Raw genomic sequence first — 128,304 nt, 5'->3', positions numbered from 1 at the left:
TGCCGCATATGTCTTTAAAAAGGGCGTAAAACTGGATGAAATGGTAACAATTTTGAATCAATAAACATTGATGGTATTCCTTCAAGGTTAATTTTTGTTGATTATTTATCTGAATCTTCAGTATTTTCTTCTCTCACTCTCTCTTGACAGCATGTAGTACTGAAGATGAACAATAGGATTTCACATTGCACAATCTAAGTCATTCAGCCAACAATTTGATCTAAGCCATTAATTTCAAGAATTCACTCTTGGGTGTGTGCACCTTGGCCTTTGCAAAGAAAGATGTGCCCCTTACCGTGATAACCCCTCCATTATTTGATGACATACCTCTCTTCTTTGTATATTGAGGTTTGCATGCTGCACTCTGCATGTGGGTGTTCTTCAAGGCAGGTGACTGCTACATGCTCCCCTCTTCATAAACAGTTATTTTACTTCATACCTGTGGTAGGATGCACTTTCCCACTGGCATGTTGGACTCTCGATGGCATCAGTGGCTTGGCCCAGAAAACCTTTGCTGGGTGATTATTATAACACTGCCTTCACAGTAACAGCCACATGATGACCACAGTACAAAAAATAGATTTCTTTGATTTTTCCCCCATAGGTTACCCAGTCCCTTCCAGTTAAACAAACAACAGGTGTATCAGGCCTAGCCTGCATTGAGAAGATTGCTAATGTTCTCCAGCTGTGAGTTTATAATCTTTTTTTTTTTTTTTTTTTTTTTCTGTAGGATGAAAGTAATGACAATGTAGATTCTAAATATATCTGAGTTATTCTCAGGTTCTGTGATTGTGCTGTAGGCTGTGTGAAATCTGTATTCTGTGACATGCCTGCCTGCAATCTTGCTTTAAGTGAGAATCTGTCTAATGCCTTAAGACAAAATCAGACACACACAAAGACACAAAGGGAAATATACTGTAGTAACAGGCTGGCAGTGTTTGCCTGAAACCCCTATTCTGTTAGCAGGAGATGAGCCTGCTGGGAAATGTTTAGTATATTGCTTGTTCACCATTACAGAGGGCAGAGTTGGGGCGGGGACTTTGGGGAAAGGGTTGGAATGGGGGCGGAGGGGGTGGGACGGGGTGGAGTTGGGGCGGGGCCGGGGGCAGACGGGGGTTGAGCACCAACCGGCGCCAGAAGAAGTTGGTGTCTATGGGCATTGTGATGCTGAATCCATTTTGTGGATCTAGGCCTTAGCCTCTGTGTACTTTATCTGCACTCTGTAAAATGGGGATAATGCTACTTTTTTAGCACACGGGGTGCTGGGAGGATAAATACATTAAAGATCATGAGACACTCAGATACTACGGTAATGGGGTCCATGTAAATACCAAAGATAGACATTTGTTATTTATTTTTATATTAAATTTAATTTATTTTATGTTGCCCCCATTTTTCCCATTTTCAATATGGGCAAATATTTGTATGGACAAATCATAACTACATCTCAGATGTTGTCAAGGGGAAGGTGGGGATGAATGGAGTGATTCACACCTCCTTTAGAGTTACTGTTTAGGCTCTCTGCAGATTCAGGAAGACAACACTGTTTTCAAGGTTTCCTTCACAAACATGAGGGATTAGATTGGGGAGCAGTATTTAGCAGCAAGAGATTAATTTTGTGGCAAATTCTATGGGTGCAGAATCACGGACTACACTGCACCCTCAGTATATGATACAAAATTGCTTGCTCCATTCTTTTATTTCTGTAATGCAGCAATGTCAGATGCATTTGAAATTATAGCTGTTAAAAGATTTCTGCGTTACACAGCTAAGAGATGGAAAGATGAGCATGGGAGGCATATTCATAGCTTTCTGCCAGACTGGCCCAGGTTACATGAGGATTTGCCTCTCTATATGACCATAAATGTTGATGACAGCTACCCTCAGCTAGAACAAGGAGAGTGTCACTTACAAGAATGAGACTCATGAATGCAAGGGCCAGAACTTCCTTGGTGGATGGTTCTCAACTGTGGAACTAACTCCTAGATCACATTAGACTGACTTCAGTTGTCATGGTGTTCAGGGCAACATATGAAGGGGCAGATCTTCAGCTGGTGTGAGCTGAAGTCAATGGGCCTATGATAATTTATACCAGCTGAGGCTCGGCCCCATAATTCACTTGTTTGATTTAGCTTTCCCTTAATAAATCAAAAGCAAAGAAATAAAGCCTGTTTAGTAGGAGGGAATGCGAGCAACTTAAGATATAAACCACATCAGTCCCCCTCCTATTTTAAAAAAATTGTAATGCTTTCAGCTACCATGGTGATGTGCGTGATATAAATAGAGCATAGATTAGCTAGAACTACTCAAACACATTGCTGGATTCTACATAAATGGTAACCATTCAGGAAAGAGAACTAAGAAGTCATTCTGGACAGCTCAAGGAAAACATCTGCTAAATGTGCAAGCAGTGGTCAAAAAAAGCAAACAAAAATGATAGACTGTACAGAGAGTGGGATAGGAAATAGTTATAAGCATATTATAATGCTATTGTATATATTGATGTTATGCTACCAACTAAAATACAGGATTCAGTTTTAGTTATGCCTAGCAGGAGTACTGGAACAATTTTTATTGGGGTGGTGGTGGTGCGAGCCCTTGAACAAAACTGTCAGCCCTGTATATAATGGAAACCACTTCAAGCTGGGGGGGGGAGCAGCGGGGTGCAGCAGCGCTCCCAGCACCTCTAGTTCCAGCACCTATCCCCCATCTCAAAAAAGTTATAGAAAAAAATAGAAGGGATCCAGAAGTGGGCAATGAAAATTAGTAGAGGCATTGAAAGACATCCATGAAGATAGACTGAAAGTTCTTTGGAGTAGGGACTGTCATTTTAATAAGTGTTTGCCCGTGTCTAGCACAATGGGGCCCTGAATTCCTTATGAGACAAATACGAGTAATGACAGTGGTATATACAAACATGAAAGACATACAAAAAAACAATTAGGTGCTTCTATTTGCCCTGTTTCATAACACAAGACTATCCAATGCAATTGAAAGGCAACACATTTAAAAGTGATAAAGGAAGTACTTTTTAACACAATTACACAATAGATCTTTAACCTGTAGAATTTGCTACTATAAGACACTGAGTCCAAGAGCTCAGTAAGATTGAAACAGTTTAAGTTCCTTACTGAAGCAAGGTATTAGACATTTATAAGAATAATGAAAACAAGACAGTTAAATAGCATAAAAATAGTATAAGGGATGTAACCACTCTTGATCCAAGGCATAAATGAACTACAAAGTTATAGAGTTAAGAAGAAACTTCCCCTATTGGCTGGTTATTCCATAATTGCCTGTTAAGGAGATTTATGGATCTTCCCCTGAGCATCTAATTCCTGGCTGAGACACTACACCCCATATTCATCATAGTGATATTATTATGAAATGAGTATAACATAATTATCATGCATCTGGTACAAGATATGTCTTGTGAGGTGTCATTGAAAAAGTTATCATTTGCTGATGATTATCCTATTTGTGAGCATGTATAATTTTTGTATCTGAGGTTATGAATATTAACTATGTATCTGTACTTCAAATGTGGTTACACCCACTAGGCAAAATGCCTCCAGTCTAGACAGCTGGCAGTGAAGGGCTCATTCAAGGTAATGGGCCATTAGGGAAACAATAGGCCTTAGGAGAAGCTTATCCCCCACCTGGTGAGCCAGTCAGTCCAGATAGTCTATGGATAATGGCTGCTATGACTCAGCAAGGCATGCAAGGGGATGTGACCAGACTACATGACACTGAACTCCATTTTGGTACCTGTACTTTTCCACAAACTGCACTGGGAACTGAGCTTGGAACAAAGGATTCCCACCATACGGAAAAGCTATATAAATTGGGGTGTGATATAATCTCTGGGCCTTACTGTCCACACAGGAGACCTGCTGGAAACACCTGAGGTTCAAAGACTGAACTGGGGTAAGTGCTGGTCCCAGGCTAAAGGGATTTCTAACCTGCGTATGGAAACTTGGTGAACTGCTTGTGTCATAAATATAAAGGGAAGGCTAACCACCTTTAAATCCCTCCTAGTCAGAGGAAAAAACCCTTTCAGCTGTAAAGGGTTAAGAAGCTAAAGATAACCTCGCTGGCACCTGACCAAAATGACCAATGAGGAGACAAGATACTTTCAAAGCTGGGGGGAACAAAGGGTTCTGTGTGTGTGTGTGTTGCTTTTGCCAGGACCAGAGCAGGAATGCAGGTCAGAACTCCTGTAAAGAGTTAATAAGCAATCTAGTTAGCTATGCGTTAGATTCTGTTTTGTTTAAATGGCTGATAAAATAAGTTGTGCTGAATAGAATGTATATTTCTGTTTTTGTGTCTTTTTGTAACTTAAGGTTTTGCCTAGAGGGATTCTCTGTGTTTTGAATCTGATTACCCTGTAAGGTATTTACCACCCTGATTTTACAGAGGTGATTCTTTTACTTTTTCTTCAATTAAAATTCTTCTTTTAAGAACCTGATTGCTTTTTTCTTGTTCTTAAGATCCAAGGGTTTGGGTCTGTGTTCACCTGTGCAAATTGGTGAGGATTTTTAATCAAGCCTTCCCCAGGAAAGGGGGTGTAGGGCTTGGGGGGATTTTGGGGGGAAAGATGTTTCCAAGTGGGCCCTTTCCCGGTTATATTTTGTTAGATGCTTGGTGGTGGCAGCAATAAAGTCCAGGGACAAAAGGTAAAATAGTTTGTACCTTGGGGAAGTTTTAACCTAAGCTGGTAAAAATAAGCTTAGGGGGTTTTTCATGCAGGTCCCCACATCTGTACCCTAGAGTTCAGAGTGGGGGAAGGAACCTTGACAGCTTGTATCATCAGTCAGGGTGAGAAATTGCTAATTCAAATCCTACCTATCTAGTATGTTAGACTCAGTTTGCATTTTTGTTTATTTGCTAGGTTATCTGGTTTGATCTGTTTGCTATCCCTTATAATCACTAAAATCTATCTTTTTGTAGTTAATAAACTTGTTTTATGTGTCATCTAAACCAGAGTGTCTTTAAGTGAAGTGTCTGGGGAAAATGTCAGCTTCGGTAACACCAGCTTGGTGTGCATATCTTTCCCACATTGAGGGGAAAGCAAACTATATTAATGAGCTTACATCGTACAAATCCCTGAGCAGTGTAAAATGGTATAATTCTGGGTTTATACTACAGCAGGGGTGCAAGGCTGGGAAATTGGCTTTATGTCCTTCAGTGGCTTAGATAAAGCACTCAGGTAAATCCGTTGTGGGTGCGGTGCTAGCTGCTGCCTTGTTGGGTGATAACAGGGCCTGGTGAGGTTGGCTGAATCTCCAACAAAGCAGTGTGAGAGAGGCCTCCCATCTGGGGAGTGAGAGCCCACAGCTGTTCCCACAGCTCCCAGACTGCACCCCGGGGGTGACAACCCATCACACTGGCCACCTCTGAGAGAGGTTATGGACTACATGGAGCATTGGTCTGCTCCACTATGGCAATTTATATGTAGATGGGTAGACAGAAAGAAAGAAAATCTCCAGCAACTTGATCTGTACTCTACAGGTGTCTACTTGCATTGCTACTTGTGCTATCTTGCTGCTTTTTCAATCAGCAGCTCTGAGGAAAGATCAGTTTTCCAAGCAATTGCATTTCCACTGACTGGAAAATACCAGAATCTGCTCCATAACTGCAAGAGTGTTACAGTAACATTGACAGCCTTTCCTAAGAATTGTATGGTGACAGCTGCACAATATCTGCAATTATGTCTCCAAACGGACCTCATATTTCAGCTGATCAGGAATATAACTTTGTCTTTTGTGTACCTACTTCTTTAATTTTTTTGTCTCTCTTTATTTTTTGCTACCAAGAAAACAAGAAGTCTGTACCAGCTGAAGCTGCAATCAAATCTTTGTGACTAAGGCAAAAAATATGGTGCTTTGCTGGTCAGATCAATGAAAATGTAGGGTATGGTGTAAATGACTTGAAAGTAATTCACAGAACATGTATCTGATAATGTCCACCAGAATTGGATTGTCACCCTGTACTCGCCAGAACAAAGTGTAAATAAATAGTGCCAAGATGCCTTTTGTCCAGATTTTTTTATTATACTTTTCTCTCTGTTTTTTGTAGTACTCTGCCACTCGCCAACAAAACAAATTAAAGCAGTCAGCCAGCACACAGCCTCAGGTATATGTGGTAGTACTCTTCCAGCCTACCGCATCCAGATTCTGCTGTTCCACCTGAGTGGGGGCAGGTATCCATGGGAATACACTAAAAGGGTTTGACTCCTTTCTAGAGGGATGCACCCAAACAGCAGTGATGGGAAATTGCACATTTGCCACTAGATCCCTTGCTTGTGGAGTCCCACAAGGATCAATTCTCTTCCTGGTCCTATTCAACATCTTCATGCAGCCAAACTGGTCAGGTGCCATGAACTTACAGCCAGCAATAAGCAGATGTCACACAGTTCACCCTATCCTTAACCACATCTGACCACACCACTGTGACCAAGATGGCATAGTGCTTGGATAAGATCAGCTCACGGATGAAGAACAGCTGCATGAACCCAAGCAAGAGGAAAACATTTTGAAGAGTTTGCAGCCACTGTACAGTCTCCTTTATTTGAAAGTACACACCCACAACTAGTCAATTCTGTCCTTGGTTTAGGAGTATTCTTGGATTGCTGGGTGCTGCTAAGCTGTCACATAACAGCATTCCTGAGTAACTCTTTCTACCACCTCTGGTGGCTAGGAGACTCCATCTCTTCCTGGCATATGGTGACCTGGCCTCAGTTATAAAAGCCTTCATCACCTTGTCATGGGATTACAGCTATGCAATATACCTGGACAGGAAACCATCAGCCCTTTGGAGACTCCAGCTGGTACATAATGCTGTAGTACATTGCCTTAGCAACGCATCAGACCTGTTCTCTGCTCTCTTCGCTGGTTTCCTACAGAATATTGAGTCAAATTCAAGGTCTTGGTCCTTCTCTTCAAAGTATTAAATGGCCTGGTCCCAGCATATCTAAAAGATCGCTTAAAGCTCCAGGATGAAGACTGTTGCTGACAACTTCCCTCCTCAGGTACAATGGAACTTTCTATTATAAGGATAAACCTTGTTTGTGTAGGAGACAAAGCTTTGTTGCGGGCTGGTCTAAGACTGTGAAACAAATGCTCACGGGAACTAAAGATCATGATTAACCTCATGACTTTCTGCTCCAAGTACAAGGTGCACTTCTTCATCCTGCCTTCTCTAATATAAACACAGAGCAGTGTGTACAAAACACTACACACTCTTTTATCCTCTTCTCAGAGGGATAATTGTAAGAACAAACAATACATGAGAAATGTTAGTCATGTGATTTAATACTCTGTTGGAAGACACTCATACTACAGCGATGAGGATTGTATGGGAACCTCTTTAGAATAGAATAGCTCCATCCTATGAATCGCAAACATGAGACAACACACACAGTAGATTTGCAAAATATTCAAAATATGATAGTCTGTGCTGCTTGGTTCCTTTTTAAAATCTGGCTCCCTCTTGATGCAGTTTGAATACTAGGTAAAATTTTATGTCCTGTGTTTTATGCAAGAGGTCAGACTAGATGATCAAAATGGTCCCTTCTGGCCTTAAAATCTGTGTATCTATGCCCAGGGGCTCTACAGGCCCTTGGTCTTGACCCTTTGAAAGGGAGGGGAAGCAGTGGTATCTCCCAAATCCCATCCACTTGGGGCACCAAAAGAAGACTTAACTTACAGTAAATTGTCCAGACCAGAGAGATTCCCTCTCCATTCTATTTCACTCCATGAGGAATGAAAGAGTTAACAATGTTGGCATTTAAATTGTTGTCACTGGGTAATACCTCATTGAGAAGAATGAGGCAGATCATACCTCTCAGAGCTCATGGGGCAGATCCTCAGCTGGTTTAAATTGTCACAGATCAATGACACAGTTGTTCCAGGCTTTCTGCTGTCTCATCTCTATATCAGTTATATTTGGTTCACATTTTTGAGGTTTTTCTCCACAACCTTAACATTTAGAGTCTTACTTTAAAAAAAATAAGAGTGCTGAGATTCTAGAGAAAAGGATAGTATTTATACCAGGGGTGGGCAAACTACGGCTCACGGGCTGGATCTGGCCCCTCAGGGCTTTGGATCCGGCTCATGGGATTGCCACCCCCGGGCGCTCTGGGAAGAGGCCGGCACCACGTCCCAGCAGCTCTGGGGTGCAGGGGGGCAGAAAGCGCCTCGTGGTGCACTTGCCTGTTGATATCTCCTCTGAAGCTCCCATTGGCCGCGGTTCACTGTTCCCGGCCAATGGGAGCTTCAAGGAAGGTATCTAGGTATCTAGGCCAATGGGAGCTTCAAGGAAGGTATTCAAGGGCCGGCTCTAGGCACCAGCAAAGCAAGCATGTCATAAATATAAAGGGAAGGGTAAACCCCTTTGAAATCCCTCCTGGCCAGGGGAAAGCTCCTCTCACCTGTAAAGGGTTAAGAAGCTAAAGGTAACCTCGCTGGCACCTGACCAAAATGACCAATGAGGAGACAAGATACTTTCAAAAGCTGGGAGGAGGGAGAGAAACAAAGGGTCTGTGTCTGTCTGTAGTCGTCTTGGCCGGGGATAGACCAGGAATGGAGTCTTAGAACTTTTAGTAAGTAATCTAGCTAGTTATGTGTTAGATTATGATTTCTTTAAATGGCTGAGAAAAGAATTGTGCTGAATAGAATAACTATTTCTGTCTGTGTATCTTTTTTGTAACTTAAGGTTTTGCCTAGAGGGGTTCTCTATGTTTTTGAATCTAATTACCCTGTAAGATATCTACCATCCTGATTTTACAGGGGGGATTTCTTCATTTCTATTTACTTCTATTTTTATTAAAAGTCTTGTGTAAGGAACTGAATGCTTTTTCATTGTTCTCAGATCCAAGGGTTTGGGTCTGTGGTCACCTATGCAAATTGGTGAGGCTTTTTATCCAACATTTCCCAGGAAAGGGGGGGTGCAAGTGTTGGGAGGATTGTTCATTGTTCTTAAGATCCAAGGGTCTGGGTCTGTAGTCACCTAGGCAAATTGGTGAGGCTTTTTACCAAACCTTGTCCAGGAAGTGGGGTGCAAGGTTTTGGGAAGTATTTTGGGGGGAAGGATGCGTCCAACCAGCTCTTCCCCAGTAACCAGTATTAGTTTGGTGGTGGTAGCGGCCAGTCCAAGGACAACGGGTGGAATATTTTGTACCTTGGGGAAGTTTTGACCTAAGCTGCTAAAGATAAGCTTAGGAGGTTTTTCATGCAGGTCCCCACATCTGTACCCTAGAGTTCAGAGTGGGGGAGGAACCTTGACAAAGCATGTGCTTGGGCAGTTGCGCTCTTGGAGCTTGGGGCAGCAAACTTTTTGCTTGGGGCGACAAAAACCCTAGAGCCGGCCCTGCAAGTATAAGATGTTTCCCTGTTTGTGAAGTGGTGGCTAATAACCCCCTAGGTGATAAGGGTGTTGAAACTTAATTCATCATTTTTTTTTTCAAGCATGTTGAGATATTTGTATGGAAGATGAGACTGCTCTGGAAAGTGTTTATACTTTTCTTTTAGTGTGCCAAATACCACCTGTGATTAAGATACTGTGGGCTCAATTGGAGGGTGTTGTACTGTAGGGTAGCCACCTACACCTAAAGAAACACAGGACAAGATTTGTATGATTTAATAAAGGGTTAGTGCCCATGACAGAAACTGATTATGAAACCTCAGCTTCACTGAAAAAATGCAAAATGAGGCAGAGTTTACTTTGAAATGGGTCGGCACCCACCACGGTACAGTGCCAGGAAACGCTACATCCCCACTGCATCCTTTGCAGAGCTTACTGCTTGAAAAAGATGCTTTTGAGCTGACCCGATGCACCTTGGGCCTTAGGCGACATGGCCTGTACCTGGTGGCAGGCCCACGGGCACCAAGCTAAGGGGCGTCCCGTCACGTGCAGAGGGGAGGGTGGCTCTGTTTTTCCCTCCCTGGCGCGGGGCGCTGGGAGGGGCTGCCGCGCGAGACCGGCCCTCAGCGCTGCCCTGGGCCTATGGGGACAGGGCCCGCTCAGCGGGCAGGGGAAGCCGGGTCACGTGGCGTGAGCGTGCGCGGCGCATGCGTCCTGAAGGCGGCGCTGTCAGCCGGCTGCGTGGTGCCCGGTTTCCCTCCTGCGCCGGTGCGGTGGGGGCCGAGCGAGCCGGCAGGCAGCGGCTGGCGCGGGCTCAGCCTCGGGGGCGTGTAGGGTCTGGGGTGCCGCCGCCGCCTCCCGAGCATGGCGAGCGTCCTGCCCCCGTGTGTGATCGACGGAGGCACCCGGTAAGTGCGGGCAGGACTGGCCCTCCCCGCCTCCCGGGAGCATCGGGCTCCCCAGCGCAGCCCCCACTCCCCCCGCGAGCGGGCTCCCCACGACGTCCCACCCCGGCCTCGCCCCCCCCCCCGTACCCTTGGGGAGCCACCCCCCCATTCCCCGTCCCCAGGGGCACCATCTCCCCTCTGCCCTTGGGGAGTCTCCTTTACTGTCCTGCCCATTCTCCCAGGGAGCCATCTCCCTCTGCTTCCCTTCCCTGCTGGGGAGCCGACCCCTAACCCCCGGGAGGCATCCTCCCTCCGTCCTCTGGGGAATCACCCCCAGTTCGGTGTCCCATAACCTGGAGGCTCTCACACCCCTCCCCCCCTCCCCCTGCAGATGTCCTCCGTGGCCCCACTCCCTACAACCCTTGCTTTAATTTTTGTCAAAGGTCTTTAATGTTTTTAAGGGATCATGGTTAAAATGTGAATTAATTACTCAACATGACTAAGTTAGCAAAGCGATCACAGTTGGGAAGTTGGCTCTTTTATGCTGATAGTATTTTCTGGGTATATTGAGCATCTCTTCACGGTCTTTCCAAATCATTCTGAGACTATCTTACCTGCTGCCCATAATGATGAGTGGAACATGGATGAAACCTTGGGAAAGTTCTTGACAAGCACTTCGTTGGAGGGTAAAATGAACACAGCCGCTTCAGCGCTTACACCCGTAGATGTGAAAGGAGGCAGGTTGCCTCTTGGAGGAACAGATCCTACCACTTGTCTTTGGCCACAGAAGCTCATCTTGTGGAGCCTCTATCTTTCTGCTGAAGTTTATTGGCCATTCCTGTTATGTGTCATGGGTGGAAGGCACAGAAGCTACTTTAACCTGAGACTGGAGTAGCAAACATGTAGTAGCTTCAGTGCCACAGAGTGCTCTGAGGAGGGGAGGACATCTTGTCCCCCAAAGAACTATCCAGCAAACACCTTGGCTACTCAAGCTGTGCTCTTGAGATCTCCCAGCAGAGTCAGGAAGACAACACTATTATGTTCCCAATCATAAAAGCTAAGAAGTGTTTGTTTTTTTTTGTTTTTTTTTTTTGTCTAGAGCCACTGATAGGTGAGCTCACCAGAATTCCTCCCACCATTGATGTGGAGTTGCTGTGAGTTCTTCTGTAGGAGGATGCCATACATTCATGTACATCTTTAATTACCCCAAATTGGATTAGTTCTCCAGCAAAACCTAAAATAAATCTCACCTATATGTACACAGGTCAGTCACAAATTTATTATGGCCTTCTCAAGGCAAGTATGGTATAGTCCATAGTTCCAGTTGCGGGTTCCAATAGTCCACGTATTTCAGTGGGATGGAATACTTTGTCTCTTCCGTTCTGCACATAGTTTTGCCTCTGATTTTGGTTCCTTCGGGCAGTTGGTGATTCTCGCTCTGATTTACTTGAAATGAGTTGTGCCCTAGAGAAGTGTTAGTGTTACAGAAATATTTCCTACCAGATTGACCTAAGGAGTGTTTTCTCTTCGATGGTGATCTGTGGACACAAACTTTTTGCTTTCAGTTTGAGGAGTGATTCCAAGACCTCACCTTTAGAGGTGAGGTACAGCTGATCAGTTGTTGTACAAAACAACTGAACGAGGAGACAGGCCCCCTGCCAGTTTTCAGAAAAATGACCAAGCACATGGTTTGAGAGAGTAATAATTCAAAGTAAATGAAGAGATTGCAATTACTTGATCTGGTGTATAGGGATTAAACAATAGGGGATTCCCCAGAAAATCTTCAATTAGACCATATCTGAAAAAAGCAATGCCTGTGATTTCCCAGTCCTTGCTTCCACCTCATCCTAATTCAAATAAGATAGGGCAGTGTCCTAAATTTACTAACACTTGGTGAGGCTTGCGGTCTGCTCTCAGATAGAAAAGATTTTTCAGCAAAGGGATTTTAAATTCAAGCTGAACAAGATTAAATCAGGACGGAATGGGAACAAATACTGGAACAAGCCAGGCAAGGGCCAGTCGTAGTGTTAATATCAAGAAATAGCTTGTGACTCACTGGTACAATCTCTGGAATGTTCCTGTTGTGTTTGCTGAGACGGTCTTATTTTGTGGAATGATTCGAGGTGATTATAGACAAGTGATAGAAGTCATTACAAAGGGATATGCCAGAGGTCGCCAAACTTACTGACCCTCCAAGCCGTATACGACAATCTTTAGAAGTTGAGAGCCAGGACACACCTGCTTCAGCCCTGTGGGAGGTGCCTGACTGAGCTCAGGGCTTTAGCCCCACTCCTGCTGAAGCCCCGAGACCCTCCTCCCTGCTGTGCAGAAGCCCCTACCCCACCACTCTGCTGCAAGGCAGAGGTCCCAAGCTCCCCACACCCAGTCTGATAGGTGGAGAATGGACAGAGGTGTGGGGGGCTCCATGAGCCGCACTTCAATGGTAAAAGAGCCCCATGTGGCTCTCGATCCACACTTTGGCCACCCCTGGGATGTGCTATCTAATTTGATTCATTTCCCATACAAGCTTCAGATAATTCATTCAAAAAAACTTTAAAATGCAGATGTTTGGGAGTGCATAACAATAATTGAAGGATAAAAGTCCTTACTAGAACAAAATAGTTGGTTAAAATTAAAAACAATCCGCTCCCCCAGCCACCTCCCAAATGCCTCCCCTGGGGAACTCAGGGTGAAGGTTAAAGTTAGAAGAAACTGAAATATTTGGAGGTATGGACATTCATAATTAAATTCTGCAAAATACCTTTATTCTACCCTGGAGAGGTGCCGTTCCTTTTTTGCCTCTTGAGTCCTGAAAATGTGCACCACAAGGATTGATTTTGTATTTTTTCCTACATACATATCTCTGACACTGAAGTCTGATGCTTTTTCCATGCATTAACCTTTGTCCTTCTCATGTAAGTAGGCCTACTATGAGGTTTGTACATGGGAGACGCACAGTTAGTGTCTATGAGAGTTGCTTAACTGATGGACACATGGAATTACAGGGTGTGCAGGAAGTGGATACAGTGGGGTAGTTGGGAACTTGTCATGGCAGCAGAACAGGGATGCATATCTCCCCTGTCAGAAAGATGAATCTAAAAAACAATTTTAATTATTTCTCCATCTTCATTTGCAAACAAAGATGTGGTAGGAAGTATTTTCTATCTGGGGTGACCACTGCTTTTTAAAATGTCTTAGGTTGCAAACAGCTTGTCTGACTAACTTCATTTTTGGTGGATTAAAGCATCCTTTCTCCATGGATGATTTTACTTAGTGATCAGTTTACTGTTCACATCAATCTCCACATGGAAAAGGTCAATCTATTTTAAGACCATTAGAGCTGATGTGCCTTTCTGACATTACTATTTAAATAGTTGTCAACTTTCAAAACTAGTTTTATTGCCTAATCTTTAGTCATATGTATTAGATTGCTACTAGATGGAGCCAGTAAACTGTTTAAAAAAAAAAATCTGTATCTCCTACAGCTTTGCTACAAGGTGTGTGGGGGGAGAAGTAAGCAAACTATTTTGAACATTGGGGAACAGTTTTGCATGTGTGATAATTCTTGACCCCCCTTTTTAATTCACTTCACATTTGTTAAAATATCCTTCTTTAGCTCAATCTCATCTGTCAGCTTCGAGGCAGATATTCCATTGTTTGTGGATTTTTTTTGGGAATAAGTGGTAGTCCAAAATTTTTTTTTTTTTTTTTTAGTGCTTCTCAAAAAGTTGGGGAATATTTGAGCAGTGTTGACCATAATCTCTCAGAAAATACAAGGAACTCAAACTTTTGTATGGAAATCCTGCACTGATATTAGCTTACTCTTCTGCAGTGAGGGATATGACATACCAGAGTACAATTAAGACTGGTGGGGTGCTGTGTCACCATTACCTTGCAGCCTAAGGTGCCTTACAATGCCTTGCTGAAGCAGCCTGTGTGGGGAGCTACTTTAGCAAGGCATTCACAAAGGTTTTTGGCATTAAGTAACAGTGTAATAACTATCACAGACTCTAAAAGTTGTTTAAAATGGCAAGAACTGTTGTATCCATAAAGACCTGAACCAAAAAGCAGCAAGAACTGAGTTAATTTCAGAGCTTCAACAGCAAGGTTTATCTTTGAGTTTTAACTTTACTACTGTAAAAGTGGAAGCAACATCAGTGAGCCATGTATTGAGATGGATAAAGTCAGCCACCTGAGTTTAGGTATTTATATTTCTAGATCATATAACTTTAGGTGTTGTGCTCCAAAAGCCAATTCCTGGGTTGGAATTTGAATTGGAAATATAGTCATTTTAAAAAAACGAGTTAAAAGTAGTTCAGGGTGCTGTATCCATTTGAGTCCTCCTGTCATCTTTACAATCACTTTTTCCTATTTTTAAAATGTTTTTCTCTACTCACACAAGAAAACTGATTAACCCTATATGGGAATCAGTAAAATTGATTATACGCAAACTAAACAACTGAAAAAATATTTCTATTCCTGTGCATGTAATATACTTTTTCTAATTTCTTTGTTCTATTAATCTTAAGGGTTACTCGTCACAACGGGTTATACTTTTCAGGCAAAAGTGTGACTTTAATAATAGTGGTCCTTTAAATGCCTTTTTAAAAAGCATCTTGATCCTCTTAAATGGTTTCTCAGCTATTGTGTATGCTCTGGAGCTTTTTCCAGTAGGAGCCTATCTCATTGGCAATAAATGCTGTAATTTTTGTGGAATTAAGATGGAATTATAAGCATCCGCAGGATTTATTCCTCAATTTACAGATCACAGGACATTGTATTAGCATTATTCTACTATCCTGTAATAGAGGAGAAAGAAAGCATGGCATAAAGTGAAAATTCAGAAAAGATAAGAGTAAAAAGAACTGAGGTTTTGAGGAAATAACCATGACTTTGTTGTCCTCTCAGTCCTATGTGAAGAAGAAATAAAATATCCAAAGTTATTGTCTTGAGATAATTGTCTTAATCAGAAATCTACTTTCCATTGGGTAAAACCTAGGCCTCAAGATCCATAGGTTTCAGAGTAGCAGCCGTGTTAGTCTGTATTTGCGAAAAGAAAAGGAGTACTTGTGGCACCTTAGAGACTAACCAATTTATAGGATAATTTTTAGCAGAGAAATTCGGTCAAGGACATTAGTACACCTGCAAGATAGTGATCTGTTCATGTTTGTTGAGCATTCTAAGTTACCCTACAGGCCCCCTCTGATGCATCGTTTGGGGGAAAAAGCTGTGTCAAACTCCAGTCCAAAGTGGTTCTTGAAACATGATTTTTTTTCATATTAAGTTGTAATTTGGCAAGTGAGATGAGTCTAGTAACTATGGAGGAGTCCAAGTTATGTGCTCTGGGAGTGGGAAGGAGGTGTAAATTGCACCAATTTAGAGACTCTCTGAATTTGGGTCAGTGTTCATTTTAGAGAAATTGATCCTGAATAATTTAAAGCTTCTGGAAACTTATACATATTTTGTCCTAACTTTCAGTCTGTTCGACTACTGGGTCTCACTATGGTGAAGTTGGACCATGAGGTTATTTGTGGGGTTCCCACTTGATGCATGTCCCATTTGTGATTAAATCAGAGAAACAGAGACCTTTTAGATTACAGCCTTGCTTGTTCTTGCGGCAGGCATTTGAGCAAAGCCCACTTAAAAAACAAAGGTAAATATCAGAGTTCTTGAGATCCTATTCATACTCCTTAGAAGCATGGTTCTGTCACTACAGGCTTCATCATAAAACATTAAAAGAATTCTTATGGCGCTAATCATAAAGAGCCAGTTTTGTTCATAAACCAGTCCATTTAGGGACTGTAACTGAAACCTCTCTGAAGCCTTAGTAAATATCCAAGGCACTTCAGAATTAGAGCTATAGCATATGTCCAGGTAAAGTTATATGGCCCCTATCTTGTTAGCCTTGAAAAGGTTTTAAAGAGACCAGATAATATAAAAGTACGATCCTTTTGTATAATCGAAAATTGTGGCTGGATGTTGGAAAAGATTTTGAAATGGACAATATCTAACAGGCAAGGTCACAGCTAATTTGATTTAATTTCTTAAGCTAAACAGACTGACTGTTAATGAGTTTTTACAGTACGTACTCCATAAAGGAACATTTATTGTTTAAGTTGCCATGTGGTAAAGAGGAAAAAACTTTCTACTATAGGGATAGCCTAATAGTGTTGGAGCCATTTGTAGTGGGCTCTATGGAGAGTGTAAGATTTTAAATGTGCCTGTGCATTGACAGTACTTGATAATGCAGCTCCCTAGCTTTGTGTGGAAAGAGTGCAGTTTACCTGCATCGCACCGCCGGTGTGCTTTTATCCTGACTTGGGGGAGAGCACCTCTAGGGGTATGCAGGCAATTCAATCTTCAGGATACCAGTTGTTGTTACTTTTGTAATGTGGACACTTGTGCATGAGGTATTGGAACCAGTTGTTGTAGTCTCAGATGTTACCTGCGTTTGCTCGCTACTGACCAGAGCTAGATTGCAACTAGTGATCTAATGTAGGTTTCAGAGTAACAGCCGTGTTAGTCTGTAGTCGCAAAAAGAAAAGGAGTACTTGTGGCACCTTAGAGACTAACCAATTTATTTGAGCATAAGCTTTCGTGAGCTACAGCTCACTTCATCGGATGCATACTGTGGAAACTGCAGAAGACATTATATACACGAGACCATGAAACAATACCTCCTCCCACCCCACTCTCCTGCTGGTAATAGCTTATCTAAAGTGACCACTCTCCTTACAATGTGTATGATAATCAAGTTGGTCTATTTCCAGCACAAATCCAGGTTTTCTCACCCTCCCCCCTCCCCCCCACACACACACAAACTCACTCTCCTGCTGGTAATAGCCCATCCAAAGTGACCACTCTCTTTACAATGTGTATGAAAATCAAGGTGGGCCATTTCCAGCACAAATCCAGGTTTTCATTACCAGCAGGAGAGTGAGTTTGTGTGTGTGTGTTTTGGGGGTGGGGGGGGTGAGAAAACGTGGATTTGTGCTGGAAATGGCCCACCTTGATTTTCATACGCATTGTAAGGAGAGTGGTCACTTTGGATAAGCTATTACCAGCAGGAGAGTGAGTTTGTGTGTGGGGGGGGGAGGGTGAGAAAACCTGGATTTGTGCTGGAAATGGCCCAACTTGATTATCATACGCATTGTAAGGAGAGTGATCACTTTAGATAAGCTATTACCAGCAGGAGAGTGGGGTGGGAGGAGGTATTGTTTCATGGTCTCTGTGTATATAATGTCTTCTGCAGTTTCCACAGTATGCATCCGATGAAGTGAGCTGTAGCTCACGAAAGCTTATGCTCAAATAAATTGGTTAGTCTCTAAGGTGCCACAAGTACTCCTTTTCTTTTTGATCTAATGTAGTAGATTTAGGCTCCACATTGGAGCACCCATTCCCTGAGCCTTCTGTTTCTCTTCTCTGTTGATCTGATATAAAAGGAAATTTTCTGACACTCTCTCAACCTACTTGTAATGATTTCTTCATACTCTCCATTCTGTCTTCAAGACAATTTTATCAATTAATTGTCATTGCTGTGAAGTAGGTAAATATCACCATTTCACAGATGCAGGAAGTTGAGGTAAAGAAGTAGGGTGGAGTGATTTAAATCGCCAAGTGGAAAGCCTTGATTTAAATAATTGATTATAATCAACTTTTCCATTTGTATTTCAGTTATTTGCTAAAGAAAGGCACATTCTGATTGGTTGATATAACCATTAAAAATGTTGATTTACCTTTGCACTAGATTTGGTACATCTTTTTGCTATCTGGGAGGTACGTTTTAACTATATACACTTATTTAAGCAATTATACAGCTTAATATTTCAGAGCCTTATAAACTGTACATTTTTAGTATGTTACAAAATGGTGAATGATACATTGCTTATTTACTAGATAATTAACTTTTTGCTTATGATTTGTGTCAAGCTACATGAGGATGGTATTTAATTAAACCCACAAACCAGCATATAACACTTTTTTTTATTAAACAAAACCTTAAATGTTTTGGATATTACACTTCTGTTATCAAAACATGTTTCACAGTTGCAACTAAATTATTTACTAAAGGAACAGAGGGATTAACTTCAGTCAGTGAATTAAACTGATTATTTCAGGTCAGCCTGGGAAATTTTCACATGTGCCTAAGTGAAAGTGACTGGAGCTTAAATTCTCACTTGTCTAAATCTCTTGAAAAGGAGACTGACTCCTAAGTTAGTTAGGCTGTCTTTCAAACTTTTAAAACTGGTAGTTCTCATCCTCTCCTTCCTCATTTTTATTCATAGACTGGAAGAATGAGACAAGTTTTCCTGCTTTTTCAACTCCCGGTTGATTTCTCAACTTTGAATGAATGAAGAAAATATTCTTTCTGTGCCCGCAGAAGAGGCTACTGCCTGTTTAGCTCTTCAAAAAGTCTGGTTCCAGGTGCTTTGCTAGTGATATCTATCAGTTGAGTCATATGACTTTCTTTAAAACTTCAGCAAATATGTACTATTTGAATGGTTCACCTCCGGCTCTGAAATTTATTATGGCTGTCACTATTGATGGGTGATTATTAGATGCCCATGTCATAGCAGCAGCATCTTCTTCAGTGGTTAGGCATCTACCTTGGGTTGATGATATTGGCAAGAAAATGAGGCGGAGTAAGTGCTCGATCCATCTGTTTTTTTACTGCCTGCAATTTAACTGTGTTACCAGGTATTTCTTTCTCAAATGTTCCAAAGTTCTTTCCAAATTGCAACAGCATTGCAATACAGCAGCAATCTTTCTGCAGTTTGTCCAAGGCCATGGAAATAGGTTTCAATTTATTCAGTATATCTTCTACATTTCTGTTTAGTCCAATGTTCACTCCTTTGGCTGTGCTAGTTTCATTTATTTTGTTCTCAATTTTCTTCACAAATTGTCATCAGAATAGGCCAGTTCTTTATAAATAGCTCAAAACAGTCAACCACTGAATTCCATCATAGTTTTTGGGGGAGAATTAGTTTGGATTCACCTGCTGTCTTCCGTGAAGCTGAAGCAAGTATTTGTCATGGAAGTATTTTGCAATTTCAGCAACATTTTCCTTCATTTCCGGAGTTGTACTTCAGTTTTTGGCAGAAAGATGCATCAAATAAGCCTTGTACCCGTATTTTAGAAGTGTCAGGTTCTCTTCATTATCTTCTTCTAGATTTCTTCTCATTTTTGCTGCATTTGCAGCATTGTGTGTGACAAAGCTATGCACTTGACACTTGAATTTTTGTTCAGTTTGTTATAGCTTTGACTGCTACTTCTTTTAAGTGCTCTGCTGTATGGGCATTTCCTGAAGTATCAGTTGTTTCTGTAAGATAGACAATGCCATATTCTGTTGTCACACAAGCACATATTACTGTACATTGCACCACCCATCAAAACTCAGGTTAACCAATTTCATATCAATGTTTTTTGCACTGTTCAATTTCCTTGTCATACGTTGTATCTAGCAACCTTACAGCAACATCTGCTTTGCCAGGTTTAGTATAGCCTGGTCATAATGATTGAACCATGTTAATGAAATGTCCCTTCTGAACAAGATGAAAGGGAAAACTTGTTGCGTAAATGAACCAAGCAGTCTTTTCATCTTGGAGTCAAAATGGAGTTATGTTGCAATTTGCTGGTCCTGATTACAAGCTCATCCTTGGTTTTACTAGACAAAGACAGCCTTTTCTCTTTTCTCTCTTTTCTCTTTTCTGATACAGGTAATTTACTGACACCCGTTTAGTTGCAGCACTGCTGGTGGTACCAGCAGATGATTGAAGTTTGTAGACATTCCGGACGGTGGTACTGTTGAGATAGCTGGTGCACAGCTTCATAAGCCAGGAGAGCAATGGGTAGGCTGGGTGGCCAGGATCATTATTGGCAATTCCAGCATTCCCAGTGGTAATCCGCTAGTTGGGAAAGAAAGTGCCTGACTACAGCTTTCTGAAAAGTCCTGTGTTGTTAAAGATGCGAGTGTCCTGCACCTTCCCTGACCAACTCACACTGATGTAAGTGAAGCACTCCTGGTGATCCACCAGTGCTTGCTTAACCATAGAAAAGTAGCCTTTTCTGTTGATATGCTTTGTGACAAGATGGTCTTATATCAAAATAGCACACACATCCCTATCTGTCGCTCCAGCACAGTTCAGGAACCCCATTTTTGAAGATCCATCCACTATGTTGTGCATATTGCCAAGAGTCACAATCCGACATAGCAGGAGGTGATTAATGGTTCAGCACACTTGCATGACAGTGGCCTCCAAGGTGGATTTCCTGACTCCAAATTGATTTACAATGGACCAGTAGCAATTGGTGTTGCAGGTTTCCACAGTGCAGCTCTCATTTTGTTGTTGCTGTGCAGGAGGTCTGGGGTGAGCTCAGTGCATAGATCCAGGAATGTTGGCTTTCGCATCTGAAAGTTCTGCAGCCACTGCTTGTCATCCCAAGCCTATGTTACGATGCGATCCCACCAGTCAGTGGTAGTTTCTCAGGCCCACAAATGGCGCTCCAGCATCTGCAGCTGCTCCATGCATGCCACCAACAGCCTTGAATTGGTTCTCGTTATGTCCCACAGCAATCTGTGCTCCAAGAAATCATCATGTTCCCCACTGTTTCGGTTTTTCTAGTTTTTCTTCTTTACAAATACTGCAAGATTATGTGCCCTCTGTTTGCAATGCTTATGATGATAGTGCAGATCTGTGCAGGCTCCATGATTCAGTTGAAGATGGTAGACTGTAAGAGAGGGCCATGTGGGTTTGTGGGATTTTGAGAAAAGGCACAAAAATTATGGGATGCAGGTGACATTATGGGATGGAGACTATTCCACACTTGGAAGTTGATCCCATGCTCCCAGTCATCCCTACAAAGCTTGTTTTGGACCCATTATACATTTCCAAAACTTCCCAAAAGACAATGCACTGGATGATCTCACTTACGACCTGCAGCCCTGTCAGTTTTTTCCTCCAATTCCCAGGTATTAAAATCAACACTAGAGGCTGCTCTCTGAAGAATGTTGTCCCTTCTTCCCACAATGTCCTGCTTTGACAACAGTGTTGCTCCTTTCTGGCTGCACACTCTCTGCTCCTTCCCCCTTGCTACATAACTCCCCCACCTCATCCCCAGAAAAACAAAACTAACAACAATCCAAGACTTCTGCCTGTGTAACGCACATGTTTTTTGCACTGCCGTGTTTTATTTGTTTAGAGAGAGAGAGGGAGGCAGTTGAGAAATTAATGGATTTCTGGTTTGCGGGTGTATAGACAGCCACACAAAAGAGGCAGAGCAAGGCCGTTTACTTGAAGTGCCCAGAACCATCCAGAAGCAAAGGCTGGTAGTTACTTGGTAGATCAGTATTTTTCCATGAGCTGGAGAGTAAGTATCCATCTGGGTGGAGTTATAAATATTCATAATTTGAAAATGGAGCCAATCAGAGCTCAGGTAGGGAGAAGCTATAAAACAGGAGCATGAGACTTCTGAGGTGGATTCAGTGGATGATCCTGGTGAGATACGTGATGGTGCCTCGTAGAGTCAGAGGCCAGGTCCCAGTGCCTGTGGTGACTTTGCCAATCTCTTGTACCCAGTGGCTCAGCCCCTGGGTCCCCCACAGGAACAAGTCCTTAATATAGTCCAGGGACTTAGGTGCCATATTTATAAAGCTTTACCTAGATGTTTTCCCCTGATTCTTTTTTTATAGAAAGGTAGCCTAACTCAAAATTTTTGATAGAGATTATGGATTCAGCATATTTATTTCTTAAAAATATTTTGAGATTATAAGTAGTTTAGGCCTTTATGTGTTGTGTAGTAAATTCAGATTTCATTTTAAACAGATTTATTTTTTAAAAAGAAAAAACTTATTGTAATTAAATACAGTAAAATAAAAAGTCTGATTTTAAATTTAAAAAGTCATTTTTTATCCACACTGGCAAGCAGGCAACTTTAAATTTAAATTATCTATTTTAATCTTGTTTTACTTTTGTATTTTTCTTTAAGAAAATAAATAAAATTGGTTTTCATTGGTTGGTAACCGTTAAAACATGTTGATTTGCAAGTAAATAAAGTCTTTACACTAAATTTGGTGCTACTTTTTGCTGACTAGGAGGATACTGTATGTTAAGATATATAATTGCTTAAATAACTTATTCAGATTAATAACTTCTACTTTACTATGTTAGAAAATGGTGAATGGAGCATTTCTTTATAACACTACTTTTCTATTTGTGATTTGTATCAAACTCTGTTTGGATGAAAATTAGAATTAAATTAAAATGCACAAAAACAGTGTTTTAGTTAATTAATAAAAAAAATATTTTAAGCATGCTGGATAGGTAAGAAAAGTTTATCCAAACATGTTTTGCATTTAAACTATCTGTAGATTGTTTCTGGTCACTATGTACATCATGATTCTAGAAGTAGTGGATATCCGCTCACACCTAGTTTTTATTCGTAGATAAGAGGAGATAAACAAGCTTTCCTGCTGTTTCAACTCTCAGTTGGTTTCATAACTTTGAATGAACTAGTTATTGAACTGAACTAGTTGAATAAACTGAAATGAAGAATATACTCTCTGCACCTGCAGAAGAGGTTACTGCTGTCAAAAGCTGATTTTACACTTCAACAAACTCTAGTGCCAGGTGGATATACAGTGATTTTTTTTACCAGTTTTTTACCAGCTTTCTTTAAAACTTCAGCAGCAAACATGTACTGCTTAATTTTATTTTTTTGTTTCTAATTTAAATGATTTAACAACCTATATAAAGGCCTAATATTACTATAATCTGTCAAAATTTCAAATACGTTGATTTTTAAAACAAAATGATTTGATTTAAATAAAAATCCAATGTAAATTGATTTTTATCCAACCTGTGAAGAAGCTTAGGGTATGTCTACACTATGGAATAAGGTCGAATTTATAGAAGTCGGTTTTTTAGAAATCGGTTTTATATATTCGAGTGTGTGTGTCCCCACAGAAAATGCTCTAAGTGCATTAACTCGGCGGAGTGCTTCCACAGTACCAAGGCTAGAGTTGACTTCCGGAGCATTGCACTGTGGATAGCTATCCCACAGTTCCCGCAGTCTCCTCTGCCCATTGGAATTCTGGGTTGAGATCCCAATGCCTGATGGGGCTAAAACATTGTCGCTGGTGGTTCTGGGTACATATCGTCAGGCCCCCGTTCCCTCCCTCCCTCCGTGAAAGCAAGGGCAGACAATCGTTTCGCGCCTTTTTTCCTGAGTTACCTGTGCAGACGCCATACCACGGCAAGCATGGAGCCCGCTCAGGTAACCGTCAGCGTATGTCTCCTGGGTGCTGGCAGACGCGGTACGGCATTGCTACACAGTAGCAGCAATCCATTACCTTCTGGCAGCAGACGGTGCAGTACGACTGGTAGCCGTCCTCGTCGTGTCCGAGGTGCTCCTGGCCACGTCGGCTGGGAGCGCCTGGGCAGACATGGGCGCAGGGACTAAATTTGGAGTGACTTGACCAGGTCATTCTCTTTAGTCCTGCAGTCAGTCCTATTGAACCGTCTTATGGTGAGCAGGCAGGCGATACGGATTGCTAGCAGTCGTACTGTACTATCTTCTGCCAGGCAGGCAAGAGATGAGGATGGCTAGCAGTCGTACTGTACCGTCTTCTGCCGAGCAGCCATGAGATATGGATGGCATGCAGTCCTTCTGCATCGTCTGCTGCCAGCCAAAGATGTAAAAGATAGATGGAGTGGATCAAAACAAGAAATAGACCAGATTTGTTTTGTACTCATTTGCCTCCTCCCCCGTCTAGGGGACTCATTCCTCTAGGTCACACTGCAGTCACTCACAGAGAAGGTGCAACGAGGTAAATCTAGCCATGTATCAATCAGAGGCCAGACTAACCTCCTTGTTCCAATAAGAACAATAACTTAGGTGCACCATTTCTTATTGGAACCCTCCGTGAAGTCCTGCCTGAAATACTCCTTGATGTAAAGCCACCCCCTTGGTTGATTTTAGCTCCCTGAAGCCAACCCTGTAAGCCGTGTCGTCAGTTGCCCCTCTCTCCGTCAGAGCAACAGCAGACAATCGTTCCGCGCCTTTTTTCTGTGCGGACGCCATACCAAGGCAAGCATGGAGGCCGCTCAGCTCACTTTGGCAATTAGGAGCACATTAAACACCACACGCATTATCCAGCAGTATATGCAGCACCGGAACCTGGCAAAGCGATACCGGGCGAGGAGGCGACGTCAGCGCGGTCACGTGAGTGATCAGGACATGGACACAGATTTCTCTGAAAGCATGGGCCCTGCCAATGCATGCATCATGGTGCTAATGGGGCAGGTTCATGCTGTGGAACGCCAATTCTGGGCTCGGGAAACAAGCACAGACTGGTGGGACTGCATAGTGTTGCAGGTCTGGGACGATTCCTAGTGGCTGCGAAACTTTCGCATGCGTAAGGGCACTTTCATGGAACTTTGTGACTTGCTTTCCCCTGCCCTGAGGCGCATGAATACCAAGATGAGAGCAGCCCTCACAGTTGAGAAGCGAGTGGCGATAGCCCTGTGGAAGCTTGCAACGCCAGACAGCTACCGGTCAGTTGGGAATCAATTTGGAGTGGGCAATTCTGTTGGGGCTGCTGTGATGCAAGTAGCCCACGCAATCAAAGATCTGCTGATATCAAGGGTAGTGACCCTGGGAAATGTGCAGGTCATAGTGGATGGCTTTGCTGCAATGGGATTCCCTAACTGTAGTGGGGCCATAGACGTAACCCATATCCCTATCTTGGCACCGGAGCACCAAGCCGCCGAGTACATAAACGGCAAGGGGTACTTTTCAATAGTGCTGCAAGCTCTGGTGGATCACAAGGGACGTTTCACCAACATCAACGTGGGATGGCCAGGAAAGGTACATGACGCTCGCATCTTCAGGAACTCTGGTCTGTTTCAAAAGCTGCAGGAAGGGACTTTATTCCCAGACCAGAAAATAACTGTTGGGGATGTTGAAATGCCTATATGTATCCTTGGGGACCCAGCCTACCCCTTAATGCCATGGCTCATGAAACCGTACACAGGCAGCCTGGACAGTAGTCAGGAGCTGTTCAACTACAGGCTGAGCAAGTGCAGAATGGTGGTAGAATGTGCATTTGGACGTTTAAAGGCGCGCTGGCGCAGTTTACTGACTCGCTTAGACCTCAGCGAAACCCTTATTCCCACTGTTATTACTGCTTGCTGTGTGCTCCACAATATCTGTGATAGTAAGGGGGAGACGTTTATGGCGGGGTGGGAGGTTGAGGCAAATCGCCTGGCTGCTGGTTACGCGCAGCCGGACACCAGGGCGGTTAGAAGAGCACAGGAGGGTGCTGTACGCATCAGAGAAACTTTGAAAACCAGTTTCATGACTGGCCAGGCTACGGTGTGAAAGTTCTGTTTGTTTCTCCTTCATGAAACCCCCCGCCCCTTGGTTCACTCTACTTCCCTGTAAGCTAACCACCCTCCCCTCCTCCCTTCGATCACCGCTTGCAGAGGCAATAAAGTCATTGTTGCTTCACATTCATGCATTCTTTATTCATTCATCAGACAAATAGGGGGATGACTACCAAGGTAGCCCAGGAGGGAAGGAAAATGCCACACAGCACTTTAAGCACAGCACTTTAAAAGTTTACAACTTTAAAATTTATTGAATGACAGCCTTCTTTTTTTGGGGCAATCCTCTGTGGTGGAGTGGCTGGTTGGCCGGAGGCCCCCCCACCGCGTTCTTGGGCATCTGGGTGTGGAGGCTATGGAACTTGGGGAGGAGGGTGGTTGGTTACACAGGGGCTGTAGTGGCAGTCTGTGCTCCAGCTGCCTTTGCTGCAGCTCAACCATACACTGGAGCATACTGGTTTAGTCCTCCAGCAGCCTCAGCATTGAATCCTGCCTCCTCTCATCACGCTGCCGCCACATTTGAGCTTCAGCCCTGTCTTCAGCCCGCCACCTCTCCTCCCGATCATTTTGTGCTTTCCTGCACTCTGACATTATTTGCCTCCACGCATTCGTCTGTGCTCTGTCAGTGTGGGAGGACAGCATGAGCTCGGAGAACATTTCATCTCGAGTGCGTTTTTTTTTCTTTCTAAGCTTCACTAGCCTCTGGGAAGGAGAAGATCCTGTGATCATTGAAACACATGCAGCTGGTGGAGGAAAAAAAAAAGGGACAGCGGTATTTAAAAAGACACATTTTATAAAACAGTGGCTACACTCTCTTTCAGGGTAAACCTTGCTGTTAACATTACATACATAGCACTTGTGCTTTCGTTACAAGGTCGCATTTTGCCTCCCCCCACCGCGTGGCTACCCCCTCAACCCTCCCCCCTCCCTGTGGCTAACAGCGGGGAACATTTCTGTTTAGCCACAGGCAAACAGCCCCGCAGGAATGGGCTCCTCTGAGTGTCCCCTGAAGAAAAGCGCTCTATTTCAACCAGGTGACCATGAATTATATCTCACTCTCCTGAGGATAACACAGAGAGATAAAGAACGGATGTTGTTTGAATGCCAGCAAACATACACTGCAATGCTTTGTTGTACAATGATTTCCGAGTACGTGTTACTGGCCTGGAGTGGTAAAGTGTCCTACCATGAAGGACGCAATAAGGCTGCCCTCCCCAGAAACCTTTTGCAAAGGCTTTGGGAGTACATCCAGGAGAGCCACGAATGCCAGGGCAAAGTAATCCTTTCACATGCTTGCTTTTAAACCATGTATAGTATTTTAAAAGGTACAGTCACCGGAGGTGCCTTCTCCGCCTGCTGGGTCCAGGAGGCAGCCTTGGGTGGGTTCGGGGGGTACTGGCTCCAGGTCCAGGGTGAGAAACAGTTCCTGGCTGTCGGGAAAACCGGTTTCTCCGCTTGCTTGCTGTGAGCTATCTACAACCTCATCATCATCATCATCATCATCTTCGTCCCCAAAACCTTCCGTATTGCCTCCATCTCCATTGAAGGAGTCAAACAACACGGCTGGGGTAGTGGTGGCTGAACCCCCTAAAATGGCATGCAGCTCATCATAGAAGCAGCATGTTTGGGGCTCTGACCCGGAGTGGCCGTTCGCCTCTGGTTTTCTGGTAGGCTTGCCTCAGCTCCTTCAGTTTCATGTGGCACTGCTTCGGGTCCCTGTTATGGCCTCTGTCCTTCATGCCCTGGGAGATTTTGACAAAGGTTTTGGCATTTCGAAAACTGGAACGGAGTTCTGATAGCACGGATTCCTCTCCCCAAACAGCGATCAGATCCCACACCTCCTGTTCGGTCCATGCTGGAGCTCTTTTGCGATTCTGGGACTCCATCATGGTCCCCTCTGCTGATGAGCTCTGCATGGTCACCTGCAGCTTGACACGCTGGCCAAACAGGAAATGAGATTCAAAAGTTCGCGGTTCTTTTCCTGTCTACCTGGCCAGTGCATCTGAGTTGAGAGTGCTGTCCAGAGCGGTCACAATGGAGCACTCTGGGATAGCTCCCGGAGGCCAATACTGTTGAATTGTGTCCACGGTACCCCAAATTCGAGCCGGCAAGGCTGACTTAAGCGCTAATCCACTTGTCAGGAGTGGAGTAAGGAAATCGATTTTAAGAGCCCTTTAAGTCAAAATAAAGGGCTTCATCGAGTGGACAGGTGCAGGTTTACATCGATTTAATGCTGCTAAATTCGACCTAGAGTCCTAGTGTAGACCAGGGCTTAGTAACTTGCTTAATGTCACTGAGAAAATCTGTATCAGAGCCAGGTTTAGAAGTCTAGTTCTTGTCTCTCTGGCTTATGCTTTGAACACACCTCTTGTTCTCATCTGCCTCCTTTAGACAATATAAACTTAACACACAATAAGCTTAAAAGTAACTGTGAGTAGTCCTATCATTGCTAACCCTGTCAATGATAATAGGGTTGCACAGATGTTGGAGAACAGAAGCTGGGAGTGGGCAACAGGGGATGGATCACTTGATGATTACCTGTTTTGCTCATTCCTTCTACGGCACCTGGCATTGGCCACTCTCGGAAGACAGGATACTGGGCTAGATGGACCTTTGGTCTGACCCAGTATGGCTGTTCTTATGTTCTTAACAGAATAATATGTCCTGCAGAATCTTTTTTTTTTTTTTTTTGAACTGGTGATAAGTCAGATGGAAAAAACCTAAGTTGAGTTGATAGTTAGAAGGGGGGAAAAATACCTTTTCACTTGTAAACTAAGAATGTTTGATACTGAAATAATTGGACATAAATATGGAACTCCAATATGTGACTTTTAGTCATTTCTTAGAGCAGAGCTGTGCTTAACAGTGTAGATGGTCTGTACACTTATTTGGCTTTCACACTGCAAGAAGCATGATTAGTGTCTTTACTTTGTATAGTCAGTACTGAGCTTGAAAATGAACTGATTTTTTTCTTGATGCATCTAAAGACCTACTGATAACACTGTTAGGTACACAAAACTTAGGCACCTGCAGGGATTGTGTATCACTGGCTCTGCGGCAGTGCAGGGAGCCCTCTGCAGTCCCACTGTCATGGCAGTGGGACCATGACAGTGGACCTGCAGAGGGCTTCCTGCGCTGCTGCAAGGCTGATGACACCTAATCCCTGCAGGTGCAAGGTGTGGGGAGTGGCTGCAGTCCTGGCGGGGCAGAGCAGCGACCCCTGGCCAGCACTGCGAGGAAAAAGAAGAGCTCCTGGCTGCGGGGGAGGCCACCCTGCTGCTGAATGGTTCCTGCCCTTCATTTATGTGAATAAAATCCATAACCCCCATGGTATTCAGTTAAAAGAAGGTTACTTACCTGTAACTGGAGGTTCTTCGAGATGTGTGGTCCCTCTCTGTATTCCACTCAGAATTATACACATGCTTCTGGAGCCAGAGCTTTTCAAAGTAATATTGCACAGTGGTCAGAGCATGCGCCCTTGTATTGCCTCATGTTTTCACCCACGGTGGTAAACGGTGGGGCAGACTGGCCACATCTCCAGTTCATTTTCCACCTACAGAGCTGTGGCAGAGGGGAAAGCAGTACCTAGATAGGAGGAGGGTGTGAGGAAGATGGCGGAACCGTAGAACAGAGGACCGCTGCACCGAATGAGGATAATGAGAGGAAAAGGTGTGTACTGAACTCCACATGGCCGCCTTACATGTATCCGCAAGGGGTTTGTCGTGGAGTGCGGCTGTGGTCGATGCTTGTACTCTCATGGAATGGGCTCATATCCCATCTGGTGGGGAGAGCCTTGACAAGTGTTAGCAGCCGTAATGCGCTCTGAGACCCACTTAGAGATTCTCTGTGTGGAAATGGCCTAAACTTTAATTCTCTCCGCTATGATGACAAATAGTCTGGGAGACTTCCAGAATGGCTTTGTCCCGGAGCCCTATGCACATTGAGGGAATGAAGCCACCGTTCCGCATTCAAAGCATGTGGTTTTGGAAAGAAGGTTGGGAGATGTATGGGTTGGTTGAGGTGGAATTGGGAAACCATCTTTGGCAGAAACTTGGGAAGCAGTTGTATTGAGACCTTGTCCTTATGGAACGCGGTAAAAGGGGGGTTTGCCATCATGGCTCCCAGCTCACCAACCTTCCTCACTGAGGTAATGGTAGCAAGGACAGCGACCTTCATGGAGGGGGGGCGGAGCAGGAGGCCAGCGTTTCAAAGGGAGAGCTCATTAAAGAAGTAAGGACTAAGTCCCATTGGGGAGCAATGGGCTGAATGAGCGGATATTTACATAAAAGGCCCTTCCAGAATTGGGTGGTCAAGGGGTAGATAAAAATGGAATGCCCTTCCACTAGAGGATGGAAAGTGCTAATGGTGGCTGTATGTACTCTGATAGAGCTGAGAGCCAGTCCCTAGGTTTTTAGGTGGGGGAAATAGTCGAAGAGCATGGGGATACCCACAGCTTCGGTGGCAAGACCTTTTGGGCCCAGGACTCATACCCTTTAAGGTCAGAAGAGACCATCAAGTCTGACCTCCTGCACATTGCAGGCCACAGAACCTCACCCACCCACTCCTGAAATAGACCCCTAAGCTCTTGTTGAGTTACTGAAGTCCTCAAATCATGGTTTAAACACTTTAAATGATAGAGAATTCACCATTTACCCTAGTTTAAATCTGCAAGTGACCCAGACCCAATGCCGCAGAGGAAGGCGAAACCTTTTCCCCCCGCCCGCTCAAAGGTCTCTGCCAATGTGCCCTGGAGGTGAAGCATGTCCATTTGCCTGATAGGATCGCCTTGTGGAGTCCTTTTGGCTACTGGAGAGTATGTCTTGCACTGCCAATGAGCATTCTCATACTAATGGAGGTGTCCATCCAAAACCCATGCTGTCAGTTGTAGTGTCCATGGGTCTGGATGCCTGCGTCTGCCATTGTTTTGTGTCCGAAGTTCCAGAAATGTCTGTAGCGAGAGTGGAGGTTGTTTCAACATACAGCGAAGAAGAGGGAGCCATAATTGGCGAGGCCAGAATGGAGCAATCGGATGGCTGTCGCTTTCTCCTGCCAGAGTTTGTGGAGGAAGCGGGGTAGGAGTGTGTGTGTGTAGGGGGGGAGGCGTAGTTCATATGATCTGACCAATCAATAACCAGAGCATTGCCAGTGAGTGGGCACAGAATCCTCCCCTGGAGCAATATTGGGTACATTTGGTGTTGGTGTGAGATGCAAAGAGGTCTCTGATTGGTGTACCCCAGTGACCAAAGATGTCCACGATTATTGTGTCATGCAATTCCCATTTGTGGTCAGTTGCAAAGTTCCCGCTGAGAAAATCTGCAATCACATTCTAGGCGCCAGGCAGGTAGGCTGCTGACAAAAGTATATGAGGTTTGATGCATCATTCCTGGGGCGAATTGCTTCCATACACAGTGCTGGGGACCTCGTGCCCCCTTGTTTATGTAGTATACTGTGGTGGTGTTGTCTGACATGATTAGGACGTGGCGATAGCCGATAGTTGGTAAGAACAAGTGGCATTCTTTGTGTACTGACCAAAGTTTGAGAATGTTATGTGCATCCTGGCCTCTCACATGGTCCAGGTGTCTTGTGTAATGTGATCTCCAGTGTGAGTACCTGGATGTGACGCACCGTTATGACTGTCACGGTTGGTGAGGAAGGGCATCCTGGAGCAGATTGTATCGGGTCTGTCCACCATTGAAGAGAAGAGATGACTTCTGGTGGAAAGTTGAGCATGATGCATAAGGGAATAGACTCTTTGCAGCCATAGCTGTAGACAGCAAAGGTGCAGGTGCGTGAATGATGATATATATTTACACGCTTCCATGTGCCCTAGGATGGAGAGGTAAGTCCTGGCTGAGACAGAAGTGTTGGAGTTTATCCCTGCTATTTGGTCCAGTAGACTCTGGAATCTCTCTTGTGGCAGATATGCTCAGGCAGAGGTTGAATTGATGCGAGCTCCTATGAATTCCAGGGGCCAAGTATGGTGCAAAGTTGATTTTTTGATGATGTTGCTCACTTCTAGGGAGGAGAAGAGTAGAAGAAGCTAGGATGTCGATGCTCGAGCTTCCTCTCTGCATCACGCTGCCAGCAGCCAGTCATCTAGGTATGGGAAGACAAGGATTCCCTGACGTTGTTGGTGAACCGCTATCACAGAGAAAACCTTTGTAAAAACTCGTGGGGAGGTGGTAAGTCCAAATCAGAGAACCCTGTATTGGAAGTATCGATGCCCAACCTCAGGAGCCTTCTATGTGTTGGATGTATGGAAGTAGGCATCTTGCATGTCGAGAGCTGTAAACTACGTGCCTTTTTCTAGTGAAGGAATGATGGTCGCAAGCGTGACCCCATGGAATTTTGTCTTGCGAATTGAGCGGTTGAGGTGTCAGAGATCCAAGATTGGTCTCCATCCCCATTTCTTCTTGGGTACAAAGAAATAGTTGGAATAGAACTCTGTGCCATGAAAGGCTGCAGGGACTGACTCCACTGCTCCTCGCTGTAGGAAGCAGTCCACCTCGAGGGTAAGAATACTGTCATTAGAGGGATCTCTGAGCGGGGGGTCAGGGCAGGAGATGTGGAGGAGGCATCATCATAAAGTCTATGGTTTGGCTGTGTCAAATGACATCCAAGAACCACTTGACTGTTATAGCTCTCCAAGCTGATAGGAGTTTGAGATGATGCCTAAAAGACGTAGGGGATGGGATGGCTCTCTAGGTGCACTCAGAAATACTGTTTTCACGATGACTGTGTTGTGCAGAGGTCTGCATTGCTGGAACAGGTGGACGAGTTCTGTGTAGCTTAGGGCGCTTCTGAGGAGGTTCGTAGGCCCATCGGTGGTAGAAGTGAGTCATATAGGGATGGGCTGGTGATGGGCGATAACATTTTCTCTTTATTGATGGTGTATGTATGCCCAAGGATCTAGAGTCTTTTAGAGCGTGTAAGGAATCATCAGTTTTCTGGATGAAGAGGTGTGATTCATCAAAGGGAAGGTTCTCAATTGTGTCCGCACCTCTCTAGCGAAACCTGAGATGTGTAACCAGGATTCCCTCCTCATGACAATTCCAGTCGCAACACACGTGAGGACGTGTCCGCTGAATCAACTGCAGCCTGAAGTATGGACCTGGCAACCAACTTTACAAGTGATTTTACATCAAGTACAATCCTACTGAGGTAGCTTATCTGCAGATTCCTTCATCCGGCTGTAGTTTATAAAGTCATACTTGGCCATCAGTACCAAGTCGTTAGAGATCCTGAACTGTAGTCCAGCCAAGGAGAAAACCTTTCAACCTGTGAGGTCCAGTTTCTTACCCTCCCTGTCTGCCGGGTTGGAGCGTGGACGGCATTGTTTGGTCCGCTCTAACACAGCCTGTATTACCAAGAAGTCGGAGGGTGTGAAAATAAAAATTCTGACCCTTTGGGGAGGATGTAGTATCTTTTTTTCTTGGCTCTCTTCAGGGTCGGTGTACAGATGGCCAGGGTATGCCACAGCGGTGTGTGCTGGTTGAAGAATGGCATCATTGATTGGTAAGGCCACCCTTGCCAATGCCGATGTATGCAGAATGTCTAATAAATGGTCCTGCACCTCTTCCAGTGGGATTTCAAGAGCATTGGCTATTCTCCATAGGAGTTCTTGAAACTGATGATATTCATCTGGTGCGGAGGAAGGTGTTGATGACATAGCTGTGCCTGGAGATGGTGAAGGGAATCTCTCCGGATCCGCCAGTACAGTCTAAACCGGGCTGATCAGTGCATTGTCTAACACCATTTCCAAACGTCTACTAGTTGAAGGGTAGGGTGGTGAATTAGGGGAGTTCTCCCCAGCTGAACGAGACTGTTTTGAAGATGAATACTGGAGCCATGAGCTCCAATATGGCCAACCCATTGATCCCGCTGTTATTGTACTTGTGTCCAAGGAGATAGATATCAGCTTCTTGGGTAAGGCAAAGGAAGAAACTGCCACGGAGCCATCGGAACCCTCTGGTAGTCGTGTTTCCGGAACGGAAGCAGCGGACTGTGCCGAATGTCTGGGTCCTCAGATTCAGAGGAGTTGGAGTATTGTGTGAATGGTGGTGCTGATGTATCCATCGAAATGGGATGCATTAGAGAGGTATGGCCAGCAGGCGTGGTAGATGTAATGCAGGATATGGAGCCCTCTGCAGTGAGAGCACTGGAACATGTGGAGACCTCACTCTTTCTAGGGTGAGCAACAGTTCGTGAGGGCAGGGAGGGTTTCCAGTTCTCCACAGAGTCAATGGTATCTGGTCTGTTGACGGGACTGGAACTGGTAAAGGTACCTGTGTCAGGACCAGCGAGTCACGGGATGCCAGTAGATCCAAGGCAGGAAGGGTATGTGGATCCAGCACTGGGACTGGTGGATCTGGTCAGTGGTGTGGCCTTGGAGCACATAGCTCCTCCGTGGCTGGAACTCGTGAACAGTACAGCATCTTTCTTGGATTTAGAGGAAGACTTACTGCCATGCTTGTGTGCATGCTTCCATGGCTCATGGCTAGGCCCCAGTGCCGGGTCTGTAGCACTGATACTGGTTGATCTGGATGGAGGCTTCAGGGGGGTAGGAGGAGCACTCTTGTATTGCTCAGACCAATGTATGGGGGGTGTTTCTTGAGGTGGAGAGCTCAGCCTTCCCGTGTACGTGCTGTGAAGGATACGGTCATGTGGCCTTCCCCCAGATAGTATAAACGACGCTGGTGTTTGTTGCTGATGGAAAACGAGTGAGGGCAGGAAGCACAGACTTTGAATCCCGGTATCTTCAGCATAAACCAGTACCCAGACCTTGGAGCTGAGTGGGGGTAAAGGGGGGGGAGATTGTTTGGGGAGAAAAACTGCCGAAGTGATGTCCCAAGTCCTTACTTATAAAAGATGCTAGGAATTACCAAAGTACAACGAAAACCAATAAAATTTTAACTAATGAATGAAAATAAGATCCATTTTTTTGTTTAAAAAATGTCACTAAGAATGAGAGGGTGGCAGAATCTCCAACTTGGACCATGCGTCGGTGAGAAGGAACTGGAGATGTGGAAGGAACTGGAGACGTGGACTGCCCCACCCTTTATCGGCTCAGGTGAAACCATGAGGCAATACAAGAGCGCATGTGCGGACCACCAAGCAATACCACATTGAACAGCTCTGGGTGCGTAGTGCATGCGCATAACTCTCAATAGACTACAATAGGGACAATCACTCAAAGAAGAATCAGGAATATACTGTATCACTTTTTGTGGTGTGTACGTGCTGTGCCCATAGCATATTCAAATGGTCTCTATTTGGATCTGTTACTTAATTTTTTATTGATCCATATTAACACCAAAAATGTTGAAATCTAAATTTGATACCTTTCTAAACTCCATTGATTTTAGTTGTCCTTTATATCAGTAAGGTGTCGTAGTCTTGTATCTTATGCTTAAAAACTTTGTTTGGACTACATATTGCCTTAAATTTGAGGTGCTAATTATGCTTCTGCTGTATTTGAAAAGGTTTATGGGACTTTGTTCAGTTAATCTAAAACAACATCTAGTTTTCTAATGTCTACAATATTTTTTTGCCTGCCTTGAATGCTGACTTTTTTTTGGATAGATGCTACAAGGTAAGGAAATATTAAATAAGCCCAGAGGTCCAAGGAAGTTATTGGGGAAGCACTCTCTATCAGAACTATAGTGCAGTAACTACGTAGTTCAGTTAACATAAGTGTTAAAACAATTTTCTAAATCAAAAGAATTTATAAAGATATATGTATGTGTTGTGCTAAATAGGTTTATGTATACACCATATGGTAAGAAATATTTCCTCTGACTATTAATGTAAATCTGACTTTTGTCAATTGGAATGTTTTGTGGGGTCTTGTGTATGTTTCTGAAAAGTTTTCAAACTCTGAAGAAGTTTTGTCCTAATACTGTTAGAAGCACTCTTAAGTGATTATTCTACGTACTGCCTGTTCTCCATTAGAAGTAGTTGAGTGTGTGATTCTGGCTTACTGAAACAAGATTGTAAAAAACAGGCTACATTTTATTCTGTTTTTATTTATAGTTTGCCCTCGATGTCTTGCTGCTTAATCTTTCTGCCTACACCAGCCTTCTGCTAGTGATTTTAGTGATAGTTGCCTCCTGCTAATAGCAAGCATGAATGTCTCAATAAGCTTCTCTGTAGGGCTGCAAATTGATTTTTTTCTACCAGCCAGAATAATGGCTCGGTAATTTAATGTTTTCAAATATTTTCTTCATGCTCCCACTGCCTCCCCCTTCTCCTTCCTCTTAATTCTCCAACTTGCCTGGTATATTGAGACCCAGAAAAACCTGTAATTTCCTCACTTCAGGAGTGCCTGCTGTATTAGAAATCCAAAAGTATGCAGCTCTCGAGTGCTGTAGTTGGTAACGGGGTAAATTTTTAAAGTGGCGTGTGTGTGTGTGTGTGTGTGTGTGGGAGAGAGAGGGAGGGGATTTGGTTGCAACTCCCACTGATGTTAATTGTAGATAAGTGACCAAATTCCCTGCACTGCACTGAAAATGTACCCTAACGTATTAGTGTGTCAGCTTATCACTTCCTACATTCCAGTCTTTATTTTTGAGAAAAGAATCCTTGCTTGCTTTATTTAAAGCAGGAAAGGGGAACCGCTTAACACCTCACATTGTTCTATGTTTAGAAAAAGAGTTTTTTATTTTTAATGTGTTCTTTTGTGATGGACTATTTATTTATTTATTTATTTTATTTAGCTATTGCAATCAGAGAGTCAGCAAAAGTAGGTGACCAAGCCCAGAGGAGAGTAATGAAGGGAGTTGATGATCTAGACTTTTTCATAGGAGATGAAGCCATAGATAAACCTACCTATACTACAAAAGTAAGAATATATAATGAAGCTTTAAGCATCTTTCAGAAATCTTTTTGAATTGACTCTATATTTTCATTTTTGTAGATTATTTAAATGCCTGTCAAGAAGATTTGAAACAAACACTTATCTGAAGTTTGCTGTCATTAAGTATACTAGTCGTTGTAGTTGCAGAATGAAAGGATTGAATATAGTTGGCTTCAGTTTAGCATGTGCAAATTTGGTTGGTTGGCTTCGTTCTTTCGTTCATTCTTTCTTTCGTTCTTTCTTTTAAATAGTTCTTCTACCAGTGCTTTAGCAACAGTTGATGACAGATCCATCTTGTGAGGGTCTATTAATGCATTTTCTTTTCCCCAGTAATGTCAATAGCTGATATAGACATAGATACCAAATCTTTTTATTTCCTCTTGCTGAAAATTGCATGGGACCTATATTAAATGATAAAATTACTATTTTGGTGCTGATCAGTTTGCTTTGAGAAATGTCAGAACATGTCCCCTGGCCCCTTTGCACAGGGTCATCCTGTAAGTCCATTTCTGTGTGAGTCCGTTTTTCTTTGTTCTGTAAAGGACCCTTTTCTGTGGGAGATTAATAAAGTAAGGTATATGTTAAATATTCATAAAATATATATCCGATATTACTTTCTTATATATTAGCTTAAGCACCAACTGTGTGCTGGGCACTAAAGAAAATGTGAAGATAGCCCCTGCTTATAGGAACCTATGGTCTAAAATAATATAATACTGAAGTCTTGGTTTGTCATCTTAGCTCCTATCATTCATAGATTGCAAAATGCTTACAATGGATAAGAAGTATCATTATCCCTAGTTTACAGATGGGGTAACTGGTGCACAGGAAGGTGAAGTGCCTTACCCCAGGTCACACAGTAAAGCAGAGGCAGAACTAAGAATAGAACCTAGGTCTTCTGACTCCCAGTCCAGCCCCCTATCCACAGACAGAATCATAATGAGAGACCCAGGAGAGAATGATGACTTAAAAATTATTGGCTTTCTTTTAAAAGTAGAACGGTGACACAATGTTTATATAGGCTAGTATTTATGGCTCTCATAGAGGATACTAGGATTTTGCTTCTCGTGTTCATTGTATTGTTACCTACTGGCTCATACACTGACACGTTTAAAATGTTCTTTTGCTTCAGTGGCCCATATGACATGGTATTGTTGAAGACTGGGATCTCATGGAGAGATTCATGGAGCAAGTAATTTTTAAATATCTTCGCACTGAACCTGAGGATCATTACTTTTTAATGGTGAGTAATGGAACTGGCTAAGAAAATGCTTCCACAAATGGGAGATGGTATAATTGTGGTGGATAACATTCCCAGCACAAGTAGGTTTTGTTACAAAGCCTAGAAGCCTTTTGTAATTTTTCATTTTTTTTATTGCTCTAGAAATAATATATAAAATCACATTAGACCCTGTTTCTAGTACACTTCTGAAACAGGCTTCTTCGTTTGGGCTTTATTTTTTTAAAAGCTTTGGATGGTTTGATTGAATTACAGATGCTGCTTAAAATAATTGGCTGACTTCAGTCAAACAAAATAAAGCAGTACAGTGAAATAGGGGGAAATGTCACGTAGCAATATGCTGTATGTTAGCAATCATGTGCACAATTATGTATTCCCTTCTGTGAAAGGTTTCTGTTGAAGATGAAATTAGTTACTTAATGCAAAATGATTTTTTAAAATCAGTGGTTTTGCGTAGGAGGAGATAAATATAAAGAATACACAATTCATAGCTGGATTTTTTTTTTTTTTTTTAAATAAAGACCACTGTTAAGTAGTTAAGGTCCCAAATTGGATCAGCCTTGAAACTTGTTCACCACTGAACATCAGGCTGTTTATATGAATTGTTTGGAAAGATGGTTGTAATTTATGACACTAAGTAGTTGTATGCAACTTGTTTACGTGGAATCCTGCAAAACAATCTGATTTTAGTTTAGTTTATTTTAAAATTAATGCACATTCTTTCATTTATTTTTCTTGGTAATTCATCCGCTCCCAGGTAGGAGTAGTGGTGATGTGAAGAATCCTTAGACGTTAAGTTTGCTCCCTGTACATAATGCAGATTATCCCTTATACACCAGTCTTGCAAACACATGTACACCGTGTTTAACTTTATTATGGTGAGTAGTCCTATTGAGATCAATGGGACTACTTTCGGTAGGAAAGTTAGGCAGTTGCGTAAGTGTTTGCAGAATCAGTGTCTTACTCTGGATGCGTTTCCTCCTTACATGTACTTATATGTCAAAGTCATACTACTTATTATGGCCACAGTATGTCATTTCTGTTCACATGTCAAACCAAACTTTTTTTTCCTAATAATCAGTAATTTTTCAAAGAAATGTTAACAACCATGTTGTGGAAGGTTGGGCCTGTGTCTACCCGCCAAAGAGTAAAAGGATCAGATCTATTTACCTGGGACTTATTTGGGATTCTTGAGTGCCCTCATAAACTGAAAAATTGGGTTACTGCTGGATCAGGAGCCAAGTTTGATAAAAGTCTGAACTGCATTAGATATTTAATAAGTTTCAGAGTAACAGCCGTGTTAGTCTGTCTTTGCAAAAAGAAAAGGAGTACTTGTGGCACCTTAGAGACTAACCAATTGATTTGAGCATGAGCTTTCATGAGCTACAGCTCACGTCATCGGATGCATACCGTGGAAACTGCAGTAGACATTATATACACACAGAGACCATGAAACAATACCCCCTCCCACCCCACTGTCCTGCTGGTAATAGCTTATCTAAAGTGATCATCAAGTTGGGCCATTTCCAGCACAAATTCAGGTTTTCTCACCCTCCGCCCCCCCGCCCCCCCCACAAACTCACTCTCCTGCTGGTAATAGCCCATCCAAAGTGACCACTCTCTTTAAAATGTGTATGATAATCAAGGTGGGCCATTTCCTGCACAAATCCAGGTTCTCTCACCCCCCCTCCAAAAACCACACACACAAACTTTATAGTGGTGATATTTACATAAAAAAGTCAGCATTTTTCAAATGAGTCTTCACAATGTGGTTACAGTAGTTGTGGTGTGGAAAAAATTGAAATCCAAGTTCATTAAATACCATTACAGCTCTTTCTCTCTGAGGTCAGTAAGAACTGCCATACTGAGTCAGACCAAAGGTACGTCTAGCCCAATATCCTGTCTTCTGAAATGAAGGCCATGAAAAAGGAGTCAATATGTCTTTTGGAGATTCCTATTCTTGTATAAATCCTGTCCATGCATCCTGCTGTATACAAATTTTTACCATGACCAATATTTGTTAATGCTGCTCAAATTTGGAAAGTTGGTCAGTGTGGTAGATGTTCTCACTTGACGCAGAGATTTCATCTTTGCCTGAATGTGTAGCACTTTTCTGTGTGTTGAGTTCCATTTCCAAAAAGTTTTTGGTTGGACATTTGTATAGTATTCTACCTTTCACATATGGGGTATTTCCTCATGCTACTGTCAAAAATTTAGAGTACAGGTTACCTGTGTGAAACAAAGGCAAGCTTATATAAACGCAGCGCAAGCATCTAGTCAATTTCTAATTGTCGAACCCTCTCAGGATACAAACTTGTAATCATTATTTATGCACTCTAATTTCTGTTCCAATTATGGCATCCAGTGTGTTGGCCTGAATGACATCTAAGTACTGAAATATATTATAATGCTGTGGGCTCCATTAACTTTTTTAAGCTTATTGCCTGTTGGTAGTTATCTGTACCCTGCAATATTTGCTATATGGAACTTAAAATGGGAACTCTTAGAAACAGCATAAGCTTGCCATACGAAGTAGTCATTGCTGTGTTTACTGTTACTGGCTATGGCCAATATTACCCTTTTCCTTTTTCTCTTGTCTTTATTTGTTGCCTTTGTCAGGATGCATTTTAAAACATCTCTTTTCCTTATTGTGTTTATTGGTCATTTTCCCTTCCCTTTAATAGCTTTTTTTGTTGTTTGTTCAGTATTTTTGTAACCTTTGTTCTTCTCTATCCATTTTTCAGTCTCTCGTGCAGGATACCTGTTTTCTCTTGTCATGAGTACTTTTTGCCCTTTTTAGATCATTCTTGAAAAAGACCTCATGGTTGGAACGTCTCTATCTTCAGCATGCGTTTAAGATTATCCTTATTTTTTTTACATTCACTGCTGATGTTTGTATTAGATAATATTAAGCAGCATCAGTTCTCCAAATATTAATCAAGGGCCTTAGAAAGTAGCATCTAGTTTCATTAGGGTTTACAAATTTGAGGTCACTTTGAAAGGTGCCAAAGTCTCACTTTTAGTTTTTTAAAAAAATGCAAGAAGCTGCTGGGTAAAAATGAACATTATATTCTGCTGTTAACTTTTGGTACTTCGTACGCCAGCTTTTTCTAAGCATTTTTTTTTCCATAAGCAGAAGGTTATGTACTTGGAAGTTGCATCAAACATATCCCTATTGCAGGTAGAGATATCACATATTTCATTCAGCAGATCCTAAGGGAGAGGGAGGTGGAAATTCCCCCGAACAGTCTCTGGAGACAACAAAAGCCATAAAGGTAAACATTTGATGTGAAATTTACCTTACTTTTAAGAGAGGTAGATTTTTGTTTTTTGTTTTAGCACATTGCCAGTGGCCCTTTTTACACATACAAATATAGGAATTGTTAAACTATACTTTTCCTTCTATTTAAGCTCTTCATAGAATGAGGGGGAAAAGATGTAAAGGGGAAACAAGGAGAAATATGAATAATTATCAAGCAAGACTTTCGTTTAGAATTAATATGTATGTGTTTTAAAGGTGAAATTGGCTTTAGAGTTTGCTTCAAATTTGAACTGTGCTAGTTAAGAAAATTCTCCATAAAAACTCAACCTCTGAGTCTTGCATATATTGCATAATATTACTGGGATGATCACCTATTTCTGATCATGTAATGAAATGCGTACAGGTGGACCCTCTGCTTTGAAACCAGTGATTTCAGTGACATTGCATGCACATGGCAAGGAGTTTGCCAGTGTGAAGCCCCATTGAAATCAATGGGGTCTTGCGCATCTCTCAATGCAGGATTGGGGGCTTTACCAATTCATTATGTAGGACTTTTCCTGAACAGTCTGTTCCTTAAGAATAAGGTTAGAATTGTAAGAACAGTAGTTATGAAATGTGAACCCTAGGTTAATAGATTTAGACCTCGCTTTTGATTCTCCAATTAAGTAATTTTCACTGTTTTTCTGAACTGTTCCTTGGTGTATTTAATAATTACGTATGATCAGTTTAGGCAACTTTTAATGCATGGTATTTCTTTACAGGAAAAATATTGTTACATTTGCCCTGACATAGTAAAAGAATTTGCCAAATATGATGTAGATCCATGAAAATGGATCAAACAGTACACAGGCATCAATGCAATCAACAAAAATAAATTAATTATAGATATTGGTTATGAAAGGTTTCTTGGACCTGAAATTTTCTTTCATCCTGAGGTAAGAATGACAGTGCCTAGCATTACATTTATTTATTTATTTATTTATTTATTTATTTATTTTTGGTAAAAAAAAAAAAAAAGGTGCAATATAATTCTTGATGCAAGAGCACCACCTTGTGGAAATTATAAATACCAGTAAGTCTTGTCTGAGAGGGCTGGAAGACTTGCAGTTAATATATGCACAGACACACAATAATAGGTGGACAACTGCCTAATCTTTTGTTTTTCTTGTGGAGGTATATAATGTCTAAATCTTTCAGTTTTTCAGAAGCACAAACTAAAACAAGAAAAATTTACCTGAAATCTCAGATCTTGACTGAGGCTTTTTTCTTTTTTTAAAATACTGGTTTAAATTAGCAAATGTCATGAATTATATACAGTATATTTAGTTGTGTAGTCAAACACTTTGAATATCATTCCTGCTTATAGCAATTTACCAGAAGTAGTATTTTAATTCTTGGACACTTATATTTGAGGTGCCTTTTAGGTAAGGAAACTCCAATGAACAGATCCTATTACAGTGACTGTCCTTGTAAAACTGAAGGCCAAATTCATCTCTGAATCAAGTCTCTTAAAACTGGCTGTCATTAAACAAGTCTGAGTATATTTAAAATTACCATTGATTGTATAAGCATAACTGACATGTCATGATGTTTCCCACCCAACAAACAACCCGCGCAGCAAGTAGTTCAGTTGTGAGAGCTGCGTCAAGTAGGCACCCCACGGCAGGGGAAAGAACCCAGTTTATATGGCTCAGGCAGATGGCTTGCAGTGCAAAGGCTAGGAAGGAGAGATGCTCACCTTTCTTCCAGGCAGACAGCCTGTGGAGTGTATCCTGTAGGTGGTAGGTAGGCTCCTGCAGAAGACCCTGGGTTGGGGAAAAGGACATAATCGATATGTTGAACTTGTGTTAAACTGCTTAATCTGAAATAAAACTGAATCCAGAAAGGAATGGAAATCCTGTGGCTAGAAAGTGTTTTCTGGTGCGTGGACCAGTGAGTTAGCCCACCTGCTTGAAGTAATGGACTATACTGCAGTGATTCTGGACAATGGTAAAGCATCTATCCACCCTGAAAGCAATTACTGTTCCTGCTGGGTGTATCTCATTCAGAGCTCTTATAGGGTACGCAGAAGGGTTTTTTTGACATCCAAACTTTAAAGACAAAAACCCCAGAACCCTTTTAGCATCTGTGCAAATTCTTCATATTTGGTGTAAAGTCAATCGTGATCAAAATTGGAGAGATACTGAACATACAGCTAGATCCAAGCTGCAGCAAGATCAGGAAAGAGTAGAATAACGCTGGTTACTGGCAGTTGCGGAGATCTGGTACTGACAAATACAAAAATCATATATCTAAAGAGGGGGGAAATCAACAGGTGCAAAATATGGGGGAATGTAATGTAACAGCTGCATCCATCCCCATTAAAGAAACGTTTATTTTCATCTTGTCTCATTAATGCTGCACGAATGTTACTAATGTACGTCACTAAAAACTGTTGTAATTGGAAGGAAAGGTTGGACCATAAGGGAATCTCTGAGGAGTGATCTACAATATTAAAAAGCTTCACCCACATGTGTCTTCATATGTGTTGGCACTGGCTCTAAGCCCATATTCATCGCTGTGATCCTTGAAAGTCCTAAGATCTCTGCTCACTTAATTTTTTCAAATGTTTTTAATCATTCTTCAGGCCCTTGCCCTATTATTACAAAGACAAGGCAGACTGGGTGTAGTTCCCTCTGGAGCCTTCTAGCACTGATCTTGACATGGCAGGAGGCCAAGTGCGCTGCCTGCTCTACTCCAGAATGTGGGAGCAAAGAATCACTGCTGAGTGTCTGATCCCTACACCCGATTGAATTGGGTTGGCACGTCAGCCGAATGTGTTGATTCTGTTAAAACACAAAACAAAAAACGCTTCAGTCCACTGATGCCACACCGTGATGCAGGGTCTGCAAGAAACATCTCCTGTGATGTTTTTAATAAACGCACCACAGATGGTCCCAGCTGTGATGAAATGCTTTATTTTCATCTATTGGAGTGACTTGATCACTGACTTGTAACTCTCTGCTCACATGTGGCAGAGTAAATAAAGTCTTTCATTGATTTAGGCTGCAAGCTACTGGTGTGTAGTGGTTGTGTACACATACTCGTGCTGTCGGTCATCGAGCTGGAGCAAGCATAAATAGCGATTGTAGCGGTGGGCACATGGGGAGCGGTAGTAGAGGGACGGCAGAGTCATGTCGAGTACATATCCTTGGTTTCAAGAAGGTTTGTACTCAGCATGGCTCAGCTGTGCCTCTGCTGCCACTACTAGTGTTACTGTGTCTACACTACGGTTTATACTCCCGCTGGGTCAGTGATGGCCAGCTCAAGTATGCGCATGAGAGCAGTGAGCAGGAATCACACTCCTAGCTCGTAGTGTCAAGATGGACTTAGAAAAACTGACACTTGAATGTTTGGATACAAGGGCTTTTGGCGTACTGGATCTTCAATTTCAGAGGACGTTAGCCAGGTTTGCATTTAACCTAGCATGTGCTTGGGCATGTACGATAAGAACAAGACTTTGACCTTCTTTTTAAGGGAAATTAAACTAATGTTAATGCAGTATTGGAGTGATCCATGCTAACGTCGTGGCTCTCTGTACGATCTAGTAGCCAGATCATTTGTATAGGTTTGAGTCTGCTACTGCCTCTGAGCTAGTGGACCTTATTCATTAGCTCAGTAAACTTTTAGATCCAGAGATCCCACATTCAATTCCTGCAGACAGCAGAAGAGGAGCATTGTTACATTAGGGTTAAGATGTCTAGCATTGAAGTAAGAAAATTCCAAATCTCTCTCCGGCCTCAATGTTAATCTATCCATGCTGCATATTTGTTATATCTTCTTCTGTCCCTCTTCCTTAAATGTAAATGCTATTAATATGCGCAATATGGCTGAGTTTAATATTGCGGAAGAGCTCATAACTACTTTCCTAAAGCATGAGTGCCTGATTTCTCAATCTTAATTTTTTTTATACTGCCTAAAAATATATATACACACACTTGAACTTTAGTTATTGTGTATGTTTACATATCTGTAGATTATACCCTCGATATATCAACTCATGACAGTGAAATACATGATTTGGAGTTAAAACAGGGCAAATATTAAGATGAGTCTAAAGATTTGGAGAGTGAAATAAAACCTATATTTTGCTACAACAGTAAAAAGTTTTAACACCTCTGTGGCATTATTTCCCTTTTATTTATATAGAGAAGAGTTTATTTTGGTCACTACAAGTACATTCCATATTCAGTAAGTAGAAGCAACATCAGCCCCAGTGAATTTTTTACAGAAAAATGTTGTTGCAACATATCGTTCATGGAAATTAACTCTAGAGTCCTCTCGTGTCATTTGTATGTCTGTATTCCACTTCTTTCAGCTTGCCAATCCAGATTTTATGGAATCCATTTCGGATGTAGTTGATGAAGTTCTATAGAACTGTCCCATTGATGTTAGTTGTCCATTATAAAAGGTATCAGTCTTTTTGGGGTAAGACTGACTAACTTCACCTGAAAATTAAAGGTCCATATTCTCACAATGAACTATTTTAATTATGTAAGTACCATTCCCATCTGGTATGGGAAGTGCAAGCTCTAGGTATAAGTACTACTAGAAAAAAACCTTTTGGGGGGAATCCAAATAACTTGGATTTCTCATTGAAAGGTACTTAGTATTTACTGCTTTTCATTTTCGAAGCACTTGAATTCTTGCAACAGACATGTGAAATCGGTAAGTGTTCTCTCCATGTTACCAATGGAGGAACTGAGGCAGAGAAGTTAAGTAACCTGCCTGAGCCACATGTGGAGTCTGTAACAGAGCTGGGATTATAACTTGAGTTCCTGGAAATTTATTAATATACCATGGTTTGAAAACTTTTATGTTTTTGGTAATCTTGATTCTTGCATTTCCCCCTTCACTCCTCCCCATCCCAAAAATAGCTAAATACTGAAGCTAGATATTAAAATATGTAAATAAAAAATAGTGATATAACCCAGGCTATTAACCCTGTATAAGTTTATCAGGCATCAGCCAAGAGGGATCTTTGTTACTAGCTTGTTAGAATATGAAAATGGAGGTTCCTGAACTACAGCCCATAAATCCTCAGTCTGACTTTAAAACATAGGCCTGCAGTGAGCTTTCTCTATGAGTTGGAAGTACAACTCTCAGTGGGATCATAGGGTAATGGCTATTAGAGTTACCAAAAGCAACTACAGCATTTGCTCAAGAAACTTCCTGAAAAAGCACAAGATCAAATTCGCACAGACACACCCCTGGAACCCCGACCTGGGATATTCTATCTACTACCCAAGATCCATAAACCTGGAAATCCTGGGCGCCCCATCATCTCAGGCATTGGCACCCTGACAGCAGGATTGTCTGGCTATGTAGACTCCCTCCTCAGGCCCTACGCTACCAGCACTCCCAGCTACCTTCGAGACACCACTGACTTCCTGAGGAAACTTCAATCCATCGGTGATCTTCCTGATAACACCATCCTGGCCACTATGGATGTAGAAGCCCTCTACACCAACATTCAACACAAAGATGGACAACAAGCCGTCAAGAACACTATCCCCGATAATGTCACGGCTAACCTGGTGGCTGAACTTTGTGACTTTGTCCTTACCCATAACTATTTTACATTTGGGGACAATGTATACCTTCAGATCAGCGGCACTGCTATGGGTACCCGCATGGCCCCACAGTATGCCAACATTTTTATGGCTGATTTAGAACAACGCTTCCTCAGCTCTCGTCCCCTAAAGCCCCTACACTACTTGCGCTATATTGATGACATCTTCATCATCTGGACCCATGGAAAAGAAGCCCTTGAGGAATTCCACCATGATTTCAACAATTTCCATCCCACCATCAACCTCAGCCTGGTCCAGTCCACACAAGAGATCCACTTCCTGGACACTACAGTGCTAATAAACAATGGCCACATAAACACCACCCTATACCGGAAACCTACTGACCGCTATTCCTACCTACATGCCTCCAGCTTTCACCCTGACCACACCACACGATCCATCGTCTACAGCCAAGCTCTGCGATACAACCGCATTTGCTCCAACCCCTCAGACAGAGACAAACACCTACAAGATCTCTGTCAAGCTTTCTTACAACTACAATACCCACCTGCGGAAGTAAAGAAACAGATTGATAGAGCCAGAAGAGTTCCCAGAAGTATGCTACTACAGGACAGGCCTAACAAAGAAAATAACAGAACGCCACTAGCCGTCACCTTCAGCCCCCAACTAAAACCCCTCCAACGCATTATTAAGGATCTACAACCTATCCTAAAGGATGACCCAACACTCTCACAAATCTTGGGAGACAGGCCAATCCTTGCCTACAGACAGCCCCGCAACCTGAAGCAAATACTCACCAACAACCACATACCACGCAACAGAACCACTAACCCAGGAACTTATCCTTGCAACAAAGCCCGTTGCCAATTGTGCCCACATATCTATTCAGGAGACACCATCACAGGGCCTAATAACATCAGCCACACTATCAGAGGCTCGTTCACCTGCACATCCACCAATGTGATATATGCCATCATGTGCCAGCAATGCCCCTCTGCCATTTACATTGGTCAAACTGGACAGTCTCTACGTAAAAGAATAAATGGACACAAATCAGATGTCAAGAATTATAACATTCATAAACCAGTCGGAGAACACTTCAATCTCTCTGGTCACGCAATCACAGACATGAAGGTCACTATCTTACAACAAAAAAACTTCAAATCCAGACTCCAGCGAGAAACTGCTGAATTGGAATTCATTTGCAAATTGGATACTATTAATTTAGGCTTAAATAGAGACTGGGAGTGGCTAAGTCATTATGCAAGGTAGCCTATTTCCCCTTGTTTTTTCCTACCCCCCCCCCCGATGTTCTGGTTTAACTTGGATTTAAACTTGGAGAGTGGTCAGTTTGGATGAGCTGTTACCAGCAGGAGAGTGAGTTTGTGTGTGTATGGGGTGGGGTGGGGTGAGAGAACCTGAATTTGTGCTGGAAATGGCCCACCTTGATTATCATGCACATTGTAGGGAGAGTGGTCACTTTGGATGAGCTATTACCAGCAGGATAGTGAGTTTGTGTGTGTGGTTTTTGGGAGGGGAGTGAGGGGGTGAGAGAACCTGGATTTGTGCAGGAAATGGCCCAACTTGATTATCATGCACATTGTGTAGAGAGTTGTCACTTTGGATGGGCTATCACCAGCAGGAGAGTGAATTTGTGTGGAGGGGTGGAGGGTGAGAAAACCTGGATTTGTGCTGGAAATGGCCCAACTTGATGATCACTTTAGATAAGCTATTACCAGCAGGACAGTGGGGTGGGAGGAGGTATTGTTTCATATTCTCTGTGTGTATATAAAGTCTGCTGCAGTTTCCACGGTATGCATCTGATGAAGTGAGCTGTAGCTCACGAAAGCTCATGCTCAAATAAATTGGTTAGTCTCTAAGGTGCCACAAGTACTCCTTTTCTTTTTGCGAATACAGACTAACACGGCTGTTACTCTGAAACCTGTTCTTTTGTTCTAAGAGACCACAATTCCAACAGGGCATTCTTTGCACCCAATGCTGGGGAATTGATTAGTACTGTACTGTCTTTACAAAAGAAGGCCATTTCTTGAATTGCATGCACCGCTGTCCTCCGCATGTAGGTGTTTCTTTTTTGGGGAGAGGGTGGTCTCCCTGTCAAATATCGATTAGTTCCATGCTGAATTAATATGAGGTCTGTCAGGATCACAATGAGATGGAATGGCTGCACACAGTAATCAGGGTTGCCACTTTGCTAGTTTATAAAAGCTAAAGCTGGCTCCCGTTTTAGCATCAAAGTCAGCCTGGTAAATAACCTTTCCTTGGCTAAGTCACTAAGTGGGAGATTTTTTTTTTTGCCTTCTCTTCTTGTTCACTTTATTACTTTTTATGTATAGTACTGCCAGTGTTTGTTTGTTTTTTAAAACTCCATCTTGACTTTACTTCTGGGAAGCATTGATTCCTTTGTCTCTCTTTACATGGAGTTAATAGTTCCAAAATAATTGATGGGAAATGCTGCTCTTTCCTTAGATGGAAGAAGATGGGTAGGTCACTAGGTCCTGGAAGCAGAGGGAAGACATAATACAGAGGCCTATTTTTATTATTTTATTTCTGTACGTGGAATAGGGGAAAGGAGAACAGAAGGAAACTGAAAGGAGATGTTTGAGATGAACTACCAGTGCAGAAATCATAGTGGCTAGTGGGGGTTTTTACTTGGTGACTAAGTAATGGGCTTTCTTCCACTCTGATCCCTGTCTCTGTATCTTAAGTATTTCTAGAATGCAGCAGTAACTTAAAAGCTAAACACAGTAGTTTAGATTCCCTTAGGATGTCCCCTATGGACACTATTAGTAGATTGCTCTTCTGTTGTTCTCCCTCTCCCCCCCCCCCCCCGCCCCATTCTGTTCCTCTTCCCTCTCACCGTTTTTCACTCATGTACAGATTTTCCATTCTGGTTGAGAGATCTTTGGGCTTCCCTGCTGTGCTGCCCTTTCTCATTGTGCTGAACTTTCAGAAGGTAGAAATCCCGTGAATAACTGCCAAGAGGTGCATCTTCCACCTGGGCTCAGTCAGGGCAATGGGGGACAAGTCCACCCACCAGTGGGAGCCTCCAAGTAAAAGTTAAGTTCAGATCTCCCCAAAGGATACAGCTTCCCTAGTTCTACTAAGAGGTGGGTTCCAGACTTGTTACTCCACTCTTGTAATTTTTGCCTGGTTGAGCACCCATGATCTTTACCCTTTCCATTCTCCTGTTTTCACCCAATTTATCCTTTTCTCTGTCCGTTATGTTAATTATTTTGTAGTCAAAGTTGCTGTCGGTAAAAGTGGCTAAAGAGGGAGAGAGCAATAGCATGGAAAAGAACTTTACTTGGGCTTGGTAGAAGAACATAAGTTTGTCTGAGTCACTAGATAAGTAGTAAGTGTACTTATCTTCAGTATTACAGGGAATAATACACACACAGTCTACAGCAGAGCAGAAAACCCACCTCCACTTTCGATAGCTGTCTAGCTCCCTGTTGTCTATACAAGTAATAACATGGCTGTAGCAGATGTTAGTACTGGATGATCTTCAGTGTTGTCCTGAGATTACCATTTTATTTATCTGAAAGTGTTATCTGAAGTCTTGAAACTGAAGCTCACCATGTCTCTTGCACACCAATGATTCCATAATATGATTAAATCTGAGTGTAGCGACGGGAGCGGTAGTCAAACATCCCAGGCCCATGGTGCAATTCTGGATATAGTTACAGTAATTTTACAGATGCGCACAATGGTCTTATATAATTCTTGTAAAACTTCTCAATCTTTTAAAAAGAATATTTCTGTTGGTGACAGGTAGCTACAGAAAATTCACAGCATGCTGTTGTTCTTACCTATCTGATCTGCCTCATTTTTGCTCAATAAAAATTCCTCTGCAGTACCTCCTACATTTTTTTGGTGGCTGCTGTAATCTCATTTGACCAGGAGGCTGGGATTGATTGCCCGCTCCTAAGATCTGTGCCTGTGTTGGTCAGCAGGAGGGGCTCTAGGTGTAGTGCAGCTGGCATTCCCACTACTCATTTCTTTATTCCCTCCCATTCTCTCTTATCTCCTGAGAGCGTGTGTGTGTGTGTGTGGGGACGGGAAGGGGGGGAGGCATTAAAAAAAAAAATGTTCAAGTTCTGTGAGGGAGTTAGTACCACCTGTATCCAGGGATGACTGCAAAAGGTCTTGAATAAATGTGTTTTAATATGATGAATTCAGATCTGGGTTTATGTAGTAGATCTAATAGCCATCATAAGTCTTTTTAAAATAATGCATTAAATTTTGGCTGGACAATTGTTGTGAAGTTGACTGGAGAGCATTACTCACCAGTTTGACATATTTCACCTATAGTCATTGACAGTCTCACGTTTTTTATGGGAGGAATGGTGCTTATTGGCCAGAATTCTGAGAATATCAGTGTTCTGTTTTGTTTTTTTAAACTCTCTCATTCTGTCTTTAACTTCCACCTGGACATGCAACTGAGATGGTGTCACATTCCAGAGTGCAATCCAGGTGTTGTTTCACTACCGGCCCTGTAACCTTGGGTGCCTCACAATGCTGTTGTAGCTCCCAACCTCCGCTGCTCACAAGCCGCGTACCAATACCAATGTCTGTATATAGCTACTGCCCTGGTACAGCACGTCTGATTCCAGCAGCCTGTCAGCAATATTCCAGCCACACTCAAGCAAGGCTGCTGGAAGCTAACTACTTGCAGGGTGACCCTCAACACATCCCCAGTCCTAAATTTTCCCCCAAAACATGGTCTGCACTGTCCAGCCCTCTCCTGAACAATTCAGGTATTAGAGGTCCATTACTCCTGTAAAAAGATCAATATTCAACAGTTTGCTGCTTTAACGGGACTTACCAAACAGTTCAGTTTAAACACAACACTGGATTCATTTAGATTAAAAATAAAACAAGATTATTTAACTACAAAAAAAGAGATTTTAAGTGAATTCAGATATAATTAAAGTCAGACATGGTTACAAGAAAAATAAAGATAAAATACTTTCCAGTAGCTAAAACTTAACAAGCTAGTTTTGGTTCAAGGTTAAAAAAAAAATCCTTACCATAAGTTCCCAGTAACAGGGATAACCAAATTCTCAGGCCAGGATCTCCCCTAGGATCAAAAGGTCAGTTCCTTTGTCTTAGGTGAGAGAGGGAGAGATGCCTTGGGGTGTTTTTACCCCTCATTTTTATGGTCCAGTCATCCTTTGAAGTGCACACTTCTGAGGTTTATGCCTCAAAGCAAAGTTCATTCAAACAGTAATGACGGTGACATGGAGTCTGGTGATGAAGGTAGCTCCATGCTCTTTCTGAAATACAGATGTGCATTGTCTCTTGCCATTTCTCCCTCTTGCTGTCTCCAGGACTCTGTTTACTACTTACATGTAAATAGAGGTAAACATACATTCCTTTGTTTAGGATAAACCCATTTAACAAATGCCTAGTCAGGGCTATGTGGGTATGAACATGTGCTAACATCGCACAGGGGGAATTAATAATTTTACATATGATGTTGCTATGTACATTTCACCATGATATTATTGACCAGCAAGTTATTAGTTTTCAGATGATACTTCACAGGGCATATTTTGTACAAAGATTATTACAGGAGCATATAGGTTCCTTTCAGTCACAAATGGGCAACAGTGATCTCTGCTCACTGTTCAAGAATTTCAGGCTGCAGTATCTCCCTGTTGCTGCACTATGGGATCAGCATTAGGTGTGAATCCGTGTTCTGTTATGAGACTTAAGCTCTAGCTCCCAGCTGAACTATCCTGACAGCTAACAGAGTTTCTCGTAGCACATCCTGCTTCTGAGCTAGAGTCATGTCTCTCCCCCAAGCTGTAAGATACTCTCCACAGTATGTGGCACATAGGCTTTCTACTTGTGCATATCTGTTGGAATGTGGAGGGTTAAGAACAATTATGGGTGGTGGTGAAAATTTTCCTCTGAAGTCTTCTAACATATCATGCCATTTTAAGCCTTTTCTGAAGGTTGCTTAAAAATATGCACTGCATGATAGGTAGGTGGCACTGTCTGACCATCATACTGTGGATGTTTTCAGGTCCAATAACCAGATATGGTGATTTGTGAATTACAAATGAGGATTTATTCTGCAGTGGTCCCTAGCTCAACTGTCATCAGTTTTCTTTTCTGCATTTTTGGTTCTTCCAAAATGATATGAAGCTTTGGAAATGTTATCGAGAACCTTGCTAATCTGTGCTTCAGCAAATAGAAAATCCACAGTTGGCAGTTTAAGTGCAGAGCAGGGAGGCTGGCAGGAGGGGCCAGTGCTCGTGGTGATGCCATTAGGTCCATGTCACATCATCTCTTGGCACTGAGTTTTGACTACAGAAGTTAAGCAACTTATCTCTATCTTTCTTCCTGCTACACAGCATGGGGCATGCCATCCTATCTGTACTGTTACCATAGTTCAGCCACTGCAGGATCATTAAGGAGGAACCCTTCTCTTTCGTGGCAGCTCTTAAGAGAGGCTGTATCACTTCTTTACTCTATGGCGTTCAGCCCACCTATTGGGAGGGATTAAAGATGGCTGCTGCTATCTCTCTGTGCTGAGGAGAAAAGATCTCCCCATAGCTCCAACCTCTGCTTTTTCTCATCCAGTGAGAAGTGATGTGCATTCCCCTAGCGGGCTGTGACGTGTATGACTACATACTGCACATAGATGACTAAAAATGGTGGTGATGGAAGTATGCTCCAAGTACAGTGTGTTCAGATGCTGCATAAAGTATCTTAGACTTGACTTACCCACACAGTCTGGGTCCTTTCAAGGCTTCTGCTTATGCCAAACTATGTGGTGGTTTTACAGTTCAGACAAATGTGGACTAGGAGTGAGCGATGCCTATTTTAGTTTGATACAACTGGAATTTGACCCCTATCCATTGTTATGAAGAACTAGTACACGAACCGTTGCGTCACCTAACCCTTTGCTGTTACAAATTATAAATGACTGGAGACTGTACCCAAAACAAATGATTGTCAGCTTTTACAAAATGTAGTGTAAAAAGTAGGTTAAACTTTACATTATTGTTGTTTGCGATGAGCTGAATTAATCTGTATGATCTTGGGATTTGGTAACAAATTGTTAAATTGATTCTGTGATAATGTCTTAATTTATTTGGACATTTGTTCAAATATTCTGCAGTCTGACTGGAGACTTGCTAACGACATAGTCTGGTTACAGGCTTGACATACTGTGCCTTTCTTAATCATTAAGAACAGCTGAGGTGACCCTCTTAAGGTATGTCTACAGTGCAGATGGAGGTGTCACTTCCAGCGTGGGTAGACCTATCTGTGCTAGCAGGCTAAAGACGGAAGTGAAGCTGTGGCTGCACAGACACGAGGGCAGGCTGGTGGCCCCGAGTGCAATCCCCTCTGAAACCCCAGGTGCATACTCGGGGCAGCCCGCAGGTGCTGCTACACTGCTCTTTTTAGTGTATTCGTGCGGGTATGTCTGCCTGAGCTGGAAATTACACCCAATTGTCAAGTATGTACTGAAAATGTACTTTTAAGGGACTTTTAAGTCCTGTTTGTTCAGGACTGAAAGTCAAGTTTAGTTCAGAAATACGTTGTTGATTACAAGGCATCTTCCTGACATGCAGTGTAGTTGTAACAGGATTTTAATCAAATAATTAAAATATGGCTCCAGTCGTGACTCAATTTATTTACCTTTACCTCTAAATAGGTTGTTTTCCTGCATTGAAGTTTTGGGAGAGGAACCAGAATAGTTGCTTTTATAGATTAATTAAAAGAATAAGCAAACAAATATGAAGCTAAAAAAATCACTATCTAATTTACTTCTGATTTCCCCAAACTAATGAAATATAACACAATGCAATGATCAAATTAAGGTTACAACTGAAATTCAATCAATAGATCAGTTTCAATTTATCCAGCTCACTGATACAAAGATTATTAAATCAGTTTATGAAGTTTACATAAAAATGACTTCCGTGCTTCCCAGGGAATTAAGGACGAATTCCTTTCTTTTCATCTAATAAATTGGGCTAAGAGTCTACTAAAAGTAGAAGCACTACAGCAGCACAGCGACACCTGTAGCCTAGATGCTTCCCAGGGCGACGGAAGGGGTGTTTCAGTCTGTCGTTAATCCACTCCCTGAGCGATGGTAGCTGGGTTGACAGAAGACCTGTTCTATCAACCTAGCCGCATGGACACTGGGGTTAGGTCAACCTACCTCCGGTGCCCAAGACATGACATTTTTCACACCCCTGAGCAAAGTAACTAGGTCAATCTAATTTTTAAGTGTACACCAGGTCATAGAATCTGGAATTCATGTGATTTGGTCTTAGCAGAGAACTAGTCCTGGTGTTGTAAATAACTTGAGCTTGTTTCATATGCAAGGGGAGGTGGTCGGTTTCTTCCCTCTGTTAGTTGTAGACTTAAGGCTTGGCTTAGCTGACGGTCAGTCTTTCACGTCTTCTCCGGATGGCTGGTTCAGGTGTTGATATGAGAGAATCCCCCCTTTCCTTCTGGATGGTTAGTCTTATATAGGGTTCAGTGTCCCCTTGCTCTCCCTAAGGGACCATCCTTTTTCACTTAGAGATTCCAGTGTGTTGGCTGTAGCTCATCATGGACCAATAATTTGGTTTCTTGATCTGAGGTCATAGTAGAAGTTTCCAATCTGAGGTGGACATTTTCTTGCAAAATCTGCTGCTGACCATGAGCAGATGTCTTCATTGTAAGCAGGACATGTGAGAGGCTGGTATGAGGAGCTGGAAGAGACTTCTGTCTAATGGAAAAAGGCCCATTCTCACTTTGGTAAATATAATTAAAGGTTCATTGTCAGTTACCCTTTCACACACTTCCACTCATTCCTTATGACAGTAAGCATGACAGGGAAAAAGGGACTCTGAGAGGGGGCCAAGTCCAGGATGAGTGCATGGCCTGCTCCAGTGCCCTTTCACCTAAACTTGGAGCTGCTTTAGCATTCCTTAATATAAACTTCATTCAGCATTTGACCAAATAAAGTGACCCAAACTCAAGTCTGGCCCATGTTCCCTACAGTAAGGTACTATCTAATCTTTTATCTGAGTGTAATACTTGTGTGTATAATTATCCCAATCATAATATTTGCTGTTTGTATAGCACTTTATCTTAAAACTGCTTTACAAATATTAAACCCCATAATGTCTCTGAGAGGCAGGTAAGTATTGTCCCTTTTAACGGGGAACGGAGACAAATAAATTAATTGACTTGCTGAAGTCACACATGGCTTCAGCTGATTTTTCCGTGGTTGCCCAGCAATAAGTCGTCTTAGTGCATCATTCACAGCTTGCATCAAATTTCTGTGGTATGTTAAACCAGTTTTATTTCAGGTAATCAATAGGAAGGAGAGACCCAGTTGATAAGCTTTTGAAAATGAGGAGTTGAAACTCTGGTAAATATGAAAGGCAATGAAATCTGTTCAGCCTCGTACAGGAAGGGCTGGGAGATGTCTCATCTGTACCATCTCTCAGACTTCAGTATCCCAGGGGACGTTTGCTTAATAGTAAAAGCAAGGGAAGCAAGTGTAAGGGAAGTCTTTCCTTACTGCCAGTCACTTGAGAGCAGTGGTTTTCAAGCTGTGGTCCTTGGACCCCTCAGTGTGCACAGATTATGTCTAAGATTTCCAAAGGGATCCGTACCTCGATTCTAAATTTTGAAGGGGTCCACAAATGAAAAATATCGAAAACCACTGCTTTAGAGGGTAATGTGTTCTGTACGTGGAGGGGTGAAGTTAATTTTCCTAGTTTTCCCCGAAATGTGAACTCACATGGGGCTCACTGTATTGTTCAGTCCATCCTGTGTAGCTAGTCTTGCATATATATGTTATCTGTCCATTAAGGAAAAGTACTTTTTAAAACCCGCTTCTTGTTTAGGGCTATCTTTTTTAAAATAAGATCTTTTAATTGGATCTGTTTGGCTCCTGAGGGATATCATAATTGTGTCTGCAGTGGGTCCTGTGATCTGCTTAGGTTTCTTCTGATTTTACAGATTCTGCATGTTCAAGCACAATGTTTTAAACATTTTGATTAAAAGAATCAGCTGGCTGAGAACAGCTGTTTAGACTTCACCTTCCCTGACGGGCTCCCTCTAGGAGGCTGAAGAATCCCAGGGCGTGTCACTGTGGAGAAATGCTGAAGTTTTCAGTATGACCTGACCAGTCTTTTTTAACATGCTTCACAGAAATCTTTTCCTCCAGTAGCGCTTGGAATGTAATGCTGAGTTCTACCTGGTAAAATGTCCGAGACAATAGGGTTTGCAGGCTTTTATGTTTTTAGGAGGAGGGTGTTGGCAGTTTGCGTTGTCCTCGATTTCTAAATGGTTCTGATGCTTTGGCTGAGTGACAAAAATGTATGCAGATTCCTATTGCCCTATGCACAAAAATGTTTTGGCTTTTGTTCTCCTGGGAGAAAACAGATCTTCTGAGTTCAGGCAATGTGTTGAAGACTAGATGTGAACACAGCTGTCTTCTGCCAAGGCTGTCTTAGGTTTGGCCCAGCACTGGCAGCAACACATTTAGCAGAAGACTCTGAGAAACTAACTAATAGTCTATTAGCAAGTGTGATCTAATGTTTATAAAGCAAAAACAAAAAAACCTTGGTATAGCAAATGCGCCATTAAAGGAATACTCAAGATCTGCAACAAATTTGATCTGGCTTGTCTAGATATCAGTTGAGATGATTCGCTATTTGCCCAGAATGTTTTAATGCCGCTGATGTTCTTCATATACAACAGTGTTTACAGTCATTTAGAAATATTTTCTGTGTTCTGTTATAGCATATCCAAGTTGGAAGTACCTTCTGAACAATGTGTAATTTGCCACCTTAAAAAGTTTGCTGTAATAGCAACAGTAGCAGAGAGCGGATATTAGGTTTGTAGTTAGTTGCACACTGCCTTTCTAGAAAGACCATTTTAAATCATACACTCTATAAGACTCATATGTATCTCCTCTTTTTTTATTTTTAGTTCTAGCAATATAGCTCTCACTTCATCCAATAAATCTACTGTTTAACTTGCTTAAATCCTGAACAGAATTATCACTGTCCCTCTCTATGCTAACCTTCCAAGCAATACATTTCGATGGCATCTTCTTAATTGCCATTTTATCAAATAAGTTCCAGTGGACCTTTTTTTTTTTAAACTCGTAACAGTTTTCCTTTTGGATATTGAACATGCAGCTAGTAACCCATCTGGACATAGAGAAGACCTTGCTTTATTTTTCTGCGCTTTATGTTGGTATTTGCAGCTGCTCTGTTTTTGACGGCAGATTCAAGCTTGCTTTCTTTTTTTTTTAAAAACTCTTTATTAATGTATTTTTTTTTTTGCAAGGGCCTCTTCTCCAGAGCATTCTTTTTTTGCTTATGTTATTAAATGTAATCTGAATGAACCCCCAAGTGACACTTTTTCTGTCAACAGGACTTTGACAGATGCCCAGATTATCATCATAAACAAAGAAGCAAGCTGTTCTCTTATTTTACAAGGCAAAACAAGGTTTTCTTGCTATCCATTATTAAAATAACCCCAAGCAGTTAATTCTGCATCCTGCAAGATGAATGTTTGTTACAGATGTCATGGACTCCAGGACTTTCTTTATTTAAAAAAAAAAAAATCTACATGGGGACTGAATAGTTCAAAGGATTGGTACAGGGGGTCTTTCACTTCTGGTTCAGTGGCTGAATTCCAGTCCAGGTCTGTAGGGTCAAAAACCTGTTACCATCTGATAGAAGCTTGGTCTGCAGGAAATGAGCGCCTGGTCACGTTTAGTTAAATTCCTAGTAGGTGTGGTCTGCACCACAAAAATGATTGCAGTAAGTACTAATTGGCACCTTGGTTTGCAATCGCAGCAGATTGAACGGACACGGACTGAGTTTCTTTCTGACCCTTACGGAGCACGTCTTCAGTCAGGGATTAGACCCCTTGTAATGGTGCTTGCTGTGCCGCTTCCTGTGCTGTGTTAGATACGCAGGATTTAAGTTTCCAGGGTCCTGTTTGTCATCTTCCAAAGCGCTGAAACAATTTCATTCATTCTCAGAGTTGCAGGACAGTAAGTGAATGTACGTGTGATTTTAAATGTCCTGTATTTAGTGTCTGAACATAATCCATTGGAGTGCACAGGACCAGACTAGTGGGCTTTCAATAGGGCCCTGAACTCCTAGGGCAGTACAAGACAATCAGGTAGAGGTGGGCACCCTCTGAAGTAAGACTCTTAAAGAAAAAAGAAGACTGGGATACTGTACCTTTCTCTGTTATAGAATTTTTTGTTGGCCCTGTACCTCTGAAATCATGAAGTGGCACAGAACTCAACGGTAACTGTATTTGGAGGGCTGGGTCTGAAAAGGTCAATTGGTTAATGAACTATGTAACTTGTCGTTCTGATTTTCCAAAACATATCATGACAAACCTAAAGCTTTATTTGACACCAAGAATAAAACTCCTTATCTGGAGCATCTCCAGTAACTTTGCTGATGATGCAGTATAGAATACATGTGCTTTTATTTATGCAGCTAAATTGCTTCTGCATGAGAGTAATAAAACTTTTAAAAACACACTAAGCAGAAGTGGCTACCACTAAGCAGATACGTGGAGCACCAACATGCCATTTTAATGGCTGTTTTTCTCTTTTTAATCACATACTCACCTGAAATGTAGCTCAAAGCATAACATTTTTGTCAAGCATAAAATGAAATGTAAAGAAACCAGTTCAATAAAATTAACTCGCCTACAAGTTGCGGGCCTACTGTGAAAACGAGGTGGTGGGGTATTTTGTATATTTTGACAGCGTCAGAACAGTTCTTGTTGGGTAATTGACTTTTGCATGTAAAGGAAGAGTTTCTTGTCTTTGTCTTGTAGAATGCGGCTCTTTCAGGAGGATCCACAATGTTCAGGGATTTTGGACGTCGACTACAGAGAGACTTGAAAAGAGTAGTGGATGCAAGATTGAAATTTAGCGAAGAACTCAGTGGTGGTTGGATAAAGGTAAACAAGAATTTCAAATATATCTGTTACATGGGTGAGTGAAATGAATGTGAATGCTTTAAAGCAACTGTTGCATTAATTAATAGGAGATTTCACTTCTGCATAAGAACCTGGGGAGCGTGGGATATATGAGGGTATCCAGATATACAGTTCAGCTGTGACTGCACCACATTAATAAAATTACGTTGTATGTACCATTAAAACAGGTGGACGTAGGTTAGCAAGCAACATGAAGGGACCCTTCTCTCAATGACAATGGAAACTAGGTGCAGAGTGATAACAGAACTTAATCTCTAGTGGGGAAGATTGTCCATTGTAATGCCCTTCAGCGTATAGTATAACTCAGGGTATGGAACTTCATTAACAAGTCCTGAGGCAGTGCTGAGACCTGCTTTCCTGAGGGAAGGTGTGGATTGTGTGCTCTGCATTGTGTGTGGGTGGAGGAACACAGGGGAGCTTCCAGCCCTGGGTAAAGATGTGTACCTCTCTCATTCAGAGAAGAGACCCTTGCCAGCAAAATGAAATTTATATGACTCACTAATTTTGAACCATTTTACTTTCTAGCCCAAACTGGTTGAAGTTCAAGTGATAACACACCATATGCAGCGTGGTTTGGAGGTTCTATGCTTGCTTCAACAGTATGTCTTTATGAAAATCTTTCTGAATTGTCCTGCCTATGCATTCTTTCTGCCATTGGACATGTTTGATATGCATACCCAGTTTAAAATGCTTGCACTTTTGCCATCCAAAATGATACATGCTATACTCAAACTTACTGGAATCCTTACAGTTTTTAATTGGGGAAAAAAAACCCTTGAACCAATGAGTTTTATCTGATTAAGGACTTCAGAATTTGACCCACTTTTGAACTATCCTGTATTTGACATCTGTAACACGGGATCGTCCGGATTCCATAAATCAGCGCTTAAGAATTGCAAAGACTCTTGGGATTCAAGGCCCAATCCTATCTTATTAATCATAAGAGAAAAAATACAAGAAAATTGGGCACAATTAATACTGATTTCACTAGACCCTTCTCCAGACAGATTTCCACCCATTAACTTTCATTTGATTCCCCAAAGAGTTCCTAGCTTACCCTGCTCCTAAAGGGACAGCATCCTGTCTCAGCACTGTAATCCAGAAAAAATACTGTTATTAGATGATCCTTTACTGGTGCACAGATTTATTGACCGGTTTCTGCAGTTTTATGTTCTTGATTCATTTTTCTTTTTTCTTAGAGTTTTTCCAAGTATGTCACACCAAGAAGGACTATGAAGAATATGGCTCTAGTATTTGTCGTCATAATCCTGTCTTTGGAGTCATGTCATAACACTTGTCTAATGAAAGTCATGGGTCAGATATCTTGCTGGTGAAGAAACTCTTTTGAAATGGAAGAAGGCAGCAGTTACTGTATATACTGAAGCGAGATGTGGACGTTCATCTCTTGGAGTGTTTGGCTCTCATAGTGCACTACAGCACTGCGTACGGCCCAGAACTATTTCAGCAAAAGCCATTTATGTGCCAACTACCTTTAAAGCCTATCCCTCTCTTCCTTCCTAAATGTGAGATTCTAGGTAATAGGTAAGTCTCCGTTGAAGAGAATGTGCAAAACACTACTGGAGTCAGTCTAGAAGATTACAACATTGTCTTACTGCCTCTGGAAAGGAAAAAGGATTTAAGCCTTTCCCACTGAAGCCCTGATTCTGCAATCCGACCTCAATGGATGGATTGTTGTGCCTGTGTGGAGTCCCATTGACTTCAGTGGGACTCTGCATGAGTACAAGTGTCCACCTACACAGATTACATTGCAGGATTGGGGCCTTCCTTTGTGCATAATATGTTCTAAACTTGGAATACAAATGTATGTTTCACATCATTTTCAGTTTTATTATTTTCAGAGGGTGAAATGACAAGTTCTAAGCACAAACAGCTATTAGTGGCATGGAGTGATGTTACAAGTTTCCAATTGTGAGGCATGTACTGGAATTGTACTGGTGCGTCTTGTTGGCAAAACAAAAAAGGAATTTTTTTTGCCACGTATGCTAGAAAATGGTATTTTGTTTGAGTGACATGAACTTTAAGCAATTTGCTGTATTGTTTGAGATTTATTACAGCGTCTATATTATTTTTTGGTATGTCTGAATTTTCTGAAGCTATTTTATAGACAATGAAACTTTGTTTTGGTGTTGGTGAGTGGTGTATGAAGTGCTGCCTTACACCAATGAAATAAAAGCTGTTAACGTCTTTACAAATACTGTTGTAGTTTGATTTATAAATTCCTTTACCTGTGTTTTATGCTTTGCCAGAGATGTTCCCAGGACAGCTTTCCATATGTTTATCAATATATATGATGCACCTATTGCAAAGCAAAAATATAATAGAATTCTCTAGGTGCAGGTACATAATTATTTAAATCACTTACATTAAAACAGATCTAGAATGACAACGAAGTATCGACTTAGGGTCTCAGAGAACTTGGCAAAAAACTCCCATTCCACCCAGTTCAGGTCACCTCCTTAAGCAAAAGCCCGAGTAAATGGAAAGCCTGGGAACCAGGGCTTGAATGTCCATGAATTTGAACTGTCATAAAATCAGAGGAAATTAATTCTGAAGTCAGAGGCCCTCCATTGAGAGTGCCCTGCTTCCATGTGAATTCTAAAGCTTGTTAGTAAAGTCTCTTCAGCTGGTCTCTACTGAGGTGGAAGGTGAGGATAGAGGTGGACACTTAGTCTTAGTTAGGTGCTCTGATCCGGAGGTGGATTGGACAGATTAGTGAGCCTAAACATAAAATGTAGGATTTCGTAGAACAAAACCAGTGTTGACAGTTAAAGTATAGAGACCATTAATTAATGCTCGACATTAGCTGTGTGATTCTTTTTTTTTTTTTTAACAAGTCATTTTAAAATTAATACAGAAGCATTGTAAGAGTTCACTGGATTAAACAGGATATTTTTGCCTTTCAACAGGATGTAAAATCCCACAAAATGCTAGTTATTTTGGAACCTCATAGCCGGGGCAATGACCAACTCCAGTTGGTATTGAGACAAAGCTACATGGTACTCAAACTCAAGGGCAAAATAATTAGGAAATATATCTGGCGACTTGAGCAAGTTTATTCTTTATTTTGTGTGTGTGAACTTAGTGCTTATGAAAAGAAACAATTAGTTCATCATCCTGGAGATGGAAGGTTCCTAACCACAGAAAGAAGACAAAGAACAGTCATGGTGCAAACGCACAAACACTGCTCCTGCCAAATGTGTTTCAGCTCTGAACTAAAGAAGAATCTCCTTTAGGCATGACAAATTGGTTCTGTTTCCAGACTCATTTCAGTTCTTTGTGTACCAGAGACTAACGGACACAAGTTGCAGTGTGTGCTAGTGGGTTTGGGACTTGAGCCTTGCATTCTATCTCTCACTGTACCGCTGGCTTGCTGGGTGACCTCAGGCAAGTCATTTAACCTCTCTGGGCCTCAGTTGGTGGTAATGATATTGACCTCCTTTGTAAAGCACTTTGAGCCCTAGGGATGTGAAGTAATATACAAGAGCTAGGTATTAGTGTTTAAACCAACCTGAATTGCTGTCAGAAGTTAGAGCTGTGTAGAGCAGACTTAACTTCTGTTGCTGAGAGAGAGAGAGCTTATCTCTCTCACCAACAGAAGTTGGTCCAATAAATATTACCTTACCCACCTCTCTAATATTCTGGGATTAACATGGCTACAGCAACACTGCATACTTCACAGGTTTAACAGGTGCAGATTTTGATGGTGGTTTATAATGTGGTCATTTGACTATTTCACAAGAGTCACTAAAGAGTTATCAGCTAATGGTTTTTAGTTTCGTCAAGCTCAGGCTGGATTTGAGCCAGCACCCTGAAGGCGGAAGGCAACATCTCCCATTACCAGTCCCCTGAGCCTTCTCCTTTTCCAGTAGTAAGTGTTTAATGGCACTGAAGGTTTTTATGACCCTAATGAATAGTGTGCATATGTTCACCGTGGTACTGTCAATTAAATACAATTAGTGAAGCCTTGATGTGACCTGAAGTACTAATCTTTCTGTAAATAATTCATTCTTTATGATTGCTGTGTTCTCTCTCATTTGGAAAAAAATATGGTTATGCCAAACTTGAAGCTGAGATGGATCACGTGACAAGTTTCTTTAAACCCACTAGCGATAGCAAGCAGGAATAGATCACCTCCTGCTTAATTGAAGAGCATTACATAATGTTAAAAATTATGTGCCGCAGTGGTGAAATAATTGCGGTAAATGGAGGCTCTGAGGTAAAATTGTGTAGTACAGTTATAGCTAGTTATGTCCGTCTTGAATAGCCAGATTTTTGTAATAGTATTTTTAAACAGGGAAAGGGAAATGGTCAGGAGAAAAACTGCCACCTGGGGTATTTGCATGATTTTAAAAGGTTTTAAGTTTCCACATAGAATGCTTGTGACATTTGAGAGGTTCAAACTCTAACAGAATCCTTGTAGATTGACAATGTGTTGCTTCTGTGGTCGGTTTTAGTCAATGTTTCAACTCTGACAGTTCTGCCAAGGATTCAGGGCCTAATCGAAAGACAACGGAAGGACTCTCATTGTAAAGATCTGGTGGCTAGCATGTGAGTCTGCAGGGCTCTGGGTGACTGGTGCTTTCACACCACCAGCTGGTAGCTCTGGCAGAGCTGCAGTCCTCTGTAAACCCTGGAAAACTAGGCACCACAGGATGTGCTGCCCACAGAAGACCCAAATAGCAACACTCCCCGTGACCTCCAGTTGGTCCACATGCACTATTTAGGCACGGAGGGAATTCCAGGAAACTCTGTGCAACAAGCCAGATCCCTGACCTGCTGCTGAGACAAACCCTGCCTTGTTCCTGCACCCTCTTCTGATTCTTGGTCCCTGCATCCTTGCCTGGTAACTGGGTTCTGTTTCTTTGCTTTCCTAGCTTTGGTCCTGCATTGGACACACATCTGCTCCTGCCTTCCCTGACTCCAGTTCTGACTTTCAGCCCTGATTCTTGGCTCTGTCTAGTTTGACTCTTGGCTTGGTCATTTGGCCTCTGACTCTGTTCTGACCCCCTGTTCCTTTTCTGGTGCCTGACTCTAGCTCTGACTTCTAGGCCTTACTGCCCATGCCTTGGTTCCTGTCACTCGTTGGCTTTGAATCAGGCCTGTGATGGTCTTGAGCATATCCCTGTTGTTGTCTTGTGTGTTTCACTCTGCCTTCAACATGCTATGTGACTTTGGAGAAATCTCTTCATCTCTGTAAGCCTCCATTTCCCCTCCCACTCTTTTGTCTGGTACAACGGGGTTTGGGGTTTAATTAGTAGAAATGGGTATGCATGAGGTGCTTCACCTATAAAGAACAACAGGGAGCTGCAGAGGTGGGAGAGAGACAACTAGAGTGAAGCTGGAGTGACAGACTCCAGCAGGGAACCTTGAGGTATCAGGTGGGATTGAGAGAGATGGAGAGTGCTGGGAGTGAGTAGGCACCAGCAGGGAACTCTGACTCTAGGCAGGGAAGGCCTGGGAGACCCTCAATGGGAGAGACTGGGAGGGTGGACGTGAGTACTTTATTTTGGGAATGATTTTAGTTGTTTTAATCTAGCCCCAAGAAGGCGCATTACTGAACAGAATAAGAGTTGTCCTGCTGGTTTGTTGAAAAGAGGGGAAACTGCTGCTGGGGGCCATTTGCAGAGCCACCCTACAGCCAGGAGGGGGCATTGCCCCTGTTACATCTGGTCTATTTAGATGGTAAGATCTTTAGGCACAGGGACTGTCTTACTATGTACTTATACCATACCCAGCACAGTGGGTCTCTGATTTTGGTTGGGGCCTCTGCCGTAGCGCAATAATAGTAGAGTAATATGTCATGGAGCAGGCACTAGTGTAGTGGGGCTTGTGGGAGGAGACAGGGTAATACAGAAACATTCAAATCGCTGCACCACATGTGGAAATTGTGACTCTGCAAAGACAAGTGGGTTATGTTGCTTCTACTTCACAATGACTCCAGAAAAAGCTTTCAGTTCATGCCTCAAAACCTACAGTAGCCTTAATGGACAGCAGGTTTAAAACAAATAAAAGGAAGTTCTTCTTCACTCAGCGCACAGCCAACCTGTGGAACTCCTTGCCTGAGGAGGTTGTGAAGGCTAGGACTATAACAGCGTTTAAAAGAGAACTGGATAAATTCATGAAGGTTAAGTCCATTAATGGCTATTAGCCAGGATGGGTAAGGAATGGTGTCCCTAGCCTCTGTTTGTCGGAGGGTGGAGATGGATGGCAGGAGAGAGATTGCTAGATCATTACCTGTTAGGTTCGCTCCCTCTGGGGCACCTGGCATTGGCCGCTGTCGGCAGACAGGATACTGGGCTGGATGGACCTTTGGTCTGACCCAGTATGGACATTCTTATGTTCTTATGGCTACACTTATAGCAGTGCTTGGGTTACGTGTAGCTACACATGAAAGTGAAAGGCTCTGGCAGCTCCCTAATGTGGGAGCCTTTCCCCGCTGCTGGAGCCTTTTACTGTGGCAGGAAAAACGTGTCGTCAGCAGGACATTCCACTGCTAAAGTTAGTATAGACTGGGCAGGCACTGCGTGGGCAGGTAGAGAGCTGTGTAGCGTAAATACCTTAAAGTTCAGGTGTGTAGTGTACGCTACTCGCCTAAGTTACGCCTCACCGCCTACACTGCTGTTCATACCTGCACTGCCTGGGTGTGCAGTGTCTACTGCACACGCTGCTGTCAGTGTACATGTACTTAGGGGCTTGTTTTGGTTTTCACAGCTTTATTCTAGCTTAGTGCAAGCCCAATATTTTTGGGTGACAATTTACTATTGTTTTTGTCAGTAGTTTAAAAATGCCTCATAAAACGCAGCTTATTCTCATACAGGTAAAGCATGTGTTGAGACAGCAGATTGGACAAACTGCAGGAAATGCCAGATCCTCCAGTAGCAGCAATGATATATATTATGTTGCATTCAGGACATAACTAATGCCATACAGTAGGAAGTGAGTTTTACTAATCTGCATTGACTTCTGGCATGTTATTGTGTGAGAGGAGAAAACTCCACCATCCACCAGTACACAGACTGTATTTTAAAAGGCCAGTTACGTCTTGCAGCATTCTTCCAGGCAGATGAATGTCTTCTGGTTGAGTCTAAGAACCTACATACATTTCCTTCAGTTATTGTAAAAGTAAAAGAGAAGATAAATCAAAACATATGGCCTCTCATACAAACAAAACTGAGCAGAATTGGGGGAGGGGTATGATTTGTGCAGTGCTGAAATGATATTGTAAGTTTTATCATTGCACTAAGTATAGGAGCACAAGCTGGATTTTTTGTGTTGTGCGGGGTACAGGGTTAATGATCTAACAAGTATTCATAAATAAGAAAATGGAAAATCTACCATATATTGCAAAGGGTGAAGGAAATACTTTCTTTTCAACTGATCTTTTTTGACACTTAGGACAAATTCAAGTGGTAATAATGTTAAATATGATCAGTGACATTTAACCCTTCTGTCTGTGTAAATGGGAGGAGAGAAGGAACTAATTTGGATCCTAAAAGCAATTTTTCAACATCACACCGCTTTGTGGTGAGTGATGACTTATTGGTGAGATAGTCTCTTGGTGTTGCAATGTTGAGATGTCTCTGAGACCATGTTGTGCTTCTCTGCAACAACATTTAATAAAAAAGTGACTCTCCAGCCATGAAAACTATACTTTGATAAACAAACTGATGGTGCAATTTTTAAAGCTGGAAGGTGAGATTCAACCCTGGTATAATCCTTAGTGTCTGCTTTGGTGTGTCGTTGGTTTCCCACTACTTCAGGGGACAACAGCAAAATGGCAGTTACTTTTATAAGGGGGAAAAGTCCACACAGATGTGAATGGGTGGCTGGTTTTTATATGGATTATGGATATTGATTTTTTTCCCCTCCAGACCCATATGCTACCCTAATCTCAATTCACATGGTGATTTATAGTTTTGTGCAAGAGATTGAGACTTGTGACACCCATGCCGAGGACCAGCATGAGGCCTATGCAATGCAGAAGCCCAACTGATAGGGCTTCAGTGGGAGTGAAAAGTGGTGCATAATAGACTTTACGTTGTCTTTCTGCACAGGAGTGGATTTCACCCTGTGTGAATAGTGTGCAGTAACCTTGTATGAAAGGTTGACCAGAAAGATACTGGACTGTGCCCAAATCTCACTCTTTGTAGTACATGCTGTACTCTTTTATTTACACACATGGCATAAGCTTTGTCAACCTCAGTTTACTGTGCTAAAAGTGGGAGGATATTGACAATAGCATGGAGAATATAAATTTACAGATATGGCTGCAGTCTAATCCGCAGGGGCCTCAGGGTAAATGCTCGGTTGCAGTTTTATCTCACTTTGGTATGGGTCAGTATTTACGGCAATCAAGTTAATATAACTTCTATTCACACGTGTCAGTCCCAAGAAATTTATTCCTGCCCCTCTGCTTGATGTGATTGACTGGTGGCTGTTTGACACATTTTGCTCTGCAATTAATATTCTGTACATCCCAGGACCTAGGAAACCAACTGTCGATGTGACAAAGATACAGAATGGCACTATGGATTTTGATATTTCTATACCATATTTTCCATTCCTTATTAACCATGCCTCGTATTTAAGACCCTGCTTTGCTGTCACTTTTATGTGACTGACTTAGAGAATGTTTTAGTTCATTTGTTCATTTAGTCCTATGGTATGTCTTTAATGCTTTAAAGGATTATGGCCAGGATATAATTATGGCCCTGTGGAATAAAGTCTTCAAATGATGTTGCCGCAGTCTATAATTGTACTGCATGTGCCCCGATGGCAAGGATTAATAGAGGATTACAAACTGTTTTCTTGTACTATGCAGTTCATAGCTATGCCATTTACAGTTCAGTGGCTTTAAGGAGTTAGTGACCTCTCCCTGGAAATTTTATTAAAGGACACTTCCTAAGTGGAATTTCTCCCAAATCATATTTTGCTTATGTCTGTCCATCACTTCAGATTTATCACCCTGAGCAGCCTCAGTAGCTGAGATCAGCTGAGGTTCTTGAGCCAAAAATCCCTAGGTCTAAATAGCTGGAGATTGAAAGCAGAGTGGCCCTAGTTCGGTTTTGTGAGAGTAGAAAGTTGGCAATCCTAACATCCTTGCCCCACCCCTCCCCTTCTCTGAGGCTCCGTCCCCACTTACTCCATTCTCCCCTCCTTCTGTCACTCGCTCTCCCCACCCTCACTCACTCGCTCATTTTCACCTGGCTGGCTCAGGGGGTTGGGGCATGGGAGGAAGTCAGGAGTACAGACTCCAGGCTGCGCTTACCTCAAGCAGCTCCCGGAAGCAGCAGCATGTCCTCCCTCCGGCTCCTATGCGGAAGTGTGGCCAGGTGGATCTGCACGCAGCCTAGTCTGTAGGCACCACCCCTGCAGCTCCCATTGGCCGTGGTTCCTGGCCAATGGGAGCTGTAGAGCCGTTGCTTGGGGCGGGCCAGCGTGTGGAGCCCCATGGCTGCCCCTATATGTAGGTATCAGAGTGGGGACAGTCCACTGCTTCCAGGAGCCACGGCAGGCAGGGAGCCTGCCTTAGCCCTGCTGCACCACAGACTGGACTTCTAACGTAATCAAAAACCAGACACCTGGCAACCCTAGCCATAGTGCAAGGCCCGTGACTTTCAAACTTGATCCTCTCCTTGGTCTGCTAGAGCCGGACATAGTATAAGGCTCATCCGTTGACTCAGACTTCTTCCTTAGTGGGGTAGGGATGGAGCTGCGTGGGTGGGTGATGGATTGTCTGTTAAACATTGCACAAGTACTATGAGTGTGTTACACTCACTTATAAATCAGAAAATGATTTACTATGAGAGAGTGCTTTAATTGTAGGGATTTTGAAAGGGAGAACTGAAGCAATTTTGTTATACTGCAGATACATGAATACTAATACCAGTTACGTTAGATAAGAATACAGTAGTCTAAGTATCATCTTTGGAATAGCTAGGCTCCCTGGATCCACAGGTTCAAATCCCACTATGGTTGACCTATCTGTCATCCTTCTAAATTACAGTAGATAGAAAACTGCATGGTCCTTATTTTGTTTGTCTTTTAGATGACACTTTTTTGTGTAGAATTACTTTAAAATGACAGCGTAAAAATGGCACATTTTCACTCCCCAGATCTGTTCCCTGTGCGTATGCAGTGGCAGTGTTGTTAGCACTTGACTCCTGTGATATTTGGTGTGTTTGTTAAACTCCCAGCTCTTGGAGTCATGTTAGTTAATATGTGAGAATGTCCACTTTTTTAAAAAAAAGAAAAGCAAGTTTCTAGCTATCACGAGTGCAGAGAAAATGTGAACCTTAAAGACTGAGACACCAGTGGTAAATAAAAGACCAAAGATTTATTATTTTAAAATCTCATGATTTTTTTAAGACATTCTAATTATTCTGACTTATGAAATTTGAGAGCTTGGGGTTACTAATACTGCATAGCTGCTATCTTCACTGACCTAAATCACCCTTTTACTGTTCTGTACTCCTGTTAGCCCAGCAGTGCTGACAGTTAAGAGAATGTGAGATATGATGTATTTAACTATTTATAGATATAATTTTTGCATCAATAACCTAATTGTTTCCTAAGTTCTAATCAGTTATATTTCTGTAACCTTACCTGAGGGCTCTAGGGTTGCACAGGTGTAACTGAAGGTCTGATTTGGCTTGCAGAATCTTTTCTGCTGATGATATTTGAGAAAGAAAGGGGAACCAGTTTGACTCTCAGATCACAGGGTGAGGTTGTAGGGCTGGTCGACAGAGAAGATTGATCTTTTTTCTGTAAACTGAGCACACTTGATTTGGGAATCTTTGATACACACAAAACATGGAACCGTGCAGTGCTTTTTTGTCATAGTTAGAACTGACTTTTTTTCATCTGACTTGAATGAACAGGAAAGGTCCCATGTCTTTTCTTCCCCTAAAGAGTAGTTTAACCTGGCATCAAAATTCCCTTCTTTCCAATCTAATGTGTGTAGGATGCTTACACTCCTCTAAGATCTTCAGCAATCTAAAAATGCCATATGCTCTGTTTGCACAGGCAGTTTGAGAAGAGAAAAATGCAACAGCCACCACCCAGCAAAGAATCCCAACTAAGCTGGAAAGTTAATGAATATGTAAAGCTGAATTAAAATCTGTTGCTAGATGCAGTTGCCATGGTTGTTTGTATGGAAGCTGCATAACAATGAAAGATAAATTGTGACACTAGCCCAAGAAGTTTGCAGCTACATATTCTGTGAGGTTTGGTTTTGTTTTGTTTTCAGAACAACTAAGCCTGGATCATTCTCTTCCCAGTTCTATATTGGTATTGTATAATACAGAAAGGCAAAATGCACAAAGTAAAATGTAAGCAAGCAAACACTGAGGGAATAAAATTTGTGCTACTTAAGGCATAGACACCCAGCTTTGGGAATTCCTAACTTTATAACTAGTACTTTAAAAACAACAATCCTGCTTTTCTTTCTTTGGGGACAGATGTAATCAGACATTGCAGCCATATTATCATTAGTTATACAGTGTAAAAAAAAATCCAAAAGATTACACTAAACAAATTGTAGCAAAGCCAAAGCAGCTTTATCCCAAGGGGAAACCTGCGTGTTAAAATCGTTATTGGTACCAAAGGTTTTTATAACAGGAACAGAAGAACCTTATGAAAAAATTGCATTAAAGTAGGATCAGCCAGTCTTAAACATATTAGGCTTCTAGCCATGAGCAAATTTATGCCACAAGCCCAAAAATCTTTGGTGCATTATTCCTAATTTCTAAAAAAAAACCAAAACTTTTCTTAATGGTGTCTATTATTAAAGCTACTGGTTCCTCCTGGGTGTGTGCAGAGACAAACAGCTTGTCAATAAATACACTTCAGGGGTGCAGGCTGTAGTATTTATTGGTTTATGAGCCGTTGTCTTCTCACAAGGAAAAAAAATACTCTGAAAAACACATTTTAATTTTTAAAGCAGGCACATCAAACTTTTACACTTAAATAATAAATTATAGGGAAGCAGGTCTGCCCTTAGGATATTCTCTATACCTGCTCCAGCCATCACTGGAAACCATGGGTCAGTTCCAAAATGCCACTGAAATCAATGAGAGTCTTTTCAATGCCTTCAAGAGGTTTTTGATCAGGTCCTCTGAGATGTAGGTCAACAGGTGTTCATTTTTTGAATGCAATCTGGCCAAGGAGCCTGTCCCATGCAGGAGAATGGGAGCATAATGCACCTGAACTGTGGGCTCATAACATTCCATTTTGAATTTGAAATATTTCAGTTTTCAGCCAGTGTTTCACTTTCAATGTTTTGCTGAAAAGTTGAAATTTTTCACTGAGAACTTCATTGAAAAATGTCATTTGGAGCAAAATTTTCTGTGGAATGCCCCCCAAACACATCTATTTTTAGATTATCTCTACTTAACTGAGCCATGCACATCTGGCACACTCCCAAACACTAACACTCCCCCAACTCTACTTCTCTACAGTCCAAGTCTTATCCAGAATAAACACTCCTAGGAAGGGCAGACCTGCACTCAGAACATACATCACTAGACACCTGTGGCCAATCAAATGCAGTCAGGCAGCAACCACTTCACACAGGCATGCGACAGGGACAAGTAAACACCAGGATCTCAAGCTCCTACAGAGCAATGCAAGATCAGTGCTCAGAAGGACCCTTATTATTCAGAACTTTAGCACAAACGAACCCCCCCCACACACACACACGCAACCTGGACCGTGTGATGGGAGCTGCAGGCTTGGTGCTAGCTCATCTCAGACAGCCAGGTTACTTACTGCATCTCAGACCTGGACCCCTAAAAACTCAAATGCAAGAAAGGACACTTGGAGGCAACTTCATCTGAGCACTTTCAACTACTCTGAAGCCAGAGACAACTCCAACATGTGCATCCTGCTCACTTATGGAATGGCAGAAAGCAAAGGGTTCTGGAGGGGAGCACATTGTGATGCTGTCTGACATGTTGGTGAAGTCACTAAAACGTATTGTCCTGGGAGCCTTCAGCATCCAGGTTGACAATGTTTCTGATACAAGACCCAAATCTTCCTCTTCACAATTCTCATCTTCAGTTTCTCCCAGTTAGTTTCTGGACCTAGGCATGCAGCTGAGCTCACTCTGAACCAGTTTTCCAGCTTATATATAAATATAGGGAATTCAAGAAACATGTCCCTATCAGACATTGCCAAACCTGTGGGAAAAAAATGCAGAAATTGGGCTTGTTTTTGGCTTAATTGGCTTGTGCATTGCTTGTGGGCTAGTTTTTGGCTTGTAGCTTGTTGCTTCTTTTTTTTGATCGGCAAGCGGGGGAGAGAATCAGGTGTGCACAGCAGGCCCACCAGAATCCCAGAATGCACGCTGGGGGGATCTAGCCATATAGAGTGTTGGGGTTCTTCGGGATTGGCTTGTTTTGAAACTGGATTAGCTTGATTTTTGGCTTATTGTGAAAGTCGAGGTGCTTATTTACCGTGTGAAAGTTAGCAACTGTGGTCCCTATCCTGGACTGCCCTTCTTCTCTGGGATGAGATCAGAATCCTCTGGTCTTCAGGCACAAAGCAACGATAATGGATTATTCCTGGGATCTCCTAGACACAGTGAAATTCCAAAACTGCCTTGCAAGTCCTTCTAATCCACCAAAAGGCCATGGAATAGAAGGGCTAGTGAATCAGTATGATTGCTCATTTGCCATTACCACTCCCACTCTTTGGCATTAAAGCATCCGCTCCTTCCCCATCAGCCTCACAGATCTCCTTTGTTTTCAGACCTGTAACAGCATAAGAAGGATTGGAAAAAAAAATTTGAGGCTCAGTGCAGGAAATCTTGGATCGAAGCAGGCTCCAGCACAAGGAATTTCTTCCAGCTGGTTCTGGCCATGAAAGAGGCATAGAAAGCCCACCTTTCTTCCATCATAGCAGCTGCAAAATCCCATCCTGCTTACTTATTCTACCAGTCATCTTGTTAAGTCAGAATACCTCCACTCACCTCCAGAATCCAACACCATCACTTCATAGGGCTGGTAGCCTTATGTCAGATGCCTTTTGAGAAACCATACTTAGGCCCTTCCCTCTCTGAGTTTTGCCCAAACCACACTTAGGCCCTTCCCTCTCTGAGTTTTGCCCAGTCACACAACTGGAAGCCCTAGAAAGGCTTCATTTGTGTTTCATAGTTCCACTTCCGAGGCCACCTTGCTTCCTATCTATACAGAACTATCAACATTTCTCTTCTCTCTAGCAAACAACATTGCAGTCACTCCCCCTCACTGCAATATTAACCAATAATATAGACATAGATTAAGCTGAGTTGTTTATTATTTGTATTGTGGTAACATCTAAGAGCCCTAGTCATGGACCAGGGCCACATTGTTCTAGGCACTGTACGAGCTCATGACAAAGATGGCCCCTGCTTCAAAGAGTCAATACCTGGATCAGAGATCTGAAAGGAAAACCATCTCCTGCAGGCATCTGAATTTTAGTGATGAAGATGGTTGACACTCCACCATGTGAGACACTCTGGAATCAAGGGCCACAGCATGGTACTATGGATCATTGTACAACCAGAGGTATAGTCTTGTGGACGGGACGTAGAAGCAAGGTCCTGATAATTTTTTTGTTAAAGATCCCCCCAACAACACAATTTATCAACCTGGCTTTCAGGAAAAATTCCATTTTGAGTTAGTACTATTTTGCCTAAATGTCTCCTTGTAGTTTTAAACTGGATATTCTTTACTTCCCACTCTAAGCTGTTGTGTTGTATAATCACCCTGTCATTCTAGTGGTGGATGTACTTCAGCAGAAGATGAAATATGGGGCCTATTCCTGCAACCAAGTCAAAGGCCAGATTCCGAAATCAGTTTTGTAAATTGCTCTGAGATCCTTTGGGATGCACTTCTTTAGCCTAACTTGTCTAAAACGACAGCAAGAGCTACTGAAAAAAAGGCTGTGGAGGAAGAGGAGGAGCTCATCTCTCTCTCGTACATGCACACACTTTCACGCACACAAAAGGACAAAACATTCCAGCAACTTTCTAGGGAGGAAGGAGAAATTCAAAGTACTTGTTGGAACCTTCCTTGTGGTGTTTCTTTTTTAGGAGGAGCTCAGATACTGCAGAGGAGAGTGCCTGATAAGAACCGAGATAGATGGGGCTGGAAGGTGCCATATAACTGCAACCTTGTTATCTTGATTGCTCATCTGTTGTTCTCACATTAATTTTAATGGGAGTTACTGAGACCTTAAAGTCATTATGGCACCAGTGAGAGAGATGCAGATGTGTCTTTGCTGTAATAAAGCATTTTCAACAACTGATCAGCTGCTTTTCGTATCTCTAATTGATGTATGCTCTAGGCCAGACAGCACCTGCCCTTGAATTTTAACACCCAACTTAAGATTCTCTTCCATGTCTATGAAGAATGTGATGCAATGTTATGCTGAAGATCACAGAAGAAATGTTTTTGTTCTCATTTGACCTAGGCTGGTTTCCTATGCAATCCTGTAGCTTATGAGTATAAGGCATTGGTAAAAGTAGATAAGGTATTTACTGTACATGAATCTACAGACCAATGCAAGGCTCATTACCGAACGCTTTTTAAATTCATGTGTGGTTCAATTCTAGAAATAGCCCATATTCAGATTGGCACTCATCAACCAAAAAATTGTGTGATTTGCATCCATTTACTCTTGTTGCCTATGCCTTACACAGTAAGTTACTTTCTAGCATCTCTGGTTTCAGCCATCTTTGTTTCTCACAAGGTCATTATCTGTCTAGTCTACATATGTTCACACAGTGGGGCAACAGAATGGTTACTGACATAGTTGCTCTCTTCTCAGCTAGCAGTGGAAGTCCCCTTAAGAACTTCTGTCAATGAATCTTGAGGCATATCACAAGTTTTCTCATCATGGGAAGGACAGTCAGAGTGGTTGGGTGACCTGCTTTAATTGTGAATTTGGTGAAACCAAATGAACAAGAAAATGTAGCATGCAGAGAATGTGTGCGTATGCTATAATCACCTATAGATGTTTGTGAAGTATAGTGCTTGTTTAGGCAACAGCTTGAAGATTGCATATTGTTTTTAAAAAAATGTAACCTAACAGAAAATATAATCATCCCCAAATAAACTATGCTAACTTAAACTAACAATACTTAGCATGTATATAGAGTTTTCATCCTTAGAGCTCAAAGCATTTTACCAAGGTGAGTAAATGTTGTTTCTCCATCTGTAAAAGGGGGATAACTGAGACACTGGAAGGTTGTAACATTCCCCAGGTCACACAAAGGGTCAATGACTGAGCTGGGAATAGAATATTGGTATGCTAAAGTTCCTCTGTCACCTGCCAGCTTGAATTGGAGAATTCCCCTCTTTACAGAGATACCTGGATAGTAACATTCTCCTTCTATGGATGTGATGTTGGTCTAACATATTGCTGATAGGATGGAGTTCTAATTAAATTGTTTGCAAATGGGTGATTTACTGAACTACCCTAATACTGTCGTAATAAAACTGGCTTCCCTGAGGGGTCAGTGTTTTAATGTAAAGGATATTTCAGCTGAATTGATCTGGAGCACCACCCCCAGCCAGGGGTGGTTAGGTTCATCATAAGGAAATTTTCTTCATGCATAACCTTGGAAAGGTCAGGTAGCCCTGCTTTCTGAATGAATGGACACGAGTAGCCCAAATGTTGCTGTGACACTTTGTTAGAACTGTGAGTAACCTGGTTACCCCTCTGCCTCAGCTAAAGAGAGATTTGCTGCTGCTGCTAAACTGTGCATCAGGTGCCAGCCCAACAAACTCCTCAGGGCTCTGCCAGACCCTTGCCTTGCCTTGGGGATCGCTCTTGGTGTCCCCAGTTCTTGAACCACCTGGAAGAGCGTTCCTCTGCAGTATCCGGCCCCTTTCCCTGGGCACGTGCAGAAATTACCAAGTTAGCTGTCTCTAAAGAAGCAGAATACACACCAGTCTGTTGGCTCAGCTGAGGATGCACATCTCATTCTGACAGGACTGAGGTAAATTTATGATGTCACCCTTCTGCCCGACAGAGTTGGCAGCAACAAGGGCCGGGTTCAGTATCTAGGGGTTCCATTCCAATAACACAATGCAAAACCGGCTCGAGCCCCCACCCAGTGACCTGGGACAAATGTATACCACCCCTGCTGGGCGCCTCTAAGAGGCAATGCTTCCCCTCTCGCAAGCACAGAGTCTGAGTGTAGCAAAAGCCTTTTAATAACAGAGAAAAACAATGTGGCATTATGTTGGGGAAACACCACAGACAGGATTCATAACACAACCCATGAGCAAAAAAAGCCTACCCCGAGCAATTTGGGGCGTGTCCTTTCCCTTTGGTTCTTGAGTCCAGCAACCCAAAGTCCCAAAAGTCCAACAACCCAAAAGTCTCTGTCCCTGGTCAGTGCAGCACCAGAGCTCGAAAGTTTATCTGCAGAGTTTACCTCCCAACCTGGGTGGAGATGGGGGGGGGGGGTTAAGGGGCACCTTACGTGGTCCAAAGCTGATTGCCCCACCTCTCCGTGGGCTCCGCTGTGCTCCACCAGCCGTCCCACGAATCACTCCTCTCTGCCAGCCGTGCCCCATGAGCTGCTCCAGCCATCCCACAAACTGCTCCGCTCCACCAGCCGCTCTGCTCTGCCAGCCATCCCATGAGCCGCTCTGCTCTGCCCTGCCAGCCATCCCATGAGCCGCTCTGCTCTGCCAGCTGTCCCGCAAACTGCTCCTCAATATATCTTCAGGCTCCCTCACTATTTAACACAACACTCAGTGATTTCAGCTCTTAGTAAGTTTAGCTTTTTTGTGATTTCAGCCTGTAGTAGGGGAGCCGCAGTGCTGGTGCACCATTGGCCCAAAGTGAATTCAGCTCAGCAGCCTGTAACTAGACTCCTAATGGAATCAAAATTAGCTCTGATATTCCACAGTGGAAAGAGGAGGAAGTGCAATTAGCATGTAAGGCCCTCACCAGGGACCCCATACCACCAGGTATTAATACCTGTCCCCAGCCTCTCTCAATTCTCTGAGTTTTGGAACCCATGTCCCTTGCCTAGCGAGTGCTACTTAGTTGATGGCAAGTCCCTCCATCATAACAAAAGGCCAAGTACAGTACAACTTGCCACAACTCACGACCAGATGTCAGGGTGGAGGTCATCCTGACTCTACTTACAATAATAAAACAAGAATAAGTTTATTAATAAAAAAAACAGAGATGTCAGTGTTTTACTCAAGTGTCCTTGTATATTCCTGCTCATGGGATGCTCCAGACTGGTGAAGCCTGATGGGTAGACCATTAGCTAGCAGTAGCCATTGGAGCACATGCATGCACCTAGAGTGTTCCAGGGTGAAGATATAAAAGGGGTGTGGCAATCCAGTCACCTCACTTCCTTCTAACTGCTACCAGCTGAATGATTTGTGTGGAGTTCCAGAATCCTCCCGGTTTCATGATTAGTTAGCTGGCTTACAGCTTAGTTGTTAAAATGGCTGAAGATAGTTTAGTATTACAGTTTGTTATAATAGTATACTTGATACTTAATGGAGCCAAAAGAAGAAACCAGGTTTCAAAAGGTGTGTATCTTGTCTGGGGGTTTTCTGGTGTCTGATACATGTGCTAGGTGGCTGCCATGTTTAGGGGCAGGACACTGACCCTCCAAGTGTTCAATTTTCATTACATTTACATTGAAAGCAAAGAAAGAGACAGCATAGACTACAAGCAATTCTGTTAGCAGTGGTGTTAGCAAATACATCTGGAACGGCAGAGAACAGGGTCCAGAGGCGATGCATAGACCATTATCAGCTCCAGAAAGTTCCACCAAGAAAAAAAGTCTTCCTCCAGCTTTGAGAGGTCCAGTGCCAAAGTCCAGAGAAAGATAACCTCTCAGGTGTTGGCATCAATGTCTAGAGCCACTTGTAGCCAATTAGTTCCTTTTATCATAGTGTGTGTTAGTCTTTATATGAACATATTAGAGCTGAACGCAATCAGATTGGCCTTAAAGTCATTTTTACCTCAGGTCCAACACAAGGTAGTTCAGGTAGGAACAGACAATATACTGGTTTATGTTATTTGAACAAACAAGGAGCGAGTTATTCTCTACAGTTATGCATGGAGGTGAAGAGCCTTTAGAACTGGTAGATAGATCACGATGTTCACCCAATGGCAAAACACCCTTGCAGCCCATCAGAGCAGGTCAAAATGTCAAATGCATGAGTGGTTTTTGAAGGACACAGTAACACAGCTTTTCAATTTATGGGGGAACTTGATGACATCTATTTGCATCCAGCAGTAACAAGAAGTGTCAGAATTTTTGCTTGAGAGCAGGCTGAGACGTAATCAATATTAGCTGCCTTTCTATTACTTTGGGGTCATAGTCTGATGGATGCATTTCTCCCAAGTCCCCTCATTCAGAAAATCATAAACAAGATAAGGGCTGCTGTAGCTGTGTCAGTCCCAGGATATTAGAGAGACAAGGTGCATGAGGTACTATATTTTATTGGACCAACTTCCGTTGGGGAGAGAGAAAAGCTTTTGAGCTTACACAGAGCTCTTTGTCAAGTCTGTGTAAGCTCAAAAGCTTGTCTCTCTCACCAACTGAAGCTGGGCCAATAAAAGATATTATCTCCCCCATCTTGTTCCTCAAATAAACAAGATAGGACAGGACAAGGCCAGTGTAATTTTAATAGTGCCAGCATGGCCCAGACAGCAGTGGTATCAGGACTTAGTTCACCTGCCACAAAGCCTAATGGAGCCCCTACCTCTGGTACGAGACTTGCTGGCCCAGCAATACGGGATGACCTATCACCGATCTTCAGTCATTCCATCTAACAATGCAGGGGTGGGGATTTTCCACGCTGGGACTGTTAGAGAAGAATTGCTCATTAGTGGTGCGTGTATCGTTGCATTCTAGGAAAGAGTCCATAAAGTAATACTACAGTCATAAAATGGAAAGGATTTTTAACGTGGATTTCTATGTATGGGATAGATTCACATATGGCACCAATTAGTTAAATTTTACAATATTGTTGTACTTAAAAAAAAAAAAGCAGATTGCTCTCACTGGTGGTGAAGGTTAAGCCCTAAGCCATATCTGCATAGCATGTACCTATGGAGGGGAAATTAATTTTTACTAATAATGGGGTTAAAAGGTTCTTTAAAGGGCTTAACAATTTATACCCTCCAATAAGATGCATTATGCCATTTTGAGATTGAAACATAGTACTCTCTCAATCGATGAGACCTCCTTTTGAGTCTTTGGGAAGCTGTAATTTATTTCATTTGTCCATTAAGACTATGTTTTGATAGTTATTACATCTGCAAGACCTCTCAGTGAATTGCACGCATTGATGGCTGATCTGCCTTTCACTCTTTTGCTTATAAAGACCAGGTAGTTCTTTGTATACACCCAAGCTTTTTACCAAAAGTGGTCTCATCAGATTTCCATGTAAACCAGTTCATACGTTTGCTGGTTTTCTTTCCCAAACACCATACTCATGATGGGGAGACTGTGTTGCATACTCTGGATGTTATAAGGGCTTTAGCCTTTTATTTAGATAGAACCAAATTGTTCATTGCTCATAAAAGAAAGAACAAGGGAAAACCTATTTCTATACAAACGCTTTCTAGATGCATTAGATTATGTATTAAAGTAACTTATGAATTGAAGGGGTTGTCCTTTCCCTAAGGAGTTAGGAAACATTCTACTAGATTAAAGGCAGGGTGTATGGCCTTTTTCTAGGCAAATTCCTCTAATAAAAATCTGCAGAGTGGCAACATGGAGTTCTGTCCACACCTTTACTTAATACTACTCCACAGATTTAGAATCTAGATCCGATATAAGATTTGGCAGAGCAGTTCTTATTTAATTCAAACTCCATGTTCCCACCTGGTCTGGTCTGCTTATTAATCTATTTTATGAGTGGGACTATGCAGAGGACACTTGAAAGGAGGAATGAAGATTACTTATCTGTAAATGAGGTTATTTGAGATGGACTCTGCATAGTCACACTTCCTGCCTGCCTTTCCATACTATCTTGGAGCCCTATTTATCAAAGGGCTTGGGATGACAGGGGAAGGAACTGAGGTGGCTGGAGTGCCATGCCCTTTTCATACTCTCAGTCTGGAATGTTCTCTGAAGGGAGGGGCAAGGGAGGCGTGTGAGCGCACCAATAGCTACTGCTAGCTGAAGCTCTACCATTCAGGCTGCACCAGTCTGGAGCCTCCCATGAGTGTGAATGTGCAGAGTCCATCCTGAAGAATCTCAGTTACAGTTAAGTAACCTGCAGATACTAAGCAGAGGTAACAGAAGCAGAAATGGTTACAAACAAAACAAAAGTGTAACATGCTTTGAAGAGACTACATACAATGCCAGTTGACTCCAAGCTTTGTCTAAAGCAGTTCTCACATACAGCTACTTCATTAGTGTCACCAACCCACGTAGGTTGGGGATCCATTGTTCATAGATGCAAAGAGCACTGGCCTCTTTGTTCCCTGAGTGATGAAGAACAAGATACCCTTTTGCTTCGCCTTGTATTCCCCAAATTGCATTGTCTTTGTCTCAAGAGTCAGGCTGTTCCCCCAGGGTTCAGCCTGCTTTGTGTCCGATGTGCTGACACCATGCTCTTTCCTCATTCTCCTGATAATGTGATTACCTCAGATGCAAATGAACTGCCCATTGTCTCTGGCATCACCACGCTCAATTTACATGACAGACGCAGGCAAATCAACATTCCTTTGTCTCGGACAAACTTGTTGATCAAGTCTGCCCCCAAAACATATTTTAGGAACACATTTCCAGGCCATTTACACACCATCTGTACATACATCACACAATGATATTAATGCCTGGTATGCCACTAGCTTTCATTTGATAAGTCATACGACTCTCTGTACAGAGAAATACTATGACAGCAATGTGTTTAGGTATAGTGAGTGTAATGGTCCAATAGGAGTTACAGAACAGTGGGCCTGCTGCCAGCTGGCACTGAGGAGCTCTTAGGCTCATAGCTCCTGTGACAGGTTGGGTCACAGAGACTCCCTTGGGACCACCTGATGTGCTGAGACTACCTCTGAGCCTGTTTTCCCTGGCAGCTTGGGACTTCAGTACCCTGTCTTGTTGAGCCAGACACGCTAGCCTGCTGCAAACACAGATCCAGGCCTGAACCACATCCCCCAAAAGCTGCAGGCTTAACTGAAAACAGCTTAAGAAGTGTTCCTGTCTCCAACACCCAGATACCCAGTTCCCAATGGGGTCCAAACCCCAAATAAATCCATTTTACTCTGTATAAAGCTTATACAGGGTAAACTCATAAATTGTTCGCCCTCTGTAACACTGATAGAGAGATATGCACAGCTGTAAGTAAGGAATTCATTACTTTGGGTCAATTAATAAGCGAAAAGTGATTTTATTAAGTATAAAAAGTAGGATTTAAGTGGTTCCAAGTAATGACAGACAGAACAAAGTAAATTACCAAACAAAATAAAACAAAAACACACAAATCTAATCCTAATACTGTAGGAAACTAAATGCAGGTAAATCTCACCCTCAGAGATGTTCCAATAAGCTTCTTTCACAGACTAGACTCCTTCCTAGTTTGGGTCCAGCAATCACTCACATCCCCGTAGTTACTGTCGTTTGGTCCAGTTTCTTTCAGGCATCTCTTTGGGGTAGAGAGGCCATCTTTTGGCCAGCTGAAGACAAAATGGAGGGGTTTCCAGGGTCTTTTATATTCTCTCTCTTATGGGTGGAAACCCCTTTCTTCTCTTGTGCAAAATCACAACAAAAAGATGAACTCTGTAGTCACCTGGGCAAGTCACATGTCTATGGATGATTCAGCTTTTTGCAGGCCAATGCCATTGTTTACATGTTAGTTTGAATGTTTCAAGGAAAGCTCAGATGTGGATTGGCGTCTCCTGAAGTCCATTGTTAGTTAAGTACTCCCAATGACTTGAATAACCCCTTCACACTATGTTGATCAAAATCTGTCTTATGTGCTTCCTACAGGAAACGTTTTAAATACAAGCATACAGCCAACGCTCATAACTTCAGATATAAAAATAATACATGCATACAAATGGATAGGATGAATACATTCAGTATATCATAACCTTTGCAAAGATATGTTACATGGCATATCTAGCATAAAACATATTCCAGTTATGTCATATTTACACTCATAAGCATATTTCTATAAATCATTATGGGGTGCAATGTCACAGCTGCTTCTCAATGTTATTTTTAATCCTTGTAGGGAGCCAGGGTGGCTCCCCTCCGAACCAGAGGGTAAAGAGCCACCCTCTCAGCCTGAGTGGGCGGGGCCAGACCAAGCTTCCGCCAATCCCCGGAAGGGGAAAGGTGGGACAGGAAGTACAAAGGGCGGGGCCCTCTGCCCAGTGAGGAGAGCACCAGGGAGGGAGACAGACATAGGCTGCTCCCTTGCGATCCTGCTGCTGACCCAGGCGAAGCCCTGGGCAAGGAGGAGCCTGGCCGGGAGGAAGGCCTGTGGCGGCCGGGACTGCCAGCCGCTGAATACCGAGAGGACCTGGAGGGGCCTGACTACAGCCCGGACCAGCGTGAGTCTGATACCGAGGGGGAGCGGGAGTGGCCCGCAGCGGAATACTCGGACGAGATGGAGGGACCGGAGCGACCCGCCTGAGAGACCGGGTAGGAAGTAGCCCACGGGCCGAACTGCACCTTGGGGTGGGTGTGTTTGATCAGCGGGCGCGGACGGCCCCGCTGACCCAGCAGAGGGATTTTCGCCTCCCGCCACTGTCAGGGCCCTGGGCTGGAACGCAGTGGAGTTGGGTGGGCCTGCGTTCCCCTATCCCGGCGCGCCCCTGCCTGAGGGGCGCGCTACTGACTTGTGCCAGCACTCCCCTGCCTGAGGGGCGCACTACTGACTCCGGCCGGCACACCTTCCCCGCTAATTCCCCAAAGCCCGGAAGGTGTGGCTGATGCCTGCCAGCGAGACCATAGCTCTCCATCGCCCCTAGGGGCTCGGAGAACCGACTGAAACCTGTCACAAGTGGTGGAGAATGTGGGCAGGCGATCCCAACCCCTGCCGAAAGGGGTTAGTGCGAGGGCGCCTCTGAAGCTCCCCTACTGGAAAGATGGAGATGGAAAGGCTTATCAAGTTCCTGGCTGAGAGCCAGCAACAGCAGCAGCACCAACTCGTGCAGCAGCTGGGCGCCCACCAGCAGCAGTTGCTTCAAACCCTGGGGGTCCAGCACCGGGAACAACAAACCCAGTGCTTCCAGCAGCTTGCAACCCTGTGGCCGGGCCATGGTGGTGCTCAAACTGAGCGGGCAGCCACCCCGACCCCTCCCGCCCCACCGATCCATCTGGCCAAGATGGGGCCTGAGGATGACCCGGAAGCCTACCTAGTGACCTTCAAGCGGGTTGCCTCAGTGGCTGGTTGGGCGCCTGACCAATGGGTGACACGGCTCGCCCCATATCTAACGGGGCTAGCCCAGAAGGCTTACCGTGGGCTCCCAGATGATGAGGCCCGCGTTTATGCTCGAGTGAAAGCAGCTATCTTGGATGCCTTCGACATTATCCCGGAAACCTTTCGGTGACAGTTTCGGGAAAAGGTCTACCCACCGGGCACCAGACCCCGGGTGGTGGCCCAGGAACTGAAGGACGCGGGTACCCGATGGCTCCAACCCGAGCGTTGAACCGCAGCTGAGGTGACGGAACAGGTCATCCTCTAACAATTCGTGCACATCCTCCCACCCCAGGGGAGGGCTTGGGTGTTACGGCACCAGCCACAAAGTCTGAGCTCGGCCGTCGCGCTTATGGAGGACTTTCTCGAGGCTGAGGCCCCGATAGGACCGGCCGCCAGCCCCCCAAACCTTGGATCCAATGCACAGAGACTTGAACGGAGGGGGCCCACCTCCCAAACCAACGCACCCCACTGTACCCGACGACCAGAAGGCAGCCGGACCGAGTTTTCCCGACGGCCCGAGTCAACACCACTCCCTGGCCCTGGACGCTTAACCTGACCACCAGGCCCCAGCCCACTCTGCGGCCCCACTGGGGCCCCCATGCAGCCGGCACGCCCAGAGGTAGGACCTTGTTTCCGATGTGGCGAGTATGGGCATCTGCAACGGGGCTGTCCTGCCATGGACTGCAACTTCGGCCTGGTGTGCGCCAGTGAGTGACGGGCCCATCTGCCCTCCGTGGCCAAACTGACAGCTCCCATGGAAGTCGCAAGGGTCCCCGTGGTGGGTCTAGTCGATTTGGGCTGTGGGCAGACCCTTGTCTGCCAGGCGCTCTTCTCGGACACCAAGCAGACCATCGGGGAAGTACGGATTCAGTGCATCCACGGAGATGTAAAATCGTACCCCACGGTGTGGGTCCCCATCACGGTGCACGGAGTAACTCAGTTAATGAATGTGGCTATGGCGTCATCCCTTGCCTATCCAGTGATCCTGGGCCGTGACTGGCCAGACTTCGTCGAGGTGCTCCAATCCCTACCCATCAAAGAGGTGTTCGAGGGAGCCCTGCCTGAGAAGAAGACAGGACCTGACTTGAGCTCCGACCCTGGAACTGAACCAGGCCCCACCCCCGGGCAGGATGGCCTGGAAATGGCAGGTCCCTCTCCTGACCTGGTGGACTTTAGCTGAGACCAAAGGGAGGATCCTATGCTCCGGTTTGCCTATGAGCTGCTGGCCCGGGTGGATGGTGAGGTCGTGGAGGCGCAGCGCACCACCCAGTGGCCCAGGTTTGAACTCAACCATGAGCGGCTCTACCGCCTTGACCGAGACTCTCAGATCCAAGAGGTCCGGAGCCAACTCGTGGTCCCCCGCATCCATCGATGGGTGGTCCTGAAGCTTGCACACGACATCCCAGCTGCCGGCCATTTAGGGCAGGAAAAAACTGTAGCCAGGGTCCTGGCCAGGTTCTTCTGGCCCGGCGTCCACCGGGAGGTGAAGGAGTATTGTGCGTCATGCCCAGACTGCCAACATGCAGCCCCAACCGGGGTACGGAAGGCCCCCCTGGTCCCGTTACCAGTCGTATGTGTGCCATTTGAGCGGGTAGCAATAGACCTGGTCGGGCCTTTCCCAAAAAGCAAGGCGGGCCATCAATACATCCTCATCCTGATGGACTACACCACCCGCTTCCCGGAGGCTATCCCCTTAAGAAGTATCACCGCCCGCACTATCGCTGCGGAGCTCGTGAAGATCTTCGCAAGGGTGGGCCTCCCACGGGAGATACTCACTGATCAAGGGACCAACTTCACGTCGAAGCTGTTCCGCCAGGTATGTGCCCTATTGGGGATTAAGAAATTGCAGATCTCGGTCTACCATCCCCAGACTGATGGATTGGTCGAACGGTTCAACCAGACCCTGAAGGGAATGTTGCGGCGTTTCCCCACCCAGGACCTCCGCCAGTGGGACCAGCTGCTCCCTCCTTTACCAGTGGCGATTTGAGAAGTCCCACAGGCGTCCACGAAGTTCTCCCCATTCGAGCTCCTCTATGGGCGGCGACCCCGCGGGGTGTTGGACCTCTTGAGGGAGACTTGGGAACACAACCCGTCCGCAACACAGGGTCTCTTGCAATATGTCTTACAACTGCAGGGGCGGCTGGCGCGGGCGGGCGAGCTCGCGAGGGAGAACTTAAACGCCACTGAAAGAGCCCAGGAGCAGCACTACAATCGGGGCGCCCAGGCTCGATCATTTGGCCAGGGGACCGAGTACTCCTCCTGCTCCCCTCGGAGGAATCAAAGCTTTTTGCCTGCTGGCAGGGTCCGTATGAGGTCCTCCACCAGGTAGGGCCGGTAACCTATGAGATTCGGCAACCTGGTCGCCGTAAGGAAAAGCAGATTTATCATGTAAACCTCTTAAAACCTTGGCAGGACCGGGAAGGGCTCCTAGTGGCCCCATATCCCCCCGAACTGGAACTGGGGCCCCAACCACCCGAGGAGTCGGATAATGGTGAACCCCAGCTAGCAGAGACACTCACCGTCGAGCAGCGAGAACAGGCATTCTGCTTAGTGAGAGCATTCCCCAAGACATTCACCATGAAACCCAGGCGGACTACGCTCACCTGCCATGTGATCCAGATGGAACCCGGGGTGGTGGTCCGAGAGACAACCCGGCCATTTCCTAGGCGAATGCGGGACACCATAGAGGAGGAAGTCCAGGGGATGTTGGAGCTGGGTGTTATTGAGCCCTCCCAGAGTGAGTGGCAGAGCCCCGTCATCCTCATACTGAAGCCCGATGGGAGCTGGTGGTTTTGCATTGACTTCTGGAGGGTAAACGCCATCTCAAAATTTGACGCCTATCTGATGCCCCGCATCGATGAGCTCCTCGACTGGCTTGGGGAGGCCTGTTATATCACCACTTTAGATCTCACCAAAGGGTACTGGCAGATCCCCTTGGATCCCAGGTCCAAGGAGAAGACCATGTTTGCCACCCCTTCAGGGTTATACCATTTCACCCGGATGCCTTTCAGCCTACCTGGGGCCCTGGCAACCTTCCAGCGTTTGATGGACCGGGTGTTGCAACCACACACGAAATACAAGGCGGCCTACCTGGACGATGTGGTCATCTATAGCAATAACTGGGAGGAACATCTTAACCAAGTAGTGGCAGTCCTCCGGGACCTCCGCGCAGCCGGGCTTACGGCCAACCCAAAAAAATGCCAAATCGGGCGGGAGGAAACCACTTACCTGAGGTACACCTTGGGTCGGGGACAGGTCTGCCCCCTCATTGGGAAGGTCCAAGCACTTCAGGAATGTCCGGTGCTGACCACAAAGAGGCAAGTACATCAATTTTTGGGCTTAGCTGGTTATTACTGGCGGTTTGTACCCCACTTCGCAAGCATTACAGTCCCGCTAACAGAGCTCTTGACCAAGGACAGTCCCCGCTGGGTGCATTGGTCCAACGAGTGCGAGACGGCCTTTCGAACTATCAAAGAACGGCTGTGTAGCGATCCAATACTCTTCAGCCCCGACTTTCATCGTGACTTTATTGTCCAGACAGATGCCTCAGGCGTTGGGCTTGGGGCGGTCCTCTCGCAGGAGGTGGACGGGGAGGAACAGTCGATTATTTACCTCAGTCAGAAGCTGTTCCCCGGAGAACGGAACTACTCCGTCGTGAAGAAAGGGGCCCTAGCCGTTAAGTGGGCAGTCGATGCTCTCCGCTACTACCTCCTCGGGGCCCCCTTTATACTGGTTACGGACCACGCACCCCTGAAGTGGCTTAATAAGATGAAGGACAATAATGCCAGGCTGATGCGATGGTATCTCACTCTGCAGCCCTATGCCTTCACGATTCACCATCGGGCGGGACGAGACAACGCCAATGCGGATTTCCTATCCTGCCTCGGAGAAGGTGAGGACGCCAGCTCCGAAGATCGGGAGCTGGATTTGAGGGGTGGGGTATGTAGGGAGCCAGGGTGGCTCCCCTCCGAACCAGAGGGTAAAGAGCCACCCTCTCAGCCTGAGTGGGCGGGGCCAGACCAAGCTTCCGCCAATCCCCGGAAGGGGAAAGGTGGGACAGGAAGTACAAAGGGCGGGGCCCTCTGCCCAGTGAGGAGAGCACCAGGGAGGGAGACAGACACAGGCTGCTCCCTCGCGATCCTGCTGCTGACCCAGGCGAAGCCCTGGGCAAGGACGAGCCTGACCGGGAGGAAGGCCTGTGGCAACCGGGACTGCCAGCCACTGAATACCGAGAGGACCTGGAGGGGCCTGACTGCAGCCCGGGCCAGCGTGAGTCCGATACCGAGGGGGAGCGGGAGTGGCCCGCAGCGGAATACTCGGACGAGATGGAGGGACCGGAGCTGCCCGCAGCGGAATACCCGGACGAGATGGAGGGACCGGAGTGACCCGTCTAAGAGACCAGGTAGGAAGTAGCCCAGGGGCCAAACTGCACTGTGGGGTGGGTGTGTTTGGTCAGCGGGCGCAGACGGCCCCGCTGACCCAGTGGCGGGACTTTCGCCTCCCGCCACTGTCAGGGCCCTGGGCTGGAACACAGTGGAGTTGGGTGGGCCTGCGTTCCCCTACCCCGGCACCCCCCTGTCTGAAGGGCGTGCTACTGGCTCATGCCGGTGCCCCCCTGCCTGAGGGGTGCGCTACTGGCTCTGGCCGGCACACCTTCCCCACTAATTTCCCAATGCCCGGAAGGTGTGGCTGAGGCCTGCCAGTGAGACCATAGCTCTCCATCGCCCCTAGGAGCTCGGAGGACTGACCAAAACCTGTCACAATCCTATTCAAGACAATATTTTTTTCTTCATCATGAAAGACCTCTATCATGAAGATTTTGAGGCCTATATTATGTAGGTAGATCAGGCAGATCAATAGTCTATGTCTGCATGCACCAGGAGTCTTTTAATAATTTTAGAGCAAGCCAAGTTTGTAGGCACTAACATGCACTGTTGAGTAAATCCTGTCTCTCTTCTGTGGCTGTGGGGAGCCTTTGCTATAGCAGACCCCACATTGTTCTGATGTGCAGGGTGAAGATTGAGGGGGGAGGGGGCTGGTGCAGGAAGTTCCCAAAGAAGGAATGAATTGGGGGAATAGACCATCATTGTTGCTGCTGTGTTGGATCCACTAGCTGTTGCTTCCTGCAGGACAGGGATGCAGAAGCAACACAGACTATATCAGTGCTGCAAACTGGCTCTGATACTGCTCTTTGGCCCATGGGAAGGGTTTCTTCACCTCATCCTTCTCTCTTGGGGACAGCACTTAGCCCTATAAGCCTCGCTTGTTATGATATGTGGGGTGCAATTTTAAGAAACTTTCCTAGAAAGTCCAGGATAATTGAAACAGAAATAGCATACGAGATCAAAATGGCCAACGCAGGGTGGGAATGAGAAACTAGATTCCAGGAACATAAAGAATTGCTGGATAAGAGAAGGCTGGGGTACAGCTGTTCTCCTTAGTATTTATTGTTAAACCTATTTCTCTTATTTATGGCTGATCCATTTTGCCTTGGCTGCTCTTACTTGAACATTACATGTACCTGTAGAGTGAAATGTTGAACTGTACGTCCTCCAGAAATTGTCAATTTCATCTTAATTTTTAAATTCTGTCCTTTGATTAAAGTGACACTTAAGATCAAAGTTATGAGTCAGATCCTCAGCTGGTGTAAATCTGTGTAGCTTCATGCTACCAATGGAGCAATACTGATGGACACTATGTGAGGATCAGGACCCAGGCTTTTAAGAAAATGTCTTGCATGTATAACTTTTACCATTGAACTGGAAATTATTAAAAACTCCAATACCTTTAAAATGTGACTTACATGGACCAAGAAGACTTTGTGGTGTTCTCCAGTAAGGAAAGTTCTTAACTTCTTTACAATTTCTTCTTAACAAACATTCCTATAACTTGGAATCATACTAGCTACGTTCTGTTTCCTCTTCTCTGGGGCAATCTTTCTTTTATAAGGCAAAGTGAATAAAACCCCAGGTACTTCAGATGAGGCCTTGCTTTTTCTGAATACAGGTTTTGTTTGTATTCTTTTTTTGTATAGACCTTCAAGGTCTCCCACTACACTGTTTGCTTTTGTTGTTGTTGTAGACATTCACTGTGCTAATGGCTTCAAGGATTTCTCTGCAATAATCGCAAAATTCTTTTTTCTGGCCAGTACACTGTGGAAGTCTATTCTGAGCAAGGACATGAAACAATGAACAAAGCCTGAATGTACAGTTGCCTTATATATATGTAAAATATGTAGTTAGTAGAAAAGGATTAGTAGGATAGTAAGCAATGTGTGATAGTTTGCAGCTGTGGCCCAGCATGTAGTGCAGTATGTGAACAGTTCATGATCTAGATGGGGATTAGCTATAAAAATTAGTAGGCCAGTCATAAATTGCATGATATGATATATTAACCGATAGTATTAAGTATGAGTGTTGTGATGGGGTGTGCTGGGGAGATGGGCCAATTAAAGGCCCAGGCTCCACCCGGAGAAGGATCCAGGGAGCAGGGATTAATTAGACAAGGCTTAGCTGGACAGGAACAGGAGGGCCGGTATAAAGCCCAGTAGCTGAGAGCAACTGAAAGACTTTGATATCCTGGAAGGGGAATACCATCATGACCTGGCTGGAGGGCCAAGTCATGAAGAGGAAGCTGTGGCTTATGGAGCAAGAGGGGAAGCAGGGTGAGAGAGGACAATGGGTGGAGAGATCACCAGAGGAGGTTGCAGCACCTGGAAGGAGCCAATGCCCAGAGCGGCCAAGAGGAGGTGCCACAGTGGTGAGTGGCCCCGTGACAATGGGTGGAGAACATGGGCAGGTGATTATCCCTGATAAAAGGGGAGTGTAAGAGACTGTGGTAGACTGTGTAGGACTGTCTGAGGCAGTCACCTCTGATACAAGGGGAGTGCGAAAGGCTGTAGCAAGAAAGAAAGAGAAAAAAAAGAGGGGGGGGGAGAGACAATGGAGCCACAATATATGGAAGCCTTTTTTGCTGACTGCACTTATACCCTCCCAGGCTGGGCTCCAGAGTCACCACCCCTGCATAAGGGGACTGACAAACAAGATGGACGGATCCAGGCTCTGCTAAGGCAGGTGCTGAAGAACAAGCACAGATGATGAGAGGCACATGTGTACCCGCAAAACTGTTTGACACAGATGGCTGAACAGCAACTGTATTGATATAAGCTCATGTGGGAAGAAATTAGCAGAGGCTGCAGAGAGTGAGACTGGAAAAGAGGTACCGGGGCCAGGAGACCAGAGGCCTGGCCAAAGGAGTGTTATGCCTCTGGGTGAAGGGGACACCTAAAAAGAGAAAATGCCCCTATCTCTATGGGAGAGAGAAGTCTTACTCAGAAGGCAGGAAAACAAAAAAGCCCAAAGAGTGGGGAGAACAGGAAAGGGAGGGGCATGTTTTGCCTGTGGTCAGCCAGGGCACCGAAAGGGAGATGCCCATTTATGAACTGTGGGGTGAAGGCTAGACAAGAGAAGGTCAAAGCCTGGCTTATTGACAAGACAAAGACAAGGGTTTGTTTTGGATACTGCAATGGCAGCCATAGAAAAAGACATTGCCCTCTTAAGAAGTTGCAGGCTAGCAAAGGGGAAGGCATGGACCCCACTGAGATAGGAAAAAAGAAGGGGGTGTCTGAGGACTGGAGTATGCTGGAGACTATCAGGGTAGATGTGACAGTGATAACCAAGGGCATGGCAGGTGGTCAACCATGCACCCAGTAATGGATGGTAAGGAGTTAGAAGATAAAATGATTGGGATGGAGGAGGTCTCGATGGACATAGGAACTAACACAGAGGTGGAGCAGGCTCCTGTGGGGACTCAGACCCTGAGTGAAGGGGTGCTGGGGGATCCTGTGGGGCAAGTGAGGGAGCTCCAAGGAAAGCTAGTAGCTCCAAGGAAAGCAAGCCCTGCAAATAGCTGAAGAAGACCTGGAGTACCAAAGAGAAAAGTTTAGGGATGCCATGGAGGACCAGCATAATCTGTGGGTGAAGTGGAACAAAAGAGGGATGACCTGTGGGCTCAGCTCAGACAAATGTAGGGCAGGAGGCATACATATTCCCAAGAATTACAGGCTTGAGAAGGAGGATACGTGTCCACCTCATGCAAGGCTTGAAGGGGTTAAGGTGGCTAGATGGGCCAATTAACTGCCCAGGCACCTTGTAGGGTCCTAGAGCAGGGGCTCCAGTCCAAGTCTGGTGATTTACATTGCAATGAAACAGCCCTGCAAGCCTGAGTCAGCTGGCATGGACCAGCCATGGGTATCTAATTGCAGTGCAGACATACCTATAATGACCTGGTGAAGTCACGAAGAGGAAGCTGTGGCTCCTGGAGTGAGAAGGACAGCAGGGTGAGACAGGACGATGGGTGGAGAGTCTGCCAGAGGAGGGTGCAGCACCTGGAAGAAGCTAATGCCCAGAGCCGCCAGAAGGTGGTGCCCCTAGCAATGAGTGAACCCCATGACAGTGTGTATATAAGTTGATACATGATTATGTGCACTGGATGTGTGTTGTACTTTGTACCCAACCCCCTACGCTTATGCCTGATCAACTCAAACATCGTTTAACTGTTTGTCAATAAAGAAACCTCAGTGCTGAGTTTGGAGTTGAGCTAAGTTCTTGGGATTCAAGTGGATAACGTCTCAGAGGCTACTGAGTGGATAAGGTCTCAGAAGCTTCCCATTGCATGACTTCAGCTTAATCAGCACCCTTTCATTGATAAAAATACTATTCCCATATTTTGCATTTGTCTGTGCAAAACTGCATTTTACATGTATTGGCACAGTGAGCTTGCAAGATGCAAATTCCTTTAGTTTGGGCTGCGTCCTGTTTCTCTTCTCTGATTTTTGGAATGGTTAAAATGCCTCTGATGTAAAGCCAACACCCGTTATAAGCTTCCGTCTCAAATGCTGTAGAAATAGCCCTTAGCGAGTAAGAATTCTTATGTGCTGTAACAGTATCTTTGACAGTTTATTGCAATTATATGTTAAAGGCCTTACTGACCATCAGAACAATTTGGTGTTAATTTTGGTGCTTTTTGAAGGATCCTGGAGTATGGAAAAATGCTCCTCACTGACCCCACTGCCCTTTCCTGAAATTTAACTGGTGCACATGATGGCTGTGTGTCAGCAATAATCAAAACTTAATATCCATTTGAGTGGCTCATTTGCTCCACTTCCTGGACAAAGAGTACACTAGGAGAGAATGGGATCTCTAAGGGTATGTCTACACTACGGAATAAGGTCGAATTTATAGAAGTCGTTTTTTTAGAAATCGGTTTTATATATTCGAGTGTGTGTGTGTCCCCACAGAAAATGCTCTAAGTACATTAAGTGCATTAACTCGGCGGAGTGCTTCCACAGTCCTATTGAACCGTCTTATGGTGAGCAGGCAGGCGATACGGATTTCTAGCAGTCGTACTGTACCATCTTCTGCCAGGCAGGCAAGAGATGAGGATGGCTAGCAGTCGTACTGTACCATCTTCTGCTGAGCAGCCATGAGATGTGGATGGCATGCAGTCCTTCTGCACCGTCTGCTGCCAGCCAAAGATGTAAAAGATAGATGGAGTGGATCAAAACAAGAAATAGACCAGATTTGTTTTGTATTCATTTGTTTCCCTCCCTCCCCCGTCTAGGGGACTCATTCCTCTAGGTCACACTGCAGTCACTCACAGAGAAGGTGCAGCGAGGTAAATCTAGCCATGTATCAATCAGAGGCCAGGCTAACCTCCTTGTTCCAATAAGAACAATAACTTAGGTGCACCATTTCTTATTGGAACCCTCCGTGAAGTCCTGCCTGAAATACTCCTTGATGTAAAGACGCCCCCTTTGTTGATTTTAGCTCCCTGAAGCCAACCCTGTAAGCCGTGTCGTCAGTCGCCCCTCCCTTCGTCAGAGCAACGGCAGACAATCATTCCGCGCCTTTTTTCTGTGCAGACACCATACCAAGGCAAGCATGGAAGTCGCTCAGCTCACTTTGGCAATTAGGAGCACATTAAACACCACACGCATTATCCAGCAGTATATGCAGCACCGGAACCTGGCAAAGCAATACCAGGCGAGGAGGCGATGTCAGCGCGGTCACGTGAGTGATCAGGACATGGACACAGATTTCTCTGAAAGCATGGGCCCTGCCAATGCATGCATCATGGTGCTAATGGGGCAGGTTCATGCTGTGGAACGCCGATTCTGGGCTTGGGAAACAAGCACAGACTGGTGGGACCGCATAGTGTTGCAGGTCTGGGACGATTCCCAGTGGCTGCGAAACTTTCACATGCGTAAGGGCACTTTCATGGAACTTTGTGACTTGCTTTCCCCTGCCCTGAGGTGCATGAATACCAAGATGAGAGCAGCCCTCACAGTTGAGAAGCGAGTGGCGATAGCCCTGTGGAAGCTTGCAACGCCAGACAGCTACCGGTCAGTTGGGAATCAATTTGGAGTGGGCAAATCTACTGTTGGGGCTGCTGTGATGCAAGTAGCCCACGCAATCAAAGATCTGTTGATATCAAGGGTAGTGACCCTGGGAAATGTGCAGGTCATAGTGGATGGCTTTGCTGCAATGGGATTCCCTAACTGTAGTGGGGCCATAGACGTAACCCATATCCCTATCTTGGCACCGGAGCACCAAGCCGCCGAGTACATAAACGGCAAGGGGTACTTTTCAATAGCGCTGCAAGCTCTGGTGGATCACAAGGGACGTTTCACCAACATCAACATGGGATGGCCAGGAAAGGTACATGACGCTCGCATCTTCAGGAACTCTGGTCTGTTTCAAAAGCTGCAGGAAGGGACTTTATTCCCAGACCAGAAAATAACTGTTGGGGATGTTGAAATGCCTATATGTATCCTTGGGGACCCAGCCTACCCCTTAATGCCATGGCTCATGAAGCCGTACACAGGCAGCCTAGACAGTAGTCAGGAGCTGTTCAACTACAGGCTGAGCAAGTGCAGAATGGTGGTAGAATGTGCATTTGGACGTTTAAAGGCGCGCTGGCGCAGTTTACTGACTTGCTTAGACCTCAGCGAAACCAATATTCCCACTGTTATTACTGCTTGCTGTGTGCTCCATAATATCTGTGAGAGTAAGGGGGAGACGTTTATGGCGGGGTGGGAGGTTGAGGCAAATCGCCTGGCTGCTGGTTATGCGCAGCCAGACACCAAGGCGGTTAGAAGAGCACAGGAGGGCGCGGTACGCATCAGAGAAGCTTTGAAAACCAGTTTCATGACTGGCCAGGCTACGGTGTGAAAGTTCTGTTTGTTTCTCCTTCATGAAACCCCCCGCCCCTTGGTTCACTCTACTTCCCTGTAAGCTAACCACCCTCCCCTCCTCCCTTCAATAACCGCTTGCAGAGGCAATAAAGTCATTGTTGCTTCACATTCATGCATTCTTTATTCATTCATCACACAAACAGGGGGATGACTACCAAGGTAGCCCAGGAGGAGTGGTGGAGGAGGGAAGGAAAATGCCACACAGCACTTTAAAAGTTTACAACTTTAAAATTTATTGAATGACAGCCTTCTTTTTTTTGGGCAATCCTCTGTGGTGGAGTGGCTGGTTGGCCGGAGGCCCCCCCACCGCGTTCTTGGGCGTCTGGGTGTGGAGGCTATGGAACTTGGGGAGGAGGGCGGTTGGTTACACAGGGGCTGTAGTGGCAGTCTGTGCTCCAGCTGCCTTTGCTGCAGCTCAACCATACACTGGAGCATACTGGTTTGGTCCTCCAGCAGCCTCAGCATTGAATCCTGCCTCCTCTCATCACGCTGCCGCCACATTTGAGCTTCAGCCCTGTCTTCAGCCCGCCACTTACTCTCTTCAGCCCGCCACCTCTCCTCCCGGTCATTTTGTGCTTTCCTGCACTCTGACATTATTTGCCTCCACGCATTCGTCTGTGCTCTGTCAATGTGGGAGGACAGCATGAGCTCAGAGAACATTTCATCTCGAGTGCGTTTTTTTTTCTTTCTAAGCTTCACTAGCCTCTGGGAAGGAGAAGATCCTGTGATCATTGAAACACATGCAGCTGGTGGAGAAAAAAAAAGGGACAGCGGTATTTAAAAAGACACATTTTATAAAACAGTGGCTACACTCTTTCAGGGTAAACCTTGCTGTTAACATTACATACATAGCACATGTGCTTTCGTTACAAGGTCGCATTTTGCCTCCCCCCACCGCGTGGCTACCCCCTCAACCTTCCCCCCTTCCTGTGGCTAACAGCGGGGAACATTTCTGTTTAGCCACAGGCAAACAGCCCAGCAGGAATGGGCTCCTCTGAGTGTCCCCTGAAGAAAAGCACTCTATTTCAACCAGGTGACCATGAATTATATCTCACTCTCCTGAGGATAACACAGAGAGAGAAAGAACGGATGTTGTTTGAATGCCAGCAAACATACACTGCAATGCTTTGTTCTACAATGATTCCCGAATACATGTTACTGGCCTGGAGTGGTAAAGTGTCCTACCATGAAGGACGCAATAAGGCTGCCCTCCCCAGAAACCTTTTGCAAAGGCTTTGGGAGTACATCCAGGAGAACCGCGAATGCCAGAGCAAAGTAATCCTTTCAGATGCTTGCTTTTAAACCATGTATAGTATTTTAAAAGCTACACTCACCGGAGGTGCCTTCTCTGACTGCTGGGTCCAGGAGGCAGCCTTGGGTGGGTTCGGGGGGTACTGGCTCCAGGTCCAGGATGAGAAACAGTTCCTGGCTATTGGGAAAACCGGTTTCTCCGCTTGCTTGCTGTGAGCTATCTACAACCTCATCATCATCATCATCATCATCTTCATCCCCAAAACCTGCTTCCGTATTGCCTCCATCTCCATTGAAGGAGTCAAACAACACGGCTGGGGTAGTGGTGGCTGAACCCCCTAAAATGGCATGCAGCTCATCATAGAAGCGGCATGTTTGGGGCTCTGACCCGGAGTGGCCGTTCGCCTCTCTGGTTTTCTGGTAGGCTTGCCTCAGCTCCTTCAGTTTCACGCGGCACTGCTTTGGGTCCCTGTTATGGCCTCTGTCCTTCATGCCCTGGGAGATTTTGACAAAGGTTTTGGCATTTCAAAAACTGGAACGGAGTTCTGATAGCACGGATTCCTCTCCCCAAACAGCGATCAGATCCCGTACCTCCCGTTCAGTCCATGCTGGAGCTCTTTTGCGATTCTGGGACTCCATCATGGTCACCTGTGCTGATGAGCTCTGCATGGTCACCTGCAGCTTGCCACGCTGGCCAAACAGGAAATGAGATTCAAAAGTTCGCGGTTCTTTTCCTGTCTACCTGGCCAGTGCATCTGAGTTGAGAGTGCTGTCCACAATGGAGCACTCTGGGATAGCTCCCGGAGGCCAATACCATCGAATTTTGTCCACAGTACCCCAAATTCGAGCCGGCAAGGCCGATTTAAGCGCTAATACACTTGTCAGGGGTGGAGTAAGGAAATCGATTTTAAGAGCCCTTTAAGTCGAAATAAAGGGCTTCATCGTGTGGACGGGTGCAGGTTTACATTGATTTAATGCTGCTAAATTCGACCTAAAGTCCTAATGTAGACCAGGGCTAAGGGAACATGGTCTAGTGCACAGCATGGAAATCAGGAGTCAGTCTTCGCTTAGCAAAACGGGAATATAGTATTCTTATGTACTTGCCTTGCCTGGTTGCTCTGTGGGGTGACTGCTGTTTGTAAAGCGCTTTCAACATGTGAAACACTGATAAGTGCTAATTACTGTAACTGCTAAGAGGTAAGTATGGAACACAACCATGTTTTGGTCAGAATACTTCTACAAACAGAATTTAAGCCAACTTTAAGGGTTCTTTTTTAAACTGGTTGAAAAATGGAAACAATTTTGTGAAAAAATTAACGTTTCCATTTCACAAGGTTTGAAACTGAGCCTTTTTAAATTTCTCAGGACACTTTTTTTTGAAAAATATTTTTTTGAAATTTTGTATTTTATTTTTTTCCTTCTCCCCCACCCCCCTTTTTCCCCTCATACTCACTGAATGCAATAAAATGAACAATATTTAGGGTTTGGGGCTTTTCCCTTCACTATTTCATTTCTCTTTTTAAAAAATGTTTCTTTTGCTACTTTGTAACTTTTCAAAACTTCCAAGTTAGAGTTGCAGGGTTAGAGTTTCATTGTCGCTGTTCTGTAACATTTCCAAAGTTGAGGAAGTTGTGAAAAATTATGAAATATAAATAAGAAAAATGATAAAGAACCTCCCTCCACCAAACAATCCAATGTAGCATTCATTCTTTTGCAATCAATGACAAAAAAGAAAAGAGGGAAAGAAGGGAAAAAACGAAACAACAAATATTCTGAAATTAGGAATTTTCATTTTTGACACAAAATATTAGAAAATTTTGAAAAATCTGTGAGTTCTTTGTGAAAGTTTTTTGGTTTAAAGAAAAGGTCCTTTTCAGCAAAATATTCAAATTAAATATTTCGAGCAGCTTTAATAATTTTATTTAAATAATAATCATAAATCAGAATCAGAACTATGCTCTCTTAGGCCAGGCTCCCATACCAGTGTCAAAAATGTTTCTTTCACATAGTGGCTGGGGCCAGAGTAGGCTCTGAAGTCCAGGGCATTTTTCCCTGTTGATTAAAATGAATTGATTGACTCTGATAGGAGACAGATTCATGGACCTTTGGAGTTAAGTCATTTTTTGTTTGCATTGTGCTAGCACCTAGGATCCCCAGACATGGAACAGGGCCCCGCTGTGATGTCTTCTGTCTGTTGGTGTATGTTGAGAGTGCAGTCCTCTACTGAGTGAGCCATGGCAATATCCTTTACCATTCTGCCAATGACTCTCAACCCAATTGGGCAAAATCTTGTGCCCAGGGAAGTCAATGGGAGTTTTGCCATTCATTGCAGCGTGGCCCAGAATTTCACGCTCTGTCTTTGAGAGAGCAGTTAATTCATGACTGTTAAACCCTTGGGCTCTCCGCTGAATTGGAAACAAGGGCAAGTCTACACTACAAAATTAAGTTGACCTAAATTATGTCGACATAAAGCGACCACTGTAATTAAGTCATTTTTGGGTGTCCACACCACGTTCCTTGTGTCAGCAGTGCACATCCTCACCAGGAGTGCTTGCAATGATTTAACTGTCAGTGTGAGGCATTGTGAGATGGCTTCTGAAAGGAAGCAGCAGTGTCCACACTGACCCTAAAAGAAAAGGAGTACTTGTGGCACCTTAGAGACTAACCAATTTATTTGAGCATAAGCTTTCGTGAGCTACAGCTCACTTCATCGGATGCATACTGTGGAAACTGTAGAAGATCTTTTTATATACATACAAAGCATGAAAAAATACCTCCTCCCACCCCACTCTCCTGCTGCTAATACCTTATCTAAAGTGATCACTCTCCTTACAATGTGTATGATAATCAAGTTGGGCCATTTCCAGCACAAATCCAGGTTTTCTCACCCCACCCCACCCCCGCCAACACACACAAACCCACTCTCCTGCTGGTAATAGCTCATCTAAAGTGACCACTCTCCTTACAATGTGTATGATAATCAAGGTGGGCCATTTCCAGCACAAATCCAGGGTTTAACAAGAACGTCTGGGAGGGGTGGTAGGAAAAATCAGGGGGAAATAGGTTACCTTGCATAATGACTTAGCCACTCCCAGTCTCTATTCAAGCCTAAGTTAATTGTATCAAATTTGCAAATGAATTCCAATTCAACAGTTTCTCGCTGGAGTCTGGATTTGAAGTTTTTTTGTTGTAATATCACAACTTTCATGTCTGTAATTGCATGACCACAGAGATTGAAGTGTTCTCCGACTGGTTTATGAATGTTATAATTCTTGACATCTGATTTGTGTCCATTTAGTCTTTTACGTAGAGACTGTCCAGTTTGACCCATGTACATGGCAGAGGGGCATTGCTGGCACATGATGGCATATATCACATTGGTGGATGTGCAGGTGAACGAGCCTCTGATAGTGTGGCTGATGTTATTAGGCCCTGTGATGGTGTCCCCTGAATAGATATGTGGGCACAGCTGGCAACGGGCTTTGTTGCAAGGATAGGTTCCTGGGTTAGTGGTTCTGTTGTGTGGTATGTTGTTGCTGGTGAGTATTTGCTTCAGGTTGAGGGGCTGTCTGTAGGCAAGGACTGGCCTATCTCCCAAGATTTGTGAGAGTGTTGGGTCATCCTTCAGGATAGGTTGTAGATCCTTAATAATGCGTTGGAGGGGTTTTAGTTGGGGGCTGAAGGTGACGGCTAGTGGCGTTCTGTTATTTTCTTTGTTAGGCCTGTCCTGTAGTAGGAGACTTCTGGGAACTCTTCTGGCTCTATCAATCTGTTTCTTCACTTCCGCAGGTGGGTATTGTAGTTGTAAGAATGCTTGATAGAGCTCTTGTAGGTGTTTGTCTCTGTCTGAGGGGTTGAAGCAAATGCAGTTGTATCGCAGAGCTTGGCTGTAGACGATGGATCGTGTGGTGTGGTCAGGGTGAAAGCTGGAGGCATGTAGGTAGGAATAGCGGTCAGTAGGTTTCCGGTATAGGGTGGTGTTTATGTGACCATCATTTATTAGCACTGTAGTGTCCAGGAAGTGGATCTCTTGTGTGGACTGGACCAGGCTGAGGTTGATGGTGGGATGGAAATTGTTGAAATCATGGTGGAATTCCTCAAGGGCTTCTTTTTCATGGGTCCAGATGATGAAGATGTCACCCCCCCCCCCAGACGTTCTTGTTAAACCCTGGATTTGTGCTGGAAATGGCCCACCTTGATTATCATACACATTGTAAGGAGAGTGGTCACTTTAGATAAGCTATTACCAGCAGGAGAGTGGGTTTGTGTGTGTTGGCGGGGGGGGGGGGGTGAGAAGGCCCAACTTGATTATCATACACATTGTAAGGAGAGTGATCACTTTAGATAAGGTATTAGCAGCAGGAGAGTGGGGTGGGAGGAGGTATTTTTTCATGCTTTGTATGTATATAAAAAGATCTTCTACACTTTCCACAGTATGCATCCGATGAAGTGAGCTGTAGCTCATGAAACATTATGCTCAAATAAATTGGTTAGTCTCTAAGGTGCCACAAGTACTCCTTTTCTTTTTGCGAATACAGACTAACACGGCTGTTACTATGAAACCTGGCACACTGACCCTGTGTCAACCTAACTACATCGACCTAAACACTACGCCTCTCCTGGAGGTGGAGTTAAGTCAGTATAGTGGGCGAGTTACATCGGTGGGAGGTGCATTTTAGTGTAGATGCTTACAGCGTTAGGTCATTGTAAGCTGCCTTACGTCAACCTAACTCTGTAGTGTAGACCAGGCCAAAGGCTGCCACTTGTCATAGTGGCTTTAGGGATGTTGGTACCTCAGAAATAGGCTGAGACCATCAACTCATTTTGTATAGGTCAGTGGTGCTCACACTTTTCCAGTAACATCCCCACTTACTATTAACAGAATCTGTCTGTTCCACCCCCCTCTCCCTCCATTACTGTACAGCCCAGGCTTCCTCAGCAGTAGAGCTTGGGCTGAAGGCAGAACTGGTCTGGGGGCAGAGAGGGGACGAAGGCAGAGCCTGGCTAGGAGCAGAGCAGGGGGCAGAATGGAGCTGTGGCTGGGGTCGGAGCTGGTCTGAGGGTGGAAAGGGAAGGAAGGCAGAGCTGGTCCTGGAGGCGGAGCAGGACTGGGGACTGAGTGGGGTTGGGGAAGGAGTGAGGCTGGGGGCAGAGCTGGTCTGGGGGTGGAATGCGGCTAGAAGCATGGCACTCCCTCTTCAGCACCCCTGGCCCTACCACGCATCCCCCTGAATGTTCTTTCTTACCACCTTAGAGGGCCGTACCCCACTGTTTCGGGACCACTGGCATAGCTACGGAACATGCTTTATAATGTGGAAACTTTCACCCATGACCCACCACCAGCCTGAACTAATTGTGAACTAGTGATGGGCAGAGGAAAGTTTCTATATCACATTATCAACCCCTTGAGCTATCCAGTCCTCCAGCAACACAAAAAACTTCATTTAAAAGCCTACTTTTCAAATGCATTTCACAGATTTTACGTAGTAAGAGGAGAATCTGATATGAGCAAAACTGGTACAAGATTTCCTTTGAAGAAAAATGTTTACCTGCCTCATGTATTGCCGAGACAAGATGGGTGAGGTAATCTCTTTTATTGGAGCAACTTCTGTTGGTGAGAGGGACAAGCTTTCAAGCTTACACAGAGCTTTCTAGAGTGAAGCAGGATCATTTAAAAGTAGGTTGAAAAATCTAAACATGGACAGACTGAATCCTGAAAGCCTTCCTGCTAACCTGAACTTCTTTTAATGGTCTCAGCAGTTTCAAAACATCTTTCTAGTCCTCCGCCTTCCTCTTCTTTTCTCTCAGGACTAAAAATCGTCTGACTTCTTAGATTATGTTCAGTTCTGTCTTAACCTTTATAATACAAGTCCACCTTATAGCAGTGTAGCAGTGTGGAGGAGCAGTAATCTTCCCAGTTAGCCACCCATTTATTGGTAGATGTGTTTTAACGTCATTTTTGAGTGTATGAATTAAAATAAAGTGGCAAACTAGAACAAACAAGTTCCATTCTTATGGAAAGGCGATTTAAGGTACTAATTGGAAAGGAGATGCATAAATTTGACCAGCATGACTAGGGAAATGCCTGAGGAAGCTAACAATCCATCTCCACAATTGTGTTTCTCAGAAATTCTAATTAGAGATATCAACTGGGTTCTTTTTAATTTTTTTTGCATGCACTCCAAGCAACATGAAACCAATTAACTTTCTTATTACGTCTATATGTTACTTTATATAGAGAGTAGAGTGATAGAAGACATTTCTATTTAACTCTTGCCTCTTGGCCTTTAATAGAGAATCAGTTAGTTGCAGTTTATTAGCCTATTAGAGAGCACACAGGAAATCAAACTTTTATCATTTCCAGCAGTAAGAGAATTCTAGACCTTCATATGCACTGTACAAAGTTTCTAAAACTGTGATTTTTTTCACAATTTTATAAACCCTGGTAAGATGCACATGAATTAAAGCTTAGCTGAAAGAACCATCTTTGCAATTAATCTCTAAAGTCCAACTGCAGTTCTATACATAAAGCTCTCCTTTGATATGAACAGGCAATTAACCAGGATTTTGTTCTTAAGAAAAGAGACATATAAACTTAAATCTGAGCACTGGGTACAACCACACAAGGGATGAGCCCTAACTAGGTCTGTTGATTAATCACAGTTAACTCATGCGATTAACTCAAAAATATTAATCGTGATTTAAAAAAGTAATCGTGCTTAATCGCAGTTTTAATCACACTGTTAAACAATAGAATACCAATTGAAATTTTCTTAAATATTTTTGGGATGTTTTTCTACATTTTCAAATATATTCATTTCAATTACAACACAGAATACAAACTATACATTGCCCACTTTATATTATTCTTTATTACAAATATTCACCTCATTCAATTGACCTCATACAACTACTGCAATGCAATCTCTTTATTGTGAAAGTGCCATTTACGAATGTAGGTTTTTTTGTTACATAACTGCACTCAAAACAAAACAATGTAGCACTGTAGAGCCTACAAGTCCACTCAGTCCTACTTCTTTTTCAGCCAATCACTCAGACAAACAAGTTTGTTTACATTTACAGGAGATAATGCTGCCACTTCTTATTTACAGTGTCACCTGAAAGTGAGAACAGGTGTTCACATGGCACTTTTGTACCTGGCATTGCAAAGTATTTACGTGCCAGATATGCTAAACATTCGTAGGGCCCTTCACGCTTTGGCCACCATTCCAGAGGACATGCTTCCATGCTGATGATGCTCGTTTGAAAAAAAATACATTAACTAAATTTGTGACTGAACTCCTTGGGGGAGAATTGTATGTCTCCTGCTCCGTTTTACCCGCATTCTGCCATATATTTCATGTTATAGCAGTCTCGGATGATGACCCAGCACATGTTGTTCGTTTTAAGAACACTTTCACTGCAGATTTAACAAAAACACAAAGAAGGAACCAATGTGAGATTTCTAAAGATAACTATAGCACTCGACCCAAGGGTTAAGAATCAGAAACGCCTTCCAAAATCTGAGAGGGATGAGGTGTAGAGCATGCTTTCAAAAGTCTTAAAAGAGCAACACGCGGATGTGGAAACTACAGAACCCAGACCACCAAAAAAGAAAATCAACCTTCTGCTGGTGGCATCTGACTCAGATGATGAAAATGAACATGCATCGGTCTGCGCTGCTTTGGATCGTTATAGCGCAGAATCTGTCATCAGCAGGGACACATGTCCTATGGAATGGTGGTTGAAGCATGAAGGGACAGAAGAATCTTTGGAGCATCTGGCACATAAGTATCTTGCGATGCCAGCTACAACAGTGCCATGCAAACATCTGTTCTCACTTTCAGGTGACATTGTAAACAAGAAGCTGGCAGCATTGGGAGAGTGGTTGGGAAGAAACTGGGCCCTGCTAGGTCTCAAACTAGAAGATTAGTCTAGTCTATTCTATTCTTAGCTCCATTTAATTTCTTCATCAGTTCCCCCTTTGTGACACACATCTTATGAACTACACATTGACTGGCTCCTGATAAAAAAGTGGTGTGTGAGTGGTATGTGTGACGGGTTCCCCCTCAGGGTGCCATCTGGAACTGCAGTACCACTGAGCCCCCCGACCCACCAGCCTAGGCTCCTTTTACACTGTACTGCTGTGACAAGCTGCCCAGCCCACATACAGGTAGGGACACACCCAGCTGCAGTTACATGCAGACACTGTGACCAGCCCTATACGGGAAGGCTCCAGCCAGGGAACTTCCAGCTACTCAGGCACGCACCCCCTCTGGAGTGTAAACCCAGAATTTTACTGTCTTGCATTGCACAACTGTACAGCATAAGCTCATGAAATTTGCCTCCTCCCTCAATGTGGAGAGGAATACACAACAGCTGGTTTTAAACAAAGCAAAAACAAGTTTATTAACTAAGATAGATTTTAAGTGATTATAAGGGATAGCAAACAGATCAAAGCAGATTACTTAGCAAATAAACAAAAATGCAATCTAAGCTTAATATACTACAGTAAAAGCTTTTTTATCCAGCATGCTGGGGGAATGGGGGGGTGCCGGTAAGTGAAAAATTCTGGTTAACTAAGAGCAAGGAAGTTTGGGTGTGGAGCTGGGGGTTGGGACACAGGAGGGGGGCTGGGTGCAGGCTCTGGGAGAGTGTTTGGGTGTGGGAGGGGGCTCAGGGCAGGGGGTTGGTGCACAGGAGGAGTTTTGGGGTGCCAGATCTGGGGGGGCGCTCACCTCAGGCAGCTCCCCACAAGCAGCAACCTGTCCCTGCCGCTCCTAGGTAGAGGCATGGCAGGAGGCTCTGTGCGCTGCCCAAGCCCCAAATGCTGGCTCCGCAGCTACCATTTGCCGGGCACCAATGGGAGCTGGGGGGGGTGGCGCCTGTGGGCATAGGCAGCATGCAGAGCCACCTGCTGCACCTCTGCTTAGGAGCAGCAGGGACAGGTCACCACTTCAGGGGAGCCGCCTGAGTTGAGCACTCCCCGGATCTGGCACCCTGAAACCCCTCCCATGCCCCAGCTCCCTGCCCCAAGCCCCTTCCCACACCCAAAATCCCTCCCAGAGACTGCATCCAGCCCCACCTCCCATGTTCCAACCCCCAGCCTCACACCCCCTCCTGCACTCTGAACCATCTAGGAGGAGCAGGGATACGTTGCTGCTTCCCTTGAGCCACACGGAGCCAGGTAGGGAGCCTGCTGGCCCTGCGCCAACTGGACTATAAACTGGACTTCCTATGAAGATAAGAAATGCCAGTTTGTAGAGCTTTCTGGTATAGGGCCAGATAACACAGCTTTTACTGTACACAGACTGGATATGAATAGCAAATCCTCACCCTAAGTGATGATACAAGCAGGCTGCAGATTCTTAAGGGGCAAGCTGCACTTGCTTACAGCTTGGAATCCCTGGGTGTTCCATTCACAGGCAAAAAATCCCTTTAGCCTAGGTCCAGCACTTCCCCAAGTTCAATCTTTGTTCCTCAGGTGTTTCCAGGAGTCTCTTTGGGCTGGGAGTCAGTGAAGAACCACGATGATGTCGCTCCTCTGCCTTATATAGCTTTTGCATATGGCGGGAACCCTTTGTTTCAAAGCTTGGTGCCCACACCAGTCAGTGGAAAAATACTGACATCCCAAGATGGAGTCCAGCACCAGGTGACCTGTGTGGCGGATACTGTGACAGGTTGCCCCCCTTTAAGGTGCCACCTGATATACGGGGATACCACTGAGCCTGCCTGTTCTGCCAGCCTGGGCCCCCTTTACCCTGTCTTGCTGAGCCAGGCTTTTAAGCTTCCTCTAGCACACACACTGGCAGGGTCACACCCAGCTGCAGAAAGACAGAGACACTGAGATCAGCTCTGGGAAGACTCAGCTTAAGGGACTTTTGTCCCAGCACTCAGGTGCCCATCTCCATTGGAGTGCCGACCCAAAGGTATACTGTGAAATCCTCCCCTTTCCTCAATGCAGAGGAGGGTATGCACAGTCTCTCCCCCTGCCCCATCATGAATTGCACAAACTTGATTTTAAAATAAATAAAAACAAGTGTATTAACTAGAAAGGGTGGATTTTAAGTGATTATAAGAGGTAAACACAACAAAGCAAATTACTGAGCCAATAAAACAAAACACACAGACTAAACTTAATACACTAAATAAATTGGCTACAAATAGTAATTTCTCACACTAAATGTTGTCTCAGGCAGATTACAGAGATTCCTGAAAGCTAGCTGCACTAGTCTGAAGCTTGAAACTTCAGGTATTTTCACTCACAGGCTGGACGCCCTTCCAGCCTGGGCTCAGCTCTTTTACCCCCAGTTCAGTTTGTGTTTCCAGGTGTTTCCCAGTGTCTCTTTCGGTGGGTAGGCAGAGGAGAACCATGATGATGTCATTCCCCTGCCTGATATAGCTTTTGTGTATGGCAGAAACCCTTTGTCTTCCAGAGGAAAAACACTGGCATTCCTAGGTGGGGTCCAGTACCAGGTGACTCAGTCACGTGTCTCTGCAGGGTCATAGCCATTACTTGCAGGCTGTTTGGAGCATCCACAGGAAGATTAAACTCTTTCACAGTCCATTGTCCTTGCTGATGGGCCATCAGCCGTGTCTGACTTTTCCTTTGTTGTACCTGAAAGGCTAGTTGTGGGTGTCACCCAAAGTAGCATGTTTGAAATACAGATACGTGGTCAATATGCCTAGCTTCAGATATGAAAACGATACATGCATACAAATTGGATAAACACATTCAGTAGATCACAACCTTTTAAATGATATCTCACATGACCCCTCTTGCATAAACTACATCGTAACTATATCATATCATAATAATATCACTGTGAAGAATATGGGCTGTGGAGTCAAAGTATGCTATATTAATAGTGAAGACTAGCTGGGAATAGTGAAGACTAGCTGAAATACCTGGCACTGTCTTCTCCCTGCTGTCATTGTGTGGTCTTGGGGAAGACACTTCACTTCTCTGTTCCTCATTTTCCCCATCTGTAAAATGGGGAAAATGACACTTTCTTTTCATGCAAAGTGCTTTGAGATTTTCCAGTGAGGAGGAAAGCACTATGTAAGAATGCTTACAGTATTTGCAAGGATTTTGAATTGGTGTGGTCTGCAGTGTGACACTCTTGAAGTACAGAATCACCCTTTATAAGGCCATAACTTCTAAATAGATAAGGCAAAATAGAGACATAAAACTGAGACCAATGCTTTCATTGAATCTCATGGCATTTATTTTGCCAGAGCAGTGTTTGCCTTTGTCTCCAGGCCAAATCCCAACAGAGGTTACTAACTACATTTTTCAGAGTAACAGCCGTGTTAGTCTGTATTCGCAAAAAGAAAAGGAGTACTTGTGGCACCTTAGAGACTAACCAATTTATTTGAGCATGAGCTTTCGAAAATAAATTGGTTAGTCTCTAAGGTGCCACAAGTACTCCTTTTCTTTTAACTACATTTTGTTTATCTAAATTGCCTATATTCCCATTATATTATTTCAATGGGATGATAATTCTTCATTTTCCCCTTCTAAAACCAGAAATCCTTCACATAGTGTTGCTATGTCCTGTTAACAGCTGCTGCCTTTCACTCCAGAAGTGGCTGCATTATGTATAAGCTTAACAATTCCCACTTCACAGATGCATGAAAAGAAAATTTAAGTTGAATAACCAGGATTAACATCCTGACCCTGAGAGGTATGGTTCTGAGGATGTGGAGAAAGGGAAAGGAAAGGGAGGAAAAACCATCTGTAACTCTTTTTCAGCTAGAGTGGACAAAACTCTAAAAATGTACTTTGGGGGCAATCCTGCATTCTCTGGGAAATAGACTAGATGACCTACTAAGTCTTATCTACTTTTACCTCTCTGAAGGTAAGTCAAAGTATAACTTCATATTGTAGATATGTCACTGCTGCTATTATTTATTTAGGCTTATTTCACAAAGCCCTAACTAGATCTGTATCTGCAGCATTGCAGTATGTTTCAGAATGCAGCCTGGTGCTACAGAAAATGCTACAGTGAGCTCTGCCTTTGTCTAAAATCACACAGTTCCAGCCCTGCCTTTCTGTCAAAAAACATCTGTACTCGTTTCACTGGTGTGTGCGGCTTATTTGTTCATGCATTTAAAATGCACAGGTTTTGTCCCAAAATATCAGAAAAAGATCCTCTCTATTTTAGTGGGGGAGTTTCTGTATGACTGTCTTGTCTTTAGAAAAAAGAAGGTCAGCTCTGTAGTTACACTGTTTTGGTTAAGTTGAATTCCGGCTGCTAATTATAAATCTGCAATGTGGCAAGCTCTTGTGATTTTACTGCCACGTCTCTCAGTATGTTGGTATTTATCTTAAAACCTCAGCTCCTGGAGTCATGTTATAACCTGAGAACCTCTCCTTTCAATTAAAAGGGGGTTGGTGATAGGGTGGCTCCGGAGCTGACCCGACAGATGCCACTGAGGGAAAAACTTTCCAGTGGCGGTGCTCGGGGTGAGCACACACCTACTTTGGAATGAACAAGAGCAAGCACTTGAAGAAGAATTATTATTTTCATGTCTTTAGAGCCTTTTTTTTTGAGAATCTTAAAGTATGTAAAATATTAACTGATTAACACTCTAAACACTCAGGTAAGAGAGGCCAGAGGTACATCCTGCAGAGAGATCACTTCACCACTGAAACACAGCTGAGTAATGGTGCAAAAAGCACTACAAGAATACCATATACATTTAGGTGAGCAGGATGCAATAACCTGCATTGGAATTGGTGCAGAATACTAGAGCTGATGGTATTACGCCTATGAAAAGTGACATGACATATTAAATGATCATAAAGGGTTAGGGTCTAAGCTTTGTAGGTCATCCAAAAGACATCATGTCCAGCAAGATGCTGTCCACTGGCACAACACTGAGACATTGGTCCAGTACTAATTCAAAGAAGTCAAAGGCAGGTAATTCAAATTGCCACATAGGGAACCACCCCCACCCCCACCACTTCCTGCAGCACCTAGATGGTCATCAGTCTCATGCTGACTCAGCTTGATATTGTTTTCCTTGAGAGATGTGCTAGAATCACAGCATAAGGTGGTAGAGTTTTCTAGAGCTATACAAATGCAGCTCAGTGTTCAAAGGCTTAACATAATTATAAACCAAAATACAGAGTGGCTTTACAGAGCACCTATTGTTGGGATAAGGTCTGTGCATGTTGCTGGTTGCGCTACTCCTCTTAAAGTTACAGGAGGCCCATGCACCACTTTGAAAATGTAGGTCAGAGTTTTATCTAACACAGGCTATATAACAAAACAAGCTCTGCATGCCCTACCTTAAGGCTGAGAATGTGCAAGCTTCATTTACAAAGTGCATGGACACTACATTTTCCTGGCAAAAATACAGAGAAATGAAAACTTCAAAGGCATTTTGATGAAGTTATTTAAACCTTGTGAACTGCTGAAACAGCATGTCTGGTTAGGGCTATCTACTGCAGCTGTATGTATCAGGCAGTATATTACTGGGGTGTATGTGTGTTATCTCTGACAAGCTTACGTACGCTCCTGTCATATAGGATTTTCCAGTAAAGGTTTCATTCTCTCTTCCCCACGTACAAAATGATAAGTGACCCTGATATTCTGCTGCTCAACTTTATCAATAAAAATTGTTCTGGTTGGATTATTTCTAGTTGATTCTTAAAGAAGTGGCATTCGATTAGGTGCCAGTCAGCTCCCAAATGAGAAAGACATGGGAAATGTGAACCAAACACTGACAGCAGCAGGTTTACATCACCCACTGAAACAGATACACCGTATGGGTGATTTGATCCACTTCACCCATTTCATAATAATTTGTGAGAAAGGGAAATAGATTACCTGAGGAACCTGATTCATCTCCTTGAAGTATATTATTGCTTGCTGAAACAGCTTATTGCCTATTGAATCAGACAGGTCATCCCTTCATGCAGATGTATCACAACTGATTTAGACAGATCCTAAATTAAAGTTACCACTTGTGGACTGGAATATATGGCCTGTTGAAAAAACATCAATAGGGCCACATATAGCCCCAGAAAAATTAGGGTAAAATTCTCTGCAGTAGGTGAAAGGTGAATCAACAAGGTCTGAGATATGCACATTAAACCTGAATTCATGGTGCCATCTACTGCATCCAATAAGTCAGTAATTGAAATGTACTCATCACCTATTCAAACCTGATGCATCAGCTTCCAGGGAGATGACGGTTAACAGTGGCATTCAGTTATAGTGGTGTTCTAGTGTGAACCTTGGAACTGAAAAGTCAGCCCAATGAAGCAGGTATGAGGAAAGATTATTGTTTTTCTAATGAGGCTTGTGAGGTACAGGAGAATAGCCAAGCCAAAGGGAGGAGCACAGAAGTTATTAGTTGAAGCTTACATGGGTTGGTGAGGCTTGTGTGGGCTGACGGTAGAGTTTTCCATGAATTGTTGCTCTGCAACTGGTCAGTGATCACAGAACTGGGAGTTAGATTTTGAGAGAGGTTCTGACAGCAGAAGCAACTGGGGAGCCTGAACCTGGAGCTGAAGAGAGAGAGAGACTGGGCTGGGATGTCACAGAGGGGGACCTGCTAGTGGCATCCAGTGTTGATTGCAGCCAGAGTTACATTTAGACTTGGGGGTAAAGGAGCAGGTTTGGACCCAGTTTACAGTAGTTTGGGGATGGATTGTAAGAGAGTTTGAGAGAGCTTGAAGCTTTTCTGGCATAGAACGAGGAATTTACCCTCTAACTTGCGCTTGTCAGTGACAGTAGATATGGAGTGGTGGGGAATTCTGCCAAGAGCCAGAAGGATGGACAGTGAGTGCAATAAGAGGACATTTGGTGGTCAACAAAGGCATGACATGAATCAACGTGACCCCCTCACCAAGCTTGAAACCACAGGATGGACCTAAGGATCATGGCCTTGGAGTATCTAAGCCATAAGAACAAAGAGCTGGGAAATCCATCTGGGTCTGTAGTAGGTAAAGCATCTGGGTCAATAGGAGCTTCTGCTGATGGTGCAGCTGGTTTCATAGGTGGCATAGTTTTCAGTGCCCATTATGAGATGAAGTGTGTTACATTTACAACGTGGTGTGTTTATTTTTAGTGTGCAATGTCTGCATTTTACCAGTGACGTATATTTAAATTTTTAATATATCCGTCTCACTGTATTATACTACGACTGTATACTCACAATCTCTCAGAATGTAGCCTTGAATGGCATCTCATGGCAGGTAACTAATTAAACAGATCATGGTTTGTTGACAGTGTTGTGAACATTAACTTCTGAAAGCTTTTTCATTTATCATTGCCTTATTCTTTGGCATTATGATTACTGTGGTTTTATATGCAATAAGACTTTACAGCAACTTAGACTACCAGTAATTCCTGCCTGCAGCAGTCTGCTATGCTAGATGTAAATGTAATGGCAGGGCTGGCATTAGGGGGTAGCAGGCAGGGCAATTGCTCGGGGCCCCCGAGCAGCTGGGCTCGGGCTTTGGCTTCTGCCCCACATGGTGGGGGCTTGTGTTTCAGCTTCAGAAATGATGCAGAAATCCAATGTGTGAGTAGGTAAGGGAGGAAGGTGGGAGCCAACTCCTTGGTTTCTGCTCGGGCCCCAAACGAGTCTAATAGCAGCCCTGGTAATGGGATTCATAATGTTCATTCATACTGTCTCTGCATCAGCATTTCATCCCTTCTCTTTTCTGAGCATTTTATTTGTGACCCTCTTACATTTGGGCTGGAAGTGATTGGGACTGCAGTCTTTTTTACCCTTTGCTTCACACTTTAACATTAACATGTACTTTGATCATGAAGTTAATGCTATAAGGTGAAGTTTCCAAAAGTTCCTACGTGACTTAGGAGAACAAGTAAGTCAGTGGGACTTGTGCTCTTAAGTCACTTAGGAGACTTTTGAAAATCTCACCCATAGAACATAGTTAGGGTGACCATACATCCCTTTTTGGCCAGGACAGTCCCTTTTTGACAAAAGTGGGCATTTGTCCCGTTTGCTCTTGGCAACTTGATCAGCTGGCAAGAGCAAAGGGGACAAATGCCCACTTTTGTCACAAAACTGGGGTGTGGAGGAACGTGTGTGTGTGGGGGGGGGCGAGCGGTGATGCCAGCCCCTGCCTCACTTGGGGCAGGAGGGGGAAGGGCCCCAGGTGAGTGGCTTGCGCCAGCCCTGCATGGGGGGACGGGGGAAGGCTCCGGCTAGCCCCACATGGTGTCCCATTTTCTGTTTGGGAAATATGGTCACCCTAAGCATAGTGTGGTCTGACCCATACCCACCTCAAGGTGAGACACAGATACCAGAAGCTGAGACAGGTCAGCGCAGGCCTTGGCTGTGAGACCTCTGGGGAAAAGGTGTTTCAAGAAATGATACTGCTAGTTCATTAAAGCCCTGCCTACAACAGAAATTAGTGAGTGTAACTACACCAGTGTAAACCTGTAATATAGATGCACTGCACTGATGTAGTAAAGTGGGGTTTACACCAATGCAGATTATTCCAGTAATTTACTGGATTAATCGCAGCAGTGTAAACCCTGTTTTACAATGGTGAAGTGCAGCTACATTAGGACTGTGCACCGATGTACACAACACTGGTGTATACTTTTGCAAATGTTTCTAATGTAGATAGGCCCTGGGGTTGCTCTGAGTCAGAAGTGAACCTGTGGCTCAGGATCGTGCCAAGAAGCGTGCTGGTGGAAGTGCCATTGTTTGAAACTCACAGAAAATCAAAGTCTTCAGCTCCTGTGGGTATTAAAGATCCCATAGCCCTCTTCAAAAACCCAGGGATGTTCATCCCAGTATGCTGGCCAATCACCAATGTGGGGAGTTAGGCTGCGTGCTCAATGTGATGCGGTCAGTCCAGGTGCCAGCTCATGCCAAGGCCCCTAGGTCTCAGCTGAAAAGACAAATACATAGCTAGAACCAGTCTGGCTCACTGATGTATTCGTATTGTTGAAATAGGTATTTGAGTTTTAAAAATATGCTTAGTGTTTAAATTTTATTGAATGCTTGTAAATTGCTGCATGCATTAATCTCACATATAACCAGTGGTGAGCTGGTTCACACTGGTTTGCGCAAACTGGTTGTTAAATTTTGAAGCCGGTTTAGAACTGGTTGTTAAAGGGGTGGGCAAACTCTGGCCTGCGGGCCCCATCTGGCCCGCAGGACCATCCTGTCTGGCCTGCCTGAGCTCTCGGCTGGGGAGGCTCCCCTGAGAATCCCTTTTTAATTTGTACTCACCCAGCGGCGCTCCAGGTCTTCGGTGGCCCTTCGGCGGCGGGCCCTTCACTCGCTCTGGGTCTTCGGCGGCGCTTCAGCGGCGGGTCCTTCAGTGCCGCCAAAGACTCGGAGCGACTGAAGGAACCGGTTCTTCAGCTTTTGCCAGCTCATCACTGCATTTAACATCTGCATCCCACCTTATAAAGTGATGTTTAAGGGTTTGCTCTGAAATTGTAAATCACCAGACAGGAGAGAAGCATTAACTAGTGTTAATAAGAGGAGATGTTATCTCCTGCCCCACAAGCAAGGCCCATTGACACCAGATGAACTATTGTGGAACATCGGAGGACAAAAGACTTTGCTGATTGCTCTTCCCCCTCCCGTTCCCCAATGAAAAGGAGATGTGCAAGAAAATTCCAAACAGCTGAATTTGCAACATGAAGCAGAAGCAGGGGAAGGAATAAAAAGTCCTAACAAGGAGAAACTCTACCTTTTATGCTGTTTGGACTCTGAGGGGCAATGATTACTAAGCATAAGCAAAAAATCCCCAGTGCTTGGTCTGGGTTAGCCTTAAAGGACTTCTAGAGCGTGCTTATTATAGAAGTTTCTATTACTTTTTGAAACTCATTTGTGTGTATACATGTTTATCTGCTTTAACCTTGTAAATAACTTTATTTCCTTTTCCTTGTTAATAAATCTTTAGAGAGTTTATTATAGGATTGGCTACAAGCATTGTCGTTGGTGTGATATCTAAGGTACTGACTTGGAGTAAGTGACCGGTCCTTTGGGACAGGGAGTAACCTGAATTATTGTGATTTTTGGTGTAAGGGACCATCTATCACAAAGACAAGCTTACCTACGTGACAAGAAAGATTGGAGTGTCCAAGGAGACTGACTGTGACTCCATGGTTAGGCTGTTAAAGTGCCTGAGGAGTTTATACTTGATAATTGGCTGGTAAATCTAAGGCTACAACTCATAACTAATTTGGAGCTTGTGCCTTGCCCTGAGGTTTGTACTCAGGCTCTTGAGCCACTGCAGGACACCATGACACTGGCGTAGTCTTGGCAGGATTCACATGCTGCAAGCCAGTTAAGGTTACAGATCATAACTCCAGTGCTGTCAAAGTTTAAACTTGATATAGAGAGTTTGAAATGTTATAGAATAGACGACACAATGAGTGAACCACAGTCGTATGATGGTCTTGAGAGACAAGACCTTGAAAGTTTATGCTTGCAGAGGAGAATAACATTTAAAAGGAAAACCTCAGATCAGGAGCAGAGAGCTTTGCTCTTAAGTTTTGACCAGGCACCAGGGGAAGAAGAGGTGGTGGAGCCTGAGAACTCTCTTGCCTCAGGTGCCATAGAAGACACCACCAGAGGGGAACTGACCCAACTGCAGCACCTGACAGCCCAGGAAGAATGTGGGCACCAGAGACTGATGGCAGAACTGCAGATCAGGGAGGCCAAACCACCAGAGGCTGATGGAAGTTCAAGCAATGCAGCTCAAAATACTGAAGCAGCAAAAGGAGCTTCTCCATCCAGTGAGTACAACCCCCACAACACAAGGGAGTGGGAGGAAGTCTTGCCATATAAAGAAACTGACTGTAAGAAGAGTACCTGTCCACTTTTGGAGAGACTATGTGGGATGGACAACATTCCAGCAGATAAACAAGATGCCTATGCTCTTAACCAGATTAACTGGGAAAGCCAGACAAGTTTTTAATGATATGAAGAGGGTGATGATAAAGTGTATATGAAATTGAAAGAAAATATATAGAAAAGATTGAAGATTACCCCCCGAGACCAATCGACTGAAGTATAGAAACCTCAGAATGTTTGACAATATCACTCATTCTGAATATGTACATAAAATATGTAATTTTATGAGAAAATGGATAATGGGGGTGGGGGAATGAAGATGATTGTGGAAAACTGTTTAGTCTGATGGCCCAAGAGCAATTGTTATGGGTAGTTATAGATGAGACAAAGACAGCCATCTGTGACTAAAAACCTTCCAGTGTTTCAGAGGCTGCAGAAATTGCAGCTGAATATGTTGACTCAATGGCCCATGGTGTTACCCCTGGTTTTTAGAACCCAAAGCAGTTTAACTGTTTATTTCCAGGTGGTGTCAGGAACCAATCAGTGGGGACACAGCTCCTCTGTCTGATAAATGATTGATACAAACAAGTGCTTTCACCTAAAACTACTATTCATTAGGTCACACACGCTGTGGCAGTAGGTCCAGAGCATCCTAAACCTTTATATTTACCAAAGTCTAAGATAGTTTTGAGGAATCAGCAGCCAGCCTTCCAGGGGCTTTCCTTCCATCAAGCTGCTGGGGAGTTTTGGTGTCAGATCCTTGCTCAAAGAAGAGCTCCCTCAGACTGCTCCACTTTTTAACTAAACTCTTTATAGATTTTCTTCTGACAAAACACATAACTCATGATAGACCCTAATAGACTAACAATTTCCCTAGAATCAGGCAATAACAATTCATTATTCTCCTTATCAGCAAAGCAGCTTCAGCAAAAAATCTTACAAACACGGACAACAAAAATCAAGGTCAGTTCTCCACATTCCCACTACCCACATGCCACGATGAATCTTTTTTTCACTTTATCGATCCCTGTCAGTAAAAATGCAGCTTGCAGCTGTTTTTGTTCTGTCTGCCTAAGCAAGGCCAAATTATTCCTATGTGGTGTCCTCGCTTCCATCTTGGGGTGGCAGGGAGGGTTAAGTGTACAAGATGGCTGCGGATTGTGTCAAATTCAGTTCTCTCACAACAATAGTGGGGGTGAAAATGCCAGTGGAAGGGAAATCAATGTGTCACCCAGGTTAAGAGGGAAGAGGGGACTGGATATAAACCTAAGCCCAAGGAAGCCTGGGTTTTAAAGCCCCCTACCAAAAGGGAAGGCAAGTACTCTGCCATCACTGTGGGGCTCCTGGCCATATAAAAGCAAATTGCCCCAAAATTAAGGTAAACCTATGATCTATACCTCCACCTGCCACAATGAATGCCTCTACCACTGCTCCAGAGGCAGTTGTAAAGAAGGAGAAAATCCCAGTGAACTATATGAGGACCGAGTCTTGGGAGGGTAGTGAAAAATGTATTAAAAATGCTAAGGTAAATGGCATAGGTTCTAAGGGCTGGAGGGATTCAGCATCCCAAGTCACTTTGGTCAAGGAAAGTTTGGTATGGGAGGAAGACAGGCTTCCTGGTAAAAGTTTAAATATATTAGCTTTGATCAAATTCCCTGTAATAGTATCTTTGACCAAGGTTTACCTACAGTGCAAGGATTTTAAGGGAGATATTTATTGTAGGCATTAGGAATCTATTTCCCACTAATATTTGAATAGGTAATGATATTTTAGCCATGTCTAAGCAGCTTAATATCATAACTCTCAGCCAGAAAGAGTGCGGCTCTATCTCATCTGTTTTGTCTGTGGACAGCAGAGAGGGCTGCAACTGGGAGGAAAACACACTCAGGCCTTTGTCAGCTGAAAGCAACAATTTGTCCCCAGAGAAGGGGTTTGGAGATGCCACTGCTTTGCCAGATTCTGCTCTTAAGTGCAATTCTAAAGGCGTTTGAGGCTCAAGAGCCCTAGAAAAGGAGAGAAATATGGCTCAAAATAATACCCCAACTGGCATAGGGAAGGGCAGATTTATTCTAGAGGGAGGTTTGTTGTACAGGGAGGCTTCCATAGGGAAAAAGAGGTTTGCAAGCAGGTGCTTGTGCCTGATAAGTATGAGAAAGAATTGCTGCAGGAAGCTCATGATTTCCCCTTTGCTGGACACTTAGGAGTGGAGAGAACCTGTGATAGACTCCAACAGAATTTCTATTGGCTTCACATCTTTGAGACAGTAAACAATTACTGTTGTGATGGTATCTAAAAGAGCTAAAACCATGAGATTTTGTGTAGATTTTAGAAGGGTTAAGTGCCATCACCCAACCTGATCCCTACCCCATGCTCCAGGTAGAAGACCTGTTGGATCTGCTGGGAGTCGCAAAATTCATAAACACTCTGGGGTTGACTCTTAGGTACTGGCAAATTCCTTTAGATGCAGATGACCAGGAAAAATCAGCTTTTATAGTGGAATCTGGCCTATATGAGTTTTGGATTAATTAATTCAGGAGCTATCTTTCAAAGGCTTATCAATGAAGTGCAGCAGGGTTTACAGACCTTCACTAGGGCCAACTTAGATGACTTGACTCTCTTTAGTGAAGCCTGGCAAGATCATTTGAACCATGTGGGAATTGCATTACTGAGGCTTAGAGAAGCCAAACGCACTGTCAGGATGTCCAAATGCAAGATTTGCATAATTTGGGAATGATGGGATTTTTGACTTAGTGAGCTTCAGCCAAATGCTAAGCATTGGACCATTTTATGGATTACTGATAAATTCCAGTCTTTGCATAGGGCATGAACAGATCATTGTGCTAATGGATACACCCAGAACACATGCATTAGAATCAATATATCATCATCCCATGGAAAACATTCCGGAACCGAGTGAGGGCAGTGAAGATCGCAAGGAAATGGGCAGCAAGTCCGTAAAAGGAAATGGGCAGGGTCCAGGCACCATCCTAAATGATGCCCCCTGACACACATCTCACTGGAAATTCCACTAGCTGGGTTGCAGAATCAGTTTGAAAGCGTATGTGCTAATGGCAATACTGTGAGTAGCACATTTGCACAGTGGTAGGAAACCTGTAAAACACAGAGCATAGAAAAATCCTGCAGTAACAGCACGACTTTTGGTGGCATTGACATCACTCCTGATGACCGTAACCAATACAGGTACCAATCAGGCCGTAGCAATAGATGCTGTCGGAGGAACTGGCATTGCCAGCTACAGCTTGTAACCATAACACAGGGGACCTAAGAGTATATGCTATATAAACTCTGGTCTAGGAGGCAGTCCCACAACTGATGTCTCATATGTGGGAGAGGTCCCTGTCTCTCTAACTGTCCATATTCCCTGTCCGACGTTGTTATCAAAGTAGTCTGAACTTTTAGACTTAGGAGTGGACTTTCCTCTTTTATGGGTTTGCTCCTTTCCTCCCTACTTTTAGCCAGATCACGGCCATCTTCCACTGACCATATGCCTTGTGTATGTAGCAGCTGTGCATCCCTGATGCAAAAGAGAAAGTGACTAACAATGTGTGTGCGTCACTACCGTTTTTTAGATTATTTTACCTTGCACTCCTGTCCCTGACTGCACACTGTGCAGTCAAGAGGATGACCAGGTACCTCTGATTTAATTACCTTCTTTTTTCATTCTCCCTCACTGTCTAATGTTGCTGCTTGTAGACTTGATTTTTTTGGACATGTATAGGTTTTGGTAATAGTTTAAGTGGACTGATCCTTGACATTTTTAATGCTGGTTAGGCTATTCTATTTCTTCAAGATAGAGAGCTGTTTTGGTTAGAGTGTTTTTTCCCCAATTGATTTCTTCTCAGGCTAAATAAGATCAGTCAAATCATATGGCTAATAAAATGGATAAACAAGCCATAAAAGTCCAACTACATACCATCTGGCATGCTGAAGATGAATGACAAGGAAACAAAGCCACTGCTCAAATTTTAACTTTTCTTTATTGCTTTAAAAACTCATTCACAGTTCATAATGGCCTAACATTTCATTTCAGCCAATGAGATCAATGTCAAAGAACACATAATCGCACAATACATCTTTGTATCTTTCCATCTAGATGCAGATAGTGGAGTAATCAAAATAAACTACTAGATAATCCATTTGTACATCCCTTCACTAGTACTTTAAAAGCAGTAACCAAAGTACAGAACCTTGCGCAGTTAAGACAGCAGAAAACACTATGAAAAGAGCAGAAGGATGGGATTTTCAAAAGCCCCTGAGTGACTGAGGAGCACAAGACCCATTGAAGTCAATGGGATTTATACTCTTAAACAGAACTGGCAAAAAAAAAATAATTGGAATGATTTTCTGACAAAGAATACCCTTTTACACAACTAAAGTTTTTTGTGGGAAATTTGCATTTGAGGAAAAAAATGTTTTCTGTCAGGAAAATCAAAATGAAAGCTGCCCCTCTGGAAGGTTTTTATCTATTTTGCTTTTTGCCATTGAAACCGACAAAAGCTTTCCTGGTGTGCTGCTCAGACTGAGCGCCCTGACTCTGCTCCCCCTCCCTGTCTCCCCCCCTAGTTCTGGGGCCAAAGAGGCAGAGAGCCTGAGCATGGCCAGACCTGAAATCCTGCCTGAAATCTCCACAAGGAAAGTCATTAATGATGATCAAACTAAAATCTAAACTCAGACCTTGTGGTCAATGGAGTTGCATCTGCTTAACCCAGGTCTGAATTTGGCTTTAAAATTTTAGGCAGAGATTCTCAAATCATCTAAATGACTTGGTTGCTTATAACCATGTATAGCAAAACTAACTTGTCTGTCACTTACTTAGAACATCTATTAATCATTAACCCTTTATAAATGATATAGGAATATACCCTTAATATAAAGCATGGCCATTAAGGATACATGAAAACTGTGTGTTGAAATAGAAAATATTCACACACCCATCAGTACAATAGCACCATAAGGATGCTGCATATTTAAAACACAGGTTTCTAGAGGTACCTTAGTTATTTTTAAGCCCAGCACTGGCCATTCCTCTAGTAATGTATAATACCAATTCATCATCCATCTGCTGACGTATTGTGAGTAGCTCATAATCCAAGTAATGGGTTTTGGTGATCTATCATAGCAACTCATAATCAGAGTCCCTTTGTTCTGTTGATATGTTAGTGTAATACATCAACACTGAAACATTTGGCAGGATCCCATATCTGCTGAATACATATATGGGATATTTTATGTATGTGTGTGTGTGTGTGTGTGTATAAAACCTCCTATTATTATTTTCTTTGTTTTAAATTAAAATGTTTTCGTATTAATATTCACACCATGGCTCAAGACACTGAGAGGTAGAGTGACATTAGCTTGTACAGAAACTCCAAATAGACCAAAGTAATCACTGGGGTAACTCCACTTAAGGGTGGGATGAATTTGGACCAGTGATTTTAATGAGAATGTCACAGCAAAATTGTCATGTGAGTCTTCACATATAAGCCCCAGCTTGTTCATTTCCAGGTTCTGATTGGGTAATTTTGTCACTGATGCTGTATTCAAATTCCCTATGGAAAAACAAATAAGTCGGTATCCTCATCATCAGATGATCTTATCGAGATAGGGCCTGCTCCTGCAAGGTGAGGAATGCTGCCTGAGAGATGCTTGCAAAATGACTTGTCTGGATGTGTGCAAACTCATTTCCAAATGACTTCAGTGAGAGTTAAATGTGCTTGGTGGGCCACATTTTTTAAAGGTATTTAGGCACTTAAAAGTGCAGCTAGGCGCCTCGTGGTGCCTATCTGCATCAGGCTCCTAAATACCTTAAAATCTGGCCTTCACACTGAGAGTTAGGTGCCAGTGGGATTTTCAAAAGCACCTATCTGCCTTTTAGGGGCCTAAATACCTTTAAAAATCTATCCCTCAGTGTCTTGGCCCAGATCATCACTCATAGGAGGGAGTGCAGACTGAAAGCCTGGATAGAGAGAACAGGGATCCTAAAAACAGCAACTGAAAAAAAGCAATTGTGGGGTAAAGGTAAAGAAATCTTCCCCTCCCTTTTCTTAATCATTACTTTTAAACGACATTCTATAGGCTTTAGCCATAAGTGGAGCCTGGAGTCTGACTTACATTTTTAAACTTCAGTAGTGTTCCCAACTCCACACTGCAGCCACCATACTAAGGCTCCTGCTTTGGAAATAAAATACGTAACATATTGGGCATGTTTCCGATCGCTTAGCTTCTTGTGTTGTCACTTACGAAGTGAATACAGAGCAATGCCCTATCAGAATTCTCCACTCACGCCATTTGCAGAAGCAGTGCTGGAGTGTACCAGTGAATTTGGCCCAGTGTATACAAGTAGGCTCTACTTTGATCGCTTCCCACTTTGGGCACTTCCCACCCAGTTCAGTAAGTTAACTTGGAAAAGTTACCCCTGCCCTTGCACTTTATGTAATTACCCTTTGTGGCCTGATTTCCAAGCTAATATGAATTAATTTTTCAAAGAAGATGTTGTGCGCTACCATATCAAATGCCAATTAAGGCCAGTCAAAATGGTTTTTGGAAAATAGATCTTGTCAAATACATTTGATATCATTTTTTGATGAGATTCCACGTTTGGTTGCTAAAGGTAACTATGTTGAGGTAATATACTTCGGTATCTCTAAGGCATTTGACTTAGACCTGCATGATATTGTAATAAAAAATGATCACACTGCAAAAATTAATGTAACCCATATTAAATGGTTTAGAAACTAATAGATCTCCATAAGCAATTATAAATGGAGAATTGTCATCCAAAGTGGCTATTGGCTCAATGTTATTCAATATATTTATCAGTAATCTAGAGGAAGATACAAGATTACTAGTAAAGTTTGCAATGGCACAAAAATTGGTGGAGTGTTAAATAATAAAGAGCAATATGGATCAGTGAGTAAGCTGGGATCACTTGACTAATGAATGCTTTAACACAACCAAATACAAGGTCACACATCTAAGAACTAAAGAGGTAGGTCACACTTACAGGATGGGGGTCTGTATCTTGGAGGAGGGGAGAACTGTCCTTTGGCCCATCAATGAATTAGAGGGCCAAATTCAGCAAACCTGGCATAGGGAATCGTAAACTACATTACGGGCATGGACTTTCAGCTTTTCCTGGGGGTTCTCCAACCCTGCTTGGCCTGAGGCCCTACCCAATCCTGCCCTTCCCCCAAGGCCCCACCCTCACTCTGTCTCTTCCCACCCCTGTCTGGCCCTGGGCCTCCACCCTACCCCGCCTCTTCCTGCTCCGCCCCCTCTGCCCAATGCTGCCTGCCCACTGCCGAACAGTTGATCGGAGGTGGACAGGAGACACTGGAGGGAGGTGGAGGAGCTGATTGGCGGGGCCTACCGAACAGCTGATTGGCAGGTGGCTCGTTGGTGCTGAGAACCCACTATTTTTTTTTTCGTGGGTGTTCCAGCCCTGGAGAACCCCATGAATCGGTGCCTATGAAATACGTCTCTTTCTGCTAGCAAAGCAACCCTAGGAGATTCACTCCTGCAAAGGGCTGCTAAAGCCAGGGTTTCTGTCACTGCCCTCCATGGGTTTTCAATGGGTGGTGGGGGTGAAGCAATTTTAACACTCTCTAGGGTTCCATAGGAACTGTGCCAAAGGGAGATTAGCTTGACAGATGTTCAAGTAGCTGATTCAATGGCCATGCAGCGGAAGGTCAGCACTACTCACGTTTGGCTCCATGCTGACCCCTTGCATTTCCCCTGCATGAATAAAGATTGTGGCTGCAATGTGTCACTGCTGTCCTGCCCTCCCCAGTCGATGTCCTGCCCAGTACATGGATCTCTACCATGCAAGCAAGGCTTAGACCCTTTTCAGACGTGCTCAAGATTTGCAGTTCCTGTTGACTTCAAGGGGAGTTGTGTATGCTCTGAAAATCAGTCCCATGGTGATTCATCATTTATTGGCCAAGTATTTCTGCAAGGAAATTCTATCAGATTAGGGAGAAAGATTTAAAGTTGCAACAAATAAAGAGAACAGTGATAGGAAAATAGTTGCAGTGCAACTTACTTGGTTAAGTGCCGGCCAGTTATACTTTGTATCTCTAAGTCAAACAAGCCAGACAGATAAAAAGTAGTTTGATAGACAAGGAATAAAATGTAAAGGACAGGAACAAATGCAATTTCAACCGAAACAGGAAGTTTTATGAGGAATTATCGCCCTGAGCCAAAGAATCTGAGGCTATAAGAAACAGTCAATAAAGCAGCAAGATAATAGTTTATTATTTTAAGCTGTTAAGGTTTATGAGCAACATCTGTGGCATCCCTTCTAGTGACAGCAGAGATCCAAGCACCATTACTCTGCTGGTTAACCTTGAAAGCCATCTTGTAGCTTCTTCAGAGGAACAATAAGTCACCAGGACAAGATGGCATTCGCACAAGAGTGCTGAAGGAACTCAGTTATGGAACGGCTGAACTACTAACTGTACTATCATAACAATCAGCCTCTGCGCCAAGTGACTGAAAGGTAGTTAATGCGGCACCAGTTTTTAAAGAGGGTTGCAGAGGAGATTCTGCCAATTACAGGCTGGTGAGCCTAACTTCAGTACTGAGCCAATTGGTGGAAACCATTGTTAAGCACAGAATTATCAGACACAAAGATAAACATAATATACCGGGGAAGAGTTAACGTAGCTTTTTGTAAAGGGAAGTCATGCCTGCTCCCTCTATTCGAATGTTTTGAGGGACTCAACAAGCGTGTTGGTAAGATGAGCCAGTCAGTACTAGTTACTTGGATTTTCAGAAAGCCTTTGACAAGGCTTTTTTTTCCTCACCAAAAGCTCTTAAGGAAACTAAGTAACCGGTGGAAAAGAAGGAAGGTACTCTTGTGGATCAGTCACTGGTTGAAAGGTAGGAATAAATGGTCAGTTTTCATAATGGAGAGAGATGAACAGTGAGGATTCCCCCAAAGATCTGTGCTTGGGCTTGTGCTGTTCAACATATTCATTAATGATCTGGAAAAAGGGGTGAATAGTGACGTGGTAACGTTTGCAGAGGATACAAAATTAGTCAAGACAGTGAAGTCCAAAACTGGCTGCGAAGAGCTACAAAGGGATCTCACAAAACTGGGTGTCTGGGGAACAAAATGGCAGATGAAATGCAGACAGACATTCATATGGGTAATGAGAACATCCCCAGTTACATTAAATAAGATACCAAATGTAGTATAGGCAGGGCTGGTATAGTGCCATCTATTACTAAAGCTGCCTGACACGTCCCATTATAAGACACTGTTTCCAGTTGCTTATAACTTTTGGGCTGACGTTTGCCATGTTGGATGTCTGGCTGAGGGTGAATGTTTTTGGACAATCTCAACCAAAAGAGTTTAGCGGCTTTCAAGAATGGGGGGTGGGGAAAACACATTGTTTTGCCCATGTTAAAAAATTCTGGCGACCTTTTCTTTAAGAAGCTCTAGTGCCCCCATGCTTTGGAGCAGGGGCTTAAAAATTTGGCAAGGGGGAGAGGGTCTTTGTGTGCGGGATGTGCTTCTTGCTCTCCCTGTGAAAATTTGGCCAATTTACAAGCCTTTGAAAAACTGCAATTCACAGATGCTCGTTAGAGATTTGCCAGAGTTTCCCAGCTGGATTCCTCAATAACTCCATTCCCCTGGGGCATGCTCCAGGCTGGGTCTGAGAAAGACTTTCATTGCAATTGTAGCTCCAAGCTGCTGCTGGCCCGGCTGGGCACTGGAACTGAGAGCAGGGAGCCTCTCTGCTCTCAACGAGCCCCCTGCTGAGCTCAAGCAGCATAGAGCAAGAATCTGCCTAATTTGAATGCAGAGCTGGAGCTCTGTGAGGGACTGGGAACCAGTGAAAGTGAGAGGAGAATGGGATTGGCTGGGAAAGGAGGCTTGAAATGGGAACCAGTGGGTCAGAGAGAGGGTGGTGGTGGGGTGAGGGGAGACAGATCTAATGAGGAACCAGAAGTGGGGGGAACTTGGATTGGCTGGATAAGGAGACTAAAGACAAGGAACCAGAGGAAATGCGGGGCACTGGGAGTGGCTGGGCAAGGAGACTGGGACCAGAAGTCTGAGATGTGGAAATTGGGACTGGTTGGGTGAGAAGAGTGGGGTAGGGAAGGTTCAGGACTAGGCCAGGCGGGAGGGAATGAGGATGAAGGGGCAAAGTTTGGGGAAAACAGGGAGGAGAAGCTGTCCCCACTGGAGCACACTCCCCTCCACAGCCAGGAATGGAAGTCAAGATTCTTAAGTTTCACCATTTCTCTCTGTCAACATATATCTGTGAAACCCACTGATAAGGTATCCCATCCTCCTTTGGTGCTGGTCCACATAGATGTGGACAACCTACTGCTGCTATCAGTTTCAGCATTAGCTCAATTTGCAGAGGTCTGTGCAGCAGAGCTAAAGATTCCAACCCTGCTGATGAACCATGGGAGAATAAATATGATACCACATGATAGAATTTGTTTTTCCAGTTCGCTTTTTTAAACACCTAGGAAATTACACACAAACTATTTTAAAATAAAGTTACTAAAATTGCAAAGTCAAGCACTTCAAAGTTAAGAAAAGCGAGAATAAAAGTTACTTGTGCAACCTTAATTTGATTCCCTTGTGCATATGCATTATGATATAGTCATTAATTACATATCTTCCACAAGACCCATGCCTCATTCTGTGCACAGAATGGACCTATGCTGAGGATGAATCACAGCTGTGTAGTAAAGGAGGCTAATGTCTGCAGGACTCCTTTGTTACAGAAGTTGGAAGGTAGGGAATGAAGGAGGCAGGAGACTGCAGGAATAGAAAAGAATGTGCAATACAGTGCTGAGTACTATGAAAACTCTGGTCCTAGGCATCTCATATTGGGCACCCTAAATTAATGAGAACTTTCGACCTTACTCTCTCTGTCTCAGTTCTCTGTGTGTAAACAATGATAACAATAACCCCTTATCTCACAGTGGGGGTGTGAAAATACATTTCTTGATATTTATGAAACACTCAGATACTGTGTGATGAGCACCACAGAAAAGCTTATGAGGAAATTAATAAAACTGTATTCCTAGCAGGCTTTGAACAGTGTGCAGTGACGATAACCAGGGGCCACACATTGAACAATGAGGATAAAGATCAACATTTTGAATAGTAGAGGGTAAAAAGGGGTAACTAATTGTTGGATGCCAAGTAATTTTATTCTCAAAATTTCTAAAACAATTTAGTCCAGAGAAACAAGAACTGGTAAGCCATCTTTTACTAATTGTTTCTCTTACGGCCAACCAAGGGAAACCCAAAATTAAATGACGGAATTATTGATAGAAGCTATTCATGAGATTCCTATTATTTAGACACAGGGCTTCTTTTACACACCTGAGGGGACACTGTGATTAAGACAAAGCAAAATAGTCACAATTATTAACCATGGCCATTTTATTACTGAAGAAAGGACAAGAAAACGTAAAATACTGGTTATTTCTGTATCTCTCTCTATGGAGAGGTTTTAACTGAGAGTACACCTTTGAGACTGGAAGCTGCTGGAATATTCTTTGTTTGGTAAATTAAGACCAAAGTACGTTATTTCCCCAAATGATTGTGAATTCTGTTTTAGTGTAAGGGGACTGTTGCCCCCTTACTAACATTCAGTGGGGGAGTTTTGGTTGGATAGCTCCCAGTACTAAAAGGGGAAGGGTCTATGGGAAATCAGGACCCTGAGACTGATAGTCCCCAGGAACAATGGGGAGAGGCCAATGCTCCAGGTCAGCCTGACAGGGCGGGCAGGCTAATCAGGGAGTCAGGAGGCCAGGGAGGTCCCGTCCTTCCATCCTTCGTGTGAGTTGGAATTGCCTGGGTCAGACAGAGTGGGGCCGAGCTAAACAGAAAGCAGGGGCCCAAGATAAGCTGGGGAGCAGAGCTGTGCCAGATCCAGAGGGACCAGAAAAGCAGCCCAGAGAGAGCAGGACCCTGTCCTGGGAGCAGAGCTGAAGCAACCAGAGCCAGAGGCACAGCCCAGAGAGAGCAAGACCCTGTCCTGGGAGCAGAGCTGCAGCAACCAGAGCCAGAGGCACAGCCCAGAGAGAGCAGACTTGCCCTGGGAGCAGAGCTGCAGCAACCAGAGCCAGAGGGGCCAGAAAAGCAGCCCACGAAGCAGGCCAGTGCTGGGAGCAGAGTCACAGAAGCAGCCTGCAGAGCAGACCTGTCCTGGGAGAAGAGCTGCAGCAACCAGAGCCAGAGGGGCCAAAGAAGCAGCCCAGGGAGCTGGAAGCAGAGCAGCAGCAGTGCAGACACAGAGGGGTGCAGCTGGGGCTGGAGCAGTCTGGAGCTGGGTGCGGTGAGCAGCTGGGGAGACCGAGAGGGACCCTGGGCAGCAGGCCCAGCACACGGAGACGCCTCAGCCAAGAGGCTCTGCAGGCCAGGCTTGGATCGTAACCCCAACAGGCGGGGGCGACACTGGAAGAAGAAGGGTCCTACCCCTTAGAGCCTGAGAGCGTGTGGCCACCACCAGAGCAAGTGTCCAACCCACAGCATCCCTGCAGCACAGCCAGGGCCTGAGAAGAAGGCCTGGGACTTACAAGGAACAGACTGAACTGCCCTGACATTCCAGAGACACTGTTTGTGGTGATCCCTTCCACAGAGCGGGGTGATGTGTTTCCTTTAACCTTTCCCATTTTTCCTTATTCTTTTTAAAATTAATTGTTGATTAAATAACTTGCATTTGCTTTAAATTGTATGTAATGGTCAGTGGGTCAGAGAAGTGCCCAGTGAAGAGAGAGTACCCCGGAATGGGGACACCCTAGCTGTGTCCTAGGTGACCACAGCAGGGTTGGGGGTTGAGCCCCCCAGGAATCCTGGGCCCAGCCTTGTTGGGGTTATGAGGACTCTGCCAGACAGGAGAGCGGAAGGGGTGTCCTCAAGGGCAGGGAGACCACTGGATAAAGGAAGTGGGAGCGAGGACTCAGATCCTT

General features: G+C 43.9%; 1 protein-coding gene across 1 annotated transcript; it reads left to right on the top strand.

Moving 5' to 3' along the window:
* Positions 1–10,070: 10,070 nt before the first annotated feature.
* Positions 10,071–61,811, top strand: ACTR3B (actin related protein 3B). The gene is made up of 4 exons (XM_073329676.1): positions 10,071–10,271; positions 59,425–59,550; positions 60,115–60,188; positions 60,789–61,811. The coding sequence occupies exons 1-4, from the start codon at positions 10,071–10,073 to the stop codon at positions 60,823–60,825; spliced, it is 438 nt and encodes a 145-aa protein (XP_073185777.1). The 3' UTR covers positions 60,826–61,811.
* The last annotated feature ends 66,493 nt before the right edge of the window (positions 61,812–128,304 follow it).

This window comes from Lepidochelys kempii, chromosome 2 (assembly GCF_965140265.1).
Source record: "Lepidochelys kempii isolate rLepKem1 chromosome 2, rLepKem1.hap2, whole genome shotgun sequence".
NCBI classification, from domain to species: Eukaryota; Metazoa; Chordata; order Testudines; family Cheloniidae; genus Lepidochelys; species Lepidochelys kempii.
This window is presented reverse-complemented; position numbering and strand designations above follow the sequence as displayed.

What these genes read in the sequence shown, in the direction of transcription:
- ACTR3B (XM_073329676.1), top strand. Translation starts at nt 10,071, where the DNA reads ATGCGTCCTGAAGGCGGCGCTGTCAGCCGGCTGCGTGGTGCCCGGTTT. An exon ending in GTGATCGACGGAGGCACCCG is followed by an intron (nt 10,272 to 59,424) that starts GTAAGTGCGGGC and finishes TTTGTCTTGTAG; the next exon opens with AATGCGGCTCTTTCAGGAGG. An exon ending in GTTCTATGCTTGCTTCAACA is followed by an intron (nt 60,189 to 60,788) that starts GTATGTCTTTAT and finishes CTTTTTTCTTAG; the next exon opens with AGTTTTTCCAAGTATGTCAC.